We start from the raw sequence: 122800 nt of genomic DNA, 5'->3' as shown, positions 1-122800 counted from the left end.
TTTTTACAGTGTAGCTGCCGGAAAATAACGTTTTTCCGGATTTTTTGCAGTGTATGCACTGGACAGCAAGAACTAAGTCTGCCGAAACATTTGATGTGTTGCCTGCTCATGAATAAAAACCCTCCCAAAGCAAACACACAAAAAAACAACCAACAGAATTATTCAGGAGACCCTTTGATTGTTTTTTTCCTCCTATGTTTGATCATTTAAGGCGTCTTTGTTTCAAAGAATCAAACAGAGAAAAGCCGGGATGGCGCACTGTGACGAGAAGGAAATGAGATGCATATATCAACATCTGGGGTGCAAGCGAAATGAGTGATAATCGTGCAGTGTGTCAGAGAGTTGAAGTGTGAACACAACGCACCTTCACAGCTCACACACACACCATATGCAGCTCTTGACTGGCCAGTCGGTTGCCATTGGAAACCATCAGAGCGCATCATAAAGAGTCCTCGAGGGACTCCTGTCCAGCGAAACACACTTGTGTGACAAAGCGCGCTTTCACATAGCTGCACAATTCGGTTTCACTCCCTTTATCTCATAAAAAGAAATAGAAAGTAATCCGTCAGCGCTCTAATAACAAAGCCGGCGAACGGGTCATGCTGTGCTCGGATATTGAGCACGACGTTTGAGAGAATGAAATAATTATGGGACGGCAGAAATATAAATCTACAGAACGAGACGAAATAAACTCCGTGCTTGAATTGTCTCGCAGGTGGTCTCGTTTTGCGATTTATGGAGGACAGGAACATAAAGTTTGGCCTATAAATGAAATGCTTGTATGTAGATGTAAATAGTGAAAGCATTGAAGCTGATAATAATGATGCCTATATTTCACCACAGGCACTAGATCAAATAGAAATCTCACATTTTAAGATACATATGGGGCAACATCCATTCAGAAAAAGCAACAACTCATCACAACAGTGGGAATATATTGGAAAATGTTGCTTCAGGCTAGAGCCAAAGGCTTAAGCTCTTTATGTTGTGACTAATTGTCAGAGACAAAGTGAAGGTTGAGTCTCCATCTTGTGGTCATTAATCACAATATTCTCAGATCAGCATCTCACAACCTTCCATCCAAAACGCTCTAAATGGACATTAATTTCACATTTGGCTCATTGGCAGATGAAAATGTCCCACACTACATGTAGTATGATAATAACAAGGATGAGGAAAACAGCACTTCATCTAAATTTTAAATGTACTGCATATTCACCGATGCCTGTATGCTGTTTACTCATTGTCCAACGCTGAAACGCTGAACATGTTTGGGAAAAAACCCCGGACCGATGTCAGGATTGCTGCAACAATGAAAAAGCATTCATGCTGTACGGTAGCTAGAGGCAAAAACAAACATTTAAAGTAATAAGACATGACTTCGCCTAAGAGCACCCTGCCATGAGAATAACCGTAAACATGGTATTCAGAGGCCAGAGAGACGTTTTTTTGTCAAAGAAATGCCTGTTAGGACCTTCCCATTTAGAGCGGTTGTATAATACGGCCATTCTCCATCTTTATATCATATCAGTTCAAAGATCGGGCTGTTAATAGTTTTTTATCCCAGTATGTGCCTTTCATATCGGAGCCTTGACTTTCATCTCAATGCACACATTACAAATATTCACATAGCATGAAACACAGACGTCTAAATTAAGATTTCAGCACTACATTCTCCATCAGCCCTGGACCAGTAATTGGTGAATAAACTGCACGAGCCTCATTAGAGTTTTGTAAGGGTCACCAAGACAGATTCAAGGGACTCTCATTAGAGATGCTAGAGAGGTATAAGATGAAGAGCCACAAATAGCACATCAGAGGGTTGCCTCATTATGTCGCTGTCCAGTACTGAATAAACATCCAAAGAACATCAAGATGATGTTAAAAACTATTGACAAGTGTAGCTATACTACACATTTCTTTATGCGGATCTGGCTCCCAGGCATCCAGGAAACCAGAACAGGTTTTATGGAGATTTGGGGTTGCCAAGTTTGATTTTGTTGAGGGGTTTTGTGATAGATTTGTTTGGCTATTAAAATGGTTGTAAAACTGTTAAAGCATCTGCCTTGTTTATTGATCAAAGTACCTTTAAAATGCATTAAGCCTTATGATTTTTAAGCCTGGGTCTTTAGAGATTGTTTAAAGATCAAACTGCTGAGCTAAAGAAATGCAACAGAACAAGGCGTTAAAGATCTGTAAATAACAACTGTGGACACCTAAATGCATTTAAAGACACACGCTATTGCATCTGACTATCCACTTAAAAACGCACTGCAATATTAAACATGTTTACAAAGCTCGACTAAAGTATGGTACATATTAAGATGTCAATGAAGCAATGAATTCAACTTATATCTACAAAAACGTTTATATTGTATGCACCAATTGGAGCTTAACTTAAATATAGCTATTTAAAAAAACAGTAACAGTTCTTCACAGAAAGATCTCGTCAAACAAAAGACCTTCACATTTGAGACAATTGTGTCATGTTGTAGCCACATAAAGTATAAATAACCACAGAACCATAATCTTATTTTCACAAATGCCTATATTGACCTACAATCAGTAGAAGATTGAACAGTTCCCTTTTTCATGCACCCACAGCAAAGAATCAGGTTTCCCCAAGACATTGATGTTGTGATATAGTACAGCACCGTTCAACATCTAAACTAATCTGTTGAAGCAGTTCCATCCGTTAAACTTGTTTCAAGCTCTATGAATTGAGTTAAATCGATAGCTACAGGTGCTAGTTTCAGATGATAATGTGGCAGTGAGACAGTTATCAGGTTTTGCTCTGGCACCAGTCGGGAGTCAAGTGTTGTGAATACTCAGTAATTCTGAAACTCTCAAGCCAAAAGACTGCAAACCTTGAATCTTAGGTTTCTTTAAAAATATTACATGCACAAAAGTACTAAGAATAGAACACCTAAGGAGGAAATAAAGCTTTGATGGTGTCTGCACGCAAATAATTGCATGTAATTATAAGCTGATCAACAAAAATCTGGTCTTGTTTCTGATCTCACATATCTGTATGTTTAATTTTTTTGCTGATTAACCTGAAAGTGTTTTGCAACACAACACATGCAGAATGATGAATACTTAGGTGATTCCCACTTTTTTCAACAAAACAAATTGAACCATCATAAAACTAATTTATTTTCAGGGACTATTTGATCATGCTGCTATTTTATCTATGAACCAACTCAAACATGCACACAACCACAATGCATATGTTACAACAGGGCAAAACTCCCTAAGTTTACTATTCTAACAAGGAATGTAAATATATGATACAAAAAATGTAAAATGCAAAAAATTCACAATATAAAACACTTATATTGAATCGTAAACACCCAAATTTAATTAAGTTGATGCTTCAAGACGTAAGGCAGCGCTATGCAGATTAGCTTGATTATATGCTCTTGATGGCCGCATTTCACAATGAAGTGTTCAGGGTAAATCTGAATAAATTAAAATGTTTACGTTCATAAGGCGCTGAAGCAGCAAAGCTGCTGGGTAAAAGAACACAGACATTAACCTTTTCGCTGCCATTAAATAAACTGAAAATATCTTTTCAAAAAAGGTAACTATTTTACAAACTCAGAACAACTGAAGGTCAAACAAAAAATGGTCATGTGAGTGTTTGCTACCTGTCTGGTTATAAAGACAAAATTTGAATTGTAGTGTAAAAGTGAAACAGAAATAATACTTATAAGATATGTATGTGAATGTAACAAGCAGCAGGGGTAGTGATACTTTCACAAGTTACATTGCCTCATACTTTGTGTAAGACCATGAGTGTTTGTGAAGGGCTCTTTTTTCTATTTGCAGGGGATCACAGAAGTTTGAGTCCAGTCTGTCCTTATGTTTCTTTGGTTTCAGCTGGCAGAGAAGGAGGAGAGAGAGAGAGAGAGAGAGAGAGAGAGAGAGAGAGGATTCAGGCCCTTGAAGATTTCATACCACAAATCTGTTCTTAGTTGTAGAGCCACTCTTTGTGGCTGTATCGGCATGAGACTGGTAGCCAATGGTAATGTTCATAGGGATTCCCAAGCGTTCCTTGTACACCCTCCTGCCAAACAAACACACACACACACACACACACAATTACGTGTTGTACTAGTTTGAGCACACATTGTTATTAACACGTAACTGAACATTTGAAACACTCACCCTATGTGTGTTATACCATCTCTGTTTTCATAATCAGTTGTCCAAACAGCAATTTTATCACCTTTTGCACGGATGTTGACTACAGCGCCACACACCCCATCACTGTAGTCATCAAAAGCCTCGCCGATGAGGCACAGCAGCTGTGGGCAGGACAAAGACACATGTTACAGAGATGGGGCAACAAGGGTACATGAATGCCTAGTGCATGAATGTACGGTGAGGGGGTGTTCAATGACTAACTCTGAACTCTTACAGTTTCCAACCAAAAGCGGTCCAGGTCATATTTTCTATGCTGCTTGTTAAGCGTGAGGAGCCAGCGGCCTCCTCTTTTATTTCTCTCATCCTCCCACATGGGCTCAATACCATCCTGGAACCCAAACAGAAACCAAAATGCACAGTTACCTGGAGAAACTCATAAATAACCTCTAGAAAGAAGTAAGCACATCTAAATCAAACAAACAGAAATAAAAACACACAAACATAAACAATATTTACAAATACTATACTTGCAGTAGTGAGAGCTCAAAGCTCTTGAAATCATGGTAATGAGCTTTATGTAATATTACGCAAATTCCACTGAGCTGTTTAATGAAGGCATAATTCACCCAAAATGAAACTAATTTCCGAGAAATATCTCTGTTAGTATTCCATACACACACGTGTTTGGAACACCATGCGGATAAGTCCTATATTTATTTTTGGGTAAACTACCTCCTTAAGACTCTAAAAATGACAACAGATGCAAGCCCACCTTGAACAACGAGTAGTCACAACCTGACATCAAATTACTGGAGAGCTGAATGTGGTTATAAAGCCTAGAAAGATGTAATACATCAAATGAATTAAAATGGTGAAGACTGAAGAATACTGGCAGTAATGTTTGGTATCTTGCAAAAAAGAAAGTCTTACGCCCAAAAATCCTCTACTGTGTCGAATTTGGAGATCAGTCTGAGATTTGCCTGCCATGTTTTGCTCTTGTCGTTTTTAAAGAACCATAAACACCATCTTTAGGGAAATAATATAAACAAAATAAAAATCACAATATATATTAAAAATATTATACATAAATAGACATAGACAGTTGTCTCGGAGCCGGGACTAAAGTTACCTTCCAATCTTTGCTTGGTTATGATATTATTATTATATTTAATTATTATATTTAATTTATATTCATATTTATTGTACATTATTGTATTAAATTAAATTAAAACTACTCAACAGTCTACTGGAAGTTAACTTCGGGCCACATAATTTCTGTTTAAGATGAAACCGTCTATTAAAAACAATACATTTTAATTGAATTCCATCAGATCACAGATTTTTTTAAATACAATAAACTTTTATTAGGACACCACCGCTGTCCTCCAGAAACAAGTGAATGAATCAATGATACCTGTTCTGTAGTGGGTGTTTGATGTAGCTCTCAGGGCTGACAATCTCCAGGTCAGTCTGTTCGGAGTTGTCCTCCTCACTCTTACAAGAATTTGAGTTTATTTCCTGGAACATTTAATACGTGACTTTTAATTTTGGACACTTCAATTCAGTCTCTATTCATGCTCTATTCATGCCAAAGCAGCAAGAAGTCAATTTATCAGCAGAAAAGACACACAACACTGACAGAAGAAAGAGTTTAATGCCTCTTTATTTCCTTTTTAACATAACAACCCTAGTTTAACTTCTAGTAAAGTATGACCATGGTCTAATGTTAGCCTAGAGTAGTGTTCACATTAAAGCATGTTATGCTTCAATCGTTTTTAAGACATATTACAAATGCTGTTACATAATTACATTGAAGCAGTCGCATCTATCTGGATTGTAACAGCATTTTGTAGCAGCTGGGTGACACTGCTGTGTTTGACACCGCTTTTCAGCATGGTGGCGATCCAATAAATGTATCTTTTCAAATCGCTGTTGATTATTTTGGTAGTTGTTGTGATATGACGGGTTTCTTATTCCTAAAGAAAAAGCACGAAACGTGAAGCAAAATACTCATAAGGAAGTGCTGACAAAACACATCTGGTAAAGTCATTAAGCGCGTTACCCGACTCGAAAAAGCTCTGACAACTTTGAGCCTGACTCGTTGCTCTACCTCATTCAAACGAGCAGCATAAGTTTAAGAAACTTCACTGAAGACAACGCCTAAAAGTAACTTTGCTATACACTTAACTTTGATGTTATGGGTAATGGCAGGTAGATTTGTGATGCAGTGGGAAGGGACTGGAAATTATCAAATAATGTTTAAAAAGTTTTTGACTCACCGGCTCCGCAGTCGCCATTTTACGTAAGTCGCTCACAGGCCTCATAAGGGACGTTCACGCTGCACTTCAGCGCTTCACTCTGATTGGCTGACACAAAGCTGAGAGCGAATCACGGGCTGTGTTTAAAAACCTCGACCCGCCTACCAGACAGTTTCAAGTAGGCTTGATGCCAAGAAACGTTTTTATGTTTAGGTGGGCGGCTTAAAATGTTTTGAACAAGGAACTTTCTTTAATTGTTTTTTTTTAATGAAATTTAGTTTTTATGTGTGAATAAGCCGTGAAACGCTTCTAATAAATAAGACAAATGTGACCCTTGACAACAAAACCCATTTTATGTGTCAATTTTTCGAAATTGAGATTTTTACGTAATCTGAAAGCTGAATAACTAAGATTTCTATGAATATTTTGATGTATGAGTTGTTAGAATATGACAATATCTGACTGATGATACAACCGAATCTGAGAGTGCAAAAAAATAAAAATATTGAGAAAATTGTTGTTGAAGTTGTTAATCAGAGGCACTGTGGCAGGCCATCCACTCACAAAAATAAAGTTTTTATATATTTAAGGTAGGAAATTTACAAAATATCTTCATGGAACATGATCTTTACTTAATACCCTAATTTTTTTGGCATAAAAGAAAAATCGATCATTTTGACACATACAATGTATTTTTGTCAAATGTTCCCGTGCTGCTTAAGAGTCACAAATGAATGAAATAAATGGTAGAACTAAAAAATCTAATCAAATAAATTACTTTTTGAGCTGCTTTCATCACAACATAATTATAGTCATATAATCGTCATATCATTAATACTGATGACTAAATGTCATGACTTTCATTTCATTTTAAGTTTTAATAATAAAGGTTTAACAATAATTACAGCAATTTTAAGACGATTGCCGTTTTATTTTGAACACACGGTGGCTGATGACGTCAGAATGCTGATGACAGTCGAGACCGGAAGTAACTCTAACAGCCAGATGGTACTCACTCGTTCGGTCCTATCTCAGGTCAGCGTTAACAGTTTTTGTTTTAAAGCCAAAAGATGTCAAGCACGAATCGTATGGTGAATGATACAGAGGTACACCACCACGATGGCTTAAGCAGGACGATAAATCACAGCGGGTTTCGAGTTCAGCCTGCTGTCAGAGTTCCTAGACACATTGAACAGGTAAGGAGCGTTTCTAATATTATGCTCTAATAACAACCACGATGCATGTCTTGATGCCTTAAATATGATAGTTTTGCTTTCGATTAAAAATCGATAAATATTTGGATGTAGATTTAACTTATTCTCATATGCCCCACATCAGTTCTGGATTTATGTACTTTATCTGTTATTACAGACACTGCCCTGCCTCTCCCTTTCTTTATCCAGAGCTTTGCACATTAGACCACAGCCTGGACTATGAATAACTGTTTTGCAATTTTGTTACATTCATGATTTAAAACATAAAACACTATAGCATATTTCCAAGAATAAACCACAGGTTACAAATGTCAAAGTAACCTGTAAGGTATCAGAAATGTTCTGTGATTTACTAGTTTATAATTTAGTTTAGCTAAATCCTAAAACCTTAATATACAAACATACCTATATATAGCCCTGGTATATACAAGCAAGTAAACTACCCACACAGACTGTGTATTCCTAAATACACCCACACAAACTATGTGCTTTTGTCGTCTTGTACTGTATAGCCAGCAGTTACTGAAACAATTGCATATTTCCTCCCAATCCTATTTTTCAGAATGACCTCAGGATGAGGCCAAGATCACACAGTGCCTCCTCTACAGCAGAGCCACAGACAGCAGCAGGACCTACACAAGAGGCTCCACTGGTGGATGACTGTGAGAGACTGGGCACTCTGTTCGGAGAGCTGAATAAGTGTTTGAGGGGTATTGGCTTTACCCAGCTTTACTTTGGAGAGAAAATTGTGGAGCCTGTGGTCGTGCTGTTTTTTTGGTTGCTGCTCTGGTTTCTGGGTATTCAAGCCCTTGGCCTTGTTGGAACTCTATGCATTGTTATCATTTATATCCAGAAATAACGGCAACGTGCATTCAGGATCAATGGTCAGACACAGTGCCAATGGAAGAAAGGAGAGACTCCTTCTTTAAAATAAAAGAGCTTTATGAATGTCCTTTGAACGTATTACCCTTATATGCGGGTCTCTGTGTTTTGGTATCTTTGTGTGTGGGTATGCACCATAGTGGTTGAAAATATTAAGAGGATTTGCTTTGGATTGATAACTTCAGTGTTTGCACAGGTGTGCACTGTGCAGTGGATGTGAAGGTATTTCTTATAAGCATGCTTCCCCCGAGTATTAGCATTGACTAAATGAGATACGTATTGATATCTTGTCATTAGTTGGCACTTTAAAGTATTAGTAGAGTATCAGTCCAGCCTTATTCTAATGACAGTTATGTAATAGTACATATCAATCAGTTGTAATATTAACTGTACCTCTATTGAATGTATACTCTGCCCACATGTCAGCTCTACTATTCCCATGCACTAGGGAGCAGCCTTCCATATTATCCCCTTAAATGTCATTTGAAATTGAATAGTAATCCTTCTGTATTAAAACTTGAATGTGTTAATACTGCATGTGAATGTTCTGGGGCTGTTGGAATATCTTTGGGTTCTTAAACAACTCTTGCATTATCTATTGCATTAAAAAAAAACTCCAACAGCACAAACAGAGAACATATGTGATGATACTAAAACGCCGCCTGTATAAAACGAATAGTTCACACAGAAACGAAAATGCAGCCAAAATTTGCACATCATCATACTTCTCTACGCTTGTGTGACTCTCTTTCAGAACACAAGAAACTCGGAATAATTTAGACATTGGGATTTTAATAGAATGTGAATGCAAAGTGAATTTGGGCTTATGCTGTTAGTTATTTACAGGTCTTAAGAAGTGCATGAGGGTAAATAAGTGACAGAATTTTCATTTTTGTGTGAACAATACTTTTAAACCTTACCTCTTATTGATTTGAATGACCTATAGGTTATGCACTGTATTTTGTATTCATTTGATGAGAAAAGAGTTTATTCAGTCAGCTGATTTTATTTTCTGAAGTCTATTTATAGAATAACCCTGTATAAATATCAATTTATTGCAATATCAGTATCAATAAAGTTATTTTATATGGTCCTAATTTAAAACTTAGTAAATTTTTTATATCCATATTCAGGAATCAGAATTGATGTAAATGCCTGTCTCAACCTGTCTTTATACAAATATTATATTTGAAAATCAATGAATGAATGCTAACTTTCTATGCAGGGTTAAACTGCTCTTTGCAAGATGACATTATCATATATATATATACATATATATAAGTCCTGTTTAAATCATAAATCATGTTTGATTGTCTGATGTAGTGCTGTAAAACAAAATATAACTGCTCATGCCTCTTAAAACTGAATTTGAATTATACACATGCTTCTTTTATTGTCAGTATGAATCAGGGACAGTATATTCTTGGGAATCATGCTTTGTGCCATCATTTATACATGATTTTTGCTTTATTCGGGAGGAGTTGGTTGAGGCGGGTTGGGAATTATGATTTGTGAAGGATCATTTATTTTGAAAGAATCCGTTTTTCAATATTTTTAATCATTTTGCAATGTCATTGAACTTAAATGAACTTATGATAATAAAAAAGTTTTCAATAACTTGTTTTTACTGTTGATTTAAAAAGCATTCTGTGACATGATTATAAATGAGGTGACTGATGCTTTCAGTCCCTAATATTATGGCTTATCTCCTTTTATGTTCAATGGAAGAAAGGAGCAGGTTACATCAACCTATTGTGTGTACCAACTTAAAGTGCATTATTTTGTTTAAAAGAATATTTAAGTAGTTTAACTCAATAAAATGATCAATCTTGATTTTTCCCCATCAATTGAGTATAGGATTTTATGGTCCATCCCCTTTACATTTAACATGCATTGAGAAATCTGTTTTTTTTTTACATTTTTAAGCTACATGAATGATGCTCATATAATAGCAAAATTGCAAAAATTGGACTAAGGATCTCCAGTTCCCCGCATGCTTTGCATGAAATTATGTTCTTTGTATTCTGGTTGCTATTGCACTGAAGAGTGAGTGCAGACTCATTGAGAATGATCATAGATGTTGTTTAAATCTTTTTCTTTTAAACAAGACAGGAAAGTTATTAGGTAGTTTTGGCTAACCAGTGTCCATAATTTAATTAAAATGTAACTTCAAACAACTTAATTTTATATGTATTTAACTTAATTGCTATAATTAGTGTTAAATATGATCTATCGTCTAACTCAACATAGTTACTAAATTAAGTTCAACCATCAAACTGTGTAAATGTAAAAGTAAACAAAAGTTGCAACCACTGCTCATGTGAGAATATGCACCTGTGGCATGGAAGGGGCTATGGACGAGGCAATGGACGGGACAGTCTCCTCAAGTTCCTCCGGCACCATGGGTCTCGCTATATATGTGAAACACGTTCACGTTCATTTAATCGAGTTTATCCAACAAACAAATGGTTTCAGTAGAACTTTACAGATTGAAAAAATGTTTGAAAAACATCTCTCCTCACACCCAACGGAACCTCATTGGTGACTCTCTCCCATGCAGCACTTTTTGTAATTCCACCTGCACTGAGTGGATTCAACTTCTTATACTAGTACCTTCATTTCTGTGTCTGTAAAGTTTCTCTTTGTTCGCTTTGACATTATTGCGGTGAGGGGAATAAACAGTCACATGACTTCTATAAGGGAGGTGTCCGTATACGGTTGATTGGAGGCGTTTCCGAATGCAAATGAACGTGAACGAGCATGGCACTTGAGAACATGTGGGATTTATCAACAATGATTACTTACTGGTGTGCGTAAAAAACGCGTGCGCACATTTGATAAATACGTATTTTATGGTACTTGCGCACATTCTAAATTGCATTCGTACGACAAAATATTGAACCTTTTCTACGCAATTTTGATAAACGAGGCCCCTGGAAGCTGCAAGAAGCAAATTAAGTTGTTTTATTATTATCATTTACTTCAACTTGCACAAGAAAAACTGACCATTTGATCCAACCTTGCAGACTTGATCACTCTAAAACTATATCTTCAGGGAATCATTCAAAAATACAGAGTGCAAAAGAGAGACAAGAAAGAGAGAGAGGGGGGGAAATAGGTGGAGAGATTACTTCATCTGTATAAAACCAGAGTATAAATACGAGTGCCCAAGAATCGTTGCTCTCTTTGTATTCAGCAGAGCAATACGACTACATTGGGAGATGGCCACTGCAGGGAAGGTTCGTAAAGATGTCTTTTGATCTCTTTTTATGTGTGCTGCGGTGCATGTAATGCATTTTTAATATTAACTGGGTCTCTTTATACGCTCCATTGACCGATTGATCACATGGGTACAAATTTACAATGCAAAAAGCTCCCAAAAAGGTTCAATTCTTTTTCCATACAAATCTATTTATGACAATTATGATAGCAATGCAAATGTTTTTATGGATGTCTTAAGACTATTAACCGTCTAATATTGTCTTACTGTCTTACAAGTTTAGCAGTGCATATGTAGCCTATTATGGATTTATATGTATTGATATTTTGACTTTTTTTAACCTTTTAAGTATAAAAATATAATTTCACAAATATTGCATATGTTTATATGTAAGAAATATATATGAAATATATACAAAATGCTGTATATAAATTATATTGTAATTTTCATAGTCGTCTAATAATTGAAAACTTTGAACTGCACCTAAACTATAAAAATACATTGGGTTAATATTTATCCATGATTGTGAAATCGCAAAAAGGCGTGTCTCTAAAGCCAGATTTTTAATGTTTCCATTGGTCAAAACCAAATCACTGGCCAAGCTCCAACTATAGTTGAGCAAAGAACATGCAGCTGCAACAACAGTTACATAAACATCCACTGTCAACCACTAAACAGTCTATCCAAAAAAACACACCAAGCTAAAATTCTTTATGTGCTTTAGGTGATTAAATGCCGGGCTGCCGTTGCCTGGGAGCCCAATGCTCCCCTGGTGATAGAGGAAATAGAGGTGGCGCCACCACAGGAAGGAGAAATCCGAATTAAGGTTAGAAACGTTCCATGAAAGCTGTCACATACTCAAACCACTGAGTGCGAATAACACATGAGTGAAAAGGATTTCCCTGGTTTGTAGGTTATCGCTACAGGTGTGTGTCACACTGATCTTTATCACCTGTTTGAGAGCCAGCAGAAGAAGGGATTCCCCACTGTGCTGGGTCACGAAGGGGCCGGTTTGGTGGAGAGTGTGGGGCCTGGAGTCACCGACTTCAAACCAGGTCACAAAAGACAACTTGACTAGTATTCTTGACTTATAGACCACTTTGCAAGATGTAAACACTGACCCAGCAGGTTTTTTATATTTTAATCTCACATTTATATTTACACCTTATATATATTCATTTAACATTATTATTGGGTTATAAATGTAATTTTGGTTGTATTTTGTTAAAACGTTTGTGTAGTGTAAAAAAATGATACACCGTTGATGTCTATACTGACAGAAAAATCTTATAATGTCATGGAAGGAATATTAAGCCTGTACTTGAACTCAATCTTTTGATCCAGATATACTTCAAATTTACTCTCAATACATTTGAAGGTATATTTCAAGTCTAAAAATACCTTAAAGAACACAGTTACTGACACTTGAAAATCTGTATTTTTGCGTTCTGGTGAACAGGTGATAAAGTCATTCCGCTCTTCATCTCTCAGTGTGGAGAATGCAGGTTCTGCAAGCATCCAAAAACAAACCATTGTGATCGCAACTGGTAAGAAAAACAATAGTATGTGAAATTCTCACTGGTTTCATTTTCTTCATTTTTGAAAGCTTTAAAAGCTTGTTCATCTATCAGGTCAAGCAAGCGCTATGATGTGATGTCTGATCCCACCTCCCGGTTCACCTGCCGCGGTAAACCCATCCTGCAGTTCATGGGCACAAGCACCTTCTCTGAGTACACTGTCCTGAATCAGATCGCCGTGACAAAGATCCGTGATGATGCCCCGCTCAACCGCGTGTGTCTGCTCGCCTGTGGCATCTCTACTGGCTATGGAGCTGCTATCAATACAGCTGGGGTATGTACACAGACACTCTTGTAGTGATGTAGAGTATAAACACTTGTTCACATCCACTCCAGACGTTGGGCATTGAGAAATTACCACATTGAGTTGTTGTGTGTGTTTGATAAGGTCACGCCGGGCTCCGTGTGTGCAGTATTCGGGATGGGTGCGGTAGGCCTGGCCGCCGTCATGGGATGTAAAAATGCAGGAGCCTCTCGGATCTTTGCTGTGGATATCAACGAACAGAAGTTTGAGAAGGCAAAGGTCTTCGGTGCCACTGATTTTGTGAATCCGAAAGCGTATGATAAACCAGTCAGCGTGGTACTCGCAGAGATGACCAATGGAGGGGTGGACTTCTCTCTGGAGTGTGTGGGCAACACGGACGTAATGGTATGATTCGATGCATGGATAAGGCGTATTTATGAATGTATTTGTAAGCTTTTTGATTGGGAATGAATTCCTCTTTGATCACAGAGGAGTGCATTGGAGTCGTGTGTTAAAGGTTGGGGTGTGAGTGTTCTGGTCGGGTGGACTGACATGTCCGACTTTTCTGCACGACCAATTCAGCTCATATCTGGGAAGACTTGGAAGGGTTCTCTGTTTGGAGGTAAGCAAGACCAGCCAATGTTCTTATTTATTGATTTATTAGAAAGTCTTTGTGTGTACGAAAAAGAGTAACCTTTGGGTGTTAAGGTTTTAAGAGCAAGGACTCCGTTCCAAATCTTGTTCATGACTACATGTCTGGCAAAATAAAGCTTGATGAGTTTATAACCCACAACATGAGTCTGGAGCAGGTCAATGATGCCATCAAACTTATGAAGACTGGAGAATGGTACATTTTTCAAACCGTACATTATTTTTACCTTTCTGCAGTGCGTACTTATAAACAATGAAAAACGACTAACCTTTTTTTTCCTATTTCTACAGCATTCGGACCATCCTGAATATATCCAAATGAGAGGCAAATCTTTATTTGGCCAGTTTTTGAAGTTCATTGCCTTGTCCCTGTTTACAATGTGTAACAGCAAGGTTCAAAGAACATTTATTTTTATTGCATAATCTGGCCAAGTGCTCTACAGAGTATGTTAAACTGCTTTGAATAAAGATACATATCAGCAAATTTAAACGACTATAGTGCATTATAATCAAGCACATTTTACAGTATATCCACTTACTACATACAGTTAATATTGGCATGTAAATGTTAATTTTTAACAACAAAAAATAACAATTTGAAGAGTCTTTCTGAGAACAGCAGGAAATCTTTTGCAAATAAAAAACTAGCTTCTAAATCACTTGCGTTTTGGTGTAACAGTTTTATGATGTTGTCAAGCCAGTTTATTTCCCTCCTGTGTGTCTTCAACATGTGTTCTGCTTACATAACCATAATTGGAATGTTGGGACTCAGTTGACCCTTCTGCTCTAACTCAAAGCCTGTCAGCACGTCCAAATTATCATAAACGCAAGCGCCCGGTTTCACAGACAAGTATAAGCTAAGCCAGGACAATGCCGGATATTTAAGAAGCTTTTATTGAAATGCCTTGGGTGCAAATATTACTGGTGTGCCTCCTGAGACAAAACGATGGCAATGACATATTTTAAGAAATGTCAGGACAATTTTTTTTTCAGTTAAGGCAGCTTAAACTTTAATTTTAGTCTAGGACTAGTTTTAAACCTTATCTTCAAAACCGGGCATAAATATTTTACAGCATATGGCATTTAAAATGGTTTTATTATGTCTGTCCCTGCTTCTCCATTCAGTCCTAACTTATTGCATTTTTTTGGCCACAGTCTTGCTTTTTTGTCAAGATTCAGAGACAAACAAATGGAAACAGTATGGTGCCAGGACTGACTGCAGACAAAAATGTATGATAGAAATAAATAATGCCTTACATGCAGGTCACAACAGCAGCTACCAAAAAGCCATTCTTGCTTTATCTGGGTTTTAATGGCATAGTTGCACATCAACCAATACACTGTCACCTCTTCACTTAAGGGAAAACTAAAGAGAAAAGTGTTTATGAAATGTTAAAATACTGATTGGTCAATAGGTTTTTTTATTTACGACGAAACATACAGTATTACATACATAACAAAAGCCGGCTGGTACACCCAACAATTCTGTGTATCATTCTGCAGCATCCTTTGCAACGAAGAAAACTTTGTTGTTTTTATGGTCTATCCGGAACAATTTTGTGAAGCTTTTAGTGATTTTACTTCGTGAAAAGTTTCATGTTTTTTTAAACTGTGTCATAAAACGTTTTACAAAAGTAAGATATACTTGAGGCAGCCGAAACATATAGCATAACCTCTCTCAGACCTTATTGCTTAAAATATTGTTTCTCATGCCTTTAAAACAAGAGATACTCAAAGGAAACTAATCCTAACTGTGGTTATTAAAACTCTTACATAAAACAGTTTAATCTTATATTTAGGTTCTTCAATGTATAAATTAAATGGCATGTCAGCAGAGGTCAGTGCTAATTCATCAGCGATAATTCAAAGATGAATAACCCAAAATTGTATAACTTGCTTTCTTTTTTGACTTCACAGCTTTGTGCGCACATACTCTATCCAAATCATTTGATAAACGCATTTTTATTATTCTTTCTGCTCCCAGTACATGTATAGTTTATAGCTCTGCTTATTATATTTTAACTAAATTATATTTTACTCCACAAAATTTAACACTTGGTTGATCGCCAATAAAACTAGGCCTGGATATTTCCTTTAAAGGTACTTATCTTCTGAGAAAAGAATCTTTCAATAAATCGCTACTTTTGACAGAATCCTGACACTTAATGACTGGAATATATTGAAATCATTGAGAATAAATAAACAAAAAACAGCAATACAGATTACTACAGCTCCACCCTTTTCATAACATGTTAAAGATTTCACCCTTTTTTATTTGTTTTCGCTATTTGTTTCTGAAATAGAGGACAGAATAAAGGAGAAAATAAACTTTTATTCAGCTTGAATTCCGAAACACTGAAGATGATTTCATGAGATGCATTAAACATACAGAGAGCATCAATGACGCAAGGCCCACAACTGCTTTTCAGACTTATTTTTATATGGGATTCTCTTCTCCTAAAGACAAACAAAAATCATATTTTCATTGACCAAAGACAACTGCAGTGAGAGGACCTTTTCAGAGAAACTATCCCCATTCACAAACCAGAAAATAAACCATTGTACTTGATCAAATGTTCACCTCTAGGTGTTCGTAGAGAAAACACGACTGATTTCAGTGGACCTTATGAACGCTGGAAGAAGTTTGGAAACGCTGGAAGTTTTACAATGTTCATTGTCACTATGCACTCTAACTGTGAATATATCTGTTCTGATATCATTTGGAGAGCCTCCAGTGTTTTACTATGTATATTCTAATACTCATTCCATCTCAAACTTTAATGGCTAACCAAAAAAAAAAAAACGTACACTGCAACGAGCCAGCCATACAAACACACTAAAGCAGAATGAGACTGCAGAGTCCACAGAGCTGAGGCTCTGACTCAAACAGACAGGTGCACACACACACAAAATCACTCACACAGATAATTCTGCATCCCATTAGACAGAGTAACAGAGTTAAAGGCCGGCGCCTTTTCTCAGATCCAAGCTGAATTAATGTGACTGTCAGGTGACACATTCAGAAGTTAACAAATCTCCACCTCCCGCCCAAATCCGCTGACACGGCCACATGGCCAATCATCTCCAGCCCAACAGAGAACCGCAGTGTGATTTGCTGATCGGTGATATGGGGCGGAGCTGTTGTATCCTCCACTGCAGAATAGGGCTGATACGACCCCATCATCCTACATTTGGGACAGGAAGTGAGCGTTGCCGTTATCCTCTAGTCGGCGCGTGAGGATTTCGCAGCCAGTCTCCGACACGAGGAGCGTGTGTTCGAACTGGGCCGAGCGCTTTCCGTCGCGAGTGACTGCCGTCCAACCATCTGGCCACGTCTCGTCCTGCCAGCCACCTGCACCGAGCCATTTTTAAACATACGATAAGATTTAAGGATTCAAGTAAATAATTTGATGCTTTCTCTCTTACCTTCGCAGATCATGGGCTCAATAGTGAACACATGGCCAGGCTTCATTACTCCTACTGCTTTATTCTCTGTGCAAATATAAACAACATATAAAATTCAGATCTGTCCAGAGGACACTAGATCTTCTTTACGAGAGTTTGCAATTCCTCCAGCTCTGATTACATCACAATGTGCAATGCTGTTATCATTCAGATTGCTTTTCTCTGAAAGGATTGGTGTCTGAAAATACACTTACTGGCATAGTGCGGTACATTGGGAGCAGTGTGGAACAGTTTGTGGATGCCATGGCCACAGTAGCTCCGGACTACAGAGAAACCATGAGCCTGCGCATGTTTTTGAATGATGTTCCCCAGTTCACGATAGCGTATGCCAGGTTTCACTAGATGTCAAAACAACAAGCCTCCTTAACACTGATATTCTACTAAAAGCTATGTAAAATTCATGTAACAATGGCTGTTGAGACAATTCACAATTATGTCCTCACCCGAGTCGATGGCTTGCATAAGACATTCATAAGTGGTCTGAACCAATCTCTTGGCTCCCTCATCCACCTCACCCACAAAAAAGGTTTCATTCAGATCTCCATGGTAGCTATTGTGGTAAACCGTTATGTCAACTGCGGGAAAAAATGATAAATGATTGATCAAGCGAGCATGTAGCAAGTGCGTTTATTTCAGTCTGAATGCTCGCGTTGGCATTTGCTATAACTTATAAAGTGTTATGTCTGGCAGAGGTTTGATGCACACAGGATTGAATTTCTTTCACAAGCTGTCGGCAGTAATCGACAGTCTTACAGTAGCTGTTATTTTTTTAATAATGTGTGAAACACAGTTCTCTGTTCATTGTAGAGTTGTGTGGCTGGCATGTTCCCATGTATCAGTTATCTTGAATTGTATGCAACAATAAATATTTAATTTGAGAACTACACTGGTAAATTTTATTGTGTATACACATTTGTTGCATTAAGAAAGAGCGGCACAAGTCTTATGAATCATATTTTAATGCTTATTAAAGTAGGGTCTAGCTGTCATGAGGACAGTTAAAATATAATTTGATATAAATATAATATAAATAGGTGTTTAAAAGCAGCATTATGAGTGCAAATCATTTAACAGGTAAATCTTTAAATGTATGCTGATACATACTGTTAAGTATATCCCCATCCTGTAGGGGGCGACGGTCAGGTATTCCATGACAGATGACTTCATTGACAGAGGTGCAGCAGGACTTGGGAAAGTTGTAGTAATTCAGAGGCGATGGGTAACAATTCCTAGCTGTACACGCCTTTACCAATAAACAGGACAAACGTTAAAAGGTGCAACTTTGTACTTTTTTATAATGCTTTCAGGAAAAAGCAATTCAGCACAAACCATCAGATCAAAAAACTATTTTCATCAAATCGTCTTTCTGATTGCACCGTCTTATTAAGTAAACGTCATTAACACTTTCTGTATTACTTCTAAGTACATATAATATTTAAACAGAAGCATGTGAAGATGAAGCTTTACCAAATGCACCGCATGGTCTATCTCCTCCGTTGTCACCCCAGATTTCACCATCATGGCAGCAATGTCCAGCACTTCTCGAGCCAGCTAGAAAACATGAACAGTCATCTCTACAGCAGTGCATAACTCTTTTGTGCTTTGCTTACGACAGTGTTCACATAAATATTTGAAAATCAGATGAACACAACCGTGCCTCTCAGCAGGAAAGCATCCCCTGCTGACTAGCAGAAAAAAACTTCTAGCAAGTGTGAAGTCATCACTCTCAGTTGGTGAGCTGGAATCTCGTGGCAGCGACCAATCAGCTTCTTCAAAAGCTGAATATGCCATTGTCCGGCTTGGATATAATCTTATCTTTTCATAAACACATCACTAACTGATGTCCATGACATAATAATATTGTTTCTGACTTCACCTTCCCTCATATGACTAATAAATAACGTGAGGGTGGAGCGATAGAACAGATGACTGCAGCAGTGCAGCTGGTGAATATAATTTCTATTGAAAATCGTGCATATTAACCGGATGAATTTGCACCATGAATTAAAATCTAAAATCTTTTTACATTTGCATTCTACTTCTATTCTTATTTTGGCCAGCTTGATTTTGATTTACTGCCAAAATAGCATAACAGGAAATCAGTAAGAAATTTCTGGCAGTCATTAGTTAGACACCCCTGATCCATTATTAATCGTGACAGGCCTTCAACAGATGAGGACAAGATTACCACCTGACATTCCCATTTCAAAACAGTTATTTCGAGTCAGCAACCATGATGTGATTTTCACTTACAACTTCACAAGGAACGCTGATCAAGTATCATCTACCTTTATTTTACAAATAACTTTTATAATAACTTCTTTATTTAGCCTATTTCTGGATGTAACGTGTAATAGCTACAGACAAGATTCCATTAACTAAATGGTTTGGAAGGTTATGATGTTGGTTTACCTTGCAGACAACTCTCATGCCCTCAATCTCTTCCGCATTGAGGATCTTTATCTGAGATGTCCCCTTCATGGACTGTTCTGACTCGGACATCCCTATAAACAAAGATAAATATGTGAATGCATGGTAGCATATACAGACACGCACACATTCCCACAAAAACATTTCACTACCACTATTTTGACTAACTATAAAACAGAATTTTAACATCACGAACTCCAGTCAGCTAATGAGCACATCACAATCACCTCTGACACTCACATACACACACATGATGATCACTAATCCATTGAGCACTATTGATATGACAGTTTGGCATGGTGTGACAACAGACACGTCCAGCTGGGTCTGGGTGGTATGATGCAGAAATTTGAAGATCGTACTAGACCTGAGCATGTATTGATGGGCAGCGCAGCTTTATGTTAGAAGAACGAGGACTGCATATTTTCCATGTTACATAATGATGCCAGAAATCTTATGGATCATCAAATGAAATTTTTTTGACCAACAATCAAAAGAAACAAATACAAATAGTGATCACTTAATTTCTGTGGATTTTAGGTCTGTGATATGTTCTCGGTATGAAAATATAATATAAAACCATGCATTGATTCCTAAACTGACATTTTATAATGTCTATTAAATGCTTTTTTTAATACAATGCAATTTTTATTTATTTATTGCACATAAACAAAGATACATGGCTGATTGAGATAATCATTATATAAATATAAATATATATATATATATATATATATATATATATATATATATACACTATGTATAATTAAATAATTATATGAATTGAGCTACTATCAAATCACTTTAAAATTTCCATCTCTTGTCATTTTCTTGTCAAAATGATTAATCGATTGAGAACGCAAAGAGTTTTTACAAACGTTTCATCACATCGTCCACCCCTGGCTCCAGCTGAGCGAACAACATCGGCCATGCAGAAACAGACAGAGCCATGCCATTACAGACACACACACTCACACACAAATACACACTCGCACGCCCACTGCGGAGTGAACCGCTCCATGTGGTACTGTAAAAACAAGAGCTTCGTACCTGCCAACAACCCAACCTCTGCAGCTGCACAGAGCGAGAGAAAGGCTTCAGACGCACGCTGCACCAGCCCGACCCCACACACACACACACAAGAGACTTGTGGACCCTTACACACACGCTTCACTAAACTGAATGACGCTTTTAAAGACATTCAGGCTCTCTCACCACTCTGTATGTGAAAGCCGAGGCTTGAGGAACTAAAGGATGAGTTAATAACAGGAATGAGAGGCTGTGTATCTATGAGGAGGAGCCTAATGGTAACTCATCACAACCCTTAATGGTTACTTACATGAAGAGTCTGCTGCATTAGTTAATGAGGGACAAATAAACATTTACTCACAAAATACAGTGTTTCACAAGAGATGCCTCTATACTATAGGAAGAGAAATAAATGTACATGTGGGTTAATGGTATTGAGGCTGTCTACGCAATCTCAAATTGTTCTCAAAGACAGTGATTAAGTATCACAGTTTGAAGTGTTGTTGCATCATGAACAGCAACAAAACTGAATGCAAAAATATTTGTATGGAAGTCACAGCATTAGATACGAAATATCACTCAAAGCAAGTAAGGCTTTGCGATATGCCTAGAATTTGACATCTTTCCAAATTTTAATGATGGACGATGATAATCTCAAAATATATCGCTCTATATTTCTGCGCTAGAATAAGTTAAGAGATGGTTTTGCCCCACTTTAAAAAGAACACAATATTTAGTGCAAAAACACGTCATGATAATTTGACAAAAAAAATGATATGGGGCTTTTAATAGTCCAGTTTTAACGAAAAACCAAGGGACCCCCAAGTTCATTATTTTAGACTTTATGAGGTATCCCTTAAGGATCATGGGGGGTCAGGAACGCCCCGGCCTCCCCTAAATTCGACCTCTGTGAATAAATGACTAACATATAGAAGCATTAAAAAATGAAATTCAGTGGGAGGTAAGTAAATTGTTCCATAATTTTAACAGACATTATGTGAGAACAAACATGTATTGCAGAAAAAATGAAGTATGTTCCACAAATTTACTGAACCTCCAGTTCACATTCATACATTATTAAGTACGGTTTAAGTGTGCATATATTTTAAGGCCCCTGTATGTAACTCCCTGTGGTAACATTCCGATGCTTACAAGTATAAAACAAGCCGCATCACAAGTGATCCTCAGTGCCTTTGTTATATGTTTTAAAGAATGTGTTACATACTTGTGTATCATTGTCCGCGTCAACAGGTAATGACCACTGGGTGTCAGTGGGTATATATGAGGGAGGAGTTCAAACAGACCAATCACAGTGCTTGCGGTTTACACGTTGTTACGTTTTTTGGAGAGGTTCACTGGCTACACAGAGCTATGCACAGCCTACGGCAGAGCCACGTACCCTACACCGTAGCCTGACGTACACCTCTCCAAAATGTTCTTGTTTTTAACAACTCAAATCTGCAACAGAAGTGACTGTTTATTTTCTGCTATCACTGCTAATGCTTCTCAAACGAGCTGCTTCTTCTTTGGCTCTGGTCTTGGTTACACAAGCAACATGCTCGTGGACACTGACGCCTAGTGGTCATTGCCGGTCGATGCGGAAAACGAAGTAGAAGTATAAATGAAAACTGAAACGTAATTTACGGCGCAGGTCCGACGCAGAAGTAAAAATCAATTTTGATAGAAAATTAGAAAGACAAAACTTTCAGTGGCACGGATGAATTGTTCACCACTAAACTATAATTTGATATATTATGGTATTACAGGGGCACAAATCTTCCAGGTTTTTCTTGGGAATTTTTTGGTTAACAGATGTGCACTCTATCAGGAAACATGCCTACATTTATAAATCGAACGGCACTTCAGCTGATGAGATGAGGCCTTTTAGTTTGAAAGCGAATATATGTCAGTGCTCCACAGAATGGGTGAAAAGTTCACAGGCATATTTTAACACAGTAAACAGGACAGTCGGTCACAATGGTACAGTGACCCAGATGGATGGCATGGTGAAATAGACAGCCTGAGAGAGAGACACTTTTTTGACTCTAGCAATGTATAATTTACGCAAAAGTAAATATCTTACCCAACGGATGATCTGCATAGTCTGGTCTCTGAATGTTGCTGGGAACAAGCCGCATTGGTGTCTAAAACAAAAGAAAGAGAACATAAAACCAATCTAACACTTCATGAATTGATCTGTTTTGGTATGTGTCAGGTTGCTAGGAATGAACTGGGAATGCATCATCAATGCTATCGGACTGGCTCTTGAAAACTGTTTCAATGACATAACAGCTTACCGATTTGCAATTCAGAAGGTTATGTTGCCGACTAATCGAGTGATTGTCTGTCTGTATGTATGTATGTATGTATGATAATGATGCAATAATGATAGACATCCCGTCTTGTAGTTCATTAGCTCAACCATTTGTATGCGCGTGTGCGTTTTCATTACCAGTGGATAGTGGGGTCGCAGTTTGCCAGTGTATCTGTAGCCAAGCCATGGGTCGGTATTGATTTCCTTCTCCACACAGTTCTTGCCTTCATCTTTTATTTGATCTTCCTCTGTAGAAACACGTCAGACATTGACGATGGAACTTCGCAAGATTTGCCCAAAATACATACATAAAAGGCGATTTCATTCCCCAAGCAATGAAACTCAACAATGACAAGGAAACACATACTTGCTTTTTTGTGGAGCACTTTATGGGTGGCCCAGCTGCCTTTGAAACACTCCTGAAAACATACAAGAACTCAAGCTGTCAAACAAGCAACATTACGACAACAAGAAACCAAGTTTTCCTTTTATGTAGAAATAAACAACATACAAATCATCAATTTACACAATGAGCTGAACCATTTATGGTGCAGTATAAATGCAGGAGTAACAAAGCTGCATTTATTAAAAGGCACATTCATTTACACACATGTCAAATTCAATACAGTTGTCTCGGCAGCATCATCATCATGATGATGTCACTCTTCAATCTCTCAACAACAATGACAGCAGATCATGCCTTGCGTCTGAAAAACCTAGTGAGCTGGCTACCCATACAGATCAAAAAAATGGTGTAACGTCTTGAGACAACCTCAGCAGATCTGATCATGAGAATGAAGAGACACTCCCCTACAGACTGCACACATACAGTAAACGACAAACCTTCATGCGTAGCACCAGATGATAAAGACGACCTTTCGGATACATGTCCTCTGTTTTTATTTCACTTTAACGAGCCTGGAAATAAAACCACCGAAGGTTATTCAGTACTGAACGATCTGTCAACCGAGCCGTTCAGCACGCGGCCACGTTGAGCTGAAGTCATTTAAAGCGCGCTGAACGAGCCTAAAAACACAAGAAAACAGCTCGCAAAAACAGTATTTTGACCTAATTTTATGAAAGCAAACATCTCAGGCAGTTATGTCGTCCTATGAATCCACATGCACAAAACTCCACGGAAGCGTCAAAGCTGACATCGAGGTGCACAGAGCCTCTTCGTGATATGTAACAGCTAGCTGGCTAATGCCGGAGCTCGTTCTCGTAGGCCGGTAGCGTGTCACGCGCTGCTAATCCGAAAAGCTTTGGACGTTTGCGAGGCGTTAAGAGTTTCACCTGAGAGCAGAAGTATGAGCCTTGAATCCCGAGTTTGATGCAGGTAGGACACTGGAGCTTGGCTTCGCTGCTGCAACCTTCAGTCTCACACTCCCGGGTCTCCACCGCCGCCATGCTGCTTTGTCGGACCGAGAGAGAGAGAAATACGCGGAGACAACAGTCATCTGAGATCATCAGAGGGAGGGACCCAGTCCACCACTATCATACGAATCACTGAAAAAATCAATTATTTTCTTTTAATTTAGTCAACACCGATGACTAAAGCAGAGAAAACTCTATGAAGATACATTTTATTTGGTGAAGTTTGATTCAATTTTATTTATACGACGCTTTTCACAACGTGCATTGTTCCAAAGCAGCTTTACAGGAGAAAAAACATGGTGTTTATTGATCAAGATCATAAATGATATATAATAAAAGCAGTCTCCAGGTGAGCAAGCCAATGATAAAATATTGAGGATGAGAGAAACCAGGCTCAGCAGGGAGGGCCAGGTCCCCCCTGACGTGTCACAGCTGCTTTCAGTGACTTTGAATAAAAGTTACTGAGAACATGTTTATGAAAATGAGGAGAGCTATTAGTTTTGATTTATTTGTTGAAACGGTTTTTTTTCCTTGTTTTGTGATCGATATGAGACAACAGAGAAATGTTATGGCATAATGTACCCGAGTGCAGCTATAACTATAACAGCTACTAAACTAAAGTTTAGCTTTAGATACCAAGTATTGTAAATTTAGCATTTAATTAAAAGAGACTAATCAGCGTTGCTGCTGTTCATTATTATTATTATTTGCATTTTATGCATTAAGTAAATACTTGTTTGAAAACATGTGTCTTTAATCTAGATTTTAATTAGTTTAAATCTTGGTGTTATCAAATGTCTGGAGTATTGATGTTAGAGAGTGTGATGGGTTGTAGTGTGATAGAAGCTCTGTTGTGTATGTAGGGGCTAAACTAACCGTAATTAAAAGAACTTTAAAGTCAATATGATACTTAATGGTTAGCCAGTGAAGGAATGATCAAATTTGGGTTATGTGATCATATTTTCTGGACCTGGTTAGAACTCTGGCAGCTGAATTCTGAACTAACTGTAGTTTGTTAGCGATGATGCGGGACAACCACTGAGTAGTGGATTACAATTTCTTCAAAATCTTGAGGTCACAAATGCATTAGCTTTTCTGCGTCACATATTTTCTGCATTTACATATTTTGTAATTTGGCACCATTTTTAAGGTGTAAGAAGGCTGTTTTGTGACAAATAATTCATTCCACAAAATAAACACCACTATGAACCATAGGCAGCTTACCTAAAAAAAACAATTCAAAATCACTTTATGTATTAATGTGCCTTAGGCCTTATTACAGTAGGACTCATTGGAATCTAATGGTTCCCATCTGCCAGATATCATCCCACCAACAAAACCCAACTCATAGTTTTGTTCAGCAGGCCATCAACAGGGCACATTTCTAGACAGTTGGTGTTGATGTGCACCTCACTCAAGTAATCTGAACTAATCCTTTTAGTGTTTAATCTGGTGTGGGAACGACACGTTTTTGCACACACAAGGAGTGCCACATCTTTCCTGGACAGAAGTGTCTGAGATACTTCATGCGTAGCAATGAATCCCTTTCTATTTGCTGAATTCACTTTGTTTTGGTGTTTGGTTGCCTGTGCACAGAATCCAACGTGCCCGTCTTTATGCACGTGTGTTTTTCACGGTCGAAGCAATAACAAGGAACTCAGGTAAGGTCAGTTTTTTGTTGACGGTTGTCTTTACATTCACACACTTTCTCTTCTCCAATTGTCTTGTTTTCATGTCCTTGAAAAGAGGTCAACTGAGAAAGTGTGGACCAGACAAGCATTTTAATAAACTTGTATGGTTCATCCTTATGGCTGTCACCATGTGCAGCATTCAGCAGTTTATTAAGCTAATTTATGATTTTTTAATAGTTGAAAGCTGAGTGTGTACAGATGCTTGTAGCAGTCACATAGACTTGTATTATGTTTTAATGAGGTAGCACCTTAATTTATTTGTCTGTTTATTTGTTTTCTCTGTCTTTCTTAGAACTGTTCTGTGTAAGAACCCAGCCTTGACTGTCATTCCACTAGATCTCCCAAGTGATACGGTCAAGTTTCGCCTGGAACGCACGTCTGTTTCAAGGATATTAAGAGGTGCTTTCTCTGGAATGCCACAACTCCTTTATCTGTGGCTCACGTATAACTCCATCACTGTTTTACATCCAAGGAGTTTTACGAACCTGTCTTCCCTTCACGAGTTACGATTAGACGGCAACCTTCTTTCCACCTTCCCCTGGGAGGGACTTAGGGACGTTCCACGCCTCCGAACCCTTGGATTGCACAATAACCGCCTGGCACGAATCCCACCCTTGGCTGCGCGTTACCTAGGCAATATCACTTATCTGGACCTCTCGAGCAACAGGCTGAACATGCTGCCTAATGATCTGATCGCTCTGTGGCCGCTGGTCTCGCTCAGCGAAACAAGTCCACCCCAGCGCTCTGTGGTTTTAGGTGAAACATGCAGAGCTGAAAACACACCAGAGGTTTTTAGTTAGATGGTGTAGGAATATAACTTTTAATAGAATTACAGAAAATAATGCAAATGTATGTCACTGATAACAAAGAAGGAAAAAGTTACCGAGGTAACTGAAACCGAAAGAAGTCATTAATGTCTTATGGTAATGAAATATTACCTAATCTGGGTGGTTAAGACAGAAACACTGATGTTATCTCTGTGGGATTTCAGAATCTTCGGTCATTATATGGCTCGCCAGCATTTAGTCTCCAGTGGAAACCATTGCTCCAGACTCTAATGAGCTCAGCCATGCAGGACAGCATCTGTTACGTAACCATGCACACCTCCGAGGATTCAATGTGGCAGACAGGCCTTTTCTCAAATGTGTCATTACTGTCTCTCTTTCTGTCACCTTATCTCTCAGGTCTTCAGGATAACCCGTGGGTGTGTGACTGCAGGCTTGCCTCCTTGCTCGATATTAGCAAGGCACCGGAGTCTTCCATGGCCCTGCTGGATCGGTTCCTAACGTGCAGTGGACCGCCAGGCCTCGCCGGAGTTCCCTTTCAAAGCGTGGAGCTCTCTCGTTGCCGCAGGCCAAACGCGGTGACCTCTGGCACAAAGATCACAGCTCTGCTGGGGAGCAATGTTCTGCTTCACTGTGACGCTACGGGACATCCCACCCCCGCGCTTATGTGGTTCAAATCTGCCAGACCAAATCATTATAACACAGGTACCCTCGAATACACTTACAGTATGTGGTACATTGTTAAAGACACAGCAAGGTTATTATAGTTATGTGCCTGAATATTATTTGAAAAACTTCAACTAAAATTATTTAATCGAAAAAATGTTTTGCATTTACAGTAATATAAAAAAGCAGATAAAATATCAAAAACAAACAACAAAATAGCTAAACTTAACTTAAAATTGAACTAAAATATAAAACTAAAATTCAAAAATGAATATAAAATATATAATGCAAAAACAAAACCGTAATAATCTTGACAACAGTTGTTTATATGAGACTTGCTTTGACACTTGCAGATTGGGCTTCATCTGTTGTTTTCATATGGATGAGGACTACAAGTTGGTTACTAATATTTAAAGGCATAGTTCAACCAAAAATGAAATTTCTGTTATGAATAACTCAACCTCAAGTTGTTCCAAACCTGTATAAATTCTTTGTTCTGTTGAACACAGAGAAAGATATTTCGAACAATGTTAACAACTTGGATTTCTGAGGCACCCTTGAGTCCTATAGTAGAACAAATAAAAATAGTAGTCAATGGTACCCCAGAACGGTTTGATTTCTACTATGGTAGTCAATGGTGCCCCATTAATCACAGTTGCTAATATTCGTGCACATATATTTCTTTGTGTTCATCAGAACAAAGACATTTATACATGTTCGGAAAGACTCGATGATGAGTAATTCATGACAGAATTTTCATTTTTGGATTAACTATCACTTTAACCCTAAATAAACAGAAAAGTTGAATTAAACATTTTATAATTTTTTACTTTCATTAACATTATTGCATTGATAAAATATTTTTAATTGAATATGTTTGATCTTTTATTTAGACATTTTAACCCCACTATACATTTTCTTTCTTTAAGGCTGTTGTAAGCAGTTTCAGAGCAGCATGGAAACTGAAAGACTGCCCAGAAAACTCTCCGGCTGTAAGTTACCACGGTTCACACACAAAGTAATTAACTTTAGTGTACTTTGTGCCTTTCTATTACCTTAAAAAATCTCACTGTTGGACTGAACTTTGTAATTTAATAAATCCGTTCACATAAATCTGTCTCCTTTGATTTAATGTACGATTACTTGTATTTCCTGCAGATGTCCAAGACTCTCATGGAGTGGGAATCCGTTGGTCAGCTGTCAGTCTTAATGGAGTATCCTATAAAGATGCAGGAGAGTATCGATGCAGAGCACAAAACATGGCAGGGATATCAGAGGCCATTGTGAGTCTGAATGTGGTGGGCTTAATGGCTGAATATGCAAACTCCCAGAATACAGACCAACAGCAAACAGCTGCAAAATCTAACTATTCACAGAAGAAACCAAACCAATCTAAAGTCTCTGCGTCTCCGTTACCTAAAAACATTACGGGGCCTCTTTCAGCCTCAAAGAAAGTGATAAACATCCCTAAAATCAACAGAGATAAGATGCAGATGGACAGAGCAGATGGTCACTTTTTGATCTCTTTTGATTCTGAGATGCATGAAAGACAAACACCTCACGTCTCAATGTCCATTCACACCGAGCTCAACTAGAAACACAGAAAGAATTTTTTTTTCAAACTATCTAAAGGATCATTCATTACTTTGGTGTCATTCCTCGATTTTGTATTTTAATAACCACCAGGTGGCAGCTTTGAGCCGAAGACCGTTCACCAAAAACAACCTGTTAATTTAGCTAACTTTGTATTCTTTTAATAAACACTGTAGTTGTACATCATCTGTTATACAGAAAATAAAAGCTGTATGAAAGGAATTGGTTTCAAAACAGTCTTAAAGGGCTATTCCACCCAAAATGAAAATTCTGTCGTCGTTTACTCAACCTCAAATTGTTCCAAATCTGTATAATCTGTTCTGATAAACACAAAGAAAGATATTTGGAAAAATGTTTGCAAATGACATTTCGGGGACATTGGTGACTACCATAGTAGGAAAAAGTTGTGTATATTTTTTATTTGTTCTGTGGAACACGAAGATATTTTGAAGAATGTAGGAAAGCAAACAGTTCTGGGGCACTATTGACTACCATTTTAATTTAGCCTACTATGGTTGCCTAAGTGGCAAAGATTATTATTTTGCTGACTTATTAAGTTTATAGTCCGTTAAATAATAGAGCGATCAAATTGAGTGTTGCATTGTTTCTTTAATCAGGCTCTGACACTTCGGTTTTATGGATTATGGATTATGGATCCTCAGACTCTTAGATAAGGAATTTACAGCACCAATATTTCCAGCTCTTGCTCACCACCTGTTGCAGACTGATGAAAACAAGTCAATGAAAATGTCAGTTTTATCAGATTGGTTCTTTCATGTCCTTGCTGCTCTGCTGTGAAGATTTAACAACTACTTTGAGAACACCATTCCTGTAAAGTATTTTACAATATTCCTAATGTAGTGTGTGTGTTTTCAATGGAAACATTTGTGAGATTTTCTTTCAAATGAATGACAAGATTTTATGATTGTTTGCAGGTAATGTTTCAAACTCTAATCTGTATGTCATCCACTAATTGAAACATGTGCCTCAAATGACTAAACATAACCATTCATCAAAATTTGAATGTTGCTTAAATATGGTTTCATAAAAGACATGCAGTGAGTTTTCCTGCATGATCTTTGTTGATTACAGAGGGTTGTAATTGTAAAGTTGCGGGTGAGTTGCTGTACTTATAAAAATAAATTGAAATTGCATAACTTACTTCGATGAGTTGATGTAAAAACCTGTAAAAATTTTAAATAGTAAGTTGAAATAATATGTTGAGCAAAAACCACGTTTGACAGCTCGGTGAAAAGGCACTACTGACTTTACTGAAAGTATAAATTCCACTGTAAAATTTCAACTTAAATGTGAAATGTTTAAATTAAATCAAATTGGCATTACAAGTCATTTGAACTTCATTGATATGAAACATTAAAATATTAAATTAAATTTTAAACCCATTTCAACGTTTTTTTTACTTGAGGAAAGTGACTTATCTGTCAGATATGGTGACCCATGTCCGAAATGGAACTGCTGCATTTAACCCATCCAGAGAGTAGTGAACACGCACAGCAAGTCGTGAATACACGTACACCTGAAGCAGCTTCCTCATGGGCACCTGAGTTGTTACTCGCCGTTACTCCCTATTTTCACAGTAAAGACGGGGGGTCTCTTTTCTATAATAGCCCATTCAATTTTAACTCCCCCCCCACTTCTCCCTTGCTATCACTCTTTACATTCATGTTTATGATCATCCCTCTTTGACTGCTTATTATCATATTTTGATTTATGTTTAACTGAGGGCGGTACAACATCTACCTCTTTCCACAATGCATCACATGCCTCACAAAGATCCAAGCCCTTTTTTGGACAGTGGTGACACGTATTTCCTGCTTTAACCTCTGTGCCTCCCACTGGCTGCCCTGCATGAGTGTGTGTGGGACTGGAGATCCAGACACAGCTGTTGTCTCGTGGGTGGTGAAAGGACGTGTTAGAGTGTTTGTTTGTTGTGTGTATGTCTGGGTTCACAGGGAGAAAGTTCTGAGTGTTCTGACTTTCTTACACATTCTTACTTTGTGTGCTCGCCATGGAAAGCCTGGATCTCGAGAAGAAGGAAAAACGTTACTTTATCCGCAGGAAACACGCCGCTATCATCTGTGCCGTTGTCGTAGTGACAGGTGTTGCTGTGGGCCTTGGGGTCGGTCTGAGCCAGAAGACCTCCTCGTCAGAAGATGAAACCAAACCGACACTGACCCCGTCACCAACACCATCAACCCCGCCCCCGCCTGCTGACCGGGGACCCTGCAAACCATCCAACAGCACAAACGGTGGCTGGAGCAATTTCCGGCTGCCTGACTATATCGTACCTTTGCATTACGATTTGCACCTGGAGCCTGACCTTAACACGGACACCTACACCGGGAGCGTGTCCATCCACCTCAGCCTGACGCAACCCAGCTTGCACCTGTGGCTCCACATCCGGGAGACGTTTGTCACTGCAGTGCCCTCTTTACAATATAAAGGGCCGTCTAGTTTGACCTCTGTCGAAGTGAAGGAATGCTTCGAGTACAAGCCACAAGAGTATGTGGTGGTGGAGGCGTCCAAGGAACTGAAAGTCACAGAAACAGATGAAAGCTACATTCTCACTCTGCACTTCCAAGGCTGGCTCAATGGGTCTCTGGTGGGTTTCTACAGGACCACTTATATGGATAATGGTGATCTCAAGTAAGCATCATTCTTTGACCATAGTAAAGAAGTTCACTTTATTTACTCACTCTTGTGTCATTCCAAACCTGTGTGACTTTCTTTCTTGTTTTGAAGAATGTTGGTAACAAAACAACATTGGAGACATTGACTTCCATTATATGGGCACAAAACCACAGAGACATTTCTCAAAATATCTTCTTTTGTGTTCCACAGAAGAAAGAGTCACATACAGGTTTTAAATGACATGAAGGTGAAGACATGAAATACATTTCATTATATGGTAAACTGTCCTTTTAGTATTCAGGGCAGTAGATCAGGTTCACCCAACTCTCGGTGACCTGTCATGTTTCCCTTAACAAATTCTGGACATAATCTGAGATATCTGGGTTGAAAAAAATCCACTTGATTTACTCATTGACCTCAACAGCCAACACTCACTAACATAACAAATGACACAATATACAATTATGATACAATATTCCAGCATGTCCCCGGAAACGGATACAAACCATTCTCTCTTTCAGCCCATTTAGACTAACACTTACATCTGGTATGTGTAAGGGGGTAACAGATTGCTCAGTCTTCACTTCCACTGCATGTGAGGTCTTAATTTAGCCCACAGTTTAAGAAACATAGTTGCTGAGGTAGATATAAAATTAGGTGCAAAGTCCCACTTAGATTACGATGTTAAGTATTTTACAATGCCACAGTTCATAAATCATATTACATGAGCTGTTTGTTTTCATCACCCGAGTATTGCCGAGTAGTCCTTTTTGGTTTCTCCACGACTGATTTTTCTGGAACAAATTCAGCAATATTTGTAACCTCTCAGCTGATTTTGTTGATGTAGGAATGGTGCCATTATTTGTTTTTTTTAAATGGTGCGAAATTTCAGCAAAAGCAATGAACTAATTTAGACCTATACCTTCATTTCTTAGAGCAAGTTGTGCCAAACTTTTAGATCATACCAACATGATATCAATTCCCTTTATTTCAAACACGAAGTAATGCAGATTTTAGCTCTTTATTTTTTTTTCAGATTTAGGGGCGGTTTCCCAGACAGGGAACTGAAATGGTAGTGGTGTCTTGATCAAAAGCAATTTGCACTAACATGTCTTACAATATATACAATAAGCATTGTTTGGAGATACACACCAATAATGTTTTTTTAAACGACTTAAATATCCTAATTTAACTGAAACCTAGTCCAGGTTTAAGATAATCTCTGTCCGGGAAACTGCTGCTTAATGTCTTAAATTTAAAATTATAATTTTATTGCTGTTAGTATCCCTTTGGGTTTCTATGCTATTGTTGCCTTTATCGTTATTTATTGGTATCACCCACCTCTGCAAAGAATCAATAACTGTTGAGTAGTTTTAATTGAATTTCATATAATTAATATACGATTAAATATTAATATAATAATGTAAAACTAAAAAATATAAATTAGGGCTGTCAAATGATTTATTGTGATTAATCACATGCAGAATAAAAGTATGTGCTTAGATAATATATGTCTGTGTACTGTGCATATTCATTTTGTATTCATAAAACGTACATGAATAGAAGAAAAATATACACATGTATAAACATTTATATATAATTTAAATGATTAGAAATTCAAAATAAATACAGCTAGACTAAATATTTCCTATATATGTGTGTGTGTGTTTATAAATACAAAATTGATATGCACAGTACACAGACATATATTCTGTAAACACAAACTTTTGTTCTGGAAGCGATTTGTTACGATTAATCGTTTGACAGCCCTAATCTAAATATTAATAGGCCTCCACTGAAACCGTCTATTGAGTAAAATCCAAAAGACCACAAGTTTTTATTTGCACAGACACATAACAGGCAGTGGGTTTGATAATACTAAATTAGACTTGATGTTTATTGAAATGTCACTTTGGTTGAACTTTCTTCACACGCGGTTGCTGAGGTAAATATAAACCACGGGTTGACTTTTATGAATCCCTCACTGATGTTTTACAGGAAAATCGCTGCAACAGACCATGAACCCACGGACGCTCGTAAATCATTTCCCTGTTTTGATGAGCCCAACAAAAAAGCCACCTATTCTATCTCCATCACCCATGACAATGCATATAAAGCTCTGTCCAACATGCCTTTGGAGGTACATTTACTCTCTAAAACTGTGTGGAGATTTAGAACTGTTATATTATGTATGAAAGCGTGTGAGGTCAATCTTACATTTACATTTAGTCATTTAGCAGACGCTTTTATCCAAAACGACTTACAAAGAGTTTAAGGAGCAATAATACAATAGGTGCCAAACAATGTTACTGGTTTCAACAAAAGCTAGACCACTACTGTTAGGAGAATGATACTGGGTTAGTTTTTTCTTTATCTTTTGTCTGTATTCACAGAAGAGTAAGTTTTTGAATGTTGTGAGAGATGTTGTTGACCAGACCGAGTAAGGAAAAATGTTCCACCAGGACGGAGTTGCGAATGAGAATGAGCGGGAAAGCGATTTACTGCCCTTATAGATAGGAAGTACAAGACGCCGCTGGTTTGCTGAGCGCAGGGATCTTGATGGTGTGCAGGAGGGTGTGAACTGTGAAAGTATGCTGGTGCAGATCCAGTGATAGTCCTGTAGGCAAGCATTAGTGACTTGAATCTGATACAGGCTTCAACAGGTAGCCAGTGGAGGGAGATGAAAAGGGGTGTCACAAGCTCTTTTGGGCTGTTGGAAGATAAGGCGTGCTGCTGCGTTCTGAACCAGCTGGAGCGGTTTGATAGCCTTTGCAGGAAGACCAGCAAGGAGAGCATTGCAGTAGTCCAACCTTGAGATTACCAGGGGCTGGACAAAGAGTTTTGCTGCATGCTCAGTGAGATAGGGTCTAACCTTTCTTATGTTATCTCTACTGGATGATGTCTTCCCCTTTTATATTTATTTTGCGACAATTCAATTGATTTAATGACATAAATACATCTCTTGGCCTTCTCTTTTACAGAACATAATACAACTGTCAGATCAAAAGACCAAAACCTCCTTTAAAAAATCAGTAAAGATGAGCACCTATTTGGTATGCTTTGCGGTTCACCAGTTTCAATACGTGGAGCGGATGTCTAATGGAAACATACCAGTAAGCAATTGCTCTATGATGATCATTCCAATGAAATAATAATCGAGGAGTACAAGAAAAATTCCAGAGACTCCATTGAGTGTAATCTTTCTTTCTCTATTGACAGTTGCGGATCTACGCTCAGCCTTTACAGATAAATACTGCGAACTATGCTGCCAATGTCACCAAGATCATTTTTGATTACTTTGAGGAGTATTTTGACATGGAATATTCCATAGAGAAACTAGGTAAATCTCTGAATTTTTTATTATTGTAAAAGCTCTATTGGACTGATTTACATGGATTCAGTGTTGTCATAAATGACTTCATAAGTTTTGTCTTCGTTGCAGATAAGATAGCAATTCCTGATTTTGGGACGGGTGCGATGGAGAACTGGGGTTTGATCACCTACAGAGAAACTAACCTGCTGTTTGATGAGAATGAGTCATCGTCATACGACAAACAGCGTGTGGCCAGTGTCATCGCACATGAGCTTGTTCATCAGGTTGCTTATTCACTAAAAATATTTGATGTCACATAAATATGTGGTCATGTATGTGATCATTTGAGTTTTTTTGTTGCTTTAATTGTATTTAAGACGATGGTTTATTATAATTTTTTTTCAATTTAAATTCTGTCATCATTCATTCACCCTCATGTGGTTCAAATCCGTATATGACTTTCTCCCATAGAACACAAAAGAAGATGTTTTGAGAAATGTCTCAGTGGTTTTGTGTCCATACAATGGAGGTCAATGCGGGTCAATGTTGTTTGGTTACCAACGTTCTTTAAAATATTTTCTTTTGTGTTTTGCAGAATAAATAAAGTCAAACAGGTTTAGAATGACATGAGGGTCACTAAATAATGAAAATACTTTTATTTTGGGTCCTTTCATGCTGTTATTCTGAACAAGTCTACTAAAAAAGCGCAGACAGGTATAAAGTGGACGGGTTGCAATGTTAGTTCCATAATAGTATCATTGCATGTGCATACTCCAGCTTTGATGTCACCTTTTGATGCTTTCTCAAAGTCAGAAATCAAAGTTGCTTTTAACATAAATTGCCTGTTTATATTAATGTTTAACTGCAATAAATGACATTACATTTCCAAGTAATCACTTTGGTAATCTAAAATACTTTTCTGTAACTGTAATTTGATAGCTTCCCATTTAAAAGTAACTGTAATGAAATACAGTTACTCAATTTTTATTATTTTAAATATGTAAATAAGTTACATGTATTTGATTGCTCCCAGCCCTGATTATCAGTGATATGTCGGAAACGGTCTTGGCAGAACATCCTGTTCTGAGAATAAATCTTATTTTACCTTGTACAATATTGATTAAATAAGCAGTTTATTAGACCCGTTTATAGTAACACAGGACCTAAGGGAAATAGCAGATGCCATAAAGATTATCGTCACACGGTTACATATTACACTCCACACAGCCCAACACAGTCATGTTTTGGGGATAATGACAGCAGTCACATTGTACATTGATAAGATTATCTTTCTATGGACAGGTCCAAGGTTGTTGGACAGATCTGGGTTTTAAAAGAATAGTTACTGAGTTACCCAGGGCCAAAAAAGTGGCAGTATATTATGTATAGTATAAAAAGCATAGATGAAACAAGAAAGGTTCAGCTGCCTGAAAATGTGCAGTGACCCAATTTTTTTCCCATCAATGGTCTCCTCAAATGAGAAAATGTCCCTAAGCTAAAATAACAAAATTTTGGCAAATGCATTGATACAAGAGCGTGAATGAGATTGGATTATAAATTATTTTGGAGCTACAGTTTAAACAGTGTTTTATCTTTTATTTGTAGTGGTTTGGAAATATTGTGACCATGGACTGGTGGGATGACCTGTGGCTGAATGAAGGCTTTGCCAGTTTCTTTGAATATGTTGGAGTGGAACAAGCAGAGCCCAACTGGGGAATGGTGAGCACATGCTATAGGCATGCCGGAAGCAAGATAATGTATTATAATACAATTATATATGTTATATATGTACTGTATATAAAACACAATTTGAATCAAATATGTTGCCAAACACAGGAGTCAGTTTTGAGCGTAATATATAATTTTATATTTTTGACACTAACAAAGATATTTCAAAACAGACCTACTGTGAGCTCTGAGGTTAAACAATGGATGGTCACGTTTTGTTTCTGTTTTCAGCGTGACATCATGCTCATCAGTGATGTGTTTCCTGTCATGGTTGATGATGCACTTCTCTCCTCCCATCCTATTATTGTGGATGTGTCCAGCCCGGCTGAGATCACATCAGTGTTTGATGGCATCTCATACAGCAAGGTACTGTACCCTACAGTGGTGCTGATGCAGAAAGCTACCCAGCTTCATTTACCAGTTGCCCTTAAAATGATTGTTGACTTCGCTGTGTGTTTCAGGGAGCATCTATTTTAAGAATGCTGGAGGACCTGCTTGGCCGTGACACATTTAGGGATGGATGTCGAGTAAGTCACCACATCTCTTTTTTTGCAAAGGTTTTCAAATGGCTGTGAATGAATGAATCATCCATTTTGTTTTTCCCACCACAGAGTTACCTGAAAGCGTACCCCTTCCAGAATGCAAAGACTGCAGACTTCTGGGAAGCCTTGACTAATGTAAAGAGCTTTTAGTTTTCATGTCTCACCATGTTCTTTAGTGTCCAATTTTAGAATTTTCTTCATTGTGCATCTCTCTGGCTGTTTTTTAGGTAAGTGGCAGACCTGTAGCAGACATTATGGACACGTGGACCAAGCAGATGGGATATCCTATGCTAAATCTGATCACCACAAGTACTACTGCTAAACTTACCCAAACCAGGTTTCTCCTGGACCCCAATGCTGACCCATCTCAGCCCAGTAGTCCCCTGGGGTGAGTCTGACAGTCTTGCAATCCCAATATATTTCATTCACTGGTTATCAGTGCAGTATTTTTATTGACTGAACGTCATGTTTGATTCTGGTTATTTCAACACCAATTGGTTCATTTACTGAAGTTTTTCTATGATGTTTCAACTCTTGTCCCACAGCTACAAATGGACCATTCCTGTCAAATGGAACTCACTAAACTCCAACAATGACTCGATCATATTTGACAAAGGACAGACAGGTAACGTCTTTCTACTCAGATTATTTACCTTTGAGGATTCACTTCCTAACATGTTTTTGATGGAGATCTACAATTTGCTCTGTGTTTATTCAGAGCTAGTCATTCCTGGATATTCTCCTACCAGTGATGGTCTCATCAAAGTCAACAAAGACCACATGGGCTTTTTCCGAGTACATCACAGTGACATTATGTGGACCACTATCAGCGAGCAACTTCTCGCAGATCATCTGGTATTGTATTATTCTAATCATTTTCTTTATAATTAATTGAAATAAATAAACAATGTTGGCTCTTAGTATACAAAATGTTATAACCAACATGTGTTTTAGGTGTATGATGCAACCGATCGAAGTGGCTACATTGATGATGTATTTGCATTTGGACGGTGAATCATTGCAACATTTACATTAACGATATGGTGGACAATCGTATTCAACAGAAGCATACATAGTACGTTTATTTTCAATGGTTATTAAGAATTTCATGTTTATAGTGCTTCTTTTTGTTGGTAAACAGGGCAAATATCATTGATTATGCCAATGCCTTCAACTTAATGAAGTATCTGATCAATGAAACTAACTACATTGTGTGGGATCGAGTCTCAACTTCAATCTCATATGTGGCAAACATGTTGGCTGATGATGCAGTGCTGTACCCTAAATTCCAGGTAGGTTTCTAAAGCCTTGACTTTAATATTTTCTGATAGTATGGGTGTTTTTTAAAGCCTTTTTTAATGAAATGACACAAAACTTGTAGATTAAAATGTTGAAATATGACTTTATTCTCACATTGAGATTTACCATGTTGGCAAAACGATATTTTTTATATCTTCTGTTTCATGTCATATCTGTTTAGAAACTCTTACGTGGTCATGTGCAGAAGATATCCAAAGATCTTGGGTGGGATGATGAGGGGAACCAAACAGATCGGTAGGAGATATTTAGCAGATCTAGTGAAAAGTCTTTCCTATTGCACATGCCAAAGACACATTTATGGATCTATCCATCTTGGATATGTATACATAACATGCGCTGAATAGTTTGCTTGTGGGTGGGAAGTGTGAGTCTAAAATGTCCACTAGTAGAAATACTTCCATTATTCATTACAAATGCAAAATAAATTGTTTATAGTGAAAAGTTTAATTGATAAGGACATATAAAACTATTATTTAGTATTATTCTGTATTATTATCTTTTGCTAATGGATTTGAAAATATGAAAATATTAAAGGTCCAGTGTTGAAATTTAGTGGCATCTTGTGTTGAGGTTGTGAATTGCAACCAATGGCTCACTCCACCCTCACCCCTCCCTTTCAAAGCGCTATGGAGGCTGACAAGATTTTTCACCTTTTCACTTCTTTACACTTTACACTTCATTATATAGGGTGTTCATACACCCCAGAAGACATAGTTATGTTTATGATTGCATTTCTGTTAATAGACCCTCCAAAAAATGACACAATGGAATGTTTGAACACAACTTTATATCAGTTTGCAATGTAAATGCACTCCAGCAGACAAACTGAATGATGTGTGTGTCTGCACAGGCTCCTGAGAGAGACGGTGTTGGGCATCGCATGTCAGATGGGAGATCAGGAGGCTCTTAATCAAGCCTCTGATATTTTTAATAAATGGATTTATGGACAACTGAGGTAATACATTGACTCACAGGAAGTCTACCGGTGCACTTAGAGACTGTGTATTAATGGGCTCTTTGTCTGATGTGGGAGCAGCAGTGTGGCTGTGAATTTACGCTTGCTTGTGTATCGTTATGGAATGAAGAACTCGGGGTCAGCAGCAGAATGGGAGATCATGTTCGAGAGATATCTCAACGCAACCCTCGCACAGGAGAAAGACAAGCTGCTCTATGGCCTGGCATCAGTGGAAGATGTCACACTTCTATCTAGGTAAATCCATGCTAATATTAATTTAAATCCTATTGCAATATTATACATTACAACTGCCACCCATTCATTTTTCCTTCATTTTTTTATATAAAATGTACTTTACAATTCACACGGTAATTATTGAAAATGTTTCTTAATAGGTTGCTAGAGGCCACTAAGAATGAAAGCATTATAAGGAGCCAAGATGTTTTTACCGCAGTGCAATATGTTTCCCGAAATAAATATGGTAAAACCATGGCGTGGGACTGGGTCACGCTTAACTGGGATTATTTAGTAAACAGGTCAGTTTATTATATTAGTTTTTATATTAACAATTATATTAACAAGTATGAAAAATCTGCCTTAAAAAACGAATATTGTATATGATGTCATGTCTGTTGTAGGTATACTATCAATGACAGGAACTTAGGCCGCCTGCCCTCCAGAATTACTGGCACGTATAACACCGAGCTACAGCTGTGGAAGGTAATGCACACCTGGATTAATACTACACACACTAGGCCTATTACTAGAAAACTGCATTATGATGATCTCATCAAGTTACAATTCATATTGCATGATTTGTATATTCTGCCATTAATCATTATTATGAGTCGCCCTTTATGTCTGTTATTGGGTTTTGCAAATATCTAACCAATAAAAAGTATTAAAAAGTGCTTGTCAACTTCAACAACACAGTATTTAATCATTAAAAAAATGAATTTCCTTCCTGAAAAACAGCAAATCTGGACATAACTACAGTAGAGTAGGATTTGAATGTATACACTGTTAAAATTACGTAATTTTACAGTTATTATTAACAGGGTTTTTTACATATAATGTCCCCAAAACTGTAATTTTATGAAATCTTACTATTTTATTAACAGATTTTTACGGTCAAAACCGTCAAATTACAGAAAAAGACTGCAAATTTATAAGAGAAATAGGAAAATGATAGTATATTTCTGCTGCCCCAGCTGTTTTTTATGGGATTCTTTACAGTCGCTATTTTTAAATATGGTCAAAATATGTCAAATTATAGAATAAGATTGCATATTTACAAGGAAAACCGAAGAAAATCATGTAATTTTACAGGAAAACTTTTATTTTACGGAATATTTCTGGTGACCCACCTGCTGGAAAATTAATTCTTTTTTGCCAGATTTTTTTACAGTGTTATTTTTTTATAAAATGATTGTAAATTATTCACGCATTTCTTTTCAGATGGAGAACTTTTTTGAATTGAACCCTAATGCAGGAGCAGGTGAGATGCCCAGGAAGCAAGCTCTAGAGACCGTGAGGAACAATATTGAATGGACGAAACAAAACCTGGAGGAGATAAAGCTCTGGCTGGAGAACAATGTGTCTTAGTGCAGATTTTACCGATAGCCATTACATCACACACATTTGTTCACAAAGTTTAGTTAAATGAATGCAATTAATTCCTCAGGGCATCTTGAAAATGAATTTGTAGCTAAGAGGCTTAAAATAACTGCCATAACTGTTAAATAAATACAGTATTCTTTGGAACCAGACATTGTAAATCTGCAGACACTATACCTTTTTGTCCTATTTAAGTGTTATACATTTTATTAATTCTTTGTAAAATGTGATATTGTAAAATACGTTATAAAGGATCTTTAAATTCCTAGCATTGTGTTCAAGTGCTCATTTCCTTAATATTGTTCTTTGCTTTCGTTTCTGATATTAAAATATGAATTGCAGAAACCAGTGAGATAAGTCATGATAAAACAGTTTTATTCAAGTTGAAACAGGTGCGTACAGTAGAATCGGTAGTGCTAATTGACAAGTGAAGACAAAACGAATGAGACGAGAATTTAACCTGTAAACTCTATGTGAAAATGTGGATTTCACACCTTTGTTACGAATACATAACAATGTATTTGAAAACATCAAATCAAGTTGGTCCCATTTTACAGTATTGACACTTCAGTGTTTATTTAATGCAACTGGTAGGGCACTGTGCTCGCAATACAAGGCTTGATTTCCAAGGAGAGCACACACTGACATAATGTACAGGATCAGACTTGAACGTAATGGTATATGTGGTGTATTAACTGTGAAGCATAGAGATAGCGTCCAGCGCTGATTACAGGCCATATTTCATTAATGTCTAATGAATATGGGATTCACCAGGGGTTTGTATCATTTACGGGTTTAGAGGTGAAGAAGAGGCTGTCATTGGAACCTGGTTGTTAATAGTAATTCGCTGCCGTGTTTGACACCGTAACATTCCAATGATGGCTCTTCTGAACCTGCAGGAATCAACAACTCCATATTATTAGTAAGACAAGACAAAACAGATGAGATAATACAACACAATGTAGCAACAGAGGTGATACGAGGGTTACTTACTTTTTGTTGGCAATGACATAGATGCAAGGATTGTAGAAGGTGGAGGACTTGGCGAAGAGCGGGGCAATTATGGCCATTGAAGCTGGGATCTTTAGGGGATCACCAAAAGATGCCCACAGACACACAACTGAATAGGGTGACCAGGCTACCAGGAACATCACTATCATTATAATAGACATCTACAAAAAAAGACAAATAAATTCATCTAAATGAAGACGGGAGCATTCTGGGTCATTTTCCACAGTAATGAGAATCGCAATAGCAATGTTGGGAATTAAAAAGATGCATTGAATACATTGATATGCTGAATTATAACAAAACAATATCACAACGCAACAAATTTTGACATTTTCTTTGATTTTGCAGTGAAATGACTTGTTTTCGGTGAAATGCATACGCTTGAATTTGTATGCAAAAAGAAAACCGCTTGCCTTAGTCACATCCATTTGGTCTGACCAATCCATGTTGATGCTCTCTAAGCAGTTATTTGCTTTATACCTCTTCATAGTAACAGAAACACTGTAGTAACAGTAGAACATGACCGAGAGAGGAATGATGAAGTTGACCGCGATCACAGCCATCGTGTAGGACACGAAAGATCTAAAATAAAAAGTGATTAAGCCTCTTTAAAAAAAATCTTCTGCTGCACACAAAGAAGACAATTTTAAGAATGTTGGTAACCAAAACACAGCAGTACAGTACCCATTGACATGCATTGGTCTCGTGTCCCCAATAGAAGTGAATGGGTGTCGCCGTTGTTTGGTTACAAACATTCTTCAAAATCTATTCTTTAGTGTTCTTCAGTAAAAAATGAAGTCGTCCAGGTTTGAAATGGCAAGAGGGTGAGAAACTAATGTTCTGAATCATCATTTCTGCTGTTTCTGACTCTTGACTCTTGACTCACGAATCATTGTTCCTCCAGTTGATGGTGCAGGTGGCACCTGTGGGGTCAGGAGCATAACCTGCCCAGCCTATGATGGGCATGGATGACCAAAACACAGCATTCAGCCAAGCAGCCACAATAAGAAGCGTGTATGACAAGGTTGTCAGCTTCTGACCTGTAACACATCCAAAATATCACACAATCCAATCCGCAACCTGGTAAACATTCCACTGTATACTGATTTTTTTATAAATTCATACCTATGTCAGGCCGACATATGGTTAGATATCTGTCAATGGCAACCATTGTGAGCAGTCCAATACTGGCCATTCCAAAGAATATATTCAAAGCAGCATAGACCTATGAAGGAGACATCTAGGAATGAGTAAAAACAGCACAACATATAGTCTAGGCCTTAAAGTACTTAAAGGGACAGTTCACCCAAAAATATCGTCATCGTGTAGCCTCACCATTGAGTTCAAGAGTCATGGAGTCCAAATCTGTATACATTTCCTTTGTCCTTGACCACCATTGACAACCATAGGACATTTTTATTTTGAAGAATGTAAGCATCTTTGACTTGTAAGTTATCCTGCTATGGCAGTCAACGGTGGCCAAAAACTGTTTGGTTATAAGCATTCTTCCAAATATCTTTCTCTGTGTCACCAGAACAAAGACATTTATACCGAGGGTGAGTAAACAAAGACAGAATTTAAATTTTTGGGTGAACTGTTCCTTTAACTAAATAGCGCTCCACAAACAAAAGTTAAACATTTTATTTAGTGTTTAAAATCAATATTGCATCTGTAAACCAGGCAAAGGACGCAAACCTGGCAACCCGTGTAGCCGAATTTCCAGCTCCCGTGCAGGTCTGAGGCTGCAGACATAGGGTAACCAATACCAGCAACACCAATGTCAGTTAAAGCCAGATTAATGATGATTGCATTCGTGGCATTACGCAACTCTCTGAACTTCACAAACATCAGCAGTACTACAATGTTACTAGTCAGACTGACCACCCCTGCCAAGAGAGACAGACGAGGAGAGAAGATGTTAATAGGTCTTTGGACACACACAGGTTTATTTCATGTCCATTCATAACATTTTAGGCATTCATTTGGCCGTTTTACAGGCTCCTCCTGCTGGTCGCTTTCCACGCTTGGCTGAATCTATAAATGTCAAAGTCAAGGAATCTTTGAAAACAACCCTACAGCCTGACGTGACCCCTAGGACACATATGTAAGAAAATAGACATAAAAGGCAAATACATTGGATTTAGCTTACTAAACTCTTTATATAAAAATGCCAATAAACTTGAACGCTATACAATCAAATATTACACAAACATTACCTGCGGTGATGAGATATGCAGCGACAATATTGTGCTCTGTTTGTGTGAAGGCACTCTTTTCAACATAAGGAGAACTCTCAGAAGAATTCAGAAAGCCAGATTCCATCTCTTTGTCACACAAAGCCATTTATACACCAGTCAGATTTCTCTTCTTTTTCTAACATTCACATCAGTTTAAATCAAGTCTTGCAGCTCAGAGGAACCTTGAAGTCCACTGTTTTGCCTTGTGAGAGAAACATGGAACTGTACTGTGTGTGTGTGTATGACGGAAGAGGCTGGGTGGGGGGGCTGTAGGACTTAGGGGATGTAGCTGTTGATGGGGTGACTGTGGGAGTGAAAGGCTGGAAAAACAATGGAATGGAAAGCTCTCTAATTATGTTTTCTGCTTGGTTTGCGAGAACTGAAGAGAGCGTTGTTTCAGTGTTAATCCACACATGAAGGCTGTTCATTCCAAGTAGCAGAAAAGCTCCGTGTAAGAGTGAGTAGGCTATAATTAAGATATTAAAATCAAATATTTTCCTTAAAAACAGCAGAAATAGCATTCTATTATAAAAAAAATCCTAAATCTGTCAGATAAAGAGTTTGAAAAAGAAAAGAGAAACAGTTTAGGCCCATGAAATGTGAAATATTTATGAGGTCAAACACATGCACTCTACATTATCTTTCAGTATTGTTTCATTATGTAACTTATAGATGAAAACGCTCAAAGAGGAGTTACCTTATTTGTAAACAACATAAATTGCCACTAACATTATTTTTACTACAGCATAAAGTCATATTGAAAAAGTGAATGTTAATTTAAAATGACCCACTCTATTTTGTACATTCAAAACATTTAAATGTTGTAAAATGTGCTTTATTTTTAATTAAAGCCACCATGGAGAAAGGATTGGGTTTAACCAAGATAATCTTTCCATCCCCTTGTTCCTTTTAAGCTTCTGTGCTCTGTGTTACTCTGGCTAATCAGTTTTTGCAATTCTATGTGCTGTTGTACAATAACTACTGTGATGCTCCAAAAATTTCAGATCATTTTTCATTTTCAAATTCAAACGTTCCAATTTAAGGCAAATAGACCATTCAAATAATATATAATAAAATATATAACAGAACTGTATTTTTTTATTTCCTGATATCTGTTTTTATATTATTCTAATGTTTAATATGTTTAATGTTATGTAGCTTTATTACTGTTTAAAGAAAGAAATATGTTTCTCTTTGTTTATTGTATTTCTGTGTCTCTGCTATGCACCAGTTCACAAAGGCACACTCCTTATATATGTGATGTGTGATGTTAACACTGTACTTGCCAGAAAAGTTTTTTCTACCAACTTTATTACATTGTATTTTTTTTTTCAATCAGGGATGCTCTGCAGCTGCCATGAGCCACTAGATGGCGGTTTTGACTAGCATGGATACAGATACCTCCACTGGGCATGCGCACTTGAATTCCGCGTAAATTTTGTCAGGCTGAAAACAGTTGATTTATATTTTTTAAGTGAAAGGTTAGTTTTAGAGTTGGAGTAGGCGTTGGCGTTGGCTAATGTAATTTATTGTAATTATATGGCGAGATTTTGCCGCACTTCCGGCCGAAACTGTATCCCTACAACCCTAGAAGGCCTGTGGCTGTGCCTTTTAAAGGAAGTTACGACCACGGATATTACGTATACGGAAATGCTTGCGATTACTGTCATGTGACGAACGCGCATAAACAAGCTGAGAACTATTCAATCAAGCAACATTAAAGGTAATACTGTCACGTTTTAATATTTACGTTTTCTATAAATACGTTTCTTGTTAAAAACAACTATTAGATGACGTAAGCCCGTCACTACTGTACATTAATGTATAAAATGTCATTAGCTACCTAGAATTTGCTGCCAATAAGATTTTGCCATTCTGTTATATCGTCTCATTTTCTTATCGTCTTTTTTGCTTTGGGTGCAGCAGGAGAATCACTCAATCCATTCTCATAAATATGGCAGATGTGAGTACAGTGTACATTTTCCCTAACGCTTGAAGTCTTGCTGTATATTCTGTGGATTATGTTACCTGACATTATGTTTGTTTCTGTTACAGAATCTGAGGAGTTTTCTGTATAAACAACTACCAAGGTAAACCGATTCAACAACTATTATGACTAACAAAGATATTATAATGCATTGTCAAAGGTAATGAATGAATAATATTGTTTATTTATTTTCTCAGTGTTGAAGGGCTCCATGCGATAGTAATAACAGATAGAGATGGGGTTCCTGTAATCAAAGGTAAACGCCTCAGTTTAGTCATTTGGTTTACATGTTTGTAGTCTGTACACTATCTGAAATCTTGGTTGTGCTACACCTTTAGTTGCCAATGACAATGCACCTGAATACGCACTGCGGCCGACTTTCCTATCTACCTTTGCTTTGGCCACTGACCAGGGCAGCAAGCTGGGCTTGTCTAAAAATAAGAGCATCATTTGCTACTATAACACATATCAGGTACTGTATCTACAGTCCACTTTTGACTGGTTACTTGTAAAATGCATCGTTGTAATGTTTTTTATCCATTTCCTGGCAGATTGTACAGTTCAACCGATTACCCTTAGTGATAAGTTTCATCGCAAGTAGTAATGCCAACACAGGTGAGCCAAAGTAACTTTGGTTGGGAGAAAATATAGTAGATTGATCAATACTAATATGTCTTATTTTGTATTTTTAGGTTTGATCTTCAGTCTTGAGAAGGAGCTTGTTCCCTTGATAGAAGAATTAAGGCAGGTGGTGGAAGTAGCTTAGAAACGTCTCAACTACGGTGTTTCTAGGTCATATATAATGTGAGCTGTATGTTTGTATTGAATTTTGTGTTGGATTTTGTCTTGATGCTGTATGTCTCTTTTGAATGTAACCTATTCCTCGTGTCTCCTTATTAATAAATATGTCCAAGGCTTTGGTTTAGAAAACATATATTTTATTCACTGTCCATCATACATTTTCACAGAAGGTGCTCTTTAATAGGAAGATGGGTACGGTGTTCACATTCCTAAACAACACAAGAGTATTCACTTACTGTCAGTTCAAACATTACATAAAAAATAACTCCTCCTTTCTCAAATGTCCTAATAGTTTGTTTTCAGGGAATGAAAAATGCACTGTAATATTTTAAAATGATTAAATACTGTGTTGTCAAAGTTGACAAGCAATTAATACTTTTTATCGGTTAAATATTTGCAAAACCCAGTGACAAACATAAAGGGTGACTCATTTCTGGCAAAAAAATAAACATCACAAAATATGGAGATACCAGTTTTCAAAAGGACAGCATCGATATGTACATATATTTGGAAACACACACACAGTTTTGAGGCACATTTATGCTACATTTTCAGTTTGGTTTGCAGAACACAGGTAAAAAAACAAAGTCTACTTTAAATTATAGTTCTTATGTCGGTAGTGTACTATCTTCAGATATTCGCTGGACTTGATTTTTCTATATACACAAGCTTTATTGCATGGCTTAGTTGTTGTAATACTTTAATTCTTCATGTTGACCGTCATCGACCTTTCTTTATCTGTGACTGCAAATGTAGGACAGTCACCATTAGAGATAAGGTTAACAAAAGACAAATATGATCAGTCACAAAAGATGTTTAATTCCTACCCAGAAACAATTGCATTAGAAGAAGGAAATAATGTACAGGTTTTAGAAGTTCCTCTTACCAGTTTCCATCGTAGTATCTTTATCCATTCATCTGCCTCAGCACCTGATTTTGCACACAGATAAAATGTCCTCTCAGGGAACACCATACTATCAGACACACAGAAATGAAAGAGTTCAGTGAAATATTTTTAATAACAAGTTTAAATAGAAAGTGTTTAAATAGGTGTTCGCGGTGAGTAAAATTCTGAAATTAAGCATGGTGCGGAATATGTGGGTAGGAGGAAGTTCAGACTTCTGCTTTATTAAGCTCACTTACATGTGAGAAATGATGTTAAATGTCCACAGTTAGAATAAATTATTATAATGAGCTTTTAAGGCTAACTCCAATTACAACTAATGCTGTTAAATTATTTTTTTCAATGTTATACTTTGAGAAATGTCTTGCTGTATCACCCCACTGTAAAACTAAATACAAAGGACTTTTCTAAGCAATCATGTTCTCTCCAACTCAAAGATATTGGCCCGGTTTCATAGACAAGGCTTAGCCCTGTCCAGGACTATTCCTTAGTTCATTTAGGCTTTTAAAGTCGCTTTTAATAAACAGTGTCTTTGAAAAAAACATAACTGATGTGCATCTTGAAACAAAACAATGGCACTGACATATTTTAAGGTATGTCAGGGCAAGTCATTTTCAGTTGAGAGCTCAAAATTCATTTGAATCTGGAACTAGTTTTAAGCCTGGTCTGTGATACCGGGGCATTGTGTATTTTGTGCTCAACAGTTCAAGCCACCTAGATATGATAGCTTATTTTTAAATAGTTATTGTCCCAACTACAGAAGTTTCAGATGTAATAATAGTAGGGCAATGTAGTATGGCACAACACATAGGTTAACCCAACAGTTCAGTGTAATTTACCATAGAAATTTTTACATTTGGCCCAACAATGGATTCAAAATTACCCAGCGTTTTTAGACTATGGTTTTATTCTTTCCTATTTCAACAACTGTTTTTATGTGCAGTAAAACGGAATAATTTTATAATATCTTCACTAAACACATTTTGATCCAGAATGAAATAAGGAATATTATGCAACATTTTCTCTGCAACTTTTTTTAATAAAACATGACAAACATACAGACAATGTTCAAAATAAGGAAGTAACGGTAAAAGGCACAATGTGGAGCTCCATTATAGCCACCAAGGCTAATTCACACCGATCCAACAAATGCCAACAAGCACCTACATTCTAAATTCTCATTGACACTGATTCAATTTTCACTGATTCAATCGTTCACGTTTGTTGGCTCAGTGCGAATAAGCCATAATATAAAAGTCTTACCAGAAGCAGTTGACCCTCTCCTGACTGTAGTCGAACTGAACCGCTGAGCACTCTGTCAGATCAAGTGTTTTAATTGGCTCAACAAACTAAACAAACAATATTTTTCTTTTGTTAGACCAATAATACATTTTAGTTATTGACTGAGGCTGACTGCACAATACACACTTACCATTTTGTCCTTGAAATATTTTAGTTCATGTCTATGCAATGTGAACCATCTCTGCTTCCAGTTCTACTCAGAAAACAAATAAAAAGAGATATTATCAGCCAACATTGCTTAACATAGGTCTGGGTTTGCTCTTGTTTAACCCATTATCTGGATTTGGAATTTAACACAAACATTAGTTTGACTATAAATGGGTCTAATGCGTGTAATGAGCAAACAATCATATGATGCATACCTTTATGATGGTACCTTGTTTTACCAGATAACCCTCCTTAGTTCCAAGCTGTAAAAAAACAGTTTCATGCTATGATTCAGTCACAGCTCATGCTGTTAAGACATCTAGCACTTTTCTACCATCAGGATGAATAGTTCTCGCTGTAAAACTGTGCCATTCTGTGCCCAGCTGGCACTGTTAATTTATTTTTGGTAAAGAAAGTCAAGATAATAAAGTCTTTTTGCACTAGTCAATCGTATCAACTTTAATTGACCTCTCCCATAATATTAACAAACAATTAACCGATCTCTATGTCATTACTGGCATTGAAGTAGCCTACACGGCTACCATACTGAGAGATCCATGCCATGCTAAACTGGAACTTTTCAGTCCAGTTGTAAATGTTAAAAGACACTCAATATGTTCAAGTATCAACATATAAAAGCTGATCGACTTACTGATGGAGCATTAGGCACCAAGTCATTTTCATGCCGCCCCGTCTGCATGGCCGAATGAACACATACAGTCTCATATATAGACGGCTCCTCCACCTGCCGTGGGTATGGGAACCGTAGGACGATGAGATTTCCTTACAAGAGTGAGACAGGAATCAAGGTCACTATAAAAAGTGAGTTTGTGAACTGTGTGAAGGGAAAAACACTTACCTGTCTCGCTGCCTAGCAGGGGCTGATTGGCCATATGACTGGTGAAATCCTGTAGAGTGGAAAATTCATTGAAGCCAAAAGAATATCTGCCATACTGCCGCCGGACGTTGAAGTGCTTCACCGAATCCTTTGCCCTTAACATGTCAAGGAAAGTCAGGAAATGAAGTCGTTATAAGCAGGTTTTCCCCTCCTGTCAATTAAATCCGCTCAAAACACAAAGACTAAATTTAGATCTTTTTAGATTTAGATGTCTCTCCACTGCCAGCAACTGCAGGTCAAATATCTTAAAGGAGAAAAGTTATCTGGACTATAAAAAACAGATTCACATAATACATTAAGGATGAAACATGACTGCAATGGATCCTCTCTCGTTTTTAAAACAAAAAACTGTTTCAAACGTGAGTAAATCTGTTAGTATTTGTGTAAGAGAAAAGTTTTGTTGGACTGCTAACACAAATATAAAAAAAGCAATAAGGCTTCAAGGTCATGTTTAATTGTAAATATAGGCCAGACTGACGTGGTTGCAGGTTGCGGCTACCAACAGGCTGTAGTTGTGATTATATTCACACTTTTAAAAAAGAAAGGGGAACTGAAATGTTGTAAGCAGCACCAAAGAATCACAAAACAGTGACACACAAAATGGGGGAATAAGGAAAAAGCATACAGTAAAGCGCAATGATAAAAGAATATGTAGTGTATAATATGCGCAGAGAGTTTTAAACATATAGATATTAAAGTGATTCTTAGCATGTAACTACTATAATATTTAAGGATTTATGTCCGGAGGACGTCTCACCGGACAGACAGTGCGAAGCATTCAGGTCCCCGGTTGCTGTTTCTGAGCAAAAAACTCCCATCAACCCCATTTGAAAGCAGAAGAGCTTCAGCTGCATGCCGGGACAAATCATAATGGTACCAGCTACAAAGATCAACAAAGAAAACAGGGGACTTGAGTACTAGATACACATGCAGTGACTGTGAGCCGACTCATTAAAATGTCACAAATTAAACATTTCTCGTTTGACTGATATCTCTTAAATCAGGATATAACATCAACGCTTTAAAAGAGAGTAGGTCTAATGATAAAATCAGAAACATACTTAACAAGTTTAATTCTGAGAGTGCCACATTCAGTGATAAGCAAACCACTAAGGTTTCAGGCACAGCGCCTCTTTTCTCTTTTATTTCTGTTTAAGTGCAGTGACCTGGATGTGGTAGTATGGTGACACCATTTTTCAAATGTTTGTTCTGGCAATGTCATATAGGTCATAAAAGATAAAGAAACAAAATAGCTTCATAAATATTTGATCTTTTTATTTTGGGGTATACAATTGTGATTTTTTGTAAACATTGAACCCCAAGAAGCCATTGCGTTCAGTATATATTCCAGTCTGGTTTATAGGATCACTCTTTTACATTCACGCTTTTTACTTTGTAGCCTCTTTTTGTTTTGCTGTTCCAAATGTCGCAATAGTTAAAAGACTGATATCAGCTCTATAAAAAAAAACATTTGAATAACAATTGCAAAGATTTTAAACCAAAAGCTGAACACATACAATTCACAATGTACAGATAGGCTTAGGATAATCTTTCTATCTAGTTGGTGTCGTAAATAAATAAAATAAGGCAAAAATTGATTGAAGCTTTAAATAAAACTGTTCAATAATGATCTACCAAAACTTATTTAAATGAATATGCCCTGTATAAAATTAAATTGAATTCAAAGATGCTTATGGCGCTTGTCACAATCCATTGTAAATGTAAGATTTGTTTATACAGTAATTCTTTCCAGTCCACTTAACTCAGTATTTCCTCATACCCAAGAACAGGCTAAGCAGGTGTGCAAACACATGACACAACCTAAGCTTGTTCATTCCTCTATGTGTTTTTTTCTTATTTTCATGACTGATCATAAATGTTGTAGCCTATACGATGACATGAGTAATTACGAATTATTATTAATACCAAAAAACGTTTAAATGTTACTTAAACAAAAGGCAAAAGGAGATCATGGGGAACACATACCTTAAGACACCGTTTACTATGACGACGGCATTGTTATTTATTGGGTAACAGTTAGATCAGAGTAACAGGTTATATTCACCTGACGGACTCGAGCTCGTCCACGTCTTCCCCGCAGCTGCGTGTTGAACTGCAGACGCTCATCTCTTCACTCGGTCACGGCAAATATTCACTGTAGTAATCCGATCACGACTGATCTCTGTTCAGACTCAACTAACTAACAGTTACTTTGCTGTCTTTGCCTTATAATCGAAAGCACGTTTAGCACAGGGGAAGTCCAACAGGACCGCCCACATGCCATTTATTTAGAGAACCAATGAGTTCAGTGAATAACATAACATGTAATATCAGAAAGTTTAGTTAGGGACATTTAAAACTTTATAGTAGCAGTCAGTCTTTAATCTATCTATGTTGTTGTTAAGACACTGAATAATATTCACAGAAACTCATCTCAGAACAAATCGTCGATTCATTTAAGTTTTTTGTTGTTGTCAAAATTACGTTTTTCACATATTTTGTGACAGTTTAGGCCTAAACAATGAGATGGTTTTCTTTATTACATTTTTGAGACTTTTTTAGAAAGAAAGAAAAGTTAAATGGAATGCTCAAAAATTGAGGTTCACATTTCAAAACTGCTAAAATTGTATTAAAATGGATTTAATACAAATTATAAACAATATATATAAACAATAATTTAGTTTTGCACACAATTAAAAGTAAATTGTTCTCATTTATTAACAGTTATTCATAGTTGTTTTTTACAGTGTAGACAATCCAATGCGACAAAATGTTTCTCCAATTCACACATTACTAGAAATACATATGTGCACTTAATTGTATTTATACACAATGAATAAGTTTGAGTGTTTTATTTTAAATTTCTCGATGTCTATCAAGAGATGTAAAATAACATGTTCATAAACTATAAATACTATACAAGTTAAGTATGCATCGCTCTTGTTTATCCATTCACATTTTCGAATCAAGCATTCATTTCTGCAATAAAAATAACATATAAAAAGTAATAAAATACTGGTGATCCACCTGGAATGCATGTTTCCTTACACAATATACACAAACATTTTGCTTTGTTTCATTCCTGAGCAGGGAAAATTAACTTTGACATACCAAGATGCTTTCACAATAAGAACAAAGCTGTCAATGATCAATAAAACAAGAATATAGGTTACCAGATGAACAAAAACACAAAAGGATGTGCAAATGTGCTTTTTTATTCCAGCTGGTAACTGGAGTTACTCAAAATAGTACTGAAATAAAAAAAACATTTCGCCATTTATTTGCCCTCACGTCATTCAAAACCTGTATATTATGACAAAAACATATTGTGAGAAATGTCTCTATAACGGAAGTCAATTAGGTCCTGTGTTGTTTGGTTACAAAAATTCTTCAAAATATCTTCTTTTGCGTTCTGCAGAAGAAGGCCATTCAGGTTTGGAATGACATGAGCGTGAAGACATGATAACACTATTTTTGGGTGAAATATCCTTTAAAAGTCAGTCAGGTGATATCTGTTCATTAAATGCTATAAGCATTGTAGTAACTTATAATCATTCCTGATCTATGACAATTCATAAACTGTCTTAACCACCAAATAAATTTGTGCAAGATTACGGTTTTCTCTTAAAAGAGAAAAAGCATGCAACTTCTACAATAATGGTCGGGCAATTGCTTGACAAAGCTGCCGGAATATCTCGGTCTCAAAAAACAAAAACTGTATTCTATATTGCAAAACAGCCAAAATATATTGGCATAGACTAACAGCATCCTGACTCACGATTCATCCTCACAACTACTCAGATCTCTTCAAACACATGATGTGCACTGATCTGTCTTCAGGTGTTGGAGTTCATGTGTAATTCAAAAAGCCACAGGCACAGCCTGAGACATGTGAAGTGTAAACAACTCTCTGCGTCTCTTGCAGCAGGGAGACAGTGCTGGACCACTCAGATCAACTGGAAGTCTATTCCATCATCCACGAAAAGAACGAATTTGCACTGCAATTCATGTATCGGCGCTACCTCCCGCACAGACAGAGTCCAGGCACGTCACTGTAAAAACACTCTCATTGGGCAGAGAAAATCCAGATCTGTGATCTGATTGGTCAGAGTTCCTGCCGGTCATTAAAGTGCAGGAATATACAGTCATTAGTTTTACTAATGACTGTTTATATAGTTAAAGGTGGCCACTCTGTAATTGTTCACGAGACGACAGCGCCTTCTTCTGTGATACAATCTGTTAAACTAGGCACTTCGGCATTCACACTGAGGTTTACAGGGATGTTTCTTGTGGACCGTTTCCCAGCGGCCCTGCTCTCCTTCCACTGCTTTACGCTAGAGCAGTATTCCATTGGAGGGAGTCTCTCTATTTTCTGTGCTTTTACCAGGTCATAAGGACAGGTGCTGTTAAAAATGACACGGAGCAGAATCCTGTGAAAGAACAACACAGTGAGTGAGACAAAAAGGCTAAAAATAACATCAAATATGTGCCTGCAGGTATACTGCCTAGCATCTTAAGTAAGATGTTCTATCGAGACAGTTCTTTTTTCAGAAGCCTGACATCAGCATGTTGCTAAGCTACCAGATGAACCGTATAGACTATTGCAATTGGTAAGTGGGTTGCACTTTGTTTTATAGTATCTGCTAACCCAATAAATTTGGCTTAGGTAAAGGGCTGCTAGCTATTAATTTACACATCAATTCATTTATGTACATGTAGAACAGAACTGAAAATTAAAATGAAACTGGTGAGTGAATGAATAAATATGTGTGTTTGTACCTAGGCAGCAGTGCCAGGACTGTGGTAAGTGCACACACAAAATAGTAGGGTGCCTCTGACATCATTTTAGTCTCGATGCCGAAAGGGTTTGTTGGAGAATTGCATGTCACACATGTAACGCTGAACACTAATACGAAGACATAATAGAACAGGGCACTGAAGAGCAGCAATGCACCATGTAGCCATGTCTGCAAAGAAAAAGAAAAAAGAAGTTTTGCACACAATTTTATTTAGCCACTTATTATACACATTGAGTTTTTAAACAACAAAGTGAATGACAAATTTGGACTCTAAATGACTGGCTCACCAGTGTGCGGCTCTCTATGACCTGATGCAGGAGGATAATGAGGAGGGCGGAGCCATTGATTGGAGAACCAAAGGAGAGTACTCCAATATCACTTCCGGCATACGCCTTAGATAACAAACAAAAGATAATGTGATCATTTACACTGTGTACATACATTACCCTGTAGATTCATTACAACAATACAGTATTACAGGAATACATTGAAAATGATTAGGGATTTCAAGCAGGAGCATGAAACTTAAAGGAGGAGTACAAAATGGGAAAAGCTAAATAAGTGACTTCCACCATCCACTGGTTGGACAAACAGACTAGAGCCTATATTGCTACCTTAAAAAAAAAAGCATTGTTTTGATAGCAACTGTGCGTTTACATGTATTTACACCAGGCTGAAGAATGTAGGTTTTCTCCAGGATTATTTTGGCCAATATATTTCGGCCATGATTGCTCACTGACCTTTGAAACATATATAAATAAATAAATAAATAGTCTGTTTCACTTGAATTCAACTGAGGAACAAATAAAAAAGCTTCCCTGCAACGTAGATTCTTGCCAAAAGAAATGCTGCACAACAACCCTTTCACCTCAATTTTCACCGGAAGCCAAAATTGTCAATATAACGATGAATTACTATCCATTGCACAGCTCTAAGATAAAGTCTTTTTTAAATAAACAATGCACACTTTACCTTTAAAGGAATTTGGAACTTTCCGTTCTAAGGCACACCCAAATGTCATTTGTAAACGATGCAAATCGCTCAATTCAAATAAGAACCCTTTACAAACAATCATTAAAAACTAAAACATGAGAATAACTTACGAAGTAAGGTATGAAGAAGCACACTAGGCTCTGGTAAAACGCATCAAGCATGGTCAGCCAGAATGTTGAGGGAAGATAGGCCTGAAACGTCAAGTTTTTTTCAAACGAATCACAAACAAGCCATACACGTCTTAACATTTTACAATACAACAGAATAGTGTAGGAGAAATGTAACCCACCTGAGACTTCTGTCCAGATTTGTACAGATCAGGCAGGTCGAGGAGCGTCTCTGCGGAGACGTCTTTGTCCAACACCCCGTAGACGAGTGGAGGGACGGAGGTGAAGAGCAGGTTAAAGAAGATGAGAACCCATGAATTGGTCATGGTGCTGCCGGAGAACCCACAGAAAAACTGGTACCAGAACAACAGGTTGACGTACATCTAAACGGACACCAGAAACAAAATGGTAAGAAGGGCACAGGATCCACAGCGCATACATTCTGACCTGTGCTTATGAAACTCACCACATTCTTGTAGAAGAAATAGAGGATCATGTTAGCCAAGCGTGAATAGCACCAATGACCGTGAACCAAAATCAGCTTTCTTAGGTACTTAAATCTTGAGATGGCAAAGTCACTGGACATCACCGCCTATAGTAGAAAAAGCAGGTTAGATTTTATGAACAATAAGGTCTCAGTAAGAAGTCTTTTAGTAACTAGTTAAACTGCTTAGCTTGGAACATGAAACAAACAGAATAGTAGTTCAGTGTCTGTCCACATACCTGCATGCCCTCCTGGCCCGAGATGCCAATGCCAACGTCTGCCATCTGAATCATACTAACGTCATTAGCTCCATCACCTGAGAACGAGAACCACGCATTTGATTTTCACAAAGCCTCCATAACACTCTACATGGACAGCTTCATTCACCAGAAGCCAATCAGATCTTGTCTACTGACCTATAGCCAGGGTCATGACTTTGAGTTGGTCTCGGACCAGCCGTACCACTTGGCTCTTCTGCAGGGGGGTGGATCTGCAGCATATGACAGATCGACAGCAGCATGTGAGCTCCAGGAAAGCCTCCTGTAGTTCATTTTGCAGAGCAAACTCCAGCGTGCGGCCATCAATGACCATCACAAAGTCAGAGGTGCTTCTATCATCCTCAGACATGTCATGACTAGACGTTCCTCCTTTGGTGAAGTGCTTGATCTCACACTGTAGCTCGTAAAGTCGAGCCTTACATGCCTCCTGAAAGGGGAAACACAGGGAAAGTTCAGTTGTGTATATTTTACGGAAATTAGATTGTTGAACAGATTAGAATACTGTCTTTGTTTTTGAGCTTCCACTTCCATAATGTTCTGTTGCTTTATGCATTTTCTTAAAGGAATAGTTCACACAAATTACTTGTTTTAGTTGCGCATACATTTTTCAGTTGCGCATAATTCATTTATTGATTGAATTTTTTTATATTAAAATGACAAATGTTTCATTTAATTTAGACAACTCCAGTAAATCTTCGTCTTCCGAACCAAAACAATAGGCTATAGGGTAGGGAATAAGAAAAATATTAACATTTTAGTTTATTTACCAAACCTAAAGCCATAAGAAGTATATTGTAATACAATCTGCTTTGGCAACATGTCATTAAAATCAAATCTCATTGGTTCTTTTGTGTCTCTTGACGAAAAGACATACGACAACTAGTCAAAAGTTTTTTTTTTAATATGAAATTTTAATTCCTTTAACCCTGAAGAAGTTTTACGATTTTGAAAGAAAGAAAAAAGACAACGTAAAAAGTGAAGTTTAAACAATGTGACAATAACACTATTAATATCACAAGCAGGATTTATGATCAGGTCACCTGCATATAGACTGTTTCATCTTGAAAACATAAACAAGCGTTACTGCGTATACGCACTTTTGTACAAATGAATATTAACATAAATGAAATTAAATCCAATTTCATATATTAATAAACTCTAGCTAAACACGAACCGGAAGTAAACTGGGGGTCAGGCACGAGTGCGCCCGATGAAACGGTCTATACTGTATAATGTGCACCATCCTCCAGTCCACATTACTAACATCAAAATTGATTTTTTTCAAAAGCTTTGCCAGGCTACATCAGATTACTGGAGATAACCTGAGTTGTGTGGCAAGAAATATGTACACCGGTGTGCAAACGGCCACTTATCTGGTTCACCAACTTTTCCTTCAGTCCCCCTCTACACACACACACACACACACACGTGTCCATACCTTACTGTCACAGTTGGCTGTCAGGAGCTGGTCTGTCGGTCTGAGGAGTTTACAAGCATTGGCAATATTAATAGCCGTCTCTTGTTTGTCTCCTGTAAGGACCCACACTTTAATTCCAGCCTCTTGCAGGGCCTCAATGGTCTCGGGCACCTCCTCTTGAAGACGGTCTACTATTCCTGTCGCCCCTGTGAGCCACAAAAACATATACGGTCCTACATTTTTATTAAATTTTTGCTTCAGTTCACAAGAAAAATGTGAGAGGTACTTGACTCTTCGAGTGCAAAACTCAAGGCCATAATAGATGCAAGTTGTTACAAGGGAATTGCTTAGATGCTTTGTTTGGTTTCAAAGGATGCTTTTGGTTGCTATGGTTTTCAGGGTGTTTATGAGGGTCCTTATATGTGTTATAAGAAATAATCTAAAAGTCTCACCCAACAATGTGAGATTAGTTTCTAGTCTCTCGGCAGACTCAAGCAGAAGCTCTTCTCTGTTTTCAATACTGGTCTCTGCATACTCGTGTCTCTTCAACCAGGCTTTGTATTCCTGCTCTTCTAACACCTTCAATCATACACAAACAATTACGTCACACAATTTCATTTATGACTCACATATACAGTTGAAAGAAAAAGTATGTGAACCCTTTGGGCTTACTTGGATTTCTTCATAAATTGGTCATAAAAAAAATTAACAACAAAGGAGAAACACAGTCTGCTTAAACTAATACCGCACAAACATGATAAGTTTTCATGTTTTTATTTAACACAACATGTAAACATTCATAGTGCAGGGTGGTAAAAGTATGTGAACCTTTGGGTTTAATAACTGGTTGACCATCCTTTGGCAGCAATAACCTCAACCAAACGTTTCCTATAGTTGCAGATCAGACCTGCACAACGGTCAGGAGAAATTTTGGACCATTCCTCTTTACAAAAGTGTTTCAGTTCAGCAATATTCTTGGGATGTCTGGTGTGAATCGCTCTCTTGAGATCATGCCACAGCATCTCAATCGGGTTGAGGTCAGAACTCTGACTGGGCCACTCCAGAAGGCGTATTTTCTTCTGTTGAAGCCATTCTGTTGTTGATTTACTTCTATGCTTTGGGTCGTTGTCCTGTTGCATCGTCCATCCGATGCGGACAGATGGTCTTAAGTTTTCCTGCAAAATGTCTTGATAAACTTTGGAATTCATTTTTCCATCGATGACAGTAATCCGTCCAGGGCCTGAGGCAGCAAAGCAGCCCCAAACCATGATGCCCCCTCGACCATATTTCACAGTTGGGATGAGGTTTTGATGTTTGTGTGCTGTGCCTTTTGTTCTCCACACATAGCGTTATGTGTTCTTTCCAAACAACTCAATTTTGGTTTCATCTGTCCACTGAATGTTTTGCCAGTAGTGCTGTGGAACATCCAGGTACTCTTTTGCAAACTTCAAACGTGCTGCAATGTTTTTTTGGACAGCAGTGGCTTCCTCCGTGGTGTCCTCCCATGAAGTCCATTCTTGTTTAATGTTTTCCTTATTGTAGATTTGTCAACAAAAATGTTAGCATGTGCCAGAGATTTCTGTAAGTGTTTAGCTGACACTCTAGGATTCTTCTTCACCTCATTGAGCATTCTGCGCTGTGCTCTTGCAGTCATCTTTACAGGACGACCACGCCTAGGGAGTGTAGCAACAGTGCTGAACTTTCTCCATTTGTAGACAATCTGTCTTACAGTGGACACATGGACATCAAGGCTTTTAGATATACTTTTGTAGCCCTTTCCAGCTTTATGTAAGTCAACAATTCTTGATCGTAGGTCTTCTGAGAGCTCTTTTGTGCGAGGCATGGTTCACATCAGACAACGCTTCTTCAGAACAGCAAACTCAAAACTGGTGTGTGTTTTTTATTGGACAGGCCAGCTTTAATCAACACATCCAATCTCATCACATTGATTGGACCCAAGGTTGGCTGACTCATGGCTCCAATTAGCTCTTGGAGAAGTCATTAGCCTAGGGTTTCACATACTTTTTCTACCCTGCACTATGAATGTTTACATGTTGTGTTCAATAAAAACATGAAAACGTATAATGTTTGTGCGGTATTGTTTAAGCAGACTGTGTTTCTCTGTTGTTGTGACTTAGATGAAGATCAGAACACATTTTATGACCAATTTATGAAGAAATCCAAGAAAGCCCAAAGGGTTCACATACTTTTTCTTTCAACTGTAAGTTCATGCATGTCAATGGATGCTATTCTCAGTTTGACAAACGGAATGCAGATGGAACATTTTCACGTTTCATTGTTTCAAAAAAGGAAGTGAGAAAGCCTAGCATACTTTTTTAGCAACACAGAGAGTGCGAAGTCCCTCTCTTGCGTATTGGTCCAGATGTCTCTGCGTCCGTTCCATAACCTCTCTAGAGAAACCATCTTTAGCTGCAACCCACATGAATACACAAAGCACACAGATGAACCGGGTTTATAGCTATTACAGTTCAACACTATCAGTGACTAAATATTATATATTAAATTTAGTTATAAGACAACCAGGCAATATTTGGAATTTAGGTTTAACTTTACGATAAGGTTGTATTTTGTTTACATCCTTTAATGCATTAGCTAACATGAAGTAACAATGAGCAATACTTTTACAGCATTTATTAGTCTTACAATAAATGAATAAATATGACTAATTTCGTTGGCAATTATTAACAGTAACAAAATTAATACATGCTGACAACTGTATAACTTTCTGTTCATTTTACGTAAAGCATTTATTAACGTCAAGAAATGTTTCCAAAATGAGATAAGTAGATTTTTCTAAAATCATATTTTTATTATGTTATCATGTTTTTATTGTTTTATTGTGTTATTTCGTAATTATTATGCCTTATATCGAAACAAATCCGACTGCAGTTAACTGGAAGCACAATAAAAAAACAGATTTTTGAATAAAACAGAGTTATCTCGTTTTGAAAACAAACTCTTCAAATACAACCTTATTGTAAAGTATTTTTGAATTTTCAGCATCATACAATAACTGTTACGCCCCGTTTAGCAACTAGCAGCGGTAGAGCATCGCGATTTCATTCATTTCAATTGAGAGCCAGCGACTTCTGGCGACACAAGCAACATGTGACTGTTGGCGACAGGAAGTGGGTGTGTCCAGTGACGGGAGTCAAGCATCAAAAGTTGAGAATTGTTCAACTTCATGCAAACAATGAATGACTTTAGTGAGCAACTACCAATAGGAGTAAAGCAGTGGAGCTCACGTCATCCATCTCTCGTCAGTTATTGGAGGGTTTGTTCAAATTGTTACTAGGACAACCAAAGCTAGGTATGCCTTCTAACCAGACAAGCGACACGCAGGAACTATGTCGCTGACTGTCTGAATGATTTAACATGTATTTGTATATATTAATTATTCATTACAACTAACTAAATTCATACCGTGTCTACACCGGACGGGGTTCGTCACGACAAAACACAATAGAACCTATTAAAACCTATTATAATTTCATATTTTGTCCACACTCGTCGCGTCCGGTGTAGACACGGTGTTAGTTTCACCAATTTTCTGTATGTTTCTCTCACTAACTGTTATTTTACTGGAATATATTGTTATATTAGCCATGTTTGTTTCTCAATAGTGGTATCAGCCATTAAATAACCCATAACCCACCACTTCTTAGGTAGACCAAAAGAGTCTTTAAAGCCCAACCCAAGGACAATGTAAATACAATGTAGACAGTATACTTTGGGCCTAAAGTAGCTTTTGATCATGACAATATCTAAGCAGAACGAATATGAAATACTCAATTGCACAAAAAAATAAAACAACAAAAGCATATTGCTAAAGCTAGCAAAACTGTAGCATAACCAGCTTTAATAAAACAAAGTTATGACATCACAAACCTCCTTCAGCCATCTCCATAATGACATTATCTGCTCCTTTAGTGTACACCATCACATTTCCTGTGAATGGATGACGGACAACCACAGACATCCTCTTGCGGGCAGAATGAAACGGTAGCACGTGCAGCAGTGGGATGGAGAGCGGTCCTGCACCTGGAACAGCCACCAAGACCTGCTCTGGAGACCGGCCCAGAAGAGTGCACCCATAAGCCTTTGCTGCTTGTACCAACGCTGCCTCATCCGGGCTCTCTGCCTCATATAGCAAATCATCTTCCTCCCCCTCATCATCATCTCATCGCTGTCAGTCTCATCATTAACTTTGGCTTGCTCCGCATCCTTCATATCACCACAAGCGCCACTGCGCAACAAGACTGGAGTAGAGGCGGTGGAGGGAGTATCTGATGGGGTGCAAGTGGGTGTGTTGGATAAGGGTCCGGTTGTGCAGGGCGTTTGTGAAGTGCTGTTGGGGGAGTACATTGCCGATCGACCACGGGTGAAGAGTTTTTTGGTCAGGCTGCTAGGGCTGTCTGTGTTTTGATTTGGTGAGTTGGGAAAGCGAGGTAGACTCAACTTCTGCAACAGAAGCTTCATGTCCTCTAGAGAGCGTAGGTGAGTGCGAACCACAGGCATCTGAACCTGATATTATATTCACAAAATTACAACAAAAACAATTATAGCTTTCATTGAAAGGCTAAAGTGAAGCAAGTGGACTAAAACGAATGCACATGACAAAGTGGAGGAGGGCCTGAGTTCATGTTTTAGCAGGATTAGCTGAATATCAGGAAAGCTTTGGCTCATACCACATGTCTCGGCTGGGTGGCCGAGGAAACCACCACAGTGTTACAGACGGCCAGCGCCAGAAAGAAGTCCAGAATGTGAGAGATTTCAGCAGCTTCATGGTGGACAGACGGATGCATGGGTGAACACAAGGTATCCAGCTTCCCCTTCAGCTGAGGGTCTGGAACAACTGCACACTCCTGAATCAAACATTAACACACACACACACACATATCGGAGACGATAAATACTCACTGAGGTGTGATAAAGTAAAATGAATGGGTGACTAATACAGAAAAGAGTATACATGCTAAATTTATAGAAGCTATGGGTCATTGGGTTCACATCTCACCATGGTGCCGCTAAAGGCTCCGAGTGTGCGTCTGCGGAGCGTGTCGACGACAGAGTCTGTGTCAGACTCTGCAGTGAGGGTTTTGAGAGAGACCGAACTTTGATTGCAGCTGAGAGATTTACAGCTCAGGGACTTCTTGCTGGAGCGCGATCTCAGCGTGTGAGAGCGATCTACATCACCACACCCCTGCTCCTCAAATTGCTCCAGAGAAATAGCTGAGGGAATGACAAACAAAACTTTCATAAGTCTATAAGTTATTAAGACACACCAAAATAAAATTAAGTGTGTTGCCTAAACAAACTCTAGTTAAAATGTATTCACAGATGGTAGATGTTATTTACTCAAAATGCAAATAGTGATATCCTAAGTTGTAAATGAGAATAACATTTTGGGTAAGGTATCCCTTTATAAATGGCACACCCTGAAATGGAAATTGGTAAGGGATGAATTCTTTTGGGTGGGAAACTGACCGTTCTCGCAGTGAGGGTACTCTGTTCCTGCCACAGTACAGCGACGGAACAGCATGCGGTTTTCTGTGAGGGTTCCTGTCTTGTCGGAGAAAAGATACTGAATCTGACCAAGATCTTCTGTGATGTTCAATGCTCTGCACTGGACTCCTGTGTCAAATCTCGGGTTATACAGATCTATATCATTTTGAATAAAATAAATCTGTCCCAGCTTCACAATCTCTATAGACACGTAGAGTGAGATGGGAATCAGCACCTGCAAAATAGAGGAAAAGGGGGAGTGAAGGAGCTATGAGTTGGCGTTTTAAACATATACATACAGTATACTGATCTATATACTATAACTACAGACTTTATGACCCTGGTCTCCCCTAGTATCACGGGTAAATTTGTAGCAATAGCCAACAAAACGTTGTATGGGTCAACATATTTTTTCCTTTTAAACCAGGATATTAGGATTATGTTCCATGAAGATATTTAGTCAATTTCTCACTGTAAATATATCAAAACCTTATTTTTTGGATGCAGCAAAACCACCAACAAAAATCACCGTAATCCCCAAACCGCTCTTTGGGAACTACACACTCAAGTTTGGTATCTATATAAAGAGTAGAATTTCCGCTTTCAGATTCATCTACTCTCCACAATGTCATCACAGCGTTTAGCCAATAGAGTATTTTGCACCCTCATATTATATCATGTGTAAATGTTTACAGTCACTAACCTGCAGAACAATAATCATTGTCCAGAACGTGTAAAAGGCAGCGAGTGCAGAGGGCGTGTTATCAGGGATCATGAAGATGGGATCCTTTAGTCCATTCAACCAAAGACCATTACCTGTAAATCACCAGCAAACCACATCAATCAATCAATCTTGAAATGTTAACACATTCATTACCTAAACTAGCAGCTATACATGAGAAATTGCATGAGAAATACCAAAGCCCTTTACATTTATATTTACAATGAGTCATTTAGCAGGCGCTTTTATCCAAAGTGACTTGCAGAGAGTTCAGGGAGCAATAAGCGATATTTCATATAGGAGCAATAATACAATAGGTGCTTATACCAAGTTACTAGTTTCAACAAAAGCAAGAACAATACCCGTTGAGAGAACGATAGAGGGTTCATTTTTTTAGTTTTCATTTGTTTGTCAAGTATTCACAGAAGAGATGGGTTTTAAGTAGTTTTTTGAATGTTGTGAGAGATGTGGTTGACCGGACTGAGGTAGAAAGAATGTTCCACCAGGAAGGAGTTGTGAAGGAAAATTAGTGTGAAAGCTATTTACTGCGCTGATACAGGCTTCAACAGGTAGCCAGTGGAGAGAGATGAAAAGGGGTGTCACATGAGCCCTTTTAGGCTTGGAAGATGAGGTGTGCTGCAGCGTTCTTCCCCAGGTGGAGTGGTTTGATATCCTTTGCAGGAAGACCAGCGAGGAGAGTAGTCCAACCTTGAGATTACCAGGGCCTGGACAAGGAGTTGTGCAGCACACTCAGTGAGATAGGGTCTAACCTTTCTAATGTTAAATAAAGCATATCGGCATGACCATGTTGTCTTTGCAATGTGATCACTGAAGGACAGCCGTTCATTAAATATGACTCCAAGGTTCCAGGCTGTTTGGGAAGGAGTGATTGTGGTATTGCCAAATTGGATGATGAGATCGCGTTGCACCGTGGGGTGTGCCGGAAATACAAGTGGTTCTTGGCAGGTTTCAGCTGGAGGTGATACTCTTTCATCCATGAGATGAAAAGGCAGGCTGTAATGCAAGCTGCTAAAGTGGTATCGTCTGGGTAAAATGAGATGTAAATTTGTCTGTCGTCAGCAAAACAGTGATAGGAGAAGCTCTGTGCCTGTATGATGGGTCTCCATCTGTCGTGTAGATGGAGAAAAGGAGAGGTCAAAACACTGATCCCTGAGTGATCCTTTGGGGAGAGGTAGGATTCGAACCAGCGGAGAAGAGAGTCTGAGATTGTATGTGATGACAAGGTTGCTAGCAGTATCTGGTGATTGACAGTGTCCATGGCTGCAGATAAGTCTAGCAGAATCAGGACCGAGGATTTAGATTCTGTCTTGGTTATCCGCAGTGCTTCTGGGGCCACTAGCAAAGCCGTCTCAGAGGAGAGGTTTGTCTTGAAGCCGGACTGCTTGTCATCCAGTAGCTTATTCTGGGATAGGTAGGAAGACACTTTATTTAAAACTACCCTTTCAAGTGTTTTCACAGAGAATGGAAGGAGATACACCTCTGTAGCTTTCAGTAGTAGGGGGGTCCAATGTGGGTTTCTTCAGTAGGGGCATGAGCTGGGCATGTTTGAATGTGGATAGAAAAGTGCCTGTGAGCAGGGAGATGTTTATGATGTGTGTGAGTCTGAAGGAGATGGGAGGGGATTGGGTCGATGGGACAGGTGGTGAGGTGGTTGGAGAGAAGTCTGGTGACTTCAGTGTCAGTAAGTGGTGGGAAAAAGGATAGTTCAGTGTTTGAAGTGAGGGTAGTGTGTACCGAGGTCTATGGTGCTGAGAACTGTTTGCTGATGGATGATGATGTCTTTAGGGAAAGTCCATATTTGGATCACTTCCGGAGAGTTATTTCATTCATACCACAACAAATTATATTTATGTGAAAAACTGTATCACAATTTCCTCGTAAGTAATACTAGTAGTACCATTTCAATCTCATGTTCATTTATATAGTCTTTCTTAATACTGACCTACAGCAGCAACAAAGCACATAAGCAGAAGTAAAGCCACACTCCACAGCACATCTACATTAAGCCTCCGCTCCAGTTTGCTTCGTTTGTAGCGCGGTCCACTGTTATTCTGCATCGCTTTTGTCTCATGACCTGCAAGCACATGCATTTAATTTATCTCCATCTGTTAGCTACATCATTCTGTGGTGAAGTTTATCTCAAAGAGCAGAAATGTGAAAGTGACCTGCATAGACCACGATGCCAATGACAGTCTCTGTGTTTCTCACTGTACAGCTCCTCAGCAGCAGATTTTCACTGTGCAGTCCAACGCGTATCTTACCAGGATGTTCCCTGTGTGGGTAAAATCAAACAAGTTACCTTTGAATTCAAAATAAAAAAGAGTCTCCGTGTGTTTATTATGTACAAAAGCAGCTACTTTACTCACATAAAGCCCCTGAAGCGTCTCAAATCATTATTGGGATTTTCACACTCGATGCGACTGCTGAAGCTTTCTGGAATGAATTCGGATCCCTAATGCAAACACATACGACATGCACATACAGACATTTTTATTTTCATTCTCAAACCTCAGATGTTATCTTTGTAAAATTTGAAAACACAGAGGACAGTGTATATTTCATTCAACAACTCCCTAAAAATGTTTTTAAAAGCTTTTAAATACTTAAAATATATATATATATTTTTAAATATTAGGAATTTACAGTTTTCTTGTGCTCATACCATTTGCCAATGGTGGTAAAGTTGACAGCCACTCACCTGTTGTGGCAGGTCACGGACCACCTGTCTCTGTTTCAGGTTTGTTTCCCCATCCAGATTGGCAGTCTCGATGTGACACACACCGTTAGGATCAGACGAGTGTAGCAGCACCATGTCAGCTGGTATGATTTCATTACAGCAGAGACGGACCAGGTCACCAACGCACACCTCTGCCCAGCTCCGCTCCACATAATGCTTCTGCTTCCTTCATAGACACAAATACATACAGAAACCTTTTTATATCCTCATTATATGCTTTTGTGTGCTCAAAATAAAATGAAGATAACCATAAAATATCCAGATGTTCGTAGAGACAACACACCAACAAATTTCTTAATGGATAGAGGTAACAGTGTGTTCACCATATTGATAGAATATTATATAGCACACACTATATTTACATTTATACAGCTGGCAGACACTTTCATACAGCTTTTATGCATTTACGCAGTGACACTTTACAATAAGGTTCCATTGGTTTAATGTCCAGTGTATGAAATTTAGCGGCATCTAGTGTTGAGGTTGCAAATTGCAACCAACGGCTCACTCCACCCCTCCCTTTTGAAGAACAATGGTGGCTGACACAGGACTAAGATGTCGTTACGTTTTGCTTCTGTGCCAAAGGAGATCACATATTTATAAAACTCGTTCCGTAGAACAGTTTGTCTGTTTAGGGCTACTGTAGAAACAACATTGTGAATTCCATGCAAGGGGACCCGCGGTGTTTGTAGATAGAAATAAATCATTCTGAGGTTATAAAAACATAACGCTATTTAGGTCAGGTCTTTATACACCTCTGATGTAATATATTGTATTGCATTTCTGTAAATAGATCCTCCAAAAATTACACACAGCACCTTGAACATCGCTTAAATCTAGTAACATGAACTAACAATGAACAATCCTTCTGCAAGGTTTCTTGAATGAAATCAAAGGTGGTGTCTGTCGGCATAACCTAACATAACCAAACGATGAATATTTAGTTTAAACTAAGATTAAGAAAAATCAATAAATGCAAGACAAGTTAAGCTGTTCAATGTTAGTTAATGTCCGCAAACACTTCAACTTATATTAACAATAAATCCTAAAGTGTCACCATTCAATACTTCCAACTTTGTTAGTTTCACCTACTAATCGCTGTTATCATACTAATAAAATCAGTATAGAGTAGACAGATGTTGTGTGTGGCTACACTGTCAGCTAATCTCTCAATAGCTAGGAGTCTGACAAAACCCATACAGCATTTTCTGACAAAATCTCTGTTGCTTCTACACAACCACCAAAAGAATGTGATGTCAAGTTAGTTACTGTATGTGTTTTATTATGAGATAACTTAACCCTTTGGATAGCACTAAAACCAGTCTTGCAAGTAATATTAGGAAGTATTTGCCATGCTGAAATCCCAATCTATTACAGAAAGCAAATAGACTCTTAGTAGAGGTAATATGCATTTCCCAGTGCTGCTTTGTTTATCCGTCTTTCGTTTGAATTGAGCCCAACACACGCACACATTCTAACATTACACTTGTATTGTTTCTCCTCAAGTCAACACCAACCAAGGTCTCAAAGTCAGAGTAATTAAGTAAACGCTGTGCATCACTCCCATGGCAACAGCTACACAACAGGAAAACTAATATGACCCCTGCGGCAAGACCATCACATGGGAGCTTTATTGAACACTGCAGAATTACCAACTTTACGGAGGCAAATGTTAGAGAATAAAAAAAGTGATACAGCTAACAAAACTAAACGAACACAGAAGGACTTCAAACACAGCCAACACATTTTTATACCTCTGTATGTTTTTGTCATCGATAGATAGCTAGAGTATCAAAGTGTTACAATTATACCTAAAAATCATTTTCATAATAAATACACTCAACAGTGTATTTACAAACAGTGCACCATGTCTGTTTGTGCAAGTGTATACAATAGACGTGACCGTGATTCAGGGAATTCAAAGCCCCTGTTGACAGAAGGCAAATAATATTATAGATCATAGTAAAAAGATACTGCAATTGTTTTCAGTCTCGCACAACTTCAAATGTGCACTTTCACCTGTGACCGAAATGATGTGACCCTGCCCGTCTCAAAATCCACTTATGAGCATCAAATTTGATTTCAAGCATTAACAGCAGGGACAGTTCACCCAAAATGAAAATTCTGTCATCATTGACTTAACCCTTAGGTTGTTTCAAACCTGCATAAATGTATTTGTTTTGCTAAACACTAAGAAAGATATTAGGAAGGATGTCTTTAACCAAACAGATCTCACCCCCATAAGAGTTATTTTCCCCTGTGCATGAGATCCCCGATGGGTGAGATCTGTTTGGTTACTGACATTCTTCCTAATATCTTTCTCTGTGTTCATCAGAGCAAAGAAATGTATACAGGTTATCATGTACAAAGTAAATGATGACAGGATTTTCATTTTTAGGTGAACTGTTCCTTTAATTTCACTACGATTTCAATCTTTGACATGCCTGTACACAGTCAATACCAAATATATCAAGGTTTTATTTTAACAAAATGTTCCTTACATTATGTAGGATGATTTTACAGAAAAAATCAGTTTATCAACGAAAAAAGTCCCAGTGAACTTTTCCGAGTGAAATGGTATTTATTTATATTTCTCTGCGATGTGATTGGATGTATAAAACAGCCATTGTATTTTGAAACGGAACTGGCAGCAGACTTGACAGCTGAATGGCGAGTTAACAGACGCTCCGCACAAGCCATCTAACCTACGTCGTTTAAGATGGATACTAATGACAGGGAGGAAGTGCATTTTTTATGGGGCACATAATTTTAAAAAGAGGATCACCCAGATTGATCATTTATTTACAATAAATGCTGCAATATTTCATGACAAAATAGGCATTGTAACTTTCACTGGGACTTGAATTTGCATTTTCACAGGTAGACTCACAATTATGAAACAGCATAAACCGGTTTTAGCAATCGGCTATGATTGGAACCTGAAATATGCAAAATCTGTTGTTTTTAACATGGCTATGTGTTGACACACCAGTCATATTTCTTCACGTGCCGTGATGAAGCAATACATTGTTCAGAGATCAAGCCAGTGTTGGAATTGGGAAAAAAAAACAAGAGTCAAATGTGCATTATAAAGAAATTTGTGGGCAGATCACCTCACAACTATCGATTAAATAATGCTTTTCTTACATGTTAAGAACAAAACTGTATGACTTGTGCAAAAACAAAACAAACAAATCATAAGCAATTGTTTTGCATGATGTATGACACCACGATTGTGCCATAATCCGCTGATAGCAGATATCAGCTGCTATTCGGGTTAAAGTACACATGCATCTATAGATGAGAGCTCGTGTCTACAAATGTATTTTAAATTCTCAAATGGTTTTCAGAAAATTTCATGGGTTTACCTGTCATACACATCACACAAGCGGTTATTGACCTTTTGGTCCGATCTCCTCCGTCGATGATCCTCCCAAAGGTCTTTGACAGCAGTTACACACATCACTAAAATAATAGGAATGATGGAGATCTCTGGCTGGAAGGCATTCACGACAGGCACAAAGTTCAACGCGCCCAAGAATAAGAAGTATACGTTGGCGAACCGATGGAGCTGCTCGAAAAGATTCTTGGGAATGAAAGACAGAAATGTGTATTTGGTCGTTCTGACCTTGTTTTTGCTGTACGACTTCTGCAATTCCATCGCCTCTTCATATTCGGTCCAACATGGGATGACAACCCTTCTCTTTTTTGGCTGATCTTTGAAAGTGCCACCTTGATCTGGGTCCGACACCGGAGTCATGACTGGACTGAATACAGATCATTCAGCTCCGGCAAAACAGCGTGTAAGAATATTCCAGCCAAATCAGGTTGTTTCTCTACCGCCAGCATATCCGACAGGTCCTACCATTCCTAGGTAAAATGCTCAATCACTGTCCTCCCTCCGTTCCTTTTCAAGACTTGACTTGCCAGATCAGACACCTGAGAAGTGTTTCTATCCAAAACCTGCTTCAACAGTAAAGTGTGTCTAAGAAACGTGAAATAATTTACAGCATGTGGACTGGCCGCTCCTCATCCAGGAAACACTCCTAGGCATCATAAACAAACTCATGTATAGTTTTTAATGACTCAAGAGGCGGTTTTTCAACTGAGAAGACAAAGCAGCTGGTAAATGAGCAACCAGTGACGTTAATGTGGGACAGAGGACACTCACCAGGTGCGGAGACTGTTGTTGTTATTAGTATTATAAAACATAATGGAGGACTACTCATAATTACCAGTATTACTTTCTGAACACTAACATTTAGCCGCACGCTGTAGATATGCGAAGATCATATTTTTCGTGCATGTTATGATGGCCCCAGTCAAACACGAGTACTGGTCATGGGTTGTGGGAGGGGTTAACTGTGACATTCTCAGCCACACTAGAAGTTCCACATGAGGATGCAACATATCGTTTCATCGCATTGCAGTACAATAGCTTCATACTAATACATTTTTTAGAAACAAACCTTTTATGTGATCCCTCCATAGAAGATTTAAGTGAAAGAATAAGAAATAAAGAGACACATTCATGATTCCTTATTCTTAATGAGAGTCTAGAAGGAAGTTTTGCGTAAAGCTGGAAGGAATTATGCAATGTTATTTCTTGGAAGTGTTGGGTTAAGTTAGTGAATCTGTGTCAACAGTAACCGCTTTTCAAGTATAATAACAACACCAGGTTCCTCATGTTTATTTTAAACAAATGCAAACCCAGTTAATTAGTTAACAGGCTCATTTGCAATCGTAGTATTTAAAGAGATCACCCAAAATTCTGTAATCATTGACTCGCCTTTTAGCCGTTCCAAATCTGTATACATTTCTTTGTTTTGATGAACACAGAGAAAGATATTTGGACGAATGCTTGTAATCAACCAGTTCTTGGACGCCATTAACTACAATAGTGGGAAAAATGACTATTGTGATAATAGATCAAAATTATAATTTGAAGAATATAGGACAGCAAACAGGGCATAAGGTTTCAGAATTTTCTACACGTTTACTCTCATCAATTCATCGGTCTTGATTTCTCCAAATGTCCAGTTATACTTTATGCCAAGAAATGTTACATTATTCACTTATTTAAGGGATACTAAGATTTTCGAAACAGTTGTGGGACTGTTTGCTGTTTGTCCTCATGTACTAGTACTAAGCGGGCCAGCTTAATGAAATCAAAACGGACATCATTAATATCATGTATCAGGCAGCCTGTCATACATGTCAGTTTCTGATATCAAACCCCAACGATTGTAGAATGAGATGTTTCTGTATAAAAAGAAAGTTCAATGGTCTTTTTAGGATGGGAAGGAAGTTTCAACAAAGTATTTTTTTGTGGGTTCTTCTGTTATATTATGCGATTTCCATTGCCTCAGTGTTTGATAATATTTTATTATACAAGTACATATTAATGTACTTATTACTTCTTAATTATTAATAAAGTAGTTTTACTGTTTTAATTATGCGTTGTAATGCACCTTATAATGTCTTATGAATAATTGTTGCTACAGCTTACATATTATAACACTTATCAATTAATTGTTACACTTCGCATTTTTTATTTGGTTATAATTCTTTACAACAACATTTAATGTATTACAACAAACACGAACAATTATAATGCATCATTCCATTTAATAACCCTTAATAATGCATAATTCCTAAAGGCTTTAAGTTAAGTGTTACCAAAGCTTGTTTTCAAAGTATAATGATCTTTTTCATTAAAGCTGGCGTAACACACAAGGTTTCTGCCAATCTCATATTAATCTTGAGTACATATAGAGTAGTATTGCTTACTTCATTTCTTCGAAGAGTATTTAGTTTGATCACATTTATAAAAGAGAGATACAGCTTTACGATTGTTTACGAAAACATACGGTGCGTATGGGGGGAGGGGTAGGCTGAACCAAAGCACGTGCGCACCCATTGTCAACAAAACACAGACATCAGTATCACTCACCACATGCGGTTCATGTCCGGCATCTTTTAGCACTGGGACGGCTCCATATATCAGTTTCAAACAATCTCCAAATCCAGCGTTATATCAACAGTTTATATAACATTTATCACCCAAATGCAGTGAAGAAACACCTGAACTTTGCGATCATACTCTCTCCTGCTTACAAGTGAAAGTGTCTGCACATGCTCCTTCTCCCGAGCTGTGACGCATGCTTTTCTGGGAGAACTGTCCAATAAGGGACTAAGAAAAGTTGTTACGAAACAGTTATATATGTTCGAAAAAACTTTCCGAAACCTGTACGATCGCTGGGGGAGTGTATCAAGCACAGAAATACAACGTAATACGCCCAACATGTTTTTTGACAAGAGGACCATGTTAAGCATGAGAAGACAGCACGTTTAACATTGTAAAGAAGTCAGAATGAATGACACATCATTGCAGGGCCGCTTTAAGAGTTAAAAGATGTATTCCTCAGGATACAGTATTAATACACCACTGTCAAAGGAGGAGCCCCCAGGTGTCAGCAAGTAGTTGCAATATGAGATCACAAAATAGACAAAGAACTGTTCAAACAATCAGTGTTCATTACAGTGTTGTTTTTGTCTTGTTTTATCTACAGTGATTGCCAAATTTATTAGAACGCTAGTATTTTCACAAGCTTTAAATGGTTTTAAGTCATCTTTTAGCTATCTTGTGCTGCAGTGTCAGTAGGAAATATCAGTTTCCAAACAGTAATTTTGATATTAATTAATCCAGTGAGATTTGAGTCTGACAACACCCAGTGCTCCACACAGATATCTGATCTCATCATCATTATTATCCTGTCTGTCTGGAACGACATGAAGAAACTGAACCAACTGCTAAAAGCTGCTTTAAGCGCAAAGGATGGTCACACTAAATGTTGATTTAATGTATTAATAGAAATTAGTTCCATTCCATTCCATTTTCTACCGCTTATCCGAACTACCTCGGGTCACGGGGAGCCTGCGCCTATTAGAAATTAGTTGATAAAGAAAATCAATATCTATTTATGACATTATTTTTGACAGCATCCTCATTTAACAGCATTTTTACACAACTGCCTTACACTTTTAACAATATTATAGCTTTGCAGGTAGGTCTCTTAAAGCATCTTGGTGATGTTGCCCCAGTATTTCTGTATTTAGTCTGTCTCAGTTTGTTGTTTCTTCATGTCATTCCAGAGAGACTGGATGATGATGAGATCAGATCTCTGTGTGACTCTTTGTGCAAACAAAATTTTTATTATAACAATTAATGGCAAAATGAATGTATGGAAATGATATTTCCTACTGTCACACTAAAGCAAAAGATAGAAATAACTGACTTAAAACCATTTTTATCTGGAGGAAGACTAGTGTGCTTATCATTTTGGCCACCACTGTACATTGTAGAAACACACACACTGACCTGCAGTAGACATGTGTCAGCGTGTTGTTTATTTTCTTGTCGTAGCGGTACCGTCTGTAGTCCTCCATGGCATCTTTGAAGCCAATGACGGTGAGCACCACAGCGAGAGGGATCATGGTGATCTCTTTCTGAAATGCTTCCACTGCCGGCACCCAATTCAGCAACACGAGAAACAGGAAATATAAATTTGCTGCTCTGTTGTCACAGAAAAGACAAAACTGTGTCAGCAAAACACTTTATCAGACTCTCAGCAGAGCATAAAATACACACACAAATCATTTAGACAATTCTAGGAAAAACTATTTCCAAAAAGGTAACAGCTGTAGGTTGTCTGAACGACTGTATAATGAAGACTGATTTGTGATTCACCTGGTTGTTGTTTACATTAGAAATGCTTTGCCTTCAGATAGATAAAGTGCAAGGTCATGTAACAGAATGCACTAGGTGTTCAAAGTGTGTGGGCGCTTTTTAACTTGACAGAATGTGAAAAGCACGACGCCCATAGCAAGACACTCGAAAAAAAAACCATTAGCAAAAGAAAAGTGGATGAGAAATTAATTAAAACAACCCTGAGAGGAATTTAGTATGCAAACTGTCTAACAAATAAAGTACATCACATTCCCAGCACGATAAAGCCTGGACACTAAAAACAGTAATTTAGCTCACCAGTCTATGATTCATTCTGACAAAGACGAAAAATCTGGAAAAGACCTTACTTAGCAACAGTGAAAGATCTTTAACAATGAACATCTCACCTGTGAAACTGCTGAAACAGATTCATGGGGATGAAACTGATAAGGTTGTATTTGGTGGTCCGAATGCTGTTGTTTCTGAAACCCTTTGAGATGTTCTGGTACTCCGCATGGTGCGTACCCCATCGTGCTACCACGACTCTTCTCTTTCCGCTGAGCCGCTGAAACGCGGGGTCTTGAGCATCCAGACTACTCTTAGGGGGCAGGGATGAAGGAGGAGAGTACCAGCCTCTCCCCGTGTCTCCGGATATTAGCTGCAGACATCTGTGTCGAATAACACGGAGTCGCTCCATAAGAGCTGATTTGCAAGAATCAATGAAATCACAGAGCCCCGGGGGCCAAAATGGCAGGAGTCCCTGTGTGCAGTACAAATAGCTTTCCTCCTAAACACATAAAAACAGAGTTTATAATCTACCAGCCATTTCTTCTCTTTTTCACAATGTGCATTGGTTAAAAGCCCAGTGATTCCGCAGTGTCTTCACGCATAAGTTGTGTCTGTAACTGAAGACATTTTTTGCTTCCTCATACCATCTCATGCAGAGGAACTGTTTGACTGGTTTGATGTAAACCCTCCTGAATATTACAGGACAGTACTTGTCCAAAGTGAGATGAACCAAAATCATTCAGAAAGAGGAAGCAAGAAAGTACCTTCCAAAAAAAGGAACAAGAACTCAAAAAAAAAAAACAATAAACACACAAACATTGGTTTCAAAATAAGTAAATACATCTGCATGCAGTGATGTTTATTTGAAGGAGATGATATTTGCTGCATCTCAACCCAATAATACAACTAAAACATTAATCCATTTCATGTCTCGGCAGCTCGACCAGTCGATTTTTCAATACATTTTAAGGTAATTAATTGTTCCACTTTACAATGTAATACGATATACCGCTGAAAGGGAAAGAAAAATACCCAGATCACGTGATACTGAAGCAGGCAATCACGCGCTTATCGCGATACAAGACAAATGATTTAAATAAGCTTCTTGTTTGGAGATCTAAAAACATAAAGTAATCTGTCTTTGAGCTACAAAGACACTTATAACAGATGAACATGTCGGTGTGAGCTCGAGTTCGGGTGAAAGTAAAACGCTTGTGTCGCCTTTAAGGACTAGACACCAACCAAGACTTCACATCAAACGTCTAACGTTATATAACGAAACCGACACGATGTAACATTGAGGAAAACAAAGACGTTAAACTTACCGACTCATCGACTCGGCCACACGGTGAAATAGACGTTAATGTTACAGGCTATTTAAGCACTTGTTTAAGTCATTCATTGTATTTTAATTACTTTAATAACCGGATGAAATCTTGGTTTACAAGGAGCTAAGTTGGAAACCGCACGAGCCTTCATTATATATAGTCGCATGCAGAAGCAACAGCAGCATCCTCCGTGTGCTCACTCCCTTTCCTCAACACACAGAAACACCCTCAAACTTTCTCTTTCTTTTGTCTACATGCACAGCATATTTTCGCGCTTTGCCAATTTAACAGTTTTTATTTTAAGTAAAGGAATACAAAACAAAAGACGTATTACTTTCTCCTCCAAAATAGTTCATATATAAGTACTTTTATTTGTATGTTCTTTTAATTTAATCCCTTCTTTAAAAGAAACACCTGCCTTTCTATGGACCTGATCTAAATAAAAAGACATAATACGTTACAATCTCATTTCAATTTATAATTTAATTTTTACATGCTATGAATAATTTGCATGAATGTGAATTTTCATTTATCATACTTTTATTTTGAAATTTCGCGAGCGTATGTTTCCGGGTTTACTCGTAATCAAGTAACACAAAATTTGCAATGTGTAAATGCCATTAAAAGGTTACTTTGAATTTAATGTGTAAATTTGATTAAATTAAGGTTGTTTCATGCATTCTCGATGACAAAGAAGAAAATCATGCAGCGCAATCGCAAACACGCTACGTATTAGAGGTCACGTGATTTTCTATCAGCTGACATCACTGAAGTCGAGGATTTCCTGCAGTACAATGATAAAATTGCTCGACAAATTATCGCCTGAAGAATGTCCTAAAGTAAGTAGACGCACTTTATTTTGTATAGTATTAAATAAATAATACAAAACTGGGCGGTGGTTTCTATCTCGCATGGTCAGTACGCGGCTCTTTGCAGTCTGCTTGCTTGCCTTGGCAGCTCAGTTCAAGCATTGTCACTATAAAATTTTTTTATTCATAAACATATTTCATAAACTGATGGATTCGGCTTCACTCCACACTAGAGTGCTACAAGGTGTATAATACGTCTGTCTTGAGTTTGTTTATTTGCTAATTTTTCTAAAACATATACAGTATACCCACATAACATGTGGTAGTTGACTAACGAATACAATAATACATTAATTCATTAAACAATTTAAATACATTATTATTATTATTGGTTTTTATAGGAAGTATATAATGGTCTGTGTACAACATGAAGTAAGGCACAAAGACTGCATAAAGTAATGATTTTTTTAATCATAAACAACTGATCATTCATAATAGTACAGCATCTGTAATGGAAGCTATTAGAATATGACCTTCTCAATTTATCTTTGTTTCTGTCTAAGCTCGTACACATGGTGGCAGATGAAGTGTGCGGGAGACGGGGTCCCAGACGGTCAGACTTCAGTGACCGGTGGAGTTTGACTGAATGGATGGATTTAATGAATAGCCTCTCATCTTTTATCCGTTTTACTGTAGGGAGAGGTTGCACGGATCAAGAGGTGAGGAAAGGAGAACACATCTATAAACATTAGATCTATGTTAAGTGTAAATTGGTGTAGAATTTAAACTGGAGTAGAACAACACCTCTTCTCTTATGTGTTTGGTTGACTAAACATGTTTGTAACTTTTAATATGTAATATTTTTTTCCATGTTTGTGGGATTAATCTGACCATAAGACTTTTACCGTATTGTAATTTTGTGTACAAAAAGGTCCTTGCATATCACCTTCTTGTTCACCCTATTTAAGCGCACTATTTCCTACTTGTCCTCTCAATGTTCCAATCCCATATGGTGTTGATTTTCCCCGGAACACAGAACACATTTTCATGCATTTATTCACAGCTCCCTGTTGAGCTGTGAAGTTTATACTCATTATTCAGACATGCTTGACTGCTGAAAGCTGTGATACGTAAAGAATCATTTATTCAAAAAGCTACTATAGAGATAATATAGGTTTGAAATTACATGTCAGTAAATATAAATATAACATTTTTACCATTATGTGGTATTTTTACGAAATAGAGAACATTGTAGAGAAAAATAATAACATAATTTTAGGGTCACTGTTTATTGCGAGTTATTTTATTGTGTGCATGAATGTGTAGGTTCGGGAGCTGCTGAGTGATTTAGATACGGCACGTACCGAGGCCGTTCTGCAGTGTGTGAGGTCCAGGTTCGATGAGATCAGACATGCTTTGGTGGACAGGACTAACGCCATCTCAAGCACACATCTACAGGACTTCAACTGGCAAATTAAGGTCCGTCAAACACATAGGTACACATTTATGTGTGACAATATAATGACAAGTACAATTTGTTAAACAACTGCTTGTTTTCTTTCCCCTCACTTTGTTCTATTACCATCTCACTCCAGCTGGCACTATCCAGCGATAAGCTTTCAGCCTTAAACACTCCTCTGCTGAATCTCAGTCTGGACTTAAAAGATAATGGAACTCAGAGATCTAAAAACATAGAAATGAACAAAGAGGAGCTACAAACACTCATCAGTGCACTCGAGGCAGCTAATAAGGTAATGCAGTCATAATTAAAATATATATTGAGGATTCTTAGTGAACAGCAGGATCCATGTACAGCTTTCCTGACACTTGTTCTATTTTAGGTGGTGCTGCAATTGAAATGAAGACACCGACTGGTATTTTTCTCTCCGGGGACTGTGCCGTCAACCCCTCTGAGAGAGATATTCTGATGTCTGTATTGAGACAATGCCGGCTTGCCGGCAAATAGGAATTTTACACAAAGACTCTAGAAATGATATCTTTGACTCTCGGCTATTCACACAGAACTCAAAAGACTGTATTGTTGGCCAGGTGAAAGCTTGGTTATAATCGAAAACAATTGACCGGTTAGAGGTGCCAAATGATTTATAATCTTCATTATAAAGTCAAATCCAAGGTGCCCAGTCTACAATGTGCTCTAAATCAAGTTCTCTTGATTTAATGCCCTCATTATTCCCAATCCCAGGAGGCCTGAGGGTCGTCGGTTTGTGAACGCGCTTAACCCTCAAATAAAGTTGCAGATTTATGTTTTGATTTCTTTCACAGTTGTGTGTGTTCATAGTAACGCAAGTACAAAAACAGCTCTTCACATTTCAGTTGGTTTGGTGAGAGTTTATTTGAATTCATTCAAATGTCTATGGTTTATAATAAAGTATCCTTAAGAACAACTGTGCTTACAGTCCTCGAGTCAGATGCATACATACACTCAAATACAAGCACCTTCTGCATCTCATTCAGTCAGTCAAGCATTCTCCTACGACACACTCCTGCATCGGAGTGCACAAACCAAAAGTTTAAGTGCAATTATAGAAATCGTACATGGCTAATGGTTTGTAATAGGATACTGTTCAAAAATATGCTTAGGATAGGTTTGTTTGTTTGTTTTTGGCATTTGCTGTTGTAGGCCAACACCTTGCATTAATGATAAATGATCAAGTTTATTGTAGTTTCACATGTATGTGTTTTGTGTATTCATGCTAAAGCGAATTTGAATATGCTTTGTTTATACATTTCCATTCTCAAGATGTCTTGATTAGTTTAAATGGAGAGTCTCACAATGTTGCTTCACTTTTGATCAATAACCAAGAAGATTATCTTCCAGGCAGGTTGTCACTGAAATGTTAATGTTTGCACAGCAAGCAACTTATTTACATGCCACCTTGTGTAATTATATAGCTGATGATGATATCAATATCAATGCCGGGCATTAGAAAAGTACCCTTATGTTTGATTACGTTATTGTGATTCCCCTGCGTAGTCATCGTGAAACCCTGTAAAAACGTGTCTTAAAATGCACAGGTTCAGCCATAAAGACAAAAACAACAAATTGGTTATTATTTCCTATCTCCTATTATTTTGGTGAGTGTCGAAAATACATAACAAACAACACAGTGTGAATTGTTTAAAGCTAAATGCATGTGCTTACAGTAAATACACAAAACTCCTACACTATATAAATAGTTATATATCAACAATGCCCATATTTAGGTCAGATTACTAGTGTCAGGAAGATCAGTTTAAATGTCTGTTTACAATAAAGCCTTAGATTGGATCAAAGGGAACAAACAAAAGGAGGCCGTGTAGTATATTTCCAAATTCTCTTTTCTTGTTACTCTTGCTATCCACACTAGTCTTTAAAGTAGAAAAGTCAACCACCACTTTTAACGAAATAATTAGCAGGGTTCTTGGATTTATAAAAAGGAGCACAAAACCATGATGACATAATTTTTCTTTCCTGATATGTTGAAATGTACAAATTTATATACTGTGAGGAATTGTGAAGTCACAATAAATTCCTGCTTGAACTGTTTTTGTATTTTGCTGTATACTTATGTTTGGCATTAGATTAGCGAGAACTGATATTAAGCACAAAAAGTGTGTCACACAAAGACACTGGCACACGTACACGGAAGAGCTACATATGTGTGTGAAGGTGTAATCTTTAGCAAGCCTTGTACATACGGTAACTCTACAGCCTATATAGAAGGAATTTTCTGGGTTTAATACAAGATATACAGTAAGGTCAAACCATATAAATCGAATTTGTGCTATAATGTTGACTACCTAAAAAATTGTTTTGTATTTTTTGAGCAAACAGTATGGTTATACAGTAGTTACACTAACAATGAAGTGGGTTTAAAGACAAAAATATACACAAATAACGTTTTTTTTTGTAAAGCACTTCTGTTTACACAAATCCTGTTTATTATTGAGCTGTAAAGTTGTTTTTTAGGCTTCAATAGGTGTCTGAACTTTTTTCCTGTGGGTGGATATTGTTACAGTAAACAGTGCTTTTCGGCCAAGTTGTTCTTTTACTTGCATTGAACCCAGAATGTTGCTTTGAGGCGTCTACATAAACAATCTGAATTGTAAGAATGACCTCCAAATGCTGTTTTATAGGTCTGACATAGAAGTGCAATGCCGCCATGCAGGATGTTTGCAGGGTAAAGTATTTTCCTTTAATTGTGAGTTTGTGGTATCCAATTCAGTCTTTGCAGTTGAGTCTCACGTGAAGCTGATTCCACCCAAGCGTTTTGCAAAAATCCAATGAATCCAATTTTTATATATTTTAACACTTACATTTAAGATTAAACATTGGATATTGATAATAACTTATAGATTTAAATGATATGTTGTTTCAATTGAATATCTTTTAGTGAACAATATACATGGAAGGGCAATTTATAAAATGCACTCCTTCCTCCTTCCTGACATCAAGTCATGACCAAAAGGAGGGTGAGAGAGTCTGACCTGATGTGTGTAGCTGAGTTAATGCCGCCCCCTACTGGACATAATACAGCCAGTATACCAGATTAAAGAAGGTGAAGGCGATGGGAAAGATGACACGGGACCATTTGTCGATGGCATTTACATCTGTCAAGTCTGGGATCTTCACCTTCAGCTGAGCGACACGTCTCCTCAGACGATTCTTTTTGCGCTGGATTGGCCTCTCGAGAGAGGCGGGGGGCCGACCGTAGAGGTCACGACCTGTAAGGGGCCTGCGGTATTGTATGCTGGCGCTGTCGTAAGAGAACATGGTGTTCCTTGGGTCCCCGAGGGCACCTAGCATCTCAGGCCCGCTAAGACGCAGATCAAGGTGTGTGAGGGGGATGTTTCCATGGACATCAACCTTTACAAAGAAAAAATAAAACAGGACAATAACACTATTTAGTTGTTTCAGTTTGCAAAGTTTTTGACAGATTCGTCAAAAACGTTTTCTCTTTATTATGGTGGTCTAAGTATATCCATACCCACCAGAACTTTGTTACCGTCCATTCGACTTTTCTCATAGTTGCTTTTGGCAGCTTTTTCCGACACTTTCTTCTGTAAGTGTGGCCCGCGGCCAAAGAAGATGTAGTTGACAAAGGCATATTCAAGCAAAGCCAGAAACACGAAGACAAAGCAGCCCATCAGATAGATGTCTATGGCTTTCACATAAGGGATCTTGGGTAATGTCTCCCTAAGATGAGTGTTGATCGTGGTCATTGTCAGAACAGTGGTGATTCCTAAAGAGAATTCAAACATGAATAGTATGTGATAGTTCGACCCCAAATGGATTCAGGTTTAGAAGAATGAATGTGGAGAAGAGAATGAAAAAGAGAATGAAAAAACATGAGTGAGAAGTACAGGGTGACCTCACACAAACACACACACCTAGCGCAACTCTTGCTGCTGAAGCGTCATAGTTGATCCAGAAAGAGACCCAGGACAGGATGGTGATGAGGGTCGAAGGCATGTAGGTCTGAAGGATGAAATATCCAATGTTTCTCTTTAGTTTAAAACTAAGGGACAGACGAGGGTACGACCCTGAAAAGTAGAAATAAAAAATAAGTAGCCTACTAAATGTCAATGGGGTATGATGACATTCAAATGCATTTACATGTTAATAAAAACTGTCATTCATGCGTGTTAAATGTGTGAGATAATTTAGACATAAAACATACAATTGGGGGATTAAGTCAATTCTCAGCCCCAGACGCATGCATACCCTTTTTTATCAAAACACTATTAAAACTACAAAAAGAAAAAATAAACTCTTCATATACTTCAGTGTACTGTATGATTTCAAGCTCAAGGTAACCCGTCTGTAGTTTTTAAAGGGCGAGAAGATCTGACTCATCTCTACACAAAGCAATACATCTGACTATGCAGGGAACACACTGTACCTGTGGCAAACACAGCTTTTTTAGACAGTATATTATAGTCAATGATATCGAACTGTGGCAGCTCAATGTTTTCAACGCCAGTCACTGAACTCCCACCCTGCCAGTAAAACTCAATGTCATCTGTGGTGTATCCATCTGAGAGACAAAAGAGACATTGAAAGGTTCAGAATATACTCACCACACACATCAACATTCACAACAAAAGGTAAAGTTACTTCTTTTGTCAGTTCTGTAAGTCAGATTGTGACTGCACTGAAATGAAACCTGAGAAGCCTGTCCAGGTCTGACTGACAGTATTCTCCCTGCAGACACTCCCTGCTTATCTACAGGAGAGCACAACGCTGCAGAACATTACAGTAAAAGGCATACTTCAAATGTCTGTCCAGCATTTTAAATAAACTATAATTAATATATTACATTACATTATATTATATCATATTATATTGTGTGAAAAACTTGCTGCCTTAGAATGCTGCTTTAAAATCATAAAACTTAAAATACAAACTAAACTGAAAATAAGTTAAACTTATAACAATATAATATAAAGCACAACAAAATAGCCAAATATTTACTAAAATAAAATAAACATAAAAACTAAAAATACAAAATCTATTACAAACTATTAAAAAATAAATAAATAAAACAACTGCAACAATGTTTTTATTATTTTGCCACAATTAGTTGAATTGATTGTACATTTTGTATGTTTTTATTCAATATGTATTGAGTAATGAAATGCATATCAGGGTTTAATTACTAGAATGTTGAAATCTTGTTCCAAGAGTTGTAAAAGACTCTCGTAAAAGGCATCAGGCGATATTTTGTATTATATATTACATATATGTATATATATATATATATATATATATATATATATATATACAATTGTCTGTCTTAGTCAATGTTTATTGATAAAAAAACACATTTATAACTGCAAGGTTCTAATCTTGCTACCATATAAAAGATTTTTGTAAAAGTTTCTAGACCTAATTTTGCATTCTATTTAAAAAAACGCTCGGGGAGTTTTGTCCACATTACAGCCACTGTTCCCTGTGTATATGATGTACGTAATGGTTCATGTCTGCTGTGTGAAAGCGACATGGTTTATGTCTGCTGTGATGTTGGTCTTGTGATTTCTCCACCATGCTGTGATATGCTGTGACACTGTGACATGACAGCAGCCTCACAAGGCTACAGCTGTCTGCCCAACAGAGTAGACAGCCAATTACAAGCACTGTCTGTCACCAAGAGAGATACAAAGAGCCAAAGAGATGGAGAGGAAGAGATGAAAGAGTGCAAAATAAAGACCGACAAAGAAAGTCAAAGAGACTGAGAAAGATGAAAAAGAGAGATTAGTCAGCACATCCAGATTCTCTGCAGCATGGTATATTTTGAGGATAAATGAGATGATGCATAAATTCATTCTGATTACATAACTGATAGCAGCAGTGCTTTTGCTGCATTGCAACTGCAGCATGTGATGGAAAAATTCCAGCGTCTTTCTGAGCAACTGGAATGATTTCTTTGAAACTTGAACTTGAAATGTAGAACGGATCCGTATTAGTAAGTGCTGTGAGATATGAAGAAGCCTCTCTGCATTAGAGCAGGTGCATTAGTGAGCTCTGATTTTCTCAGGTGAAAATGTGCTATTTCACTCATTGTTCTTTCTCCGTTCTAACACCCTCTCTTTTTCTCACTTATCCTTATTGACTTCAGCTGCATGTTTATGAATACCTGCTCACCTAAATCATAGATTTTTCTCCTCAAGATGTTACATTTACATAATATGTTAAATGTTGATCAAATAAAGACATCTGCCACTAAAATTCTTGCTCCACCTTTGAGCCCGCTGAACACGAAGATGAACATATATGATGTATCATGACATGTTCAGCTTTACCATAGATGTGAATATCATGAACAAAGCATTCCATTTGACCAAAAAAGACATTTGAAACTTTTCAATTAATTTTTAGTTTTGGTTGTGCAGGGTGTTGCATACATATTAAAGTTACTGTATATGAAATTGTTATAAAAGGAAAAGTAAAAAAAAACGTTTTCAAAGCAACTAGTTAAGTGCATTTGTTATCTTTGTGATTATTAAATTTGTAAACTTTAACTTAAACTTTTATTAATTTTTCAGTAAATACTGCTTATTATTGGGGTGTAAATAACCGTGATATACACAAACGTGAGTATCGACACTGTATTAATTCTACACATATGATAATGTTTTTAAATAATTCAGCACATGTTAAAAGTTTTGCCTTAAGAGCCACAAGGTTTACAGACACTCTCTCTAATCCCTACACTCAATTTTATTTTTGGGCCAAAAAAGTGAAAACACAAAATAAACATTATTAAAAATAAATGTCAGTCATTACATTATTTGTTTATTAATTCAACTATTTGTTTTAAATTAAAACATTAAACAGATATCGTGATAATATTGTTACGGCAGATTCTTTTGGCCCCGGTAACCATGAAGTAAAAATCTGATATTGTTACAGCCCTCAATACAGTACCCACGCGTACCATGCCGTTCCACGTTTTCCATAATTCAATATATCAGTGCTGGGTAAAGTATACAATATAACCAAGCCCTCCAAGCTGCAATCATACAGTTAAAACATGCACAAATACTTACAACTTTCAATCTCTAGTGTACAGTTTTGCTCATCCAGTGGGTATCTGCGCAGATCCATCATACACGCAGCTGTGGTAGTTATCCTGCAGATATGTGGTAAAAAAAAACAGTCACTTTTTAGATGTTTATCAAAATGATTTACTATTCTTTAAGCTCTCCTGTCATTCACACAACACAACCATACTGTACAGTAAGATTACTGAGATCTAAAGTTAATGCTATTCCTGCTCAGGAAAGCTTTGCAGAACAGTCATGCTGAACTAACATTAATATGACAAGCACAGTGTGCATGCTTCTATATTTTACAAAACAACTAACATAATCAATACCTAAACAACTCCCATTGAGTGAAATAGCTAGAAAATAATTGTCTGATAAATAATGCACCGCATTAGTATTGCTTATTCACGTGTCATTTAAATGTTCATTTATGTGATGCTTGTTAAACATCATAATTGCAGAAGCAAGTAACATTCCTGACATCTCTTACTGAGAAATCTCCTACTTTCTCTCGCTCTTTATCCCTCTTCTGTTTAATTGCCTGAAAACGGTCTCAGTCATGTCTGCAGCCTCTAAGAAATTTCTCTGGCTGGATCTTAATTGCGCTGAGCTTTAATTAACACGGAAAAACACACAGTGGCCTTTCGGTGCATGACTGCTGCATTTTGTGTCAACTTATAAGGGAATTGCTTCTTCGTTCTGAATTCCCAGGTGAGGTTGGCTTTAAAGCACTTATTACAGACAGAGGAAGCACAAACACAGCAATAAAAAACCCACGCATCTTATTAAAGTGATATTGAGTTTCTAAGGGGCATGAAGATGCTTATCTAATCAGCAATTGTTTATTTTTATATACAGAGCACTTCTAAAACTATTTTAAGGTGGTATGCTCTGTCCATACCTCTCAGGCATAGTACATTACACATAAATTATACAGCAGTGAGAGAGGCGGCTTGAAGCTTCAGATCACACTGCGAACTAAACAAGTCTGCAGTTTGCCCAGTAAAGGAAGACCATTTGATTCTTTGTCTTTTGTCCGGTGACATGACTCGTCGGTCTGTTTGAGCATGTCATAAATGAACAACATATCTGATGTGATGGTTGTCAGCCCAAATAAAAAATGATGAAACTACAAAAGGTTTGTGTTAGCGTTAACACTTCACAATAAGGTTTGCATTAGTTATAGTTCACCCAAGAATTAAAATTCTGTCATTATTTACATTTCAAACCTGTATGACTTTCTTTATTCTGCAGAACACTAAAGAAGATATTTTGAAGAATGTTGTTAACTGGCCCCCTTTCACTTGCATTGGTTTTGTGTTCCTACGATAGAAGTGAATGTTCAAACAAATATTTGTTTGTGTTTTGATTTTTGATTTTTTTTTTGGGGGGGAGTAAATTATCACTTTAACTATAACGTGAAATATAAAGTAAATATTAGTTAGTTCTTGTGATGAACATAAATGCTAACGGATGGTTTTCTCCAGGGACTACAGACCTTCTTGGTTCAAGTAGGACAGAGACAGCCTCATATCTCATTGGTAAAAAGAGCCTCTACTCCATGACAGGGTAAGTATGCCTCACTGAGCTTTAAATTCCAAAATAGCAACATTAGGACAGTCAGGGGAATAGGGTCAACCAAAAATGCGGACGAAGACAAATATAGACTCATCCACATGGACAGACAACAAAACAAACAAACATCTAACTGAGGAAACACATCTAAAATCCAAGACACTTGAACACACTGACCTGAGACCATAGAGCACAGTTCCATCAGGGTGCAAACGGATCATACGATTCTTTACTGTGACCCCATGAACGAAAGATTTTTTGTCATTTATGAAGTACGTATCAGGCACCCAAAGTTGGTCAGCCACTCGGTTGTCTAAAGTGAGATTGAGAGGGATCCCTGTGTAGGACAGACGTTTGTCACGCCAGGACTGCTGGAAATACATGGTGATGGTGTAGTCCTGTAAAACACACACATGCGCAAAGACAAAAACAGTTTACAAAACAACACAAAATGATTTATATCTAAAAAGATCTCTGAGTGTGTTTTAAAAAATATTTGTGAAAAAAATATAGCATTTGAAACATTTGTAAAGTAAATATAAAGAATATTTTTTTATGGCATCTTTAATGTATTCATCTAGCTAACAGAAAGTAGAAACCATGTACAAACAAACAACAAAAATGATAACTATGACATTGTTCACGACTCCACAGATTTTCTCATTAGCATATGCAAACATACACTTGCAGTACCAACACACAGTAAATATTCCATACACTATGATTTATCACGGCTGTAAATCTCTTTCCTCGTGTTTCTTTGTATTTGCTGCAGTCTTAGAGATGCTGTCTGCCTGACTCTCTGACATACCACAGAGGATGTCAACAACCGCAAGCATATTTAACAAGGCTGAGCTCTCCTTCCCCCCAGCCAAGATCTCCCTCACCAATTCTTCTCTATTAAGCTGAAGGTCAGCGAGCCGTTGCCTCCAGATAAATAAAAACGCACGCTTTCAACTGTGATGACCAGCTACTAGACAGGCCTGGAATATCATGTTGTTGAAAAACATCATAATTTGCCAATCTCATTATACACATTCAAGTCATGATACGGCTATATCAACTCTCTCCTCGCCAGCCAAACAATAACTGCCATATTGAAGCCCTTAAATGAAATTAAGTGAAATATACATTATTGTCCCTGGTAGGGGGATTTGCAGTGGCCTCAACTATCCGGCATTTCAACATCACCTGTTAGATCTAAAAATATTAAAACACGTAACATTTCACTTGTTAGATCTTAAAGGGATACTTCACACAAAAAACTTAATGTATCTGAATATATCTGGAAGATTGTCAAATCTCATTGACTCCCTAGTATTTATTTTCCCCCATGGCAGTAAATAGTGGGTGAGATCTGACATTCTTCCAAATTTCTTCCAGTGTGTTCAGCAAAACAAAGAAATGTATTCAGGTTTGGAACAATCTAAGGGTGAGCAGATGATTAGGTAATTTTCATTTTTTGGTGAAGTATCCTTTTAAGTTAGGACGTACAGTAAGAAGTTTCTATTGTCTCAGGTGCCTTTACATTTTCTATTCTTAGTGAACTGAACTCACATAAACAAGTCTAAAGACTTAAACTAAGCATAGCTATTGGCTTACTCAGGTACATCTTGGACATGTCTTTGTTTATTAGTTACTTCAATGCATTTGCGATTGTTATAGGATTTGTGTTTTGTTTTCTTGGTATTCATCTGCATTTCTATGCCTACCTTAGCATACATTATCTGCTCTCAGCCAGCAGTCTCAGTATTGCCACTTGCATGACTGTGCAATTCTTTGTATGCCCAAGTGAAAAATAGTCTCTGCTTGAAATCTGAATGTTCCTGTTACTAAATTGTTAAAGTCAAAGGTTAGACTGTACAAACCTATTCACATATTCACAGGTGTATGTTTCAAAATATGCAATTACCTTCAAGCACATAGTCAACATGATTCTAAATGCTAAAATAAGACCATTTATGATAGTGAACATTTATTAGAAACAGTATATCCATACACAACTGGTAAATGGGAAAATCTTTTAACATAACCATACATCTACATACAATAAAGATTTGTTTTATAATTAATACTGTATGATTAAATTAAAATGATGAAAATCCCTTGTGAGATGACCACATAACTTCATCATTAAAACAAAGGAAACATAAATGGCCCAACGTGTAATTTTTTGGATGATATATCGACAGAAATGCAATATAATATACATAAAGGTGTAGAGGTGTATTAAGATCTTAGATAATGAAGCGAAATGTTTTTATTACCTTAGAATGACCTATTTCTATCTACATTCACTGAAGGTCCCCTAACATGGAACAGGCCCTTTTCACATGACGTAAGGCATCTTCTGTTCTGCCGCGAAGTAGTGCATCATAACTTCAACTAGCGCATCAGAATGGAGTTTACCAAGTCCCAAATACGGCTAGATGATGTACAACATCTTGCAGACAAATTTTCACTTATTAAAATATCAAAGCTAGATAAAGGGTTGAACAGTATCTGTTTGATTATAAAGGTAAGTGTTTTCTTTTCTTTTCTTGTGTTAGCGAAGGTGCTAGGATAAGTACTTGAATAAGTGCTCAGTCAGTTTTTCTGTCACTGTTTCAGTTTCAATTACCTGCCTGCATCAAGTAAACTCTGATGGCATAAAGTGGTATAAATAGGAACTTTGATCTTTTACTGAAGACTTCCCCCTTTCTCTTTCTCAATTCTCTTGTCATAATTGCCACAAGTGGATTGCAAAAACTTAACAGTAGAAAAATGAACTAGGTTGCTGTGAGACATTGGTGTACTCTTCCACAATACACAGTAGAAGTGGTTTGCTGCAATGCAGCAATACTTTCTCTTTTCAATATTATCCTCATTATTTTGTGTTAAACAAATAAAGAAATAGCTACCAAAAATAAATTGTTAAAAATAACTGAAGACCATCTTGTATTATCCATCTGGGATTACTAGCCAGCTTTGTGGGTGTTGCTTTAAAAGCCCTTCAAATGTTTCTATTGACTGTTGGTGCCCTACTGAGGGGAAGACCGTAAGCCCTGTCCCAGCACTCCTCAACAAACCCCCACCCCACTTGACTTATCTGTACCGCAAAGCTTCGGTTAAGATTCATCTCACAGAGTGCACACACGCACATCATTCAGCCTAGTTTGCAGATTTTTAAAGTGCCTATGCAATCACTTCATAACATGCCTTTGGGAAACAAACTTTCTTTGAACATTCTTTTTATCTTGACATGATTTACTGGATGTATGGACGGCTGAATACTGTAAATGGTGTAGAACTGTGAAGAAGATTTCACTTCACAGTTTTTCTGGAAAGATGGAAAAAGAAGGTTAATAAGGATTATGTTATCGAAGAACATTGTGTGGATTCTTCAGGGGTTTTGCAAACCTGTCAGGTGCCAATCTGATATGAGGGGTGAAGTTACGTAATGTGAGTGGCCAAAGAGGAGAGAAAGCGAAGACAGGGATAGAAAAAGAGAGATAAAAAGAGATGTAAAAGAGTGAGAGAGGATGGGTGTGCCTCAGGTTCGCCTAGGACAAATGCCTCCGTCAGCTTCTATTATTAGAAGCAGCTGTTGCCCCTGACAACCGCTTAAAATCATCATTCCAGCACCTCAACTTCTTTACAGAGCACCCTGACGGACACGCAGAAACAACAACTGAATAACACACACACAGGCCATACCTACAGTATCATCTACATTTATGCATTTGGCAGACGCTTTTATCCAAAGCGACTTAAATTGCTTTATCCTATACATTTTACATAGGTATTTGAAATCCCCTGGGATCGAACCCACAACCTTGCGTTGTAAACTCAATGCTCTTACAACTGAGCTACAGGAAAGTATCACAGCCGAATCTGACAGGTTCATAACCTCATTTATCTACAGTATACTCAACACATAAAAGACATACCCCAGTTGAAGAGTTAAAGAAGACTGAAGTCAGTCTGCTAGGTTTGTTATTTTAGTTAGTTTTGTTAGTGGTATTTCTTCCTGGCCTTTATTATTATTAGTTATTGGCCTTTATGTTTATTTCTCATTTTGAAAAATGGAAAGAAAACAAGAAAAAAATGGCGTGAGACACTCGTATCAGAGGGACACAGCAAAGTGAAGAAACAGATGATGAGACAAAATGACACAGACTAAAAGAAAGGGATGCTGGGTAAAGAATGAATGAAAAACATGATGCCCTGACTCGCCACAACAAAGGCAGTTCAGCTAAAAATAAAATATTTGTTATCATTTACTCATCCTCACCCTTTTATTTGTGCAAGAAAGTAGACACAAAGATTTAGATATACAGTATATAAGGTTTAGATTGACCAAGGTTTAGAACCTCACCCTGTGGGACTACTACAGTAATTTAAATTTTATTGGAAGATTATATAGGACAACACACCTAAGATAGAGAGTTGATGTGGGCCGGAGGAGGGAGAACAGACACCAGACCAGATTTAAGAAAACAGTGGTTTATATACCCTGCTGGATAATTATTAGATTGCCATGTTCCTCTTGACCATTCATTTAGGAATACATCATTCCATAGCCCATCTTCTTCTTACATATTTGACTGAAAGCTTCACCAGTGCACACTGCAGCGATTCCGTGCAGAGCGAGTGCAGTTGAGGTAACCAGTATTTAAAAGCACTGGATATGTGACAGCACTGAGAAGAGAGCTGATCTTCTGTGATCAACTTTTGGTTTGACTGTAGATTATCAATCAAATCAAATAAGTGCTGTGTTCTTGTATGCAAACCCTGGAAGCGACTTAGCCTTTTAGCACTCCAGGTTCCATCGCAAAGTCTATGGTAACGTCCTGGCCAGGATTTCGATGTGTCGCATGATGCACTTGTTCATTGCATACGTCATCAAGGTTTATTATTACAGGTTTTATTTCAGAAAAGCAACGGCTATATTTCGACAGGAATATGAATTTAAATATCCGGAGGATGCACCTGAAATCCTGGTCAGGACATGTCTGGAAAAATGGCACGTATGGTCTATGAATGGGTTTTTGGAAAATCGGCTAAAATAAGATCTTTTGTAGACAAAACCTTTAATCTACGACATAAAACACACCAAAACTTGTGATTTTTTAAAGCTTTATTGAGTCTTAAAAACGGTGCTTGCTAACAAGTTGCTAAATGCAACTTCATCATTTGGCATTAAGTTAGACGCCAGGAGGGAACCAGTGTGGCACTATCTTCGGGGTTGGCCTACAAAAATATGTCATCCCAGCACCACTCCATTCGTGAAATAGGAAAAATGTTTTTCTGGAAATATAGAACTTGAATGAAATATTCAAAACTGATTTTTGATGCTGCAATTTTATTATTTTTTAGTCTCTTCGGATACTAGCACAGCACATTTAGAACATGAGAAAAGTAACCATGAGAAAATGTGTTGGTAACACTTACAGCTCATCACGCCAAATGCAGGATTTCCTAAACACTTCCAACAATGCAGAAAATCAACCACCATAATTTTACCATAATCAAATCCACTGCATTATAACTCTGCAGCACAAGAAAGTGACACCCTTCATTTATGTCAAACTCCACAATAACTTCATTTCGGGACTGTTCATTGTTCTCTGATCTTGCCAAACAAACGAAGGCATGAAAATAATTGGTACAGAGTTTTACAGGATCTGCAGTATTGTAATTATGCTCAGTCTGATGATCATTATAAAACCGTTTCAAAACGTCTAAAAAGACGAATCCGAGATATTTCTGCTAATGCTTACTGTCTCTTTGCTCTGGATCTCCAATTCCAATCACTGTGCCCATCGTGAAAAGCTTCCACTTACTAAAATAATTAATGTATGACAGACCAACGCAGAAATGGGTTTGTTCAGGCCCTCTATCAATAATTCACTAAAAAAGCATTTTCCAGCATGGGAAATGTGACACTTTGTAACAAAGTTGACCTGTGATAACCTCAGCTTAGACTTGAAGCATCGCATCACCCCTTGCAAGGCCACACCTGGGGTTAAATAGAAACAGGCTTTATATTTGAATCCTGTATATTCTTGCTAAGCCAGGGAACGTGTACTGTACACCTGCCACAATAAAACAATTATTGACAAACCTTTTCTTAACATTGTATGCAGTTATAATTTCAATAATATAATATAAATAATGTTACTTTTATGTTTCATAAAGGATTGTGTATACAGTATTATATACATTACATTTTTGTGCCAGTTCCAAATCAATTTGCTAATGTATGTGTAGGTTGTGTAAGAAAAGATCACACATTACAACTCAATTCTGCTCCCCAGTGACCTAGAAACCGCACTTTTATTTTGTAGTCCATAGAACTACAGTCCATTGCCCCCACCTTATTCTTCCCTAGCTTTAGAAGGATATCTTACCCCACAAATATTATTAAACCACTATCTCTTAAAGCAGCACCTGTGGACTGTTCACGTTACTCACCATGTTCACTTCCGACACCATGTCGATACTGGAGATATCAATACTCATACCGACATCAACCGGAGGACCTGCAAAGGGCACAGACACCACAATCGCTTAAACACAGCATCACATCAGCTTTTACATCATCCGTAAAAATGGTGACTGTGAGACTGAATAAAAGAAACGTGTAGATGCACAATACAACTTCTTACCTCCGAAATCAGGCCTGAGACGAATGTCGTAGCCCTTGAGTAGTTTATCCACGGTGACTTTGACGTATGACATGTTGCTGTGCTGGTTCACACTGGGGAGATAGGGGGGCTATTAAAGAAACAGCCTTAATGCATGCAGGCAGATCATGCATGGACAAACACATTACGCATCTTACCTGTTCGCCGGCGGGCTTCGGCCAAACGTTAAAACCACAAACATGTGGAGACAAAAGATCCCAGCGGGCCAGTGAGTCCACGCGCTCAGCATCCCTCTCATCATCGAGTAAGATAAACGGCAACAGAATCGGTAAACTTAGTCTGAAGAAGCGGTACCGCAATTTCCACTACACAGCAACGCATGCGCGGCTGTGTAACCAACATCAAAATAATGAAACGCAAAAGGATTTAGCAACCAAAGTGACAGCTGGAGGAGTTCTCCTGCATCGGCTCCCCGGTGCTGATGCTGCGGTCGCCGAGGTCGCGGGGATGCTTCTTGCGGAGCGTATCAGTATGCCGGTCAGATCCCATCGCCCCCGGCGCGCTGTGCTCCAGCGGGTCACCGGACACACGACAGCTCACGGCAGTCCTCTGAACGTACACTTGCGTTGCGATGTGTTCACCTATCCGTTCTGTGCACCTAAGTGATGATTCTGATTTGTAGAAGCGCGCCGCAGGAGCGCGCATCATGAACTGCGCATTTTTTGTTTGAGGTGTGTGTGCACCTGGACAACTCGTGCAGAACCATCGTTCATTTCATCCCGGATCACGCGCCGCAGACAGACTGAATTATTTGTTAGAAACAAGTAAAATGTATAAAAACAGCAGGGGCCACGAAAAAGCGCATTAATATCTGGAGGACGTAGAAATAATTTATGCGGGCAGAGGAGGACAGGGCGCAGGATTGGGGATGTGAAGAACTACAAGAGCCATCTTTGAAGTCTTTTAAGTCTAAAATACAAAGGGATGTGTTCTGTTTCGTCCAAAAACGTTAAACAATCCAATATAATAAATAAAGGCCTGCTTTATAATATTATCTGTAAACTAAGCCAGAAGTTATAAAGGTAATTCATTTAGATTTAAGTGCACACAGAAAGACAAAAAATAGTTATATGCTTTACACTATTAAGTAAGGTGATTTGGAGAACAATCATAGTACTTGCAGTGTTATTCTGTAATTTCTCAAAGTTTTTTAAGTACCTGCTATTTCCATATGATATTTTATTTAGCATTGATTTCCAGGTTATTAAAGCATTAAAGCGTGAGTTGTTTGCTGGGACATACAAAAGCATCTGCAGTTTAACATTCCTTTTTTCTAAACTGTACTGAAATAGCCTAGTGTGGTGCCATCATGTGGAGTCTCATTGAAGTTCTATCAAAGCAATGCAACAGTGGCACCTTTTCTTGCCATCATTAAAATATAAAATAAATCAACATGGTCAACAAAGTGCATCATGTAAATTCTGTAACTCTTCAACAGAGAATTAACAGCACATTCTCGGTCACCAGAGTGCTGTCTTTGTTAAATGAGAAAAAACTGTGGAGTTTTTCATTAATAGTATCTTATTTCTGCTAGCAAAGCATAATGTAGATTTTCTACAACTCCCCCCCCCCCCCCCATCTGTTTGTAGTCAATTTAAAAACTATTTTTTTTTACATTACAAAGCAGGTTGCATGTTCATCCACATCCGGAGAGCCTAACTAAGAGAATATCACTTTGAGTTTAGAACAGGCCAGACCAGAACCGAATTAGTTTTGAACATCAGAAACATCACCTATTGTGCTGTGTCTTGAAATAAAATTGACATTAAAGATATTTGTTTAGTAAAAAATGTTCTGTTGGTTGAATTCTGACAATTCTGAACGTATTCTGAAAGTTTGTGCAGTGTTAAAAAGCTGAAACAGGAAGTTGTTCTGGGACATATTTTCCAAAGTGGTCTATAGAGCAAACAGGAAGCTCATTTTGGTCCTCTTTGTTCTGTATTCATAAGCATTCAAAGAAATCCCCTGACAACAGTGCAACAACCGCCCCCTTATTTGCATTCAAGGCCCCCAACATACTGCAAAGTGCAATAAATTTGACATCTCATAAAAACCTGCTTATAATAGCAAAAGTCATAGAAGTATTAAGCAGTGAGAAATGTCACTCTCTTCGATACATGCCTAAAACAAAAACAAAACGTTTCAATCGACTATAACAAAATGATCAAATAATAGGCTATTCTTTTTCAGTTTGTTATATTTATTTTAAAGTAAATGAAATAGTTAACCTGTTGTTTTAAAAATGTTTCATAAAAGACCAACACAATGATTTAAAAAAATATTAGCCCGGATTCACAGACACGGCTTAGCTTAAGCCAAGGCCTTTGGTTGAATTAAGATATTTATGTCACTTTTATAAAAACGCCTAAGAAGAATACATTACTTGTGTGCATGCTGAGACAAATTAATGGCACTGATATAAGTAAGATATTTCTGGGCAAGTTATTTTCAGTTAAGACAGGTCACACATTCATTTTAGTCTGGGACTAGCTTTAAGACTTGTCTGTGAAACCGGGCCATTGTGTTCTGTCAACACTGGTCTGTGATCACACACGCAGGCATGCACTAGACACCACATTAATGCAAACAGAAGCAAAGAATCAATGCAGAGTCACATTCACCTCCTACACCTCACAGCATGGTTCATGCGCCTTACTGAGAAGCTGCTCTTATACTGTGAAAACCACAGAATGCACATTTTATAACAGCACCCATCCACATCATTCACCTGCTGTTTCTCCTCGTGGCTTTCAGGAATTAGGGTTGTTGAATTATATGACACCACTGCCGTGCTCACCGGTGGATCCACATGATAACAAACATAAAAGTTTGCAGGAATTCATGTGTCAATTCATGACACGTTATTTTATTTCAGATTTACAGTGAGGAGCAATATTCACATCATTCAATCTTGATAGCAGTAACGTGCACACCTCTGGGGAAGACAAAAAATATGACTTTATCGTGTACTTTAGCGGTACATTTATCAAATAAATAAGTCGACACTAAATATTTTAAGACCATGGTTCATTTTAAAGTATCTATTAAACTAGGGGAGGGGCAGTGTTCTGTAATATATGTGTGTGCAATAGTTTAATTGACATCAAAATTCAAAGTCTAACTTTAAAATATGTGCTTTAATATATCATTCTCACATTTGTAATACTTTGGTCAGTTAATAATACTACTTTATGTAGTTTTATATTATTTATTTGAATAAATTAAGAGCTGTTTCATATCTATCCTTGAATCACTTAACTAATCAAGGTTGATGTAGGACATTGAAAGTAATTAGTAATAAGTAATTAAATACTTTTTGGAGATAGCAATTTGTACAGTAATCTAATTACACTATTGGATATGTAATGAGTAACTATGAATTCATTACTTTTTGTTAGTAACTTGCCCAACACTGGGGAGGGGTTTATGGGGAGGACCAATGCCGGACGAAACGTCAGCGAAGATTGACAGGTGCGGACAATGAAGCTCCTTACTAATCCAAGTGTTTCTTAATGTTAAGTTTCTGTTGTAAAATTGTTCTGTTATAACAAAATGTTCAATAAAGCATAAAAAAATGAAGCTCCTTACTCATTTACATTACGTTAGGTTTTTATTTTACGTTAGTCATTGTGGCATCTCATTTAGGTTCTGTATATCATAGATGCAACGTAGCTCTCTCTGAAAACCATTTTTTTGCGTGCGATACGTTTTGTTCAATCAAAATATAGCATATAAACAAACTTTTAATAGGCTAATGCTGCAGTAGTGCCACCAGATGGCGCTGCTGCCAAAGTAATACATTGGTAACTTAATCGTTCATAATTTCACAAACTAGTAGACAAACTAATACAACAGACTCATATTAAGAGAGCCTAAGGCTGAATGGAAGAGAGTAACACAAAATCTCTTTATGCTCAGAGTACGTTTTGTGTAGTAAACCAAAATAATGGTGTGCGTGTTTGTTACAACATATCTGGTGATTAGAGCTGACAGAAGATATTACAAATAACTCTGTGAAATCTGTTTACTTGGAATATATTTTACACATTTTAATTTACTGTCTTACTTGGTGTTTATTCTGGCATACACACTATAGACCCACAGACAGAATGTTGTTCTTATAAAGATCTTAATGATTGTGTATTCAGCTGTGTTTATCATACCACAGATGGGTCATTTATAGAGGAAAGATTACTTGTAATGCTAATTATGAATCGGGATTTATTGCTGTCAATCAGACAAATCACTTCCGTTTAACTGGTCTTGCAATTGCGTTCAAAGCAGCATCTCAACAGTGCAAAACCTGTGTTGTCTTTGACAAAATTTAAGTAAATATGCTTTTATATCAAAAAGAGCCCCATCGGGCGATTACGCTGTATAAAGGCCCAGTGGGTTAGCACTGGACCTCTGACTGTTCTGTATGGTTAGCATCTGAAGCCCGTGTTGCTTGAATAAATGACTACACGGGCCCCTGTGACTGCTTTGTGGGGCCCCCCTAGACAGAATTAAAGATGTTGTGTCAATTCGGGACATCCTGTTTCGATTTAGAGTACACTTGTTTTTGTGTGTATTGTGCTATTGTGTTGTTTGAGAAATGTCAGCGTTACTTCAGTGGGGTGGCAGGACTGGGTGTTGCCATGGTGACGTGCCAGCGGTCTGTTTACGGGTTGTCTGACCCTATTTCAGATAAAGCCATTATTACACAGGCACTTGCATAAATCCTTTAGTGACACTTGTTAATACTGCTGGTGTAATCTGACATTAAAAAATGTGTTATATAATGGAAGCGATGTGATTGGGTTGTGCACAAATGGAACAAATGGAGATCCACCCAATTTGGTACGGAAGTTGGCGACCGAGCCTTTCTTTACCTCAGAGTGATGGTTATGTCTGTATTTAATATAAATGTTTTTACCCTTATTACTTGGCAGAAAAACAATTCTTTCTTTGACTAAAGGCGCAAGCTTCATCATACCTCAAGGAGGATTGCGCGTAAATGAGTCTCTTAGTTGAGATGAGTCACATAATATGAAATGACTGAAACCCCTAACGTAATAACTAAACTGTCCTGGTCAGAATGAATTGATGAGAATTGCAAAATGGAACGCTGTGAGGTCATTGGTAGTCAGATGGGACGGCTACCGTAGTGCTTTTCTGGGTACGCTCCAAAAATCTAGAGGGCACGTCATACTGAGGATAATAAAACTGCACATCCGAGCCAACAAAAATGCCTATGCTAAATCATACACATTGTTTCATTATACTGAGCTTGTGTCATTGCATAATACCTCCGCCATTATTATGAATAACAGGGGGAAGAACTTAAAGAAGTTTCTCTTCATTTAAAGTCCCCATGAAAATAACATTTACCCATAAACTCTTTAAACAATTCACAAAAATCCACAAAACGTCTTCATCTTTACTCAAAATGCCCACCCCCCTTTTTAACCAAATGTCATGACTGAAACACAGCAGATGGGAGTGTTTGGAAACAGTATTTTTTCATTGCTATTTGAGAAATTAGGTTTGTCATATGGCTTGGCTAGTATTAAAAATGCCTCTAGTTTATTTCATATCTCTTCACTTCACGTTACTGAAACGACAGGTGAGATGTGACGTGTTTGCATAGAAATGTGCATAACAGTGACATGCACACAGTCTTTTGTGTGTTTTGTACAGACCATTTTGATCATCAGATGTCTATGTATTTCACATATTTGTCTGCTTTTTCTTGGAGATAAAAGGTTTGCGATGATCTATAGACTAGTGTCTGTAGTGTGTTTGTGCTGTTAGGGTGTCCTCTGTGAATAGCGCTGTGTATTTAAAGGTTGGATGGGAAAAGCTCTTCATTGCCTCCGTAGCTATCTAAGTGATGGAGAGAGGAAGCGAACAAGGGAGAAAGAGAAAAAAGGAGGAACGCTGAACTATTCCAAATGCTAGACCTGAAGTAGATGTATTGCCCCATGACCCACTGCTTTCAAAGCATCACACGTTCTGTTATCTCTCACTTTCTTTTCTGATGACACTGAATCCCACGCTGTTCCTGTGTTTGTGTGTGTGTGTGTGTGTGTGTGTGTATGTTTTAATTTAAAGGTGTTTGCTTTGGTTGTAACAAAGATGAAAACCTATGTCAAAATATAGAAGTGAGATGCTAAGGCCGGATATAAGATGAGATGGAGCTCAACAAGAAATGTTTGATGTCAAATGTTCAATCTACTCTTCCTGATCTTTCATGTTTCTGTTGCCATAACTTAAAAGTGATGTGTGTGTGGTGGACTTCAGAAATGAGAAGTTCCAGGTTTGGGTTATTTTCTGATCTTGTATTTGTATTTCTGTTGCTTCTGTTTGTCTGATTTATTAATTAGCATCTCTTCATAAATCCCTCGCCTCCCATCCAAAACATCTGTGATGGAAACACTGTACCATCCTACATGTACAAAAACTGCACTTAAACACACACACACACACACACGCACACACACACACACACACACACATACTAGAAGCTGATATACTGTAGTCAAGAAGCAAATGGTACATGAATAAGACATGTAGGCATATGGGACAGCAAAACCTGGACTCTTTACAAGAACACTGAAACTAACCACTTGCATTAAAAACCTTCTCCTGTCTGTGCGAGTGTCTGTTTTATAAGTCTTGGTGTATGTGTTTAAATAAGCCATGGGGAAATGTGTGAACATCTTGCCTCATTGCACACATAAATCTGTGAAGCTCGTTACTCTCCCCAAAGACTCGGATCCAAAGCAGAATTTCTCTCTCTTGGTGTACTATCGAAGGAGTATTCCACAATTTATTGCGATTAATCGCACCCAGAAAAACGTTTGTGTTTATAATAATATGTCTGCACTGTGTACATTAATTTTGTTCTGCTAAACACAAATGAAGATATTTGTAAGGATGTCAGTAACCAAACAGATCTCATTCCCCATTTACTGCCATAGTAGGGAAAATAAATACTGTGGGAGTCAATGGGGGATGAGATCTGTTTGGTTACTGACATCCTTACAAATATCTTCATTTGTGTTTAGCAGAACAAAGAAATGCAAACAACCTAAAGGTGAGTGAATGATGACAGAATTAACATTTTGGGTGAAGCCTTTAATATATGTATGCAGATATTTCCTAAACATATAGGCTACATGTATGTGTCCGTGTATGTCTTTATATACGATATATATATTGTGTAAACATAAAGTGTTATCCTGCATCCAATTAATCAATTTTTCACTTACATAAACTAACAATGAATAACACATGAAGCATTTACTAAAGTCAATTTTACCATTTAGTACTACATTAATTCCAATACAACTGTTTGTGTTAGTTCATTGTGCATTACTATCATTAGTTTGATGTTGTTCTAATAGTCTGAGACAAAAAATGTGTTGTCTTTTCCTAAAAGTTAACGATTTAAAAAAATGATAATGGTACTGTTTAGTCGTAATTTTAGTTTGATAGGTTTAACAAAGCAAAACCTGTTCACGTACTTCCCTTGAACCTTTTAAATTCCCCACCCGCACTCCTGGTTGGTTGAACTTCACTTCTCAAGTTCGGTAAGAGTCAGGTGTACTAGATTTTGTAGTGTTTTGCGACTGGAAATTCAAATAAGTTTGAGGTGACAAAAACAGATGTGAAGATCAGTGTTGTTTGTTTGCTCACCGTAGAGTAATGCGAGATGGGTACTTCATTGCCGCGATCAAATCAGACATGTATAAAATTACATCCTGAGGAAGCTCTTGATTAAAACGTCTCCATGATGGTGCATGTGGATGCATGCTAGTTATCTTTTCTTTCTCTCTTTATCTTGATCACTCTCTCTCACTCTGCTGAAATCTTTAGGAGTTCCACACTCTTCGGTCATCAAGGCATCATTTATTCAGGCTGATGGCTTCAAGATGGCTTACCACAAATGGGCTTTACTTCTATCTATAGATGAAATTCAGACTCTGTTCATCCATCTCGGGGTTCATATACAGGACATACATTTTTACTCACACACCGTCTCCACTAAAACATGAAAGACTGATGCTGTAGTTAAATGTGTGAATAAAACAGAACTAAGATGCTTAAATGTGTATTTGCAAAAATTATGGTTTTAAACCTTTAAATGGATAAAAAGCTAGAATAAAACAATTGAATCTCTAGTAGGTCAAAAGGACCCTACTATGGTCCTTATGAATCACATCACCCTCCATTGCTTACAGCTATCCAAGTCTGATGTAATGTCTTTCACATGGCTGACTCTAAAACAATAATGATTGAATCTGCTGTATTTTGCCAAAGTCTGTCCGAAATGCCCTATAGTATCTAACTGTGCCTTGAATATACGCTTCAGATGATTAAACTGTTGTCGTATTATCCGTATTGAAGCAGTCAGCAGACAGTAGACGTGAATGTTCATCATACTTTAAATTTCAATGTATAATCCAGTGTCAACCCTATAGCATCAGAAGACTATTCGTGTCTGTGTGTCATGCAATGTGAAACGGTTCTTGAACGGTTCTTTACTTTATCAGTAGTCTTGACCGTGGCCATCTGTACCTGTTATCAACTACAGAGTCCATCTCATGGGACAATGAGCAGGAGCAAAAATGTTCAAAGTTTGTGTACAGTATGTGTTCACACTCCGCCAGTCATTTTAATGTACGTGTCCAGGCATTTTTATCACTCTGAAGTTTATCTGTTAAATATTCTCTTCCCCTCACATAAGAGAGAGTGGTATGACATCCTAAACGCTGAAACACAGTTATGTGTGTTAGAAGGTCATAGGCACCTGTGATAAAGCAACACAATCTGACTGCAGAAATGCAACTATTTTACAAGGTGACTACTTTGGGCTAATTTGTTTGAATTCGTACATCTCATTTGTACATTTTAGTTCCGTTTGCTTTCGCGCCACTGATGTGAGGTTTAGGGGCGGGGTTAGGGAAGGGGATTCAGTTTTGCTTTTTATAGTAATATGTGTGTATAAGATTCACAACATGTTAATTCATTCAAATTAGCCACCTCGTGAAACAGTAACGAATTCTCATGATAATTTTCATCAGGTTGGATGCAGTGCAAGTTTTTTTTAGATCGATTGTCTGGTCAGTCTGACCTTTAATGTTTGGTCACTGGTAGACACAGAGCAAATTTGTGCAGTTCTTGGAACCAGAGCACAGTTTTTCTAAGAACCATTATACAACAATGACAATGTAAGCCAACTAGAGCACGGCTTCTAAAAGGTTGCAAAAGCACCATCAAAGTAGCCCATTCAACCTTATTGTTAGTTCTTTTGAAGAGACACGACAGCTGTGTGTTATAAACATTATTTACCCTTAATGTCCAATATTACTCTCTAATATGATTCACGGACAATGTCAAACAATTTATAACTTCAACGAGGTGGGTAATGAGTTTGTTCATTCCCATTCGTACCGTTTTTAGTACAATAAGTTTTCGGACTTGTAACAGGGCTTCATTGTTTCTTTTTTGTAGTTATTGTACTTTTTTGAGTGATTTACATTGTATATAAAGACCTTACATAATAATGAGTTTTTTTATTACTGTAGAATGAGCTATTTCTATCTACATACACAGCGGGTCTCCTTGCATGAAATTCACCGTGTTGGTTTTACAGTATCCCTAAACGGAGAAACTCTTCTTCGGCAATGAAATGAATACATGACGATCTTAGTCCTGTGTCAGCCTCCGTAGTGCTTGGAAAGTGAGGAAGGGGGAGTGAGGCGTTGGTTGCATTTTGCAACCTCACAGTTTGAATACCGCTAAATTTCACTGACTGGACTTTTAAAATATACCAGTGCATTTTTTATCTCGAGCTACACACATGTGATGTCTTTGCATTGCCTCTATCAGTCAATTGTTTTTTGTAAAATGACACGTCTAGTTTGAATATGGGAAAACAAATAATACTCAATAGCCATCACACTGGATTAGGATTCAAAAATCAAGATTTTATTCAACAAAAGAAATTGTCAGAATAATCTTCATGGGTTTTCACAGTTTACTCTAAGATATGTTCTCATTTGGCCATAGGGAGTGTGTGTGGTGTGATCGATTGACCCAGGAATATTTGAGGACACTGTATGACTCATAAAGACGTTCTGATCACCATGACTCCCAAAATGTCAGTTCCAAAGGCCAAAAACTGTAAATATGTTAATATAATAAAAACAAACTGCTCAAAACATACCTGTTCTGCATTTATTTGACTAACCAATAACTGAACTGTCAGTCTGTCTAAAAAAATTTAGACACACACACAGTACACAAAATAAACACACTGCATATACTGCTGTAGGATATACCCCATGTGTCATTTGAGTCATGGAATTGGACGGCACCAATTAATTGTCGCCCCAAATCAATGACCCAAGCACTAAAATAAAATCACCTGTCAGTCTCCCAGATTCACACCCTTTAGCCGTCGAGCACATCACTGCTCATTTACTCTGTTGAATCACGATCTGATGCTGTTTTTAAGCGGACAAAAGCAGTTCCTCCTCTGACCTTTTGTACAATACAGTGCAGCTATTGTCTGCACCAATTCACATTCACTAACTATAAAATCTGAGAAATAAAATTATTCTCAGAACTTAACCCAGGCTGTGCCAGAAGGTTCTCTCTAAATCACAGAAATTGTTCCAGTTTGAGGCCAAGAGGGGTCAAGTGTCTGAAACTAAATCAGCAAGTGACCTTCATATTGGGAGTGGAGAGTAAGCTGAAGAATGAAGTCATTCGTGGATTCCGACCTGATGCGTGTGTTTTCGGGTGATGACATGCATTTAAGTGGTTTCATTAGCGTTGTTTGGAGCAGCTGCTACAGGAAGGTTTCAAATGAAGTGTTATCTCTACACATACACTGTGAGGAGAGTGGTGATATATCATTGGATAATGAGGCTTCTTTAATTATACTGTACATACATAATCTTTCCATTAACCGACAAAATTTGATCTAAATTTGCTGACAAGGAGAGCCATAGTTAAGGGCCATTCACATTATAGCGATAACTATAACTATAAAAAATAACGTTTTTAATTTAAAATAGCTGGGTTCACATCACAACTATAAAGATAAAGATACAGGGAGTGATATTGTTGGGATATTGCCACTGATGCAAATATATTTATAGTTACAGTTAAAGGCGGGGTGTCCAATTTCCTAACTACGCTTGTTTAGACAAAGTCGGGCCGAGTACCAAAACAACCTTGTAGCCAATCAGCAGTAAGGTGCACAGGCAGATGGACATTAGTCGAGCCGAGCGCTGACGAAAGCGAAAGATGGGGGTAGGGGTGTGTCTGTTCGGCTGAGAGAAATCGGATATCCCACCTTTAACGTTATCATTACAACGTGAACGGCCCTTAATTTACTCATAAAAAATACATAAGCTTTGATAGTATTATTATTATTTGTCATCTCAGTAAACCTATAGTTGTGAGTACTGCACTGTACAGTGGGGAGCTAAAGTATATTTTATTTTGTACATTGCACATACTGTTCTGCCAGATCTGTTTTATCTGAATTGTTTTCAGATACACTAGGGTACTAAATGGTAGTGAATAAATTAGGAATGATTTCATAGTCCTTCCAGCGGCATAAGATTCAAAATGTCATAAGAACAACCCCCTAATGGCCGGCACTGAGACATTCTAAACAAGACCAGAGAGAGAGTTTCTCCTCTCTTGCAACCATCCTTTGTCTCCCTTTCCTCTCATTTATATTTCTGCACTCTCTTTTCTGCAATTAACTTATTGACGGATACATTGTATGCTTCAATCTATACTGTTGCTTTCATCAGTATTTGACCTCACGCAACATGGTGGCTTCTGTGACCTGACCTCCAGGACATCTCTCGGTGAAGTGATTATTGACCCTTGGTCCCCTGAGATGTGTCTGGGTGTGCTGGGTTTAGAGACGGCTTAAAAAAATCGTAGCTTATTTTGACCGTTTGGCACATAAAACCTTTGATCTCAGAGTCTGAGATCACCATGGCAACATCAGAACATCATCACAAGCTGCGAGTCCCCCGTGAATTCTAAAGGAAGCTCTGATTCTGTTTTTTAGATCTGCCAGACGAGTACCAGAAATGATAGCAAGAGATGAGATAAGACTAGACTATAAAGAACCGCTAGGATATCCAGCCATGTGTAGAGAAACCGAGACAAGAAATCAAATCAATCAAACTGGATTTTTTTTATTGTGTTACAGTTAAGATGATGCGATCGTATTCTAACCTGAAGACATTTTTCCACATTTTCCCCGATTCTGTTAGTTGTAGTGTATTTTATTGAAATGTCAACAGTGAAAGCATCAATAGTCCCTGACATCCACACTATTCTTCTTCTATGCAGCAATCTTTACTGTGAAATTGTGTTAGCTCTATGCGCGAGATAGTACACGTGTATACAAATGAGATTCATTCCACCCACTTACTGTGTAATTACAGGTGGGAGGCCAGCCGACAGCTGATGGTTTTAAATACCAAACGTTCACATAGCAAACTGCTAATTTTCAAGTTTTATTATACAACAGAAGAAAAATCTATCACACTTTTCTTTTTTGAGATTTGTAATTCAAAAGGTTTGTAAATCAGATGTGTATATGAGTTTAGTCACCATCTGAACCGCCCCTCCGTTCTTTCTCTCTCCATTTTTCTGCCCCTTTCCTGCCGTTCTAAAAGCAGTGAGGTGATAAATGGACCTTAGATGAATGACTAGAGAGGACTCCATCTGTCTGAATTGGATTCATTTTTAAAGGCCTTTCTCATGCAGTATTCATATGCCGCCATGGTGACCCTCACATGAACACACATAAACATGCATGTGCACGCACGCACACAAACACACACACATATATATATATATATATATATATATATTCACACACACACACACACACACACTACCTCTGCTATGAATTGGTTCTGGTTGAGAGCTGTAAGTATTAATAATTAAAGGTCTGTATTGAGTCTGTGTGTGGAGGTGCCTTGGATGAACCCTGGAAAGATTTATGAACGTGGTCGAGATTTTCTGACCTAAGGGGCTTTGACGTAAAACTTTATGTGCAGACTAAAAACTGCCCTGATCTCTGTGCGCAGCAATGAATCTTCACCACTCACGTTTTTCAGTTTTAATCCACATCCCACCCACTAAAATTGAAATCTAAAATTAAGTAGCTGCCTTACATTTTTCAGGGTAAACAAAAGCGGTGCCAAAGGTGCAGTCTGGAATAATGAGTCTATCCCTTTCAAACGCTTTGCATTCATTTACTGATCGAGAAAATCAAAATGAAATAACTGAAAGTATTGAGACAGATTCTGTCAGATATGGATGAAGCAAACATAAAATGATAATCCACATAACCTCTGAATGAACTATATAACCGTTAGTTTAGATTATTATTATTAATATGTCACATTTTTACATTTATGCATTTGGCAGACGCCTTTATCCAAAGCGACTTACATTGCATTGTACAATACATTTCTTTCTAAATATGTGCAATCCTGTAATAATGTAAATGATGTAACTATGTATTAAAATGTTAAAGAAGCACACCCGTGTTAATTTTTCCTGCACAACATCGACAAAAGGCTTTTTCCTGTGAAACCCCATTGTCTCTGTCTCACGACATTGACTGGTCTCTGTATCTAAACATTGTATTTATCTCTTGACACCTTTCATCTTCTACACGCACATTAACACACACACATCACTCCTGCTCACATGTAATAAATCAGAGTGGACTTTATTATCATTTGGCTGCCTGTTGGAAATACAGCGATGACAGGTTGACATTACCATAATGGACTGGAAACATGAAAGTCTCTCTCTTAACTCCAACGCTTTTCTAAAGTGCTTTACAAAACACACACGCATAGCTTCAGGTGAGCCCTCACTGCACGCCAATACACAGTATGTAGATAGATGACAATTGAGATACTATTGAGTTATAAGATGAGATTGAAAGTGACAAATGGAGAGTTATTCAGGAGTTGTCTGGGGGTCAGAGAATAATGAAGATGGCTGTAATGACTCTCCAAGCGTCTGTGTTCAGATGAGAGCTGGCACGAGTGTGATCGTGAAAATGAGTGTGCAGTGTATACTTTGATTCAACTTGAATCAACTTCAGCCACACATTTTGGATCAACTTCAGCCAAACAACTTAAATTCTGCCTAGTCAGCTGAATGATAGCTTTGTGCATGGAGATATTCATTATGTTCAGTTTAAGCAAAGGAGGAAAATTGGATTGCTCAGATGTTGCGCTTTCATAGCTCAGGGAACTTAAGGAAGTTGACGGTTCTGTAACACTATTTTGGATGTTTTTTTGTTGACACACACAGTGACATGCAGTTTAAGAGAACTATATCACTGATGTGAATAGACATCCTGATGTCACAGGAAACGGAACTACAAGGTGGCACTTTCATAGGACTTCACACAATGTGAATTGTACACAAATGTATAATTAATAGAAACATACGAAAAAGTGTGATCAAAATGCCATCCGATTGTGTTCCAAAATTTAATCTCTGCATTTTTGAAGAAAAATGTTTGTAGTCTAGTCAGATTGATTTAGACTGAAAAGCTTGTGACTTAAGGGCCTACAAAGTGTCCTTGTTTTTTGTTTTAAATTGTTGTATGAGGTCTACTTATGATGTTTGAGTGGTTTTTAAATTCAAAAACATCAAAATCAAGAAGTAATAGGCTATTTTCTACATGGGTTTTGAGACCAGCTCTACAAACTGAAGCCTTCTGTGAATATGGTTAGAGACGTAATGTTAAGTTACACATTAGCACCATTCACAGTTTTCGCACGGCATTAGTATTATCTGGAGACCTCCTGCGATAATGACATCCCCACATCAGTATTTAATGTGACACAATCGCACGAAATGATTTTACACAAATTTACTGACTTATTTCCCGGATGTGATGGCATGGATTTGCGTATAGTTTGTATAGCCTATAGTTGTATTGCATTTAATGATATATGACCGTGCATGTCAGCATTTGAGACCCATGATCCCGAACCGGACAAAAGATCACCGCAATCTCCGGTCTGAAATACAAGAGTTTCCATGATAAATAAACAAACGGGAGACTCCCGGTAACTTATGGATATCACCCAGCACCCGAAATATACCAAAACACTTCAATTCAGCCTCCATTATTGGATAAAAACTAGAAAAATTATATATGAGCCCACCAAATCACAGAGATGCCATTTCGCACGAGTTTAAGATCACAGACAACCTCTGCAAGTATAACAAATGACTAGACGTCCCCAGGTAATACTAATCTCGTGTGATAGTGCTCAGGGCACAACAAGCGATCTATAACAAAGCATAGTGACGCATAGTACAAAAATGTTTTACTCACATAAGATTGCTGCGCCATTCCTATCGGATCCAATATTCACGACACAGCACTGCTTTAAAACTTTTGTCATCCCACAAATCCAGTGTCGATCTCTGCCTTGTGCAAGAAGGAATTCTCAGAGAAATGAAACGAACAAACGCTTTATGTTTTTCCCAATTTCCCAAATTTTCTTTAAAAATAAACTTTAACCCCGCATTATCGGAATCCGAAGGAAGGTTATGCATTGTCTGTGTTCTTCCACAACCAGAGGTGGCACAATATTGATCTTTAACGGCATGTTTGTTTAGTTTGCTCACTCTATCTAGTTCCACGCCACTTCAGAATTGTCATGCGCGAACCAGTGGGCGGGGCTTGAGAAGTAGTCGTTGATATTTTTCTGTGGAGGCAGTGTTCAACCTATCAATGTCGTCATAGATAGGTGCGTTCCAGAACGTGAGGTTTGCTGGCCTGGTGTCAATAACAGATGTAATCTCAGTAACAAAGGCGTTTTTAGTTCTGACACTTATGATGTTCGCGTGAATACAATTCTCTCTTATATAACAAAAGCTCGGGTTAAAATTGTGATTTTAATTCATCTCTCCTTTTAGCAAATGCCATTATATTATCTCATTTCAGTGAGAAATCTTGTTTCTGCAAAGTCAAATGTCTTACCAACCAGTATCTGTGATTTTTCATTGTGATTCTCTGGCGTAATAACTAGAAGCACAAAATATATTTGTTTATTTATATTTTTACTCCTGTAGAGATTTAAATTGTTGTTTTTATTAACTTCTTAAACAAATAATGCCAATGGCATATTGCATTATCTGTACAGCCACACTACAAACTAGCAGCTTTTTTTCTAACTATTGCAATAAAGATTTGTGGCATTATATCATTCTTTCATTAAAGTGATAACAGGCCTTTTTGTGTGTTTTATAACCTGTGCTAGAAAAACATCTCACAGATCACATATCACCTTTACTACACTGGTGAAGTTCTTACCTGTTTTCACTAAAGTGAGATCCAGTTGCTCCTTTACCAAATGCGCTTTACACCATTCATATGTTAAATAAAAGGGTGACTTTTATTTATTTGTGTATATGCATTTGCCCAGAAAATATTTTCAGATGTGTAACCTTGAAAAAATCAGCTTGGGTTTTGTTGAATTACAGCGAGATTAATTCTGTCATTAAAACTGGTTGTGGCACGGCGTGATTAGTTATTCCCTAAATAACTTCTCACTCATCCATTTCTTCATTAGTTGGTATTGCTTTGCTTATCTAAACTGCTGTCACGACTTTCCAAATGGCACTATTTCCTTTCTGTCTCATCAAGCATTTCTCTGTACTGTCTTCAAAAGGATTAAATGAATAAAGTGGAAAGGGAAGCCCACCTACGGTGCACAGTGCGCAAGGGAGTTCAGCCAAACTAAGCTTCATTCATCATGCGGGATTCATCATTTGAATGTTGTGGTTTGTGATAGTGGTAAATGCCAGTTAGATTTAATATGCAGGGCTAAAAGGGTTTTTATAGTCTAACATTATTTCGACTGGTCTCTGATATTCTTGGTGTCGCTGTGATATGTGTGTGGTTTGAAGTCCAAAGTTATTACAGCAGAAATTAAACAGACCCCCAGGGCCTTATCAGGAACCTCCACATTTATATTGTTTCTAATTGTCCAATCTGTTTAAATGCTAAAACTATTTTTAATTTGTGTTTTCTTAATGAAATATTGGTGAGGATTAGCTTGGGTTAAGACATCAGATGTCCTCACGTATGAAAAAAACCCAAACACCTGCTTTTAACAGGGTAGAGGACAGATTTAATCATGAAACATTCAGTAGATGAACATCTGCAGTGTGTACCGAACAACATCTCCTTTTAGGTGATGTCATTGTGCTTTAACTGCTCTTGTCCCTGCAGGGAGAAATTGATTTGTGAATGTTCTGGTGTAAAAATCGCACTCAAATGGAATACAAAGCCTTTTCTTCCGTCCTTATGCATTTCTTTGAATATACCATAGAAGGAAAAATTGTTTGAAAACGAAAAAGTCAAAAGTGCACTGGAACTGTTTGCTTGGCTACATTCTTCAAAATATCTTCTTTTGTTTTTAACAAAACAAAGAAATGTATAAAGCAATTTTCCTAGTCAGTTGGGTCCAAGAACTGTTTGATTTCAAGCAAATCTGTATACAGATTTGGAACTTGATGGTGCGTCTTTAAAATATCTAAATACAAGGGCCTGTTTGTATTTAATCTTGTTCTCAGTTATGAATAGACCAACAATAAGTAATTGAGATTTAAATAAAACAGTCAAATATTCAATGCTGTGAGAGCCTACAGAACAATTGCTCACACAGCAGCACTATAACATAAACCTGCTGCAGTAGAACTGATAAGAATTGTACTTAGTGGAGCATAAAGAGTCCTGCCTAACCGTGTTTGTTGTCTCAAACTCCAAAGTTCTCTATCTATTGTCTCTTCAGTCTTTTGCCCACTGTGTATCCTCGCAGCTACATAACGACAGGCCATTATTCTCCTCCTCCCATACAATTAAACAGCAGTGCTCATTTTACAGATGATAATCACATAGGCCTGTAATGGCTACCTGAGAAGAGAATGAATATAGAGTGTGTTTAAACTGTCAGGAGGGGAGTTAACTTAAGGAGGCAAGAGAGACAAGACGGATGGGATCGTTTACAAATAAGGGATATTTGTAGCAGTTTAACAAGTAGGAATTACATGAGATGTGTCTTATAGACACATGATGGCAAATGTGTGCACTTTTAAAGCTAAAGGTGCTAAATGGTTAGAAATGCCATAGAAGAAGTATTTTTGGTCACCCAAAAATTAAGTTTGACTCATGAACCACTTTTTTCTTACCTATGCAGGACTTTTTTCCATGACAAAGAATCTTTTGTGCAGAAAGGTTTATGTTAAATGCTTTTAGTAAAGATGCACCAAGTTACTCCACCGATATTGATAACCGATTATTCAGAGTGATATCTGCCAATACCGATTCTGACAATTAAATTATTTATTAACTTCGTTATTAATCTTATTAATTATTATTAAATGGTCAGTTCTGGTCATTGATTCTGATTGGCTGAGCGGAGTTATTAGCCGTTATAAAATACCCTGATATATAAAGGCTGACCGCACCACATAGCCTAAATATCATTTTATTTACTTTATTTTATGAAACCTTGCCAAGCGTATGGAGTAACCATTTTAAGTGCATTATAAAATGTGCTGTAACCCACTGCTTCTTGGGGCTTATTGCTTTAATATTATGACTATTAATATTGAACATCAAACTGGTGATGTTTCTTAACACAGAGTGCACAAATTTATTTCATGTCTGTTCATTTTTGATTGTCGGGACGCATCGGCCCTGATCATTGTCTGTTTTTAAACTATCGGCCGATAGCATAGTGTGAACTTGCTTTTATCGACCGATACTGATTACTGTCCGATATACTGTTGCATCTCATGTTTGTACATAACCATACAGCCTGATAAAGAACCTTTAAAGAACCGTTGTTTCTAAATTAAAAATATCTATTTATGTTCTTGACAATTTAAAGATATAATGCAAAAATGAAAATTCTGTCTGTACTTATATACCCTCATTTCGCGCTAAACTTGTTTGACTTTCTTCTAGGATTCTGGTCACTCTTCTCAATACCGTTTCCATAAATGGAGCTTGACTGGTCATTGATTCAATAATGCAATTTACATTTAGTTACCTTTAAGTGAAAATTCTGTCATCATTTACTTACTCTCTTGTCATTTCAAACCTTTGTGTCTTTCTTTCTTCTACAGAACACAAAAGAAGATATTTTGAAGAATGTTTGTAACCAAACAACGGCAGTAAATATTCACTTATTGATGGATTCACCAATTCATCATGGGTACCGATTAAAAACATTCTAGAAAAAATATCATCTTTTGTGTTCTGCAAAAGAAGGAAGGTCACACAGGTTTAAAATGTCAAGAGGGTGAGTAAATAATGACAGAATTTTCATTTTTGGGTGAACTATCACTTGAAAAAAGAATAAGAAAAAGGTTTAGTCCTGGTGTTTCTTATTAAAGGTCTTGTTTCGCTCATACTTTGGTGTTCCATTAAAAACAGAAGGTCATTTGTTTTGAACGACCCGAGGGTAAATAATGACAGAATTTCAATTTTGAGTCGAACTCCTTTAAATCAATTACGGACTTGCATGATGTTTCACAAATGAAGTGTGTAATTGATGCGTTATCAGAGAATCTCATCTCCTCTCACTCATGTGTGAGATAACAATTAAGATGGATACATTTCTGAAAATGAATTTATGCTCATGAAAAGAATGATTAAAGTTGCCCGTTCATTTGCAGCAATGATTACAAAACTAATTGCGGCATTAACAAAGCAATATTACAAAAGCAGCCGCCTGAGGAAAAACACATTCATCTCTTCTCATGACGCTTTGGGATTTGGATAAAACGTGGAATCAGCGAGAGACTGACAGCGTAGAACTTTATTCATCATGTTGTGAAGGCACTGTTGTATTACTCACAGTGTTCAGAGCTACAAAAACACATGAAGTCATGATTGTAAGCAGTGACGCAAGACATGGCAATAACACCACAACATAAAGCTATTACAATGCAAAGCAGACAGAGATGTGTTTATGGCGTATATACATACAGAGATGCATATAGAAATATGCTGCTTCGAAAATACACTCACAGACGCACATGCTCAAGCGATGGTCACTGCTTTGTGTTCCTGAAAAAAAAATAACAGTCGGAAACCTATGGTGTTTCATACATATTCTTGTTGTAGCAATCTATTTATGTACAAAAATATAAATAGATTTCTCAATTTTTATTGTTTCAGCTATTAATGGCTTTTCTTACATGAGCTATGAAGCTTTTAGAAGAAAGACAACCGTATTTTGATAAATTAGCAACAGGGGACAACACAGAGTTATGAACAGTACCACAACAGAGCAGGGCAAGTAGGCCCAATATAACATCCAGCAAAAGACACACCACATGTAAGCGTTTAAATGAAACAAACAAGCGACAGCTGAAAGCTCAACAGGAGAAAACACTTGTATATTTTGTGCAATGATGTTTGGAGAGCCGGGTCCAGACATCTCACCTTCCCTCGCGCACGCGTCAACTACGGTTTACTATTCATCTGTGCATGCGCCAGGGCTTTCATGTCAGATTATTCAAGTAATTCTAAACACGCAGAACAAATTGCCTCTTGAATTTAAATTAGTGCTGTGCTGTAGAGAAGGCATCTATGCTGAAGAAGATTATATGGTCAAATGCATGTTATGTTTCTTTATATACTGTGGGTGGTGGATCTGTGTACAGAGCTTCTACCTTCTACAACCTGATTTTCTGCCCGGCTTCCATACAAGGATCGATTAGCCTTGGGAGCTAAGATGAGTCATGCAATTACACTAACGTGAAGCTCGCAGAAATCTAACCATTTGCGAAGAGAGATAAAATGCTGTCTGGAATATAGAGGCATGTAATGAGGAGGCTACTCGCACTAAACAGTTGTGAATGGTAAAGGCTATTCTATCCTTATTTTTCCATATATAAAAATGTACACATGCTCATTTGGAGCCCTTTTATGTCGGACATTTCTTTGTGTGAGCTATTGCAGATTTCAAGTCAAGAATATTTTCACAGTATCATTAGTGGCTAATTCCAAGTAAATGGCTTCTGGGTATTTCTTGAGCGCAAGTCTATTCATGTAACATCCAGACGCATCCTTCGGTTTGTGTGGTTTTGAACTGAACACAAGTAAGGTCAATGTTATTATCGTAGGTTTGTCCTCATGCTACCATCATGTTTTTCTTTGCAAAAATCATTTTATTTCCATTAGAAAAAAACGATTCTAAGCACTGATCTTAGCAAGCAACACTAAACTGCTGCTATAAATAAAATTTTCAATTAAGCGTATGGACTATGTATGTGAACTGCACCGTATGTAGAAGTCTGAAAATGGCCCATCATATTGTTTAGCGTTTCCTTGTTTTAAAACTGATATTGCTGGGAATGTTCACTTGGCAATTCAAATACTGTTCCAATCCAGATCCCATACACAATAAAAGACACATCAATACCTCTTAACATTGCATCCCCCTCTCTCATTGACTTACGCTGTCGGATTGAGCTGGTGGAAAATTTACAAATGATTTGCAAAATTTAGTACTGGAACCGAGTTCCTCTCTTATTGCCCAATATCTTTAAGATACAGATACCCAATCCAGTAGACGAGGTTGAATAGGCCAAAGGCGGTAGGGAAGAATATTCGGGAATAAGTGTCGATTTTGGACACGTGAACGTGCATTCTGTTTTCACGCCAGGCTCCCGTGCGACAATCGTCGAAACAGCAGAAGAAACTGGTGCAGTCTTTTCCGTCCAAACATTCATAGGCGTAATCATCGTCCTCGTGGTAAGGAGCAATGTTGTTGATCTGAAGCAAGGATGTCCCGGGTCTGATGTTAACCGTGCTGGGTTTCTGCACAGAGGAACGGGAGGTCACCAATGAACGACGCACTTGGTTTAATTGCAAACAAGAATAAAACCTGATGTCTGTTAAAGGGGTAGTTCCCTATGACTTTGTCAGCAGAACACAAAAGAAAATGTTTTGAAGATGCCAGAGCCAAACATTACTCCCATTGTATAGACACAAAACCACTGAAACATTTCTCAAAAGTCCTTCTTTTATGTTCCACAAAAAAGTAAGTCATTTAAAAAACAAGAGGATGAATAAATGACGACAGAATTCGTTTTGTTAACTATTCCTTTAACCTGAGCTGTTTTTATCAATGTACGTTTCATTGACGTTACCTGTGCGTGGCTCGACTTGGTCTTTTTGCTTTGCCGATTGCTTGTGAAGTAGTGCAGAGTCCCATACTCCATAAGAGCAGCGAAGGTGAAGATGAAGCAGACCGACACGAACAAATCCATGGCAGTCACATAAGACACCTTTGGCAAGGACTTCCTCGATATGGTGCTCAGCGTTGTCATGGTAAGCACAGTTGTGATCCCTAAGCCAGTCAAAAGACAACCATTTCAGCATTTTAGCATTTCTAAAATTTGCAATTGTGTTAAAAATGCATCTTTCTATTGATTAGCATTTATTCCAAGACTTGTCAAATACCTAATGATGTTCTGGCTGGAACAGCATCCTTGTTGATCCAGAAAGAGACCCAGGACAGAACTACGATCATACTGCAGGGGATGTATGTCTGGATGGTGAAGTAGCCCATTCTCCTGCTCAGGTCAAAGGAAATGGTCATAACCACATATTCCCCTAGATAAACAAAAAATGGGCTCTCTTAGTTTAAACAGGCATGGTGTTCTTTGTAAACGTGTGTTTTACGTACCAGACTGAGTGTGTGCCATGCCAGAAGTGTTCCGGAGGCCCACAAAGGCGAATTGGTAAAGTCGCCAGTACCGTTGGTCTGCGACCTCAACGGAACGACGCTGCCATCTATACTGGATCTCATTCTTTGGATACCCATCTGTAAATTGGGAAAATCACATTCAACAGATGACACAACCCGCCATTTCGCATAAAACTGCAATGATGGCAGAATGGCGTGAGACTCACACAGTTGTACCCTGTTAGGCTAAAATGCGGCATGCCCTTCCACTGACACTGCCCAGGGTGGATGGTGAAAAATAGGAAGCTGAGCTATGAAGCTAATAAGGGATGGAGGGTACACACAGATTGAGAAAATGAGAGGGTGACGTTCGAGTAGGATGAAGGATGGTATTTTGTCCGCACTCACTCCAAGGTTTGAGGATGGTAGTTGGTTCAGACCTGCTTCAATGTGCAGGTTTGGTTTGCCAATACAGGCAATGCATGATTGGCTGACAAAGGCAATGCATGGGAATTGATCGCCCGGCAGCACTTAAGGGCAGGCCTGAGGCTGAGTGACAGATTGATATAAGAATTGAACACCTACAGCTTGAAAACGCCAGTGGGCACGAATGTTTGTCCATGGGAAAGTTATGCAGCCTAAGGTAGCATTCCGCATTAATAGTCAACCTGACGGAAACAGAATAATAGACAATAGCAAAACAAACAAAAAACTTCGTTTTTAGAGTTACATTTTAGAGTAAGTGTTTGTGTTAAAGGGATAGTTGACACAAAAATGAAAATTCTCTCATTTCAATCACTCTCAGGTTGTTCTAAACCTTTATAAATGTCCTAGTTCTGCTAAACACGAGGGAAGACTTTTTGAAGAATTTCAGAAACCAGACAGATCTCATCCACCATTTACTGCCATAGAAGGGAAAATAAATACTATGGGAATCAATGGCGGATGACATCTGTTTGGTTATCACAAATCTTCCTTTTTGTTTAGCAGAACAACGAAATTACTGCAGGTTTGGAACAATCTGAGGGTGAGTTATGATGACAGAATATTAATTTTCTGGTGAACTATCCCTTTAAGGCTTTATATGTTAAACATTGGAGTTCAAACCCTCGGTTGAATTAAAGGGATAGTTCACCCAAAAATTACAATTCAGTGTAATTATCCTTTATTTGTTGTTTTGGGTGCAATGTCCCTTTAATTTATTTATGGCTGACATAAATAAATGTGAATCAGATGTAATGGCTAACATAGTGCAACAAACAGACGGTGTAGTTTTTCAAAAGCAAATGCTACAGTATACGACAGAAATACAAGGACGAATACTTTTACCACACACAAAAAACATTCGATCCGCTCTTAATGTTTACCACAAACACACCTCAGCGTATACATCACTCTTCCGTTGCTCCAGAGACGCAGAAGCCGATTGGGTGTCGTGATCCAGTGGGCGTCGGATTTGCGAGAGTTGCGGAAAAATGTGTCCGGGATCCAAATTTTTCCCACCATGTTGCTGTTGAGCATGAGGAGTTTCATTGAGCTGTTGAATTTGAGTCTGCTGTCGTACCATGTCTGAGCAAAAAAGATGTCTATGGTGTACTCCTACAAATGATAAAACATTAGAAAAACTGTGAAGCGTACTCAGACAATAGCAGAAATGATGTGTGAATAGGTTAGGAAAGTGGGCGTGAAGGTCATGGAATAAATCCAAACAAGAAGACTTCTGTTGTCTGTTGTATTTACCATTTACTGTATTGCTTTGACTGTGATGCGTTTTTGTTTTTCCCTCACCATATTGATGGGATCGACAGGACCAATACTGTTCACATATACAGCCGTCTCAATCACAGTAGGTCTCACTAAAAAATAAGTAAAGTGCATTTAATTTCAGCTTCAAATTACAATAATTATTAATCAATATTTACATTCAACTTTAATTACGATATCAGAATACAAATTAATTTTTTTAAACTGTATCAAACACTGCAGCTTGTATTCAGCACGTATTGTGGAAAATATTGCCGTTCCATTCAATTCCACTTTACAGCCACACAAATTACTCAAAGCTGTCCAAATCCTTCCCCCTGCTGTGTTCCCATAATATTACTGTTTGCAAGAAATCCAGACACAAAGACACGATAAATAACGTCGACACTGCTAGTTCACGTTGAAAACCCTCATCAGTCAGTCTGCGAACTGATTAACCAAGTTCTTCTTGCACGCCCTTCTCTATCAAACAACATGAAAAACAGAATAAAGAAGTAAGATCGATAGTGATTTGGGTCTATTGTACCCAGACACCACTGTGATAAATCCTCTTAAACAACTGAACCGCGTAGCTTCCACAACATTGATGCACTAAGAATAAAGTGACCCACGGTGTACAATTCTGGTGTGAGAAACATCAGCACAATCTATTCGTATAAAAATAGTAATGCTGACGGCCAAGTGTAAAAGTGATGATAACTGGAAATGTTTTCTGACTGTTTCAACTGAATGTTCTAGAATTATAAACATTTTGCAGTTTTCCTGTCACACAGGTTTGTGAAGGTCATAAGCAAGCTCACTCACTATCTGCTCTCAAATAAAGGTTATTTGCATGCGCACTTATTCAAAATAGGAATGACTTGCCTCCGATATCTGGTCTCAGTTTGTTGTCATAACCCTGCAGTAATGTATTTAGGATAAGGGTGACGTCGCTTTTGTAGACCTTGGGTGATAAAACCCAAGTTTTATTGATGGGGACATCCTCATAATCTTCATCATCAGCTTTGCTTGCGCCAAATGACATGCTGTCATAAAAGAGAAATGCACAATATGGAGAAAGAGAAAGAAACAAGGTAAATAATGAAGTGATTTTATATTTAAAGTAAGCTAACAAGTAGAAGCTTACATGATGAAGACAGTTCATGATAGGCTTACAACTCAAAGAGAATGTGACTTAATTATGCTAGACAGATGGAGAAAGAGAGAATTTGTATGATTAGTTTTACAGGAAGACGTGATAAAAGTATTCATCAGTAAATGTAAGTGTATGGGGTCTTTGTGACAGAAAGATAGAAAGGGTTTTTTAAATGAGTGCAGCACTGGAGATACAAAGAGGAGCTTCTAATAAAAGAATGCAGTGATTTATGAAGATGTGTTCTGGCAGCAGAGGGTCGGAACATCTGAAGGTGACGGCTTTAAATTATCACCCGCAACTCTCTCACTCTCTCTCTCAATATATGGTGTAAAATGTTATATTCTCTCGGGCGTTATGAGAATGACATATCAGTTGTCATTATTTATCAGAGAGGTGACGGATAAGGCTGGTATCTTGCTTCATGTCAATCAAAAACTTATCTTTCATTCTCCCCTAATGTCACTTGATATGTGAAAGTATAGTCATAATCATCTTGTGTTCTCATGAAGACATGCTGGAGAAATATCCTGAAGCTTTAAATTGAATGTCTGTTAAATCTGTGATGATTGAAAATTGTTTAAACACTAGATGTTGCCAGCTACATCAGCATCTTATCAAATGTACACCTGCTAATATTGTGTATGCCTATACAAATGCTTAAGGAAATAATCCCTGTGGATTGAAGGATCCCAGGTGGGTGTAGGATATTGATCCCTGGAGTTAAAGCGCTGAGGAAATCAAAAGCAGGCTGTCCACAGATATTTCTAGCGTTCCTCAAATGCAGTATTTCACATTGCATGTTGTCTGGACACAACAGATGTCAGACTTTTGTGAGTAACAGGCTTTTGATAATCGTGACAAAAAACGAAATTATTCTATGTAAGAAATGTAAATCGTTGTATTGGCCGGAATTTCCTATGAGGCCGTTTTTAAAATCATTGCGAATCGTTTTGTGTGTGTATGAGACAATACGGAAAAACAAAAGCGTGTAAGCCTAGTGTGTCTGTTTTATGAAGCTCTTACACATTTTCCGAAAACCCATAACCCAAAGCCGCGCGCCTCGGGTGAGCTGCCAAAAATCTGCTGAAGGCAACCAAACTATTCAAGTGTCAATGCAACTTATGCATATAGTCCCCGTGAACATTTCAACGGAGAAATCTAATAGTGTGTCAGTCATGATGCTTGTTGTGCTGTTTGCTGAGCTATTGCTGACTAAAGTATTCTCAGGTTGTCAGGAGACTGACATTGCGCGTCCACGCCAAATTAGCAAGAATACAACAGCAACACAATCGAAAGCCCAAGGCAAACTGTCAATTATACAATAGTATGTATTTTTATCATATGTAAAAAGTTCAAATGAATTACACGAATTCAATATATAGCAGAAAGATGAAAAAGCGTGATGGAAACGCGACGATTTTTTGCGACTGTCCAACTGTGTGCGGTGGGTCAAGGGCTATTTTAGGCATATTGATTGCACCCCTTGTTTCTTTCTCTCTCTATATCTCTCTCTCTCTCTTAAGCGAAAACTTACCAGACTCCAAGCAGACCCGGCAACAGCCAAACCAGCGCCTCTTTTCTCCGGCGGCGATGCAGCTGAATCATCGTGAGAACGCTGTCAGTGAAACCAAACGCTCTTCCAAAAGAACAAGAGCGCGGAGACCAAACTAAAACCTAATCGCTTCAAAAGAAAGTGTTACAGTATTTCCAAACCATCAGCGTATGCTGCCAGTGATGTGCCGGACACGTGCATTTATGTGCAGCCTATAGGCAGCGGACGCGCTGTGTGAGTGTGAATGGTGAATGCGGGGATTTCGCAGCGCTTGTGTTCATCTGGGGTTCTGCTGAGCGAGACGCTCACGTAGCTCCGGGACTTACTAGAAACTGTCTGTAGGGAAAAAAGCTGCTTTAGAGAACTATACCGCAAATATTGATGTATGAAACCTTAACTTCATCGAGAATTGGGAGTGCGACATTTTGATGTGAACATACTTGTCTCAATATGGTATCTTGTTGCCAGACCTTTATTTCTTTGAAAGCTTTCATGACCAAAGGTCAAGGCTCCTTGCATAGGCCTTAGAAGTCACCTGTCTAGTGTGAATTGTAAAGA

At 37.8% G+C, this 122800-nt stretch overlaps 13 protein-coding genes across 18 annotated transcripts; 6 read left to right on the top strand and 7 right to left on the bottom strand.

Moving 5' to 3' along the window:
* Positions 1–3138: 3138 nt before the first annotated feature.
* Positions 3139–6482, bottom strand: eif4eb (eukaryotic translation initiation factor 4eb). The gene is made up of 7 exons (XM_056760688.1): positions 6429–6482; positions 5564–5667; positions 5080–5175; positions 4922–4985; positions 4424–4537; positions 4171–4310; positions 3139–4069 (listed from the first exon to the last, which is right to left on the bottom strand). Exons 1-7 carry the CDS (start codon positions 6471–6473, stop codon positions 3955–3957), a joined length of 678 nt encoding a protein of 225 aa, XP_056616666.1. The 5' UTR covers positions 6474–6482; the 3' UTR covers positions 3139–3954.
* A 909-nt stretch (positions 6483–7391) lies between these two features.
* fam241a (family with sequence similarity 241 member A) lies at positions 7392–10120 on the top strand. Its single transcript, XM_056760870.1, has 2 exons — positions 7392–7603; positions 8184–10120. Exons 1-2 carry the CDS (start codon positions 7478–7480, stop codon positions 8478–8480), a joined length of 423 nt encoding a protein of 140 aa, XP_056616848.1. The 5' UTR covers positions 7392–7477; the 3' UTR covers positions 8481–10120.
* Positions 10121–11591: 1471 nt separating this feature from the next.
* LOC130431369 (alcohol dehydrogenase 1-like) lies at positions 11592–14854 on the top strand. Its single transcript, XM_056760352.1, has 9 exons — positions 11592–11742; positions 12448–12549; positions 12637–12778; positions 13183–13270; positions 13355–13574; positions 13689–13949; positions 14034–14166; positions 14253–14391; positions 14487–14854. Exons 1-9 carry the CDS (start codon positions 11725–11727, stop codon positions 14515–14517), a joined length of 1134 nt encoding a protein of 377 aa, XP_056616330.1. The 5' UTR covers positions 11592–11724; the 3' UTR covers positions 14518–14854.
* A 1653-nt stretch (positions 14855–16507) lies between these two features.
* Positions 16508–24907, bottom strand: metap1 (methionyl aminopeptidase 1). 4 transcript variants are annotated; one of them, XM_056760350.1, is made up of 13 exons: positions 24727–24855; positions 24277–24351; positions 23801–23852; positions 23572–23681; positions 23203–23263; positions 21141–21164; positions 20073–20164; positions 19128–19211; positions 18765–18903; positions 18104–18235; positions 17855–17998; positions 17622–17687; positions 16508–17547 (listed from the first exon to the last, which is right to left on the bottom strand). In XM_056760350.1, the coding sequence occupies exons 2-13, from the start codon at positions 24319–24321 to the stop codon at positions 17381–17383; spliced, it is 1116 nt and encodes a 371-aa protein (XP_056616328.1). In that variant the 5' UTR covers positions 24322–24351; positions 24727–24855; the 3' UTR covers positions 16508–17380. The 4 variants fall into 4 exon arrangements, with proteins under 4 accessions (XP_056616328.1, XP_056616329.1, XP_056616326.1 ...); XM_056760351.1 differs by having other exon boundaries at positions 24277–24459; positions 24727–24847; XM_056760348.1 differs by lacking the exon at positions 24277–24351 and having other exon boundaries at positions 24727–24907.
* A 31-nt stretch (positions 24908–24938) lies between these two features.
* Positions 24939–30771, top strand: lrit3b (leucine-rich repeat, immunoglobulin-like and transmembrane domains 3b). The gene is made up of 5 exons (XM_056760354.1): positions 24939–26468; positions 26791–27254; positions 27683–27988; positions 28879–28941; positions 29108–30771. The coding sequence occupies exons 1-5, from the start codon at positions 26344–26346 to the stop codon at positions 29542–29544; spliced, it is 1395 nt and encodes a 464-aa protein (XP_056616332.1). The 5' UTR covers positions 24939–26343; the 3' UTR covers positions 29545–30771.
* A 660-nt stretch (positions 30772–31431) lies between these two features.
* On the top strand, positions 31432–41907 carry enpep (glutamyl aminopeptidase). The gene is made up of 20 exons (XM_056761007.1): positions 31432–32209; positions 34193–34334; positions 35176–35307; positions 35414–35534; positions 35637–35791; positions 37113–37226; positions 37467–37601; positions 37697–37762; positions 37847–37912; positions 38005–38165; positions 38323–38402; positions 38496–38632; positions 38732–38787; positions 38919–39069; positions 39258–39331; positions 39948–40052; positions 40134–40307; positions 40448–40588; positions 40691–40772; positions 41511–41907. The coding sequence occupies exons 1-20, from the start codon at positions 31572–31574 to the stop codon at positions 41655–41657; spliced, it is 2877 nt and encodes a 958-aa protein (XP_056616985.1). The 5' UTR covers positions 31432–31571; the 3' UTR covers positions 41658–41907.
* A 311-nt stretch (positions 41908–42218) lies between these two features.
* Positions 42219–45117, bottom strand: rrh (retinal pigment epithelium-derived rhodopsin homolog). Its single transcript, XM_056761221.1, has 7 exons — positions 44897–45117; positions 44376–44566; positions 43806–43905; positions 43567–43720; positions 43094–43262; positions 42663–42841; positions 42219–42562 (listed from the first exon to the last, which is right to left on the bottom strand). The coding sequence occupies exons 1-7, from the start codon at positions 45021–45023 to the stop codon at positions 42457–42459; spliced, it is 1026 nt and encodes a 341-aa protein (XP_056617199.1). The 5' UTR covers positions 45024–45117; the 3' UTR covers positions 42219–42456.
* A 1421-nt stretch (positions 45118–46538) lies between these two features.
* Positions 46539–47836, top strand: lamtor3 (late endosomal/lysosomal adaptor, MAPK and MTOR activator 3). 2 transcript variants are annotated; one of them, XM_056759985.1, is made up of 7 exons: positions 46539–46640; positions 46841–46880; positions 46973–47007; positions 47102–47160; positions 47243–47376; positions 47456–47519; positions 47597–47836. In XM_056759985.1, exons 2-7 carry the CDS (start codon positions 46872–46874, stop codon positions 47668–47670), a joined length of 375 nt encoding a protein of 124 aa, XP_056615963.1. In that variant the 5' UTR covers positions 46539–46640; positions 46841–46871; the 3' UTR covers positions 47671–47836. The 2 variants fall into 2 exon arrangements, with proteins under 2 accessions (XP_056615963.1, XP_056615964.1); XM_056759986.1 differs by having other exon boundaries at positions 46557–46640; positions 46844–46880.
* Positions 47837–47973: 137 nt separating this feature from the next.
* Positions 47974–53189, bottom strand: dapp1 (dual adaptor of phosphotyrosine and 3-phosphoinositides). The gene is made up of 9 exons (XM_056759984.1): positions 53022–53189; positions 51714–51836; positions 50918–51051; positions 50711–50841; positions 50274–50321; positions 50042–50104; positions 49873–49958; positions 48592–48679; positions 47974–48449 (listed from the first exon to the last, which is right to left on the bottom strand). The coding sequence occupies exons 1-9, from the start codon at positions 53081–53083 to the stop codon at positions 48426–48428; spliced, it is 759 nt and encodes a 252-aa protein (XP_056615962.1). The 5' UTR covers positions 53084–53189; the 3' UTR covers positions 47974–48425.
* Positions 53190–53649: 460 nt separating this feature from the next.
* atp10d (ATPase phospholipid transporting 10D) lies at positions 53650–72124 on the bottom strand. The gene is given in 22 exon segments (XM_056761414.1): positions 53650–55386; positions 55736–55923; positions 56043–56147; positions 56859–56939; positions 57038–57238; positions 57322–57447; positions 57579–57655; positions 57756–58044; positions 59056–59240; positions 59487–59613; positions 61367–61464; positions 62944–63235; positions 63238–63579; positions 63744–63920; positions 64073–64287; positions 64543–64795; positions 65264–65376; positions 67245–67376; positions 67468–67574; positions 67669–67754; positions 68001–68205; positions 71408–72124. Coding segments are annotated over 22 exon segments (4020 nt in total). The 5' UTR covers positions 71800–72124; the 3' UTR covers positions 53650–55157.
* A 5838-nt stretch (positions 72125–77962) lies between these two features.
* commd8 (COMM domain containing 8) lies at positions 77963–80598 on the top strand. 2 transcript variants are annotated; one of them, XM_056761417.1, is made up of 6 exons: positions 77963–78223; positions 78595–78648; positions 78757–78912; positions 79520–79672; positions 79789–79944; positions 80035–80598. In XM_056761417.1, the coding sequence occupies exons 3-6, from the start codon at positions 78766–78768 to the stop codon at positions 80053–80055; spliced, it is 477 nt and encodes a 158-aa protein (XP_056617395.1). In that variant the 5' UTR covers positions 77963–78223; positions 78595–78648; positions 78757–78765; the 3' UTR covers positions 80056–80598. The 2 variants fall into 2 exon arrangements, with proteins under 2 accessions (XP_056617395.1, XP_056617394.1); XM_056761416.1 differs by lacking the exon at positions 78595–78648 and having other exon boundaries at positions 77964–78223.
* Positions 80599–80796: 198 nt separating this feature from the next.
* gabrb1 (gamma-aminobutyric acid type A receptor subunit beta1) lies at positions 80797–95852 on the bottom strand. Its single transcript, XM_056761415.1, has 9 exons — positions 95145–95852; positions 94969–95060; positions 94775–94842; positions 88496–88716; positions 86744–86826; positions 84097–84231; positions 83585–83737; positions 83186–83436; positions 80797–83060 (listed from the first exon to the last, which is right to left on the bottom strand). Exons 1-9 carry the CDS (start codon positions 95246–95248, stop codon positions 82713–82715), a joined length of 1455 nt encoding a protein of 484 aa, XP_056617393.1. The 5' UTR covers positions 95249–95852; the 3' UTR covers positions 80797–82712.
* A 19118-nt stretch (positions 95853–114970) lies between these two features.
* Positions 114971–122473, bottom strand: gabrg1 (gamma-aminobutyric acid type A receptor subunit gamma1). The gene is made up of 9 exons (XM_056761418.1): positions 122225–122473; positions 120420–120580; positions 119580–119647; positions 119170–119390; positions 118377–118459; positions 117792–117929; positions 117566–117718; positions 117253–117452; positions 114971–116920 (listed from the first exon to the last, which is right to left on the bottom strand). Exons 1-9 carry the CDS (start codon positions 122293–122295, stop codon positions 116630–116632), a joined length of 1386 nt encoding a protein of 461 aa, XP_056617396.1. The 5' UTR covers positions 122296–122473; the 3' UTR covers positions 114971–116629.
* Positions 122474–122800: the final 327 nt, after the last annotated feature.

The sequence above is a fragment of the Triplophysa dalaica genome, chromosome 11 (assembly GCF_015846415.1).
Source record: "Triplophysa dalaica isolate WHDGS20190420 chromosome 11, ASM1584641v1, whole genome shotgun sequence".
NCBI lineage: Eukaryota > Metazoa > Chordata > Actinopteri > Cypriniformes > Nemacheilidae > Triplophysa > Triplophysa dalaica.
This window is presented reverse-complemented; position numbering and strand designations above follow the sequence as displayed.

Bases quoted from the DNA above. Each gene is read 5' to 3' on its own strand.
- eif4eb (XM_056760688.1), bottom strand. From the start codon at position 6,473: ATGAGGCCTGTGAGCGACTTACGTAAAATGGCGACTGCGGAGCCG. The intron at 4,538-4,921 runs GTGGGCTTGCAT...TTTGGGTTCCAG, and splicing joins GTGACTACTCGTTGTTCAAG to GATGGTATTGAGCCCATGTG. The intron at 4,311-4,423 runs GTAAGAGTTCAG...TCCTGCCCACAG, and splicing joins ACCGCTTTTGGTTGGAAACT to CTGCTGTGCCTCATCGGCGA.
- fam241a (XM_056760870.1), top strand. From the start codon at position 7,478: ATGTCAAGCACGAATCGTATGGTGAATGATACAGAGGTACACCACCAC. The intron at 7,604-8,183 runs GTAAGGAGCGTT...CCTATTTTTCAG, and splicing joins TTCCTAGACACATTGAACAG to AATGACCTCAGGATGAGGCC.
- LOC130431369 (XM_056760352.1), top strand. The intron at 12,779-13,182 runs GTCACAAAAGAC...TCTGGTGAACAG, and splicing joins AGTCACCGACTTCAAACCAG to GTGATAAAGTCATTCCGCTC. The intron at 14,392-14,486 runs GTACATTTTTCA...CTATTTCTACAG, and splicing joins CTTATGAAGACTGGAGAATG to CATTCGGACCATCCTGAATA.
- metap1 (XM_056760348.1), bottom strand. From the start codon at position 24,900: ATGATCTCAGATGACTGTTGTCTCCGCGTATTTCTCTCTCTCTCGGTC. The intron at 19,212-20,072 runs GTAAACCAACAT...CATGTTTTCTAG, and splicing joins GCATGAGAGTTGTCTGCAAG to CTGGCTCGAGAAGTGCTGGA. The intron at 17,999-18,103 runs GTGAGGACATAA...TTTGACATCTAG, and splicing joins TATGCAAGCCATCGACTCGG to TGAAACCTGGCATACGCTAT.
- lrit3b (XM_056760354.1), top strand. From the start codon at position 26,344: ATGAATCCCTTTCTATTTGCTGAATTCACTTTGTTTTGGTGTTTGGTT. The intron at 27,255-27,682 runs GTGAAACATGCA...CTTATCTCTCAG, and splicing joins CCAGCGCTCTGTGGTTTTAG to GTCTTCAGGATAACCCGTGG. The intron at 28,942-29,107 runs GTAAGTTACCAC...TATTTCCTGCAG, and splicing joins GCCCAGAAAACTCTCCGGCT to ATGTCCAAGACTCTCATGGA.
- enpep (XM_056761007.1), top strand. From the start codon at position 31,572: ATGGAAAGCCTGGATCTCGAGAAGAAGGAAAAACGTTACTTTATCCGC. The intron at 37,913-38,004 runs GTAAAGAGCTTT...GCTGTTTTTTAG, and splicing joins TCTGGGAAGCCTTGACTAAT to GTAAGTGGCAGACCTGTAGC. The intron at 38,633-38,731 runs GTATTGTATTAT...CATGTGTTTTAG, and splicing joins AACTTCTCGCAGATCATCTG to GTGTATGATGCAACCGATCG.
- rrh (XM_056761221.1), bottom strand. From the start codon at position 45,023: ATGGCTTTGTGTGACAAAGAGATGGAATCTGGCTTTCTGAATTCTTCT. The intron at 43,721-43,805 runs GTATGAATTTAT...GATGTGTTACAG, and splicing joins CATATGTCGGCCTGACATAG to GTCAGAAGCTGACAACCTTG. The intron at 42,842-43,093 runs GCAAGCGGTTTT...CTTTTTTTGTAG, and splicing joins ACCAAATGGATGTGACTAAG to ATGTCTATTATAATGATAGT.
- lamtor3 (XM_056759985.1), top strand. The intron at 47,008-47,101 runs GTAAACCGATTC...TTATTTTCTCAG, and splicing joins CTGTATAAACAACTACCAAG to TGTTGAAGGGCTCCATGCGA. The intron at 47,161-47,242 runs GTAAACGCCTCA...CTACACCTTTAG, and splicing joins TGGGGTTCCTGTAATCAAAG to TTGCCAATGACAATGCACCT.
- dapp1 (XM_056759984.1), bottom strand. From the start codon at position 53,083: ATGAGCGTCTGCAGTTCAACACGCAGCTGCGGGGAAGACGTGGACGAG. The intron at 50,842-50,917 runs GTAAGTGTTTTT...CACTCTTGTAAG, and splicing joins CCTGCTAGGCAGCGAGACAG to GAAATCTCATCGTCCTACGG. The intron at 49,959-50,041 runs GTAAGTGTGTAT...TTGTTTGTTTAG, and splicing joins AATATTTCAAGGACAAAATG to TTTGTTGAGCCAATTAAAAC.
- commd8 (XM_056761416.1), top strand. From the start codon at position 78,179: ATGATAAAATTGCTCGACAAATTATCGCCTGAAGAATGTCCTAAA. The intron at 78,913-79,519 runs GTGAGGAAAGGA...ATGAATGTGTAG, and splicing joins GAGGTTGCACGGATCAAGAG to GTTCGGGAGCTGCTGAGTGA. The intron at 79,945-80,034 runs GTAATGCAGTCA...GTTCTATTTTAG, and splicing joins CACTCGAGGCAGCTAATAAG to GTGGTGCTGCAATTGAAATG.
- gabrb1 (XM_056761415.1), bottom strand. From the start codon at position 95,248: ATGATGAGAGGGATGCTGAGCGCGTGGACTCACTGGCCCGCTGGGATC. The intron at 84,232-86,743 runs GTAAGTATTTGT...TTTGTCTCTCAG, and splicing joins TACACTAGAGATTGAAAGTT to ATGGATACACCACAGATGAC. The intron at 83,437-83,584 runs GTGTGTGTGTTT...AATTCTCTTTAG, and splicing joins AGCAGCAAGAGTTGCGCTAG to GAATCACCACTGTTCTGACA.
- gabrg1 (XM_056761418.1), bottom strand. From the start codon at position 122,295: ATGATTCAGCTGCATCGCCGCCGGAGAAAAGAGGCGCTGGTTTGGCTG. The intron at 119,391-119,579 runs GTGAGGGAAAAA...TATCATTTGTAG, and splicing joins CTGTCGATCCCATCAATATG to GAGTACACCATAGACATCTT. The intron at 118,460-119,169 runs GTGTGTTTGTGG...TGTTTCCGTCAG, and splicing joins AGAGTGATGTATACGCTGAG to GTTGACTATTAATGCGGAAT.